A 144,179-nucleotide genomic window follows, 5' to 3' on the forward strand; every position below is an offset into this window, starting at 1 on the left:
CTTTTTTCTCGAAGCAGTGCTTTACGAATTGCGGGCACGATAACTCAAAAACTAATAATCCAGTCGGTTCCACGTCGGACACATTTCTCTGGAAGTGTATAGTTCTCGTATGAACTAGGATAAAGCCAATCGGTGAAGATTTTCCTTATTTTTTAACTTGGTTTTTGGTCAAAAATCGGCGATTTTCAAAAAATATTTTTTCAAAGGTCCGCCATTTTGTTAATTTTAGAGCGAAATCAATAATCCTAGTTCATACGAGAGCCAGTCATGTACTCTTTCTAACACCGTTGGAATTTTCGGATTCCGATGTTCCAGTGAGGAGTTATCATGCTTTATCAGCCCATTGAAAATCTTGAAAAATAAAAATCGAGAATGGGGGGGGGGTTCCCTTAAATATTTTTTGTTATTTAACACCATCATCACATTGTTCTCTTTTCAGCCTATTATGCATGTAATTATTTTTCCACATTTTATTGTGAAATATTTTTTACTGGCACCAACTGCCATGAAATTGGCATAACGAAAACAAATGGCAAGCGTTTTCTGCTGTGTGGTGCTGTGGTAGTATGAGTAATATTTTTAAAACAGCAAATATTAAGTATACGTAATCGCTGTTATTAGCATAATGTAATGGTATATGTGTGGCGTATAAGTACCTAATATTGAAAATACAGCAGTTGGTAAAAACTCCGTCCTTTTGCCTGTACATCCTTTAAAAAATCCACGCCTTGTGTATTTATTAAAAAAACATTTTTTTAAAAAATCAACGTCTTTTGGTATCTTCAAAAAATATTTTCATCCTTTAAAAAATATTTTTTAAAAAATCCACGTCTTGGGTATTTATCAAAAAATATTTTTTAAATAATCTTCGCCCTTTGGTATCTTTAAAAAAAGCTTCGCCTTTTGGAATTTCCAAAAATAGTTTTTAAATAATCTTCGCTTTTTTTAAAAAATCTTCGTATCTTTGAAAAAATCTTCGCCTTTTGGTATTTTCAAAAAATATTTTTTAAAAAATCCATGCCTTTGTGTATCTACGTCTGTGTACTCTTTAAAAATATTTTCCAGGATAGCTGAAGTTTCCTCTCATTTAAACTAAATTTGGAAGCAAAAAAATACAATTTGATTTGAAAAATGAATCTAAAGTGCAAAACAAATATCACCCAGAGGATATACTCCATGATGCCATAAATCATAATGAAGTACATTCTTGGAGGCTTAGCCGAACACAATCCAAATCACATACAAACACACTCAACGTCCGAACACTTAACGAATTATGGTAGCCCACAATACAAAAAAAAATGTTTACAATCGTAGATTAATTTTTTCGTTCTGTCCCTCTAAGAGTAACTTTTCATTTTGAAAAATGAATTACGGCTAAGTGGTTATTATTGCAGTGACATTTTAGAATTGGAATGGCGGCAGGATTCCATTAGTTCCATATCACTTCGTTTTTTTTTTTGTAGATTTTTTCTCGTTTATTATTTATTTATTTTTTTTTAAAGCCAACTTCAAAATGAAAAATCATCTCAAAATGTCATTGTGCGTGTCCTTAACAGTTGAAATGTTTCGTTACTGCCAAGCCAATGTTTGGAGTGTGGACCAAAAGCATGCACACGCACACACACACATACTCCCACCCACATTCACACTCGCCCTCACTCACACACTTCTTCAAATATTTCGTTTCCTTGAAAAAATGTTTGGTCCTCAGGGTGTTTAGAATTCTTTGTGTGTTTGTTGTTGTTGTCGTTTGCTTGGCATTGTTCATCTTCTGTTTGCCATTCCTCTTTTCTTTATTTTTTTTTCTGCGTTTGCAAATGTGTCTTGTGTACGTGTTCAAATGTTAAATATGTATTATGCACTTAATGTTGTCCTTGTTGTTGTTGCTGTTGTTGCGGGTTACAACTCCTACCATTGTTTATATTTATCCTGTGTGACGGCAAAAACACTTCTCCCAGCTGCTGCTGCTGCTGCGTACACATTTGAAGATTGTAATCCTGACACTTGTTCATTTGTAGAGAGTCTCCTAAGCGAAGCCATGACATGAACAAAAAATAGAACTGAACTGAATATAATAAGGGATTTCATTATATCCTGCTTAGCATTCATGCAACGTAGGATCAGTAGCACATCATTATTGCAAAGAATAATAACAACAATAGCAGCAGTTGTAGGAGAATCATATCATTATCACCATCGCCATCACATCGCATCACTATGAATGGTGGTTAACTTTGGTTGGTATTTACCTTATGGTGAATGGGCAATGCTTTTTGTTTTGGTTTGAAATTTTAATTAGACAGTGAGGTTAGGTAAAACTATAGGGGCGGAATAATACGTTTTTCAATGGAGGACACCAACAGGCGCATATTTTTTAAATTATAATTTTTGGAGGATGCTCTAGGTGTGGATTTGTTTAAAAATATTTTTTGCGTAGATTTAAAAAAATATATTTTATGTAATTTTCACAAGGCGTGGATTTTTTAAAAAAATATTTTTTGCAGTTTTCACAAGGCTTGGATTTTTTAAAAGATATTTTTTGCAGTTTTCACAAGGCTTGGATTTAAAAAAAATATATTTTTTGCAGTTTTCACAAGGCGTTGATTTTTTTAAAAAATATTTTTTGCAGCTTTCACAAGGCGTGGATTTTTTAAAAAAATATTTTTTGCAGTTTTCACAAGTCGTGGATTTTTTAAAAAAATATTTTTTTGCAGTTTTCACAAGGCGTGGATTTTTTAAAAAATATTTTCTGCAGTTTTCACAAGGCGTGGATTTTTTAAAAAATATTTTTTTGCAGTTTTCACAAGGCGTGGATTTTTTAAAAAATATTTTCTGCAGTTTTCACAAGGCGTGGATTTTTTAAAAAATATTTTCTGCAGTTTTCACAAGGCGTGGATTTTTTAAAAAATATTTTTTTGCAGCTTTCACAAGGCGTGGATTTTTTAAAAAATATTTTTTTGCAGTTTTCACAAGGCGTGGATTTTTTAAAAAATATTTTTTTGCAGTTTTCACTAGGCGTGGATTTTTTAAAAAATATTTTTTTGCAGTTTTCACTAGGCGTGGATTTTTTAAAAAATATTTTTTGATAAATACCCACGAGAAAACATGCATAAAAAATTCAGTTGCATGCAATGGTATTATTTTGTATATAAAATGCGGAATATTTATATTACGTATACGGCACACATATACCATTACTTTATGCTAATAACAACCATTACGTATACTTAATATTTGATGTTTCTAAAATATTACTCATACTACCACCATCACACAGAAGAAGAAAACGCTTGCCATTTGTTTTCGTTACGGCAATTTCATGGCAGTTGGTGCCACTAAAAAATATTTCACAATAAAATGTAAGAAAATAATAATTACATGCATAATAGGCTGAAAAGAGAACAATGTGATGATGATGATGGTGTTTATTAAATAACAGAAAATATTTAAATAAAGAGGAAAACAATAAAATTTAGAATTTAGGTGAAAAATAAAATTTAAAAAATCTGAACTATATTAAAATCCTTTTAATTTTTCTTGGAATCTATAAATTTTAGGCATATAAAGTGTTGTGCAATATTGTTAACAAAATTTTTAGGAAGATTTTCGTCAACAATATTAACCCTCTAATAATTCATTTAAGGGGTGTTTTCGGTCCTATAAAATAGGTGTCATTGTTTTTCATAATTTAAATAATGCAATTTAATATGTTCATTTCAGAATTGGGCCAAAATGTAGGCAAAAACTTATTTTAGATGCTTGGTGTTAATGAAGAAAATATTCTGCATTAAATTTCACTGTGGGTCACCGACATCAAGAAATCTGTAGATATACAATTTACCAATATAAAAATCGGATTTATATGGGACATATTGTTTTTAAGGAAAATTATATATGATTTTCAAATTTCAGTCAAAATCTCTCCAAAAAAATTATGATAGGTGCTTGGAGTCGATGGAAAAAAATATTCTACACAAAATTTCACTGTGGGTCACCAACAACAACAAATCTGTAGTTTTAATATTATATGTAGGGTATAATGTTTGTGGGGAAATTGTCATACGATTTTCAAACTTGAGCCAAAATCTCTACACAAAATTATGTTAGGTGCTCGCAGTCAATGGAAAAAATATTCTACATAAAATTTCACTATAGGTCACCAACAACAACACATCTGTAGATATAACATTTAAAGATAAAAATTGGCTTTAATTGGGGTATCGCGTTATTGGGGCTAATTTCATAAGTTGTTTTCAAAATCAAGCCAAAATGTCTCCAAAAGCTTATTTTACATGCTTGGAGTCAATGGAAAATTATTCTACATAAAATGTTATTATAAGTCACCAACAACAAAAAATCTGTATATATACTATTTATCTGTATGTATATATATATATATATATCTGTGGGGGCTAATTTCATATGTTTTTCAAAATGGCGTCAAAATCTCTCCAAAACCTTATTTTAGGTTCTTGGAGTCAATGGAAAAATATTCTACATAAAATTTTATTATGGGTCTTCCGCAACAACAATATCTGGGAATATAAAATTTAATGATTAAAATCGGTTAAAAACAGGGTATTCCGTTTTTGGGGCCAATTTCATATGTTTTTTTTTCAAATTTGAGACAAAATGTCTCCAAAAATGATTTTAGGTGGTTGATACCAATGGAAAAAATATTCTACATAAAATGTTATTATAAGTCACCAACAACAAAAAATCTATAGATATAATGTTTATCAATAAAAACAATCGCTTATATGTAGGGCATGATGTTTGTGGGGCTAATTTCATATGTTTTTCAAAATGGGCTCAAAATCTCTCCAAAAGCTTATTTTTGGAGCTTGCAGTCAATGGAAAAAATATTCAACATAAAATTTCACTATGGGTCACCGACAACAACAAATTTGTAGATATAAAATTTAACGATAAAAATTGGTTATAAATGAGGTATCCCGTTTTTTGGGGGGCGAATTTCATTATTTTTCCAAAATCAAGCCAATATGACTCCAAAAGCTTATTTTAGGTGCTTGGTGTCAATGGAAAAACTATTCTACATAAAATTTCACTATGGGTCACCGTCAACAAGAAATCTGTAAATCTAATATTTGCCAATAAAAAAATCGGTTTTAAATAGGATACTCCCTTCCTTGGGGCTAATTTCATACGTTTTTCAAAATCGAGTCAAAATATCTTCAAAAAATTTTTTTAGGTAGTTGGAGTCTTTGAAAGAAATATTCTACATAAAATTTCACTATGGGTCACCGACAACGAGAAATCTGTAGATATAATATTTATCAGTAAAAAATCGGCTATGTTGTCAGGGTATTATAGCTTTGTGCAGCCCCAAAGAGTTTGTAACGCCGCGAAATATTGGTCCAAGACCTACCTTTATGTATGCCGATCTCGACTAGCTGAGTCGATCTAGACATGGGTGTCCGTCCGTCTGTCTGTCCATCATAATTTGTAAACACTATACATGCCAGAGTTATGGACCAATCTTCACGAAATTTTGCATGTAGGATGGGTTTTGGCTAATTGGCTATTGTTTTTGGTAATGATCGGTTAATATTTAGGGGATGAAATGGACCAAATTTATTTTTTTCTGCTCGATCCAGTGGCCGCAATTATTGCCCGAACATCGTGAAATTTTACATGGAGAAGGGGATCGGGCCAAAGGAAAAGTATGCCTTTTTGGATAAAGACCTGTCAATATTTTGCGGATCAAATGGACTCTGACTTTTGTGTGAAAAATTACAAAATTTTTATTATGGGGAGTATATACTTGCCACTGAAGGACATATGACCGAGAAGTTGATAGTATATCCAAGAGGAGTGGTTGACCTTTAAATTGATACCAATTATATTATCGTATGTACTCTGATGTGGGAGTTAAACGTAATTAGGTAAACGTGACTATGTGCATAGTATTACTATTACTCCATTAGAGGACGGAAATGTCGCGCTGATCGCTTTGAAATTGTACATGAAATTCCGATTATGGTCAAGGACGACGCCTATAGTTTTCGGTGAAGTTGCGATTTCATTCAGGGGATGCAATGAACGGAAAACTTTAATTTTGTCAGATTTTCTAGTCGCTCTAGAGGTAATTATTATATGCAGAACATCACATATTTTACAATGTGAAGGGGATCTGACCAAATACTTTGAGCGGCTGTTTAGATGATGATCGATCAATATTCCGAGGGTCAAATCAACCAAAACCTAAGGTGACAATTTTCTAATTTTCTTTGTAAAAATATTTTAGAAAATTTCATAAGTTTTCCAACATTGCACTATGGCTGAAATCACGATTTAGGCGGCAAAAAGTCAATTTTTCAACATTACAATTTAAAAAAATTTTTGACAGCATTCAATACACAACATATTGATAAGAATAAATCAAAAACAAAAAATTACTTTTGGCAACCATGTTTACGCACAAACAGCTGTTAATGTTTACATAACTTCTAACACGTGTAATTACAAGTGAACCAGCAATTTGTTTGGTAAAAATAAAAGCTGTTTTTAAAAATAAATTTTTGTAAAAAAAAAACTTTGTAAATATGAATTCTAATACTCGAGGTGAGTACTTTTACTATATATAAATACACTTTGCTAAATGTTCGTATTTCGTGCGTAGTTTCGTGTGTTCTATGTGAATTTTTTGTGTGAAATTTTTTAGTGTTTTTTAATTTTTCGTGGAGTAAAACTAAAAATGTAACAAAGTGTTACGGGAACTTTTTATATGTGATTGTTCGTAGAAAACTCTAGTTTTATGACATGCTGAAAGTGTCTGCTAATGACTGCTAACGAATGAATTATTCATCTTTTTGCAGAAATACTCAGATTCAAAAATTCCGAAATATTTGAGTTTTGGTTGAGAAATAAGAGGAATGTATCGAATTACATAAAAGGAAAAATTCCATACGAAATTGATTCTGATTTAAGTAAATTAATTTGTACTAAATCACGGAATTTATCTATTTTTATTAAACGACAATGGGATAGACAATGCAGAAATGAGAACGGATTTAGAAAATATAATAAGGATTGGTTGGGTCGAGAAACAATTTTAGTTGTACCGAAAAAGATCAATGCTATCGGTCGTCCAAAAACTACCTATGTTGATAGCGGCGAAAGAAATAAAAGGAGATTAGCTTCCGAATTAGCATCCCAACAAGGAGACAATACGCAACTATTAGTTCATGCTGCCTCTATATCTGCCAAAAAATCGCACTCAGCGGATTTGACATTTGTCCTACAACAAGTTGTTATATCTCCAAACCGACCATCCAAAATTCGAAAAGTTCTTAATACTAGCCATAAAGAAGTTACACCAATATCACCGGAAGAAGCTCTGACGTTTTTGTTAGAAAACGGATTAACTAAACAACAGTACAAAAATATGCGTCAATTAAATTTAAAACATAATTGTAGTATTTACCCGACTTATGATAATGTTTTTAAGAGCAAATTGAAATGTAGACCGAATGAAATCAAAGCGAATGAAAACTCTGTGGAAGTATCGATGCAAAATTTGTTAGACCATACAGCTAGAAGAATTCTTCAATATCAAGATGAAGTATTGTGTACAATGGATGTTGAAGACTCGGTCCTAGTTTTAAGCTACGGTTTTGATGGCTCTACCGGTCACAGCTTGTTTAAACAAAAATTTGTGCAAAATACTTCGGAAAGTTTCGACCAGTCCCTTTTTGTCACATCAGTTATACCAATAAAAATAATTTCATCAGCGGGTGATAATATTTGGGTTAACCGTACGCCCCAGTCAGTACGCTTTTGTAGACCTTTAAAAGTGGAGTTTGTTAAAGAAACAAAAACACACATTATATCCGAAAATCACAACATAAATAACCAGATTAAGAAGTTGGAACCACTACAATACATATTAAGTAATGGGAAACAAATTAAAGTCAACTATAATTTATATATGACATTAATAGACGGGAAGGTCTTAAATGTGTTAACTGAAACTAAAAGTACACAACAATGCCCCATTTGTCATGCTGGACCAAAGCAATTTCGAACTATAAAAAACTTTGATTCTCCACATTTTGAAGTGAAGGCCGGCGCATTAAAATATGGGATAAGTCCTTTGCATGCGTGGATTCGTACTTTCGAGTTTGTTTTAAAACTTTCATACAAGCTTGATTTGAAAAAAATGGCAAGTTCGCGGAGCAGAAGAGAAAAGAATCCTTTTAAAAAAGAAACAAAAAATTCAAAGAGAGTTTTTGCTTCAAATGGGCCTTCATGTCGATAAGCCGAAAGCAAATGGCACTGGAAACACCAACGATGGCAACACAGCTAGAAGAGCATTTTCTCGCACGGAACTTTTTGCATCTATTACTGGTATAAATGTCGATTTTTTGAAAAGTTTGCACGTAATCCTAATTGCCCTCTCCTCTGAATTTGAAATTGATTCTCAAAAGTTTCGCGCTCATTGTATTAAAACTAGTGAAATATTTTTCCAAAACTACGAATGGTACTCGATGTCTGCCACATTACACAAAATTTTAGTCCATTCATCACAAATAATTGGAGCATCAGTAGTACCCGTAGGTTGCCTTGCAGAAAATGCATCTGAAGCGCGAAACAAATATTATAAAAAAGACAGAGCTGGCCATGCTCGAAAGGATTCAAGAATGCACAACATACTTGACATGTTTCATAGAGCTATGGATAGCTCTGATCCTTATATATCAAGTTTATGTTTAAAAGAACGTACAAATAGTTCAAAAAAGCTTCCATTTCCTCGAGAAGTCATTCAACTTTTTAAAATCCCAGAAATATCGCCAGAACTGCTTTTACCTTCAACATCTCAAGAAGCTTCCAGGTACGATTATACATCTGATTCTGATGAAAGCTTAGAATCGTTAAATAATTATTCATTGGAATTAGAAGCGGAAGAAAATGAAGAAACATTCCGTGATTAATTAAGCCCTATTCCTTTTAAAAATATATATACATTATAAATATATTAATTTCTTGATACTTTTACTTGTTTTTCTCATGTAACTTTTTCAATAAAAGTCCATATAATCGGGAAGTGCTTTCAAATCTATTTTTCATCATTACAAATTTGGTAAAGCTGGCTTGTCGGGAAGGACTTTTTGTCATTACTTTGTAAGAAAGGGGCGTGACCCGCCCATTTTTTCACAAACCTATGTTTACACCTTTATAACTCTGCATACCAAATTTGGTAAAGCTGGCTTGTCGGGAAGAACTTTTTGTCATTACTTTGTAAAAAAGTGGTGTGGCCCGCCCATTTTTTCTGAAATTATTTTGTTTACCTTTATAACTCTGCATACCAAATTTAGTGAAGCTGGCTCGTAAGGAAGACTTTTTGTCATTAGTTTGTGAAAAAAGGGGTGTGGCCCGCCCATTTTTTCTGAAATTAATTTTTTTACCTTTATAACTCTGCATACCAAATTTAGTGAAGCTGGCTTGTCGGGAAATATTTTATGCCGCCAAAATCGTGATTTCGGCCATAGTGCATTGGCTCAAAAAGGTCTCCAAAAATGTTTTTAAGTAAATGCTACCAATGGGAAATATATTCTACATACAATTTCACTATAGGTCACCGGCAATAAGAAATCTGTAGATAAAATATTTACCTATAAAAAAAACCGGTAAGAATTAGCTTATATCATGTGATGGACTAATGTGGGTCGTATTTCATAAGTTTTCCAACATTGGCTCAAAAAGGTCTACAAAATTTTTTTTTAGGTAAATGCTACCAATGGGAAATATATTCTACATAAAATTTCACTATAGGTCAACGGCAACAAAAATCTGTAGATAAAATATTTACCTATAAAAAATCGATAAAAAATAGGATATGCCGTTGATAGACTAATTTGGAGCTAATTTCATATATTTTTCAAAATCAAGCTAAAATGTCTGCAAAAAATTATTTTAGGTAAATACTACCAATGGAAAAAATATTCTACATAAAATTTCACTATAGGTCACCGACAAACAGAAATCTCCAAATATAATATTTACCTATAAAATAACTTCGACAAAGAAGCTCTTTCTAATTTATTGTTTTTTTTTTTTTTAATTTTGTAGGGATTGTTGCTAATGGAGATAAAATCCTCCCACCTAGGTTGCTTCTAAAATTGTTGACACCATCATAAATTATGCAAAATGACAACTGCTGACACCCATCATATGTTACAAATTCCCAAAAAATTCCTACCATACCTCACAAAACATCCAATCCACTCGATGTGTAAATAAATCTACCACAGTGAAATAATAAATTCTCATTCTCTGAGCTAAATGAGATTAACTAATACAAGTAATCCCACACACATACATCTAAACAACATGAAATGCAAATAAATTATGTTCAAGAAGAAGAACAACAACAAATAAAAACAACAACAAAATCATCCACAACTGTCACCAAATTTATTTGTTTATATTTCATTCTCGCGTTTTTTCTTCTACTTCTTCTCTATGACATTTTAAGTTAATTGAAAAATATTCGTTGACATTTTGAAGGCAGCAGGAAAAAACAAAACAAAAATATAAACGCAGCTTATTATACCACACTTCCTCTCTCCACGCCACCCTCTCTTCACCCACTCTGTCTCTCACACACACATAAGCCATGGGCGGTATGAAAATGTTTAATAGAACTGTGAAATAAGCCAAGTACATTATCCGAGGGAATTTCATTTTTTTATTTCTTCTGGCCTCATCAACACCCTTGAAAATCGTCATGGGAGGTAAATATGAAAACAAATATGATTTCAGGGAAAATACAAGCAACAACAACAATAGACTCCTGGGAAATGTAAATATAGACTATAAGGATTTTGTTGTATTGTAAAAATATGGGAGGACGGAGAAACGGGGGTTCTGGATGTCATTTCCATGTGCAACGGATAGGGTATGGTGCTTGCTGGGGTGTCATGTTAATATGTATAAATATAAACATAGGCATTTTATATAATCTAATAATCTTGGCACATATGTTTCTAATATGAAACAAAGAGGATTACTACGGCTCAAGGATATGAGGCATTAGAATAATAATACAGACATCATTAAAAAATAAATATTTACAAATGTGTTGGATTTGTTATAAAATATTGAAGACTTGATATTAGGAAAATATACATATTAAAAAAATCTTAAACTTCAAAAAAAAAAAAAATAAATAAATCCTAGACTTCAAAAAATATTTTTTAAAAAATCATAGACTTGTGAAAACTTAAAGAAAAGAAATTACAAAATATTTGAGTTGTGGATGACTTTGTTGTTGTTTTTATTCTTCTTCTTCTTGAACATAATTTATTTGCATTTCATTTTGTTTAGATGTATGTGTATATATGGGATTACTTGTATTAGTTAATCTCATTTAACTCAGAGAATGAGAATTTATTATTTCACTGCGGTAGATTTATTCACACATCGAGTGGATTGGATGTTTTGTGAAGTTTTGAAGGAATTTTTTGGGAATTTGTAACATATGATGGGTGTCAGCAGTTGTCATTTTTGCCATAATTTATGATTGTGTCAACAATGTTTTAGAAGGCAACGAGATGATAGGATTTAATCTGCATTAATATCAATCCCTACAAACTAAAAGAAAAACAATAAATTGGAAAGAGCTTCTTTGTCGAAGTTATTTCATGGGTAAATATAAAAATTTGGAGATCTCTTCTTATCGGTGACCTATAGTGTAATTTTATGTAGAATATATTTTCCATTGACACAAATCACCTAAAATATTTATGTTGGCGAAATTTTGGCTTGATTTTGAAAAACATATGAAATTATGCCAAAAAAAATTGCAACCATTTTATTACCCAATTTTGACCGGTAAATATTATTTTTAGAGTTCTCTGGTTGTCGGTGACCTATAGTAAAATTGTGTGCAGGGTATTTTTTCCATTGACATGAAGCACCTAAAATAATTTTTTGGAGATCTTTTGGCTTGATTTCGAAAATCATATAAAATTAATTAAAAAAAAAAAATACACACCCATCAATTTTTTTTACTGACAAATACTACATATACAGATTTTTCGTTATCGGTGACCCATAGTGAAATTTAAAGTAGAATATTTATTTCAAAGACTCCAACTACTTAAAATTATTTTTTTAAGACATTTTGTCTCAAATTTGAAAATCATATAAAATTAGCCCAAAAAAAGATGTACCCTATTTATAACTGATTTTTATATTGGTAAATATTATATTTACAGATTTCTTGTTGTCGATGACCCGTACTAAAATTTAATGCAGAATATTTTTTCCATTGAATCCAAGCTCCTAAAATAAGATTTTGGAGACATTTTGACTTGATATAGAAAAAAAAAATATGAAACTAATCCAAAAAAAAGGAACGAAACGGAGCGGAGCAGAACACCCTCCTGTAACCAATTTTTATTGTTAAACTTTATATCTACAGATTTCTTGTTGCCGGTGACCCATATTGAAATTTTATGTAGAATATTTTTTCCAATGACACCAAGCACATAAAATAATTTTTTGGAGAGATTTTGACTCAATTTGAAAATCATATGAAATTAGCCCTACAAACAACATGTCCCATATATAACCGATTTTTATATTGATAAACATTATATCTATAGATTTCTTGTTGTCGGTGACCCGTACTGAAATTTAATGTATAATATTTTTTCCATTGACTCCAAGCTCCTAAAATAAGCTTTTGGAGACTTTTTGGCTTGATTTTGAAAAGCTTATGAAATTAGCCCCAAAAGAACGGAATACTCCACTTATAATCAATTTTTATCGTTAAATTTTATATCTACAGATTTGTTGTTGTTGATGACCCATAGTGAAATTTTATGTAGAATATTTTTTCATTAACACTAACCACCTAAAATAATTTTCTGAAGACGTGTTGACCCTTTTTTGAAAAACAAATATGAAACTAGCCCCATAAACCGCATGTACTATAACCGATTACATATAACCGATTTTTTTATTGGTATATTTTATGTCTAGAGATTTCTTGTTATCTGTGACCCATAGTGAAATTTAATACAGAATATTTTTTCCCTTAACACCAAGCACCTAAAATAAGTTTTCGGCTACATTTTGGCTCGATTTTGAAAGAAACATATGAAATGACTTCAAAATGAAGCAAAAAAATTAATTTCCTTTTTAAAGGACCAAAATGACCCCTTAAATGAATTGCTGGAGGGTTAATATTGTTGACGAAAATTTTCCTCAAAATGTTTTTAACAATAATGCAGAACATTTCATATGTTCTATACTCTAAGCCTGGGCAAAATTTCGAGAAAATCGGACAAAAAAAAAAGATTTCGGTTTATTGCACCCTGAGCACCAACTCAGCATCACCGAAAATTATAGGCATCGCCATTGACCGGGACTTTATGTAAAATTTCAAAGCGATCAGCGCCACATTTCCGCCCCCTAGTGGCGTAATAGTAGTACTAAACATTGTCATAGCACGTAGACACCTTCAAATATTTACGTATAACTTCCACATCTGAGTACATACAACCATATAATTGGTATCAATTCAAAGGCCAGCCACGCCTCTCGGATATAATATCAACTGCTAGTGTCCATGTCCTTCAGGGGTAAATATATTTGCCATAGAATACAAATTTTGAAATGTTTCACACAAAAGTCAGGGTCCATTTGACCCGCAAAATATTGATCGATCTTTATCAAAATAGGCATGCTTATTCTTTGTCCCGATTCCATGTAAAATTTCCATTTCAACCCCTAAATACTAAACGATCTTTTGACAACAATAGGAGTCTTCATTGGGCAGAACCCATCCTACATGCAAATTTTCCTGAAGATTGGTCCATAACTGTGGCCTGTATCGTGTTTTTAAAATATAATGGACGGACACACATGTCTAGATCGACTCAGCTAGTCGAAATATCACGATCGGTGTACTTAAAGGTAATATTTCGAGGCATTACAAACACTTGGGACTGCACAAAGCTAAAATACCCTGACAACATTGTTGTGTAGGGTATAAAAAACCTAGACTTTTGTTTTCTTCAAAACATATTTTTTTTTTAAAATCCACGTCTTGTGGTAACTTAGAAAAATTTTTTTTAAAAATCCATCCATTTTTTTTAAACTCCAAGCCTTTTGTTGTCACCCCAAAAATATTTTTAAAAAAAACCAAGCTCTTTGGTTTATGTAAAAATATTTTTTTTTCATATCTGCACCTTGTTCAAAAATCTCTTGGTCCTGGTTTTTTAATCCATTATTAATTTTTAACCACTTTTAGTTAATAGTTTATTTTTTTTCATTCCGTTCTTCAATTAAAATATTAATTTGCCTTAAAAACCAAGACCACTTCTTCTTCTTTTGCATTAAAAGGATTTTTTTTTTGCTTTTGGGTCCCAAAGCTAAGTGTTGACCCCATTTAACCATAACCAGCAAACCAGCGAACCAAGCAAAGAGTCAACCATGCAACCAGTCGTTCGCTCATCCATTCATTCACTCATTTCTTTCTTAAGCTTCAATTATGAATTGCCAGCAACCCTACCTCTTCCTTCTCCTCATCCTCTACACTTCTCTTCTTCTTCTTTTTCTTATAACAACAAATTTCATTAAAATTCTTTGTGTTACTATTTATTTTGCCTAGATTTCGTTCTTTGTAAATGGGGGGTACCTCAGCTCTTCTTCATTTTTTTATTTTCGTATTTTTTTTTTTTTTTTTTTTTTTTTTTTTTTTGTAAAATTCATAAAAATGAAATCAAGGTCCTGACTTGACTTGTTGGTCGGTTGCTTGCTTGGTTGTGGTGTTGGCATTTGTCGACCTCTCTAACTCAGGCTGGTTGGTTGGTTGGTTGGCTGGCACACAAAGTGAGAAAATTGCTTCTCACCCAAAATAAAAAACTGAAAGGAAAACGAATGCAAAAAGCGAACAAAAAACAACTATAATTTCCCACAAACATAAAATTGAAATTAATGTTCTAGTATTTTATTACGAACAGCAAAAAAAAAACAACAAACCAGTAAGGAAAGTAGTAAAGTCGGACTGGGCCGACTATATGATACCTTCACCATATATTACGCTATGCAAAAATTCTTGCCAATCAAAAGATTTGCAAGGACTTTGGTACACCATTTACCTAAAATCGGGCGATACTATATATGGGAGCTATATCTAAATCTGAACCGATTTTCACGAAACCTGGCACAAGTCATTCTAGACCTAATTCAGTAGGCTGTACCAAATTTCGTGCAAATCGAAAGATATGTAGGGACTTTGGTACACCATTTACCTAAAATCGGGCGATACTATATATGGGAGCTATACCTAAATCTGAACCGATTTTCACGAAACCTGGCACAAGTCATTCTAGACTTAATTCAATACGCTATGCCAAAATTCGTGCAAATCAAATCATTATCAGGGACTTTGGTGCAACCATTTACCTAAAATTGGCCGAAACTATATATGGGAGCTATATCTAAATCTGAACCGATTTTCACGAAACATAGCACACATTATTCTAGACCTAATTCAGTAGGCTGTACCAAATTTCGTGCAAATCGAAAGATATGTAGGGACTTTGGTACACCATTTACCTAAAATCGGGCGATACTATATATGGGAGCTCTATCTAAATCTGATCCGATTTTCACGAAACTTAGCACACATCATTCCAGACTTAATTCAATACGCTATGCAAAAATTCGTGCAAATCAAATGATTTTCAGGGACTTCAGTGCACCATTTACCTAAAATCGGCCGAAACTATATATGGGAGCTATATCTAAATCTGAACCGATTTTCACGAAACATAGCACACATCATTCTAGACCTAATTCAGTAGGCTGTACCAAATTTCGTGCAAATCGAAAGATATGTAGGGACTTTGGTACACCATTTACCTAAAATCGGGCGATACTATATATGGGAGCTATATCTAAATCTGAACCAATTTTCACGAAACCTGGCACAAGTCATTCTAGACTTAATTCAATACGCTATGCCAAAATTCGTGCAAATCAAATCATTATCAGGGACTTTGGTGCAACCATTTACCTAAAATTGGCCGAAACTATATATGGAAGCTATATCTAAATCTGAACCGATTTTCACGAAACTTAGCATACATCATTCTAGACCTAATTCAGTAGGCTATACCAAATTTCGTGCAAATCGAAAGATATATAGGGACTTTGGAACACAATTTACCTTAAATCGGACGAAAATATATATGGGAGCTATATCTAAATCTGAACCGATTTCTCCCAATTTCAATAGCGTTCGTCCTTGGGCCAAATAAGTGAGCTGTGCCAAATTTCATCCAAATCGGATCATAAATACGACCTGTACTTTGTTTACAATTTAATATCAACAGACGGACGGACGGACGGACATGCATAAATCGACTCAGAAAGTGATTCTATGCATATTCTCAAAAGGAACCATGGGTCTATCTCGATTTCTTTTGCCTGTTACAAACATATGCACAAAGACATAATACCCTGTACCACAGTGTGGTGAAGGGTATAAAAAGGACTCAAAAATATGGCCAAGCCAGGCCATGGCAGGCAAACAAACCGAACGGCCTACATTTTCAAATGCAGCAGCAGCAACAGCATCAAGCTCACACATATTTTAATATAAAACAGCAAACACACACACACTCACTCACACCAATAAACAAATGTTAAACACCCGAGAGAACATAAATTCTACCCCTCGCCCTTGAACGACAACAGAGAATTAAAAAAATAACGGAATGAATGAAGTTGGCTTCGGGTGCCACGCTACAACAAAAACAAATATTTCCTTCACAACAAAAACAACAACAAGAAAAACAAACGAACGAACTACTGAGGCTTTGTTTGTAAAGCATTTGTATGTTGCAACAAACAGCCGCAAGCCAACATGTCCTTTTTACAACAACATCACTACAACTATTATAATAAAATCCAAAAGAAAAAAGGATCTGCTAGCCCCTTCCCCCAGCTTCTGGGGGAATGGAATGGGTGCCCGGCAATCTCCGTGGGTTGCTGCCATGCATACTGGAAAAGTGTAAATGGGTTAAATGGCTGACACTGGTAATAAAAGTTTAGCCAAGTAAATGTCCTGCATATCCTGCAGAGACCTTTGGGAGCGAGCATGCATATCACACAAACAGTGGTGACAGGAGAAGGTACATTAATGAAGGAAAACTAGGAGGATTGGTGGGAATACAATGGAGAATTTTTTTCTTAGGACGTGGATTTTTCGAAGCTACCACAAGGCGTGGATTTGATCGGACCAACAGCCGTGGATTCTTTAAAAAATATTTTTTGGGAAATAAACACAAGTGTGGATTTTTTCAAAAATATTTTTTGATGAGACCAACAGGTGTGGACTTTTAAAAAATATTTTTTTAAGGAATAACCACAGGCGTGGATTTAAAATATATATATATATATATTTCAACCCCTCCTTTTTATCCAGCCCACTGTTCTGCAATTTAAATTCCTTGATATTTCAAAGCTGTCCCCTTTCGTTTTTATACCCTCCACCATAGAATGGAGGGTATATTAATTTTGTTTTTCCGTTGGTAACTCTTCGAAATAATCATTTACGATTCTCTAAAGTATATATATTCTTGATCAGGGTAAAATTCTAAGACGATCTAGCCATGTCCGTCCGTCTGTCCGTCTGTTGTAATCACGCTATCTTCTGAAGGAATTGAGATAGGGTGCTGAAATTTTGCATAGGTTTGTATTTTGTCTGCAAGCAGATCAAGTTCGAAGTTCATCGGTCCACGTTTAGGCATAGCTCCCATATAAGGGTACCCCCCCCCCCAATTTTCGGCATTTTGGGGTTCTTGAGCACGTTTTTCAACCGAATTCGCTGAAATTTTCTACATTTAGTTCTTATTGGGTACTAAATGTCTCAAGTTCGAAGATGGGCTTTATCGGTCCACGTTTAGGCATAGCTCCCATATAAGGGTACCTCCCCGATTTTCGGTATTTTGGGGTTCTTGAGCGCGTTTTTCAACCGAATTCCCTGAAATATGGTACAATGGGTTCTTATTGGATACTAAATGTTTCCACAAAAAATTATAAATATAGGTCCACTTTTTCTGGTAGCCAGCCCCCATATAACGCTACCTCCTAATTTTCCGTATTTTGGGGGGTTTTGGTCGTATTTTTCCACCGAATTGGCTGTAAATTAGTACTTTGGGTTCTAAATAGGTTCCAAATCACTCCACAAAAAATTATGAATATAGGTCCATTTTTTCTGGTAGGCCCCCATATGAGGGGTAACTCCCGATTTTCGTTATTTTGGGGTTCTTGAGCGCGTTTTTCAACCGAATTCGCAGAAATTTGCTACATTGCGTTCTTATTAGGTTCTAAATGTCTCCACAACAAATTATAAATATAGGTCCACTTTTTCTGGTAGCCCCCATATAACGGTACCTCCTAATTTTCAGTATATTGTGGATTTTGATCGTATTTTTCCACCGACTTGGCTGTAAATTAGTATTTTAAGTCCTTAATAGGTCCCAAATCTGCTCACAAAAAAAATATGAATATAGATCAATTTTTTCGGATAGCCCCCATATAAGGGTACCCCCCAATGTTCGATATTTTGGGGTTCTTGAGAGCGTTTTTCAACAGAATTTGCTGCAATTTGGTATTTTGTAGTCGTATATGGTAACAAATCTCCCTACCAAAAATTATTAATATTCGCCTCCTTTTTGGGGTAGCCCCCATATAACCCCCATATATATTTTCGTCCGATTTAAGGTAAATGGAGCACGAAAGTCTCTATATATCTTTCGATTTGCACGAAATTTGGAATAGAGCACTAAATTAGGTCCAGAGTAAAGTGTGTCAAGTTTCGAGAAAATCGGTTGAGATTTAGATATAGCTCCCATATATATTTTCATCCGATTTAAGGTAAATGGGGCACCAAAGTCCCTATATATCTTTAGATTTGCACGAAATTTGGTGCAGAGTACTGAATTAGGTCCAGAATGATGTGTGCCAAGTTTCGAGAAAATCGATTCAGATTTAGATATAGCTCCCATATAGATTTTCGTCCGATTTAAGGTAAATTGTGCACCAAAGGCCCTATATATCATTAGATTTGCACGAAATTTGGAATAGAGTACTGAATTATGTCTAGAATGATGTGTGCTAAGTTTCGTGAAAATCGGTTGAGATTTAGATATAGCTCCCATATATATTTTCGTCCGATTTAAGGTAAATGGTGTACCAAAGTCCCTATATTTCTTTCGATTTGCATGAAATTTGGCACAGCTTACTGAATTAAGCCTAGAATGGTGTGTGCTAAGTTTTGTGAAAATCGGTTCAGATTTAGATATAGCTCCCATATACATTTTCGTCCGATTTAAGGTAAATGGGGCACCAAAGTCCGTATATATTTCTCGATTTACACGAAATTTGGCACAGCGTACTGAATTGAGCCTGGAATGATGTGTGCTAAGTTTCGTAAAGTTCCGTTCAGATTTAGATATAGCTCCCATGTATATTTTCGTCCGATTTAAGGTAAATGGTTCACCAAAATCCCTATATATCTTTCGGTTTGCACGAAATTTGGAATAGAGTACTGAATTAGGCCCAGAATGATGTGTGCTAAGTTTCGTGAAAATCGGTTCAGATTTACATATAGCTCCCATATATATTTTCGTCCGATTTAAGATAAATGGTGTACCAAAGTCCCTACATTTCTTTCGATTTGCATGAAATTTGGCACAGAGTAATGAATAAGGTATAGAATGACGTGTACCAAGTTTCGAGAAAATCGATTCAGATTTAGATATAGCTCCCATATAGATTTTCGTCCGATTTAAGGTAAATAGTGCACCAAAGTCCCTATATATCTTTCGATTTGCACGAAATTTGGCACAGCTTACTGAATTGAGTCTAGAATGATGTGTGCTAAGTTTCTTGAAAATCGATTCAGATTTAGATATAGCTGCCACATATATTTTCGTCCGATTTTACATAAATAGTGCACCAAACTCCTAATGTTGGTCCGATTAACACGAAATTTTGCACAACGTATCAAATTAAGACTTTAATGACGTTATTGGGTTTTGCTGTAATTGGTGCTGATGCAGTGCGGCATTCCGAATAACCTGTATCAATTTTGCTATAAATCGTTTTCCATAAATTTGTCCCATGGTACGCGGACGACTCTAAATCTGCCCGAATGATATTAAATTTATCATAGGTTGTAGAATGGCATGAGTATGTTCCTCCGGGGGAACATTGACATTCAATAGTAAGAATACATATGTAGAATATACCCATAGTGGTGAAGGGTAACATATAGTCGGCCCAGTCCGACTTTACTACTTTCCTTACTGGTTTAAAAAATATTTTTAGGGTTTAGTTACAAGAGTTGATTTAAAAGAAATATTTTTTGCTACAAGGCGTGGATTTTTAAAAAAATATTTTCTGAGGAATACCCACAGGCGTGGATTTAAAAAAAATATTTATTAAGGAATACCCACAGGCGTGGATTTTTTAAAAAATATTTTCCAAAGACCCTCCCACTGTTCTGCAATTTAAATACCCTGACATTTTAAGTTTGTCCCCTTTCGTTTTTCTTTTTTTCATTTCATTCAAACGGAAAAGCTCATCAGAATGTTTTCCCTTTTGCCTTGCAGCTTAACTAAATGATGACATCCCGGTATCCCTATTCATAGTGAAAGTGGGAAAGGGGGGAGGGGCGGACAAGACAATCACTATCATCCTCCAACTCATCTGAAAACGAGAACAGATTTTTTGTCCGCATCTTCGTAACAAAAAAACTGCATTTAAATGTAGTTCCTGTGTACGTTAGCTACCTACCTTTTATTGTCCTTTTTCCGTTTAGTGTTGTAGTTCGTGATCCTGTTGTTGCTGTCGTTGTTGTCGTTGTCACTCTCTCTGCCCCCCACTAAATGGAGAAAATGTAATTAAGAGTGAATATAAATGCAAATGTAAATGTTAAATATTATTTCAAGCAGATGCAATCTTGCGGTTTGTGTGGCAAGGCACACACACACACTTACACAATGACTGACGGAATGAATGAATGGCATCGTTACTTGTTGTCGTTGTTGTTTTGGTTCTTTAGGTTGTCTTTTGCATTAAATCCAGTTTACATTGGCGTATGAGTGATTTTTAAATAATTGAGTTTGTGTGTGAGGAGAGGGGTGTGCGGGACGGAGAGGTGTGTGAACGAGGGGTGTGTGCAGGAAGGGTGTTTTGTACGTGAAATTGTGTATTCATGCCTCCAACAACAATTTATCGCTTGTATGGAAATCACATTACCTGGTTGTTAAATTTATTATTCTTGCGAAGATGTCAAAGTCGTCGTCGACTACGTCGATGACGTTGATGTTGCTGATGACGATGACAATGATGACCCAGTTGCGGCTGAATGGTTAAAGAAATGGGAATTGATTGTGTGTAATTATTAGTTTTTATTGTTGTTGTCGTAGCTGGAAGTGAAATGAAGGGAAGAGGGGTGGTAATGGAATGAATTGCTTCTTTGGTGCACCATACTTAAAATCTTATGAAAATAGATATGCAAGCTTTATCCAAATATGAACCGATTTCAATGAAACTTGCCACAAGTTAGGTTAGACTAATTTATGCACGTTTTTGTTTTGATTGACATATTTTGGGTCCTTGGATCCCATTTAAAATCGGACGATAATATATAGGAGCTATATCTAAATCTAGACGGATTCCAACACACGTTCGGCTATACTATCTTAAGTACGTTGTGCAAAATTTTGTGTATATCGGCCTAATTTTGAGACTATGGTGCACCATTTATGTCCCTACAAAATTTCAAGTGAAAATCTCAAGACCTCTTGAAGATATAGCCGATTTATTGTGTCAGCATCAAGTCACTCTCTTTAAACCCGTTTTTCTCTAAAAATTTTTTTGCGAATGGCGGGCACGATAACTCAAAAACTACAAACCCAATCGATTCCAAATTTTTACACGTTTCTCTGTGAGTGTATAGCTATCGTATGAACTAGGATAAAGCCAATCGGTGAAGATTTTCCGCGATTTTCAAATGTCCGCCATTTTGTTAATTTTAGAGCGAAGTCAAGTCATACGAGAGCCAGACATGTACTCTTTCTAACACCGTTGGAATTTTCGGATTCCGATGTTCCAGTGAGGAGTTATCATGCCCGCCATCAAAAATAAGGACTTTTCTTTAATTACAAAAAACAACAACAAAACAATAACAAAAATTTTTTGTAAATTATTTTTCTTCTATTTTAAATTTTCAATTATATATGTGCAAAGTTACTAACCTTAACAAGCATTTGTATTCATTTACCAGCCCATTGAAAATCTCGAAAAATTAAAATCGAGATTGGGGGGGGGGGTTGGGTGTCTTCCCTTAAGTGAAAGTGCTAGAAGCGTATGATTTACGACACCGCTCATACGCCGCTGATTAAAAATTTATTTTCATTGAAATTTCCACATGCCCTTAAATTTATTTTTCAATAAATCATTGTATTTGAAAACTTCGTACATATTTGAAAAATAAAAACCAGTGAGCGGAGCAGTATAGTCGGACGGGGCCGACCCTATGATACCCTACACAACTTCCACGAAACTATAACTTTCTGTGGTTCTATATTCTGAGCTTGGGCAATATTTCGATATATTTCCACACTCTTGACCGATTACTAATATTCAGAACAACCCTTCTAATTTCTTGGCCATATTCCGTTCACCGTGAGTTGTCTTGCGATGTTAGGCTTTCAATTGTGGCCTTTAGATCGACTCGAAATAATATAAAAACTTAAGTTCTCGGTCCATTCATACCAAAATTATTATCTGATCATCAGCGAAAATTATAGGCTTGTCCTTGATCATACATGGATCCTCATGGAAAATTTCAAAGCGATCAGAGCTATATTTCCGCCCTCTGGTGTGATAATGTGTCACTAAATAGTATCTGAATACGTAAGAACCTGTAAATATTTAAGTGTAACTCCCACATCCAAGTACACACGACCATATAATTGGTATCAATTCAAAGGTCAACTACTCCTCTTGAATATACTATCATCTCGGGTCTATGTCCTTCGGAAGTTAATATATACGCCATGGAATACAAACTTTGTAATTTTTCACACAAAAGTCACGGTCCATTTGACCCGCTAAATATTGACTGATCTTTATAAAAACAGGCATGCTTATTTTTTGGCCCGATCCCCTTCTCCATGGAAAATTTGCACAAAGCTTTAATACCCTGACAACATAGTTGTTGATTGATACCAATCATATTGTCGTAGGTACTCGGATGCGGGTGTTACTCTTAAATATTTACAGGTGCTTACGTATTCATATTTTATTTAGTAACCTATTACCACACTTTAGGGCGGATATATAGGCTGATCGCTTTGAAATGTTCTATGAAGTTCCAGTTATGGTCAAGGACAACGCCTAAAATGTTAGGTGATGATCAGATAATAATTTTGGGATGAAGTGGACCGAAAATTTAATTATTTGTACTTTTCGAGTCGAAAGCCGAACATCACAACACAACCTGCGGTGAAGGGAATCTGGACAAGTAATTAGAGGGGCTGTACTGATTATTAGTAACATTTTCTGACATCTAGCCAGTCAAAAGTGTAGAAATATCGCGAAATATTGCCCAATCTCAGAATATAGAACCACAGAAAGTTAGATTTTCATGGACGTTGTGTAGGGTATCGTATGGTCGGTCCCGTCCGACTATACTGCTCCGCTCACTGGTTTCTTTATAACTTTGAAAAAATCCAACTTTACGGGAACCTACTCTCAGTTCAATTAATTGTGCCTATTGGGGCGTATGATTTACGACAGTGCTTATACGCTGACTCCATTTCCTCAGGTATTTTAGTTTTTAATATATCTAGAATTATTCCAGAATTTCTAAAGCCTATATTTTTTACAAGTTCATTAACATTTAACTCCCACGAGTCTATTCGAAACATATATATCGGATCGTGTGATAAGCAAAAATGCTTATATAATTTATTAAGATTTAAAATAAGGGGCACTTCTAAAATTTTCCCATGAATTTTATTTTATTCTTCAATTATTCATTGTGCTTGAATCAGCCTTGGAAATAATTTTACAATTTAATAGACATGTATTTTCCTATATTTTGATTAAAGCCTTCCACTGGGAGCGTATGATTTACGACAGCACCCATACGCCACCATATTATTAACAAATAAATTAATTATTAATACAACGAAACTGTTCATGTATTTTAATTTTTTTTTTAATTACAGCAATGTTGTCGACGAACAACGGCAACAACAACCAGTACGACAACTACGACCATAAACTTGAACCATTGCCAATGTTATGTTCGGACGGTCGGTATTCACTGGCGAAAACAAATCCACAGCAAAAGGTAATAATCATTAACACTTTACTGTTAGAAAATATAGATATATGTAGATGGATGTGGGAGCCCCATTACCCATATGTATGAGACAAGCACAAACATGATTTATAAACGGATAACAACGAAACATTTAAACTATTTTACAGCTTTTTAACAAATAATTGGAAACTGACACGACACGAAACGACGGCTGCCTGCCTGCCTGGCTAGAAAAGTGCTAATCATAGAATAACAGCAACAACAACTGGACAACAACAACTCCAACAACTTTATGGCATGATACAGCTGTTAAAAATTATTGAGGGGCCATAACATCTAATAGCTCTCTGCGCTGGGCAACTTAATTGCAACAAATAAAAAAAAAACGAATGAACCAACTAAAAGCTTTCCTTTTGGAATTTTTTGCTAAACAAACTGTGGGAAAAATGAGGATCTCCTGCTGATTGCCTTCCCAACAAAACAAAAAAATGACCAATAAACTGTAGAGGAGAGAAAAAAATCTTAAAAACTTAATGGAAAACTTGAAAAAAATATTTACAAATAAAAAAAAATACCGAAATACTTAATTAAAAAAAACCGGAAGTAAACGACTCTCACTCTGTAGACAAAGTTTAAAAACAAACTAATCTCTTACTTTACCAAAAAAACCGAAAAGAAACGATTCCTTTCAAACTCAAAATCGAAAAAAAAGAACTCAGCCACTCGAACTCCCACGGGCATAACGCGCTTAACACCCCACTCTTGTTACGTTACAGGCCAAACAGCGGAAGGCATTCATTGCATTCCGTTTAGAGCGTTTAATGCCAAGCACATCAAGTACTCAAAACTCGGAGCAGCAGGAGCCGAAGTAACAACAACAACGACAACTTCCTGTCTCGTTATATGCCAACATTGCAACCAGTCAGCCAGCCAGCCAAGTAAACCGGCTAGAAATTTTCCAGCAGCACCCATCCATCCCCTTCAGCTACTCCTCCTCATTGCAACACACTCAAGAGCAAAAGTAAGCTGGCAGCAGCAACACCACAACTATCAACCGTTTTCGTTGCCTCCTCGTCTCCTACAAAAATTTCACCTGGCCGTTGGTAACCTGTAGCCCATCATAGAACCAGCTGCTTGCAAACATGGCATTGGGAAAATCCATTAAAATGTACCTGACTATATTCGTAGCGACCACATGCATGTACATGATACTGTATCAGTATCACATATCACGGCAGCCAATGCCCCAACCAGAAATCATAAAGGTATGTTCTCGGGAAAAAAGGGGGGATTCTAAAAATTGTTTCCTTCCTTTCGTTTAACAGAAAACCCTTCCACACAATATACACATATTTGCACAAACACACACCCTCACACTCTTAACAAAATTTTAACTAATGCAATAGTTAGGAGAAAAAACCACGAAATGAAATCTTATTTTTCCCACACTGAGATATACACAGACATTAGAAGAAAATTGAAAGGGAAATAAATGGTAGTGTGAACAAAGGGATTAAGTCGAAATGTAAAAAAAAAATATTTAAAATTTTAATTATGTAGAGATTTTAAATGTTTGTTAGATTTAAAAATATTTAAATTATTTGCGAGTTCCATGTGGCGTATGATATACGACGGAATGTATACGCCACCCAATACCCAAGATGTTTGAAAGTCGAAAAGTATCAAAAAATGAAGTATGTAGAGCTTTTAAATTTTAATTAGATTTAAAATAAATATTAAAATAATTTGTTACTGTGCTTTGTGGCGTATGATATATGACACAATGTATACGCTACCCAACACCTAAGATATTCGAAAGTTTACTTAAATTAATAAACATACTAAATATTATTCAAATTTATTTTAATATAAAATATTCCAAATATAAATTTGATATAGAAAATATAAACAAATCATTTCCACTGTGTTATATGTGGCGTATGATGTACGACACTATGTATACGTCACCCATAACATTTTTATACCCTACACAACTATGTTGTCAGGGTATTATAGCTTTGTGCAGCCCCAAAAGTTTGTAACGCCGCAAAATATTGGTCCTAGACCCACCTTTAAGTATACCGATCGTCATATCTGGACTAGCTGAGTCGATACAGACATGTGTGTCCGTCCGTCCGTCTGTCCATTATATTTTGTAAACACCATACAGGCCACAGTTATGGACCAGTCTTCACGAAATTTTGCATGTAGGATGGGTTCGGCCCAATGAAGACCCCTATTGTTTTTGGAATAGATCGGTTAATATTTAGGGAATGAAATGGACCAAATACTTAATTTTTGTCGGTTTTTCTGGTCACTTCAGAGACCGCAATTATGGCCCAAACATCTCGAAGGGGAGAAGGGAATTGGGCCAAAGAATAAGCATGCCTGCTTTGATAAAGATCGGTTAATATTCAGCGGGTCAAATGGACCCCGACTTTTGTGTGAAAAATGAAAAAATTTGTATTCTATTGCGTATATATTTACTCCTGAAGGACATAGAGCCGAGAAGTTGAGAGTATATCCAAGAGGAGTGGTTTGCCTTTAAATTGATACCAATTATATTGTCGTATGTACTCGGATGTGAGAGTTACACTTAAATATTTACAGGTGCTTACGTATTTATATATTATCAAGTAACCCATTACCACATTAGAGGGCGGAAATATAGCGCTGATCGCTTTGAAATGTTCCATGAGGTTCCAGTTATGGTCAAGGACAACGCCTATTAATGATCAGATAAGTGGACCGATAACTTATTTTTTGTGTTTTTTTTTCGAACATCACAACACAACGGGAGTATGGACAATTAATTAGAAGGAAGGTACTGAATATCGGTAATATTAGGAAAATATTTCAGTGTAAGGAAGAAGTCTTGTTGACCTCTAATCGGTCAAGACGGTGCAAATACCACGAAATATTACCCAGAATCGAAATAAAAATCCGCAGAAAAATAGAGTTGTATGGTAGTTGTGTGGTAGTTGTGTAGGGTATCGTATCCGGTCCCGTCCGACTATACTGCTCCGCTCACTGGTTTAAAGTTGACATAAATTGTCTTTCCAGGAACATTTCCTATTTTTTCTCCAACTTTTTTTAATGTTGGAGAAAAAGTATTTTTGGATGAAAGTTATTTTTTTCGCAGTCATTACAATATGCTGTACAAATAGTATCGTAGTAATCTTAAATAAATATTTTCCGTTACATAACTTCTAAGAAATTCTTGGCTTTTTTCGTTCTAGATGAATTCTAAAAACATTTATAAAGATTTAATTTACAAAATATTTAAATTATTTACATTGTTCTGGGTGGTGTATGATATATGACAGAATGTATACGTCACCCATGTTCAATATATTGTTTAAAGGTTACTTAAATTTAATTTGTCGTAAATAGTCGTATAAAAATTTCAAAATTTATACCTATAACAAAGGGTACTTTAATAATGTTTAAGGAAATAAAATATCACCTTGTTACATTCAAAATATTTAAATTATTTACACGGTTCCAAGTGATGTATGAAATATGACACTATGTATACGCCACCCAATGTCATAGACATTTTTAACCCTTTGTGGCCCAATGTTGCCCACAGGCAACAAAATGTTTTAGAGCTTATATTTAAAATGCTATTGGTAGATATGTATTCTTTGGATTTCATATGTCAAGTCCTGATTATGGACGAAACATATCACAAGAAAAATCTAAAAAATTCAAATTTTTGGTAAAGTTATGAGCTTTTTAATATAGAGAAGAGGGTAAATTTGTGTACAGTACTACTTTGTGTATACAGCCCAAATTATTTAAATTTCTTCGTATTCGAAATGTACGAATTCTGCCATCAGAATTATTTTTGATTCTTGTAAAACAGAATATAGAGAATAATTTAAAATTATTTTTTCGTCGATTTTACATTTGGTTTTCTTCATAATGGGCTTTTATTTGTCAGAGAGAATGTATCTCCCGAATGCAAGGATGTAGCGATGTCAAATTTTGTCCATATCCTATCTAGGATAGTTGCATTAAATCTGTGAACAAAAAATTGTTCTATCATTACGAAAAAAATCGGGGCTCAAAGGTTAAAGACTACTTAAATTGATATTCAACTAACATTCCCAATTTTTTTCGATTTCATTTCAATATGAAAATCTATTTTTTCTAGAGACCCTTATATTTTTTTGGTAATATATCCGCGATATATTTTTTTTAAAAAGCTCAACGGTATTTCATGTGGATTTTTTAAAACATTTTAAATCCTTCTTAATGAAAATTTTAATAAAACTAAAGGGATATTTAATATAATAATGTAACCCTTTGAGACCCAACTTAAGCCATTGTGAGATCTGACAATAAACATCTGTTAGGGGCCTGTTAATTAATTTTTATTAAGTCTTACATTGTTATCCCTTACGAATCAGGTAGCGTATTAAAGTATCTATTTTTTGCTAGAGACCCTTATATTTTTTTAAACAAGTTTTACCATATTTCATGCGTATTTTTTACAACATTTTAAAGTCATCTTAAAGAAAATTTTAATAAAGGGTTATTTAATGTAATTATGTAACCCTTTCAGACCCAACTTAATCCATTCTGAGATATGACAATTTTTCTGGGGTCTGTAAATTAATTTTTATTTATTTAGTATTACTTTGTTATCCCTTATGAACATAGAAAATAAAATGTGGCTCCTGTTTCAATGTTTCTTCAAATACAGCAAAAACATTATTAACGTATTGGGGTACATTTATTAAGAATCAGGTTGCGTATGATTTATGACACTATGTATACGCCAGCCACAATACAAATTTTTGTAAAGAAATTTGAAGACATTTAAATTAGAATTTTGACGATATTTTAAAGTCACAATATGTGACTATACTCTATAGTCAGCGTATGATGTACGACACTATGTATACGCCACCCAAATCTGTACATATTTTGTTTATAAATTTTGTGTTTCATTTAGATTATTGGAATTTTAAAAGTCAGATTTGGATTTGGGAACATATTTTTTTTAAGAATGTGTGAATTTCATAAGGGAGCTGATTTTGTTCTAAACATTTTTTCAAGATTTTAAAAGAGGTGAAGGATTTTCTAAGTATTGTCATAAGGGGTCCAAAAGAGCGCCGATTTAAAATAGATATTTTTAAATGTATTCATGAAGAACATCTTCAGGGATTTGTAGAATGTAGAATGTTTTGTAGAATGTTTTAAATAAATTTCTAAGGAATAATCAAAAAATAATCAAAAAAAATTTTCAATATTTAAATGATTTTTTGCGGAAGTCTAGAGTGTAGATATTTTTTTAATAAATTTCCCAGGACTTTAGAGAGTGGATATGTTTTATATAATTATTTAATGACTTCGTATACCTATAGGATGATAATTAACATGGGCTATTTTATATCCTCATTTGAGGTTACTATAAGGCGTAATCATTTCTTGTTAATGTTATAAAGCGCTCTAGAAAAATAATTTTATAGAATATTAATACCAGCATGTACACAATTGATGTATATTATATAATAACACCATCTAAGGCCACTATAAGGGCTAATATCTTAGATTTGCAGGATGTCACAGGGAGGATTAATTCTGTTCATTTTTTAATTAGTTTAAGAATTTATTTTGAATAATTGAGATCCAAATATGATCTCTTTGGGTTCATAAATTATTCACGTAGTTTTAGGTGGCGTATCAAGTATGGCATTCTGTATTCGCGATCCAGAATCCTTGTATTTTAATTTGTATTATTGATACGCTTTAAAAAAATTTTACGCACTCTTGCTGTCCCTGTGGAACAATTAATGAGGTTAATTTTTGGCGTTTATGAAGTTTCTTGTAGGATAAATAACTTTAATTTTTTTTAAATATATGTTGAGGATCGATAAATTTTTTTCGAATAAAGTTTCTCTCAATTGATTTTGATTATTTGTTATCTTTACTAAGTCTACTATAAGGGCTAATGACTTAGATCTTTCAGGAGGTCTCTTGAAGATTAACGATTAAGATTAACGCTTTCCCGTTTTTTTGAAGGTTCTCTTTAAATACTTTCAGGGATAATTATGACTATGACAGGGATAATTATGACTACCAATTATTTTGAATTATTGCGTCTTTGGCGAATATTGTACCATCATTCATAGTGTCCTGTATGGCGTATGATGTACGACATTATTTATACGCAACCCAATACCTTTAATGAGCCAATAAATTTGGATATTTTTAGAATATATATCAAGTTTTTTATATGTTTGAGGCTTCTAAACGTCCTGTGATGTATAAAATAAAAAAAATCTCAAATGAATTCCTCTTTTAATTTTTTATCTTTCGACTTAATCCTTTTTGTTAACACATTACCATTTAAACCTCTAATGGCAACAACAACAATTTTCTAAGTTCAAGCCACCTTTTCCACACTTTTTCAAGTACATAATTTCCCGTGACACTTTTTCACAATACAATGATTTACACGTTTTGTAGAAACTCTCACACATACTATTTAGCACATGTGTATACAAATATATCCCACTAGGTATTTATTTACAACAAAATGTTAATTTTTCCACAACAAATCAAATATTGAAAAAAAAAAACAGTAAACGCTAAACACAAATATGCACTAAAACTCTAAATCTACAATTGCAAATTAAACACGGAATGTTAATACACAGAATAGAATAGATATTTATTATTCTAAAAGCTAATACAAATACCAGTACACAAACAAATATTCGCATACAGTAAACAAATATTAAATCGTGATGTTGATTTGAGAAGTGAATAATAAATATAATGATGATTTCCGATGACAATAATGATATTAAATGATTAAATTTTATTTAAGTGTTTAAAAGTGTTTCAAAATTAACGTTGAAATTAGAAAAAAATATTTTTCTAATTCGAGTGTTTGCGATCTCCTTGTGATTAATAATTAATAATAACCATACGTCACCTGTGTCAAATTTAATTAAAATTATTATTTATCATACGCACTCATGGCTTTCTTAGGAAAGAAGGTTTTTTTCCATAGAACTAAAATTCATAGACTCCCAGGTCTATGTTGTTTTGTCTATAGAAAAAAATTCATAGACCCCCAGGTCTATGTTTTTTTCTATAGAAAAAAATTCATAGACCCCCAGGTCTAAGTTTTTTCTATAGAAAAAAATTCATAGACCCCCAGGTCTATGTTTTTTTCTATAGAAAAAAATTCATAGACCCCCAGGTCTAAGTTTTTTTCTATAGAAAAAAATTCATAGACCCCCAGGTCTATGTTTTTTTCTATAGAAAAAAATTCATAGACCCCCAGGTCTAAGTTTTTTTCTATAGAAAAAAATTCATAGACCCCCAGGTCTATGTTTTTTTCTATAGAAAAAAATTCATAGACCCCCAGGTCTATGTTTTTTTCTATAGAAAAAAAATTCATAGACCTCCAGTTCTATGTTTTTTTCTATAGAAAAAAATTCATAGACCCCCAGGTCTATGTTTTTTTCTATAGAAAAAAATTCATAGACCCCCAGGTCTATGTTTTTTTCTATAGAAAAAAATTCATAGACCCCCAGGTCTATGTTTTTTTCTATAGAAAAAAATTCATAGACCCCCAGGTCTATGTTTTTTTCTATAGAAAAAAATTCATAGACCCCCAGGTCTATGTTTTTTTCTATAGAAAAAAATTCATAGACCCCCAGGTCTATGTTTTTTTCTATAGAAAAAAATTCATAGACCCCCAGGTCTATGTTTTTTTCTATAGAAAAAAATTCATAGACCCCCAGGTCTATGTTTTTTTCTATAGAAAAAAATTCATAGACCCCCAGGTCTATGTTTTTTTCTATAGAAAAAAATTCATAGACCCCCAGGTCTATGTTTTTTTCTATAGAAAAAAATTCATAGACCCCCAGGTCTATGTTTTTTTCTATAGAAAAAAATTCATAGACCCCCAGGTCTATGTTTTTTTCTATAGAAAAAAATTCATAGACCACCAGGTCTATGTTTCATAGACCCCCAGGTCTATGTTTTTTTCTATAGAAAAAAATTCATAGACCCCCAGGTCTATGTTTTTTTCTATAGAAAAAAATTCATAGACCCCCAGGTCTATGTTTTTTTCTATAGAAAAAAATTCATAGACCCCCAGGTCTATGTTTTTTTTCTATAGAAAAAAATTCATAGACCCCCATAGACCCCCAGGTCTATGTTTTTTTCTATAGAAAAAAATTCATAGACCCCCAGGTCTATGTTTTTTTCTATAGAAAAAAATTCATAGACCCCCAGGTCTATGTTTTTTTCTATAGAAAAAAATGCATAGACCCCCAGGTCTATGTTTTTTTCTATAGAAAAAAATGCATAGACCCCCAGGTCTATTTTTTTCTATAGAAAAAAATTCATAGACCCCCAGGTGTATGTTTTTCCCATAGAAATAAAATCGTAGACCTTGGTGCGTATAAGTGTTAATAATTTTAATAGACTTTGAGGCGTATGAGCATTATTAAAATATTTAAATATAAATAATTCGCATTGAGAACAGTTTGAAATAAATATCTCAGACCTCATGACACCAACCCACATATATAATTTTTACAATAATAGTTAATAATAATATTTCTATATTTTATTTAAATACCTTTCAAAAAATAGTTCGCACCACCTTTAGATGATGATGTGTACACCCAAGCAAAAAATTAAAAAATATTTTTTTTATATCTAAAACTGCACTAAAAATAATTCCATAGATCTTCCATTCAATACAAATATACATTCTCATTACGAAGTATACAAAAAATCTACATTCCCATAGAGATATATATCTAGAGATTTCTAGTTTTCCATTCAATAGCAATGAAAGAAAGTAGAAGATCCGAAGAGAAATAACTTTTAGTGGCCAACCACTAAGAAAAGTATTTTTATTAAATTACATTTTTCTGTTGTATGATGATGATATTTAAATTACCCACACATAGAGTGAGGCAGGCAGATACCGACACACCGATACACACCCGTACTTGAAATTCATAGGCAATCAGACACAAGAGAATAAGCCCAAGCAACTGCAAGCCACCCATTTGTCTATTTACCTCCACACAATCAAATATCCAATCATCATTTTCATATCCTCCACGTCCGAACCGAACGGCTCTACTGCAATACTCGAGCAGTCCCAACCGGCACCCAACCAACCAGCCATCCACCCTTCCATCTATCCATCCATTCATGTTGAAGTATCTGCCAGTATTGTCGTCAAATCTCTACAGCTTCATTTGTATTCCAAGAAACCAGCCGTATGTTCAAGTGTCTATGAAATAAATGTACAAGAGTATACACAACTACACAGACATGCATACGAAACTTAAACACAGATAGATGCAACCATACACACATACACTCCTTACAATCAGGCTAGGGAAACTTCAGGTGGATTTTTCAGAGAAGTGAGATAAGTTAATTTTTAATTCATAGAATCCGGATCTATGTTTTTATAGAAAAAAATGCATAGACCGCAGTTCTATGTTTTTTCTATAGAAAAAAAATTCATAGACCCACAGGTCTATGTTTTTTTCTATAGAAAAATTCACAGAACCGCAGTTCTATAAAATTCATAGACCGCAGTTCTATGTTTTTTTCTATAGAAAAAAATTCATAGACCGCAGTTCTATGTTTTTTTCTATAGAAAAAAATTCATAGACCGCAGTTCTATGTTTTTTTCTATAGAAAAAAAATTATGTTTTTTTCTATAGAAAAAAATAGACCGCAGTTCTATGTTTTTTTCTATAGAAAAAAATTCATAGACCGCAGTTCTATGTTTTTTTCTATAGAAAAAAATTCATAGACCGCAGTTCTATGTTTTTTTCTATAGAAAAAAATTCATAGACCGCAGTTCTATGTTTTTTTCTATAGAAAAAAATTCATAGACCGCAGTTCTATGTTTTTTTCTATAGAAAAAAATTCATAGACCGCAGTTCTATGTTTTTTTCTATAGAAAAAAATTCATAGACCGCAGTTCTATGTTTTTTTCTATAGAAAAAAATTCATAGACCGCAGTTCTATGTTTTTTTCTATAGAAAAAAATTCATAGACCGCAGTTCTATGTTTTTTTCTATAGAAAAAAATTCATAGACCGCAGTTCTATGTTTTTTTCTATAGAAAAAAATTCATAGACCGCAGTTCTATGTTTTTTTCTATAGAAAAAAATTCATAGACCGCAGTTCTATGTTTTTTTTTCTATAGAAAAAAATTCATAGACCGCAGTTCTATGTTTTTTTCTATAGAAAAAAATTCATAGACCGCAGTTCTATGTTTTTTTCTATAGAAAAAAATTCATAGACCGCAGTTCTATGTTTTTTTTCTATAGAAAAAAATTCATAGACCGCAGTTCTATGTTTTTTTTCTATAGAAAAAAATTCATAGACCGCAGTTCTATGTTTTTTTTCTATAGAAAAAAATTCATAGACCGCAGTTCTATGTTTTTTTCTATAGAAAAAAATTCATAGACCGCAGTTCTATGTTTTTTTTCTATAGAAAAAAATTCATAGACCGCAGTTCTATGTTTTTTTCTATAGAAAAAAATTCATAGACCGCGGTTCTATGTTTTTTTCTATAGAAAAAAATTCATAGACCGCAGTTCTATGTTTTTTTCTCTATAGAAAAAAACGTAGATTTGAGGTCTATGTTTTTATTTTTTTAATTTTGGTATTTAGTCCTTTTTTCCTCTCACCCGTACCTTTGCCAACCACTCTAGGAATTTCCATTGTATTGTTGAACTACACAAATCCATACATGACAGCACATACCTAGACAGCAAGCACATATATGCACACAAGAAAAACAACAACAACATCATGACTATTTTTCGTTCTTCTTCTACAATAACAACAAATATAATATTTGTATTGTATTATTTTGTTTTTGTTGTATTATTGTATTGTCATTGTGATTGTTCAATTTTACAATTTGCCTCTCTCTTGTTTTCCATTTTTAACAACAACGACACCAACAACAACAATAACAATTTTTTTATTGTGTTTTTCCCCAATGTGTTCTCTCACAATATTTTTTCTATTTCTTTTTTCTCTCTTTTAACGAATGTCTCTTCTCTCCCCCACACAATCACAATTAAATTTATTGCTCTCTCTCCCCCACTTCCATTTCTCACCCCACACTGGGTCTCCTGGGTGTCTTTGTGTGGGTGGTGGTGGCTTTGCCTGTGCAGCATAAAGACAAATCATTGATTAACTCGGAGGGCATCATCAATGGATACGGTGGTAGTTATATTTCATCATCCTCCTCTTTAAACTCCGCCTCTGCCTCACCATCATTAAATAGCAATAATAGCAACAGCAACAACAACCAAAACAAATCTGCTTTAACACCCATGTCATTAGCAATGCCTCAGCAGTCGTCATCATCATCCTCCCAATCATCACCATCAGCATTGACTTCATCGTTGTCCCTGTTCACCCTGCCAAATCGAACCACAAAATTATTTAAGAAAATGAATCTGTTTTTATGGTCACCCATGTCACTGCTGTCCTCCTCAACGGCGGCCAAATCCCCCAAGACATCAGCAGCCACATCCTCGTCGTCATCATCCTCATCATTAACCACATCATCAGCCACCTCAGCTGCAATGCGTATTGCCAACCAGAAACTGCAATCATCGTCATCATCATCTGCATTCGCATCATCTAAGCCCTCGCCAGCAATGGCCAAGGCCAATCAGAGCTCATCACCATCAGCTGGCTCATCTGCTGCCTCAGCCTCCGCATTGTCGTTGACAGCAACTGTTGTGGACTTAAATAACACTTTATTAACTTCATCTACTTCAACATCATCATCCTCCTCCTCGTCGACGACATCATCGTCAACGACAACAACAACAACATCCACCTCCTCGACCTCAACAACAACAAAAACAACAACAGTTACAACAAGACCAGGTGCTGCAAATGCCAAGTCCTACTCAGCATCACATCAAGACCATAACAACAACAAAAACATAAATAACAACAACAAATATTTAAACAACAACAACAGAGCATCTCCATCATCATTAATGGCCAATAATGTAGATACAGTAAATATGAATTCCCTTTTTTATTACATACATAACTAAATATGTAGATATGTATTTGTATGTGCGTGTCATTATTTGCATAAGCATGATTGAATTTGTCTTATAATTTTTTATTTTTTATTTCTAAAATTAGTGGTAATTTAAATACCGGATTTTATTTATGTGTAATAGATTGACGTTTTGTATGGAATATAACAGTTTTATCAAATTTTTCAGAATGTATAACAGTTTTTCTGGTATAACAGTTTAAAAAATAAGTTTCATGAGATAATTAACATTTATTGTGATTTTCGGCAACGAGAAAGATTGATAACCTTCGGTGTCATTTTCAACACGATATAACAGTTTTTCTACAATTTATAACACTTTTGTAATTATTTTCTATGAAGTATAACAGTTAAAAATTATTTTTTTAACAAAATTAACATTTTATGAAGATTTCTAAGGAGTATAACAGTTTTAAACAAATTTTCATGAGTGTATAACAGTTTTTTCTACTGAGTATAACAGTTTAAAAAATATGTTTTATGAGAAAATAAACATTTCTATACGATATAACAGTGTTTGCTACAAAATATAACACTTTTGTAGTTATTTTCTATCGAGTATAACAATTAAAAATTAGTTTTTTTTATGAAAAAATTAACATTTACTGAAGTTTTTGTATGGAGTATAACAGTTTAATACAATTTTTTTCAAAGAGTATAACACTTTTGTAGATATTATACGTATTGTATAACACTTCAATTTTGTTTTCTATTGAGTATAACAGTTAAATATATATATATATATATATATATATATTTTTAAACAAATTTTATTGAAATTTTCTATGGATTATGACAGTTTTAACCAATTTTTTAGAGTGTATAACAGTTTTTCCACCGAATATAACAGTTAAAATAATAAGTTTTATGATAAAATTAACATTTATTGTGATTTTCGGCAACGAGATACGAGTGTTGATGGCTTTCGGCGTCATTTTCTATACGATATAACAGTATTTGCGCCAAAATATAACACTTTTCTAATTATTTTCTATAGAGTATAACAGTTAAAAATTATTTTTTTATGAACAAAATTAACATTTATGATTTCTATGGAGTATAACAGTTTAATACACACTTTTTTCAAAGAGTATAACACTTTTGTAGATATGATACGTATTGTATATCACTTCAATTTAGTTTTCTATCGAGTATAAAAGTTAAAAATTGTATATTTATTGAAAAAGTAAATTGTATTGAAATTTTCTATAGTAGAGTATAACAGTTTAAAACAATTTCCAGAGTGTATAACAGTTTTCTACCGTGTATAACAGTTTAAAAAGTATTTTTATGGGAAAATTAACAATTTTTGAAATTTTCTATAGAGTATAACAGTTTAATACAAGTTTTTTCAAAAAGTATAACACTTTTGTAGATATTTTATACAATGTATAACTGTTCAAATTTATTTTTTTAATTGTATCTATTTTATAAAAAAGAAGGTATAACACTTTTTTAATTATTCTCTACCCAGTATAACAGTTTAAAGCTAATTGTATAATGAAATACTGGAATTTCTAGTAATTTTTCTATGGAGTATAACAGTTTCAAACAATGTTTCCGCGTGTATAACACTTTCCTAGATACTTTCTACAGTGTATAACAGTTTAAATTCATTTTGTTGTGGATACATTTTTTATATATAACTAGTGTATAACACTTTTTACAATTATTTTCTACAGAGTATAACAGTTTAAAACTAATTTTATGCAGAAATGCTGATATTCATAATAATTTTCTATGGAATATAACAGTTTCAGGTGAATTTTCCCGGAGCATATAACACTTTTCTAGCAGTTATAGTAATTTTCTAGCGCGTATGACAGTTTCAATCAAATTTTCTAGCAATATAACACTTTCTTAGATACTTTATACATTGTATAACAGTTCCAATATACTTTTTGTAAATATTTTTAACATATAAAAAGTGGTATAACACTTCTGTAATTATTTTATACCGAGTATAACAGTTAATAATTTATTTTATGAAGCAAACTTGTATTTATATATATAATCTATGGGTATAACAGTTTCATACGGAGTAACTAATATATATGTTTTTATTGATTATAACACTTTTGGAATGTTCTATGGAGTATAACAGTTTCAGAGTATTTTTTTCAAAGAATTAACAATTTTCACTTATGTATATAACACTTTGATAATTATTTTCTAAAGAGTATAACACTTTCTGAGACATTTTTTTTTCATGGAGTATAACACTTTTTGTGAAGTATAACAGTTTTCATGTCAATTTTTCCCCATTATTACAATTTAGAAATAATAAGATTTTTTAATATAACACTTTTAAAATGTTCTATGGAGTATAACAGTTTCAGAGTATATAACAGTTTTTTCGTAGAATTAACAATATTCAGAAATGAGTATAATACTTTGATAATTATTTTCTAAAGAGTATAACACTTTCCGAGACATTTTCCGTAGTGTATAACACTTTTTGTAAAGTATAACACCTTTCGGAAAGTTTTTTTCCAGTTTATTACAATTTACAAATAATATGTTTTTGATTATAACACTTTTGGAATATTTTTATAGAGTATAACACATTCGGAATTTTTTTATAAGGCAGTTTCAGAATGTTTTATGAAGATGATTTATAGAGGTTTTCACTAATATCTACAACAATATTCTCTATAAAAATTTTGATGCCCCCACAGGCCTTAGGAAAATATAGTTTACAAATCTAGACGCGCCCAGGCCGCCACATAATATTTTTTAAAAACATTTAGAGCGCATGTGTGCTTGGGTTTGTATGATGTGGTTTTAAAGTCCTATTTTTAATTAATATTCTTAAGTCACGCGTGCTCTCTCGCGAAAATAAATAACAGCATTCTCTCATGCACATTCAATTGAAACAATTGAAAACCCATTGACACACATACACATCGACAACACAAATTTATTATTCTCTGCCCGAGCTTGTTCTAAAGAAAATAACTGTCCTTTGATATATGACTCTAATATTTCTACACTCTCCAAATCACACACTCTCTCTCTCTCTCTTTCTCACCACATCACTGTCACATAACTGCATTTGATTGTGCAGTCAACTTTCTAATGAATACAAGAGTAACTTCATTTAAGACATTTATATTTCCATACTCTCCCACACCTCTTCTCTCTCACTCTCTATCCCTTTCACTCTCTTATCAGTCACTATATCATATCACTGATATACATAGTTTTTCTCTCTGCTTGCAATTCTTTTTACATTTTTTGTTGCAATGAAAGACCTTCGTTGCAATTATTGACCCATTTCATGTCAATTTAATTCATCCTTGTAATATTTTTCTTTTTTTTTTGTCTTCGTTTATCCACTTGGCCCCATCAGACAGCAGAGACAAATAACAACGACAGCAACAACAACATAAAGCATGAACACGCAAAAAAGAATTACAATACAAAAAATCACTTGACATAACAAACAAACACCGGAAAATACAAAAACAACAACGACGATGGCAGTGGATGTGATGATGATATATCATCCAACCGTGTCATGTTTTGTGCAACCAGGTCATTATTGTCAAATGTAACCATAATCATTGTCAGCATCATCAACATCATCCTCAGCATACAAATCAGTGGCAAACCAGACCATGATTCTCTAAAGCACCCATTTCCCAACCTCCTCTTTCTATTGTCGCATATCAGATTGCACTTTTTTCGATGCATTTTTTTTCTATTTTTCCATTTTTATTTATTATATTTTTTGATCTATTTTTTGGATTACAATGCAACCTGCATGGCTGCCTAGTTTCTAGTTCTGATAGCTGTCGTTGTTGTTGTTCCAACAACCACCCAAAGCAACTGAACTACTCAAATATGTAAATAAATAAATAATTTGCATGCATTTAATTAGAAAATTGCGTAGCATTCATTCAACCTCTTACCCGCCGCAAGCCAGCATGTTAGTGTTCGGAAACCCCCTTGAGCTTAGACCCATTATGTTTTTTGGGGCCACAGTTCCCCCACCAATGCTTTTTGAGGTTTTTGTGTCAAAAACAAAAGGCAATTGAGGGGATTTTTGCGGAGGGGGATTTTTTTATAGATGCAGAACGGATGATAACGACTTCGAAAGCTTGATACTCTGTAATACGCGACTCCGAAAATAAAAAAAGTGGAGAGTACTCCGAATGTAATTTACTCTTTAGGAGATTACTCCAAATCGCATTCATTCCTTCGCAGATAAAATAAAAAATATAATTGTACTCCGAATATTTCCGAATGTAATAAATCTTTGCGAGATAACTCCGAATGATATATATACTCTTTCCAAAATGGCTCCGAATGTGATATACTCCTTTGTAATATAATCTTTAGTAGATGACTCCGAAGGATATCTACAACTTCGGAGATGATCCCGAAGGACATCTAATCCTTCGGAGATGACTCCGAATCACATCTCTTGCTTTGGAGATAACTCCGAAGGACATTTACTCATCCGGGGATGACTCCGAATAGCATCTACTCCCTCGGAGATGACTCCGAAAATAAAATAAAATATATAACTTTACTCCGAATGTTTCCGAATGTAATATACTTTTTAGGAGATTACTCCGAGTGATGTATAATCCTTCCGAAATGACTCCTAATGTTTCCGAATGTAATATAATCTTTAGAAGATGACTCCGAAGGACATCTATACCATCGGAGATGACTCCGAATGATGTATACTCCTTCCGAAATGACTCCGAATATTTCCGAATGTAATATAATCTTTAGTAGATGACTCCGAAAAATATCTACTTCATTGGAGACGACTCCGAAGGACATTTGCTCCTTCGGGGATGACTCCGAAAATAAAATAAAAGTGTGCTTCGAATGTTTCCGTAGTAATATACTATTTGCCAAATGACTCCGAATGATATATACTCCTTCCAAAATCACTCCGAATGTTTCCTAATATAATATACTCTTTAGAAGATGACTCCGAATCACATCTACTTCTTTGGAGATGACTCCGAATCACATCTAATGATTCTCAGGACGTAGACATAAACGTCCTCGGAGATGACTCTGAAAATAAAATACGAATTTTAAGTGCTCTTCGAATGCTTCCAAATGTAATATACTATTTGCGAGATGACTCCGAACGATATATACTCCATCGGAGATGACTCCGAAGGACATCTACTCATTCGGAGACAGCTGAAATAACCCCGAACGATATATACCCCTTCCGAATGTGAAATGCTCTTTAGAAAATGACTCCGATCACATCTATTTATTTAGAGATGACTCCGCAAGCCATTTACTCCTCATAAGATGTCTCCGAATGGTATCTACTACTTAAGACATGACTCCGAATGCCATCTTCTCATATGAAGATGACTCCGAAAGTCATATACTCATTCGGAGATCACTCCTAAGGTCATTACTATTTCGGAGTTGATTTCTTAAGCCGTCTACCCCTTAGGAGATGACTTCGAATGCCATCTTTTCCTATGAAGATGACTCCGAAAGTCATATACCCTTTCGGAGATCACTACTAAGGTCATCTTCTATTTCTGAGTTGATTCCTAAATTCATCGACTCCTTAGGAGATGACTGCGAAAATCATCTAAAAGCCGGATAAGGCTCTTAAAGCCATCTACCCCTTCGGAGATAGCCCAAAAGTCATATTATTCTTAGAAAATTACTCCGAATGTGTTCTAATTTTTCGGATATAACTCGGAATGACTTCTAGTCCTTCAGAAACGACTTATAATGCATTATATTATGTCGGATATGACTATAAATGTTTCCAAACGACATCTAATATTTGGAAGATGGCTCCGAATGACTTATACTGCTGGGGAGATCACTCCTAATTTCTTTGACTCATTAGAAGATGCCTCCTAATGTCATCAATTACTTAGAATATGACTTCGAATGTGTTCTATTCTTTCACAGTTGACTCGGAATGTGTTCTACTCTTTCGAAAATGACTTCGAATGTGTTCTACCCGTTCGTAGATGACTCCAAAAAGTCTCGGAGATTATTCCGAATGCCTCCTCCTACTCCTGTGGAGATGACTCCTATTGCCTTCAGAGATGACTCCGAATTTCATCTACTTCTTCGGTCCTGATTCCGAATGGCTCCGAATCACATATACTCTTCAGAGATGACTCCGAATGCTTCGAAGATGACCTCGAATGCTTCGAAGATGACTCCGAATGCTTCAAAAATGAATCCAAATGATATTTACTGCTTCGGAGTTGACTCCGAATTTCTGCAAATGTTAATTACTCCATAGGAGATAACTCCGAATGCCACACACCTCTTTTAAATGACTCCAAATTCATTCGGAAATGACTCCGAATGTATATTAATGCTTCGTTGCTATTCCCAGATGATTTTCCTCCCTAGGATCTTGCTCCGAATAGTTCGGATTTGAAACAAAATGCCATTTAATCATTCGAAAACGATTCAGAATGCAATCAGCTTCTTCGGAACATAATAGTCATTTCCATATTCGGAGATGACATAGGATATGACTCCAACGACTTCGAATATGACGCTACTTCATTGTAGGAGACTTCGAATGGCACCAACTCCAAAGCAGATGACTCCCTAAGTCAATTTTCTCCATTTTAGTTGACTCAGAATAAATCCGAACTTCAAAATAGTGATCAATTTTCATTAGTAAATGACTTCGAAATTTCTTATACCACTTCGAATTCCATTTTTTAATTAAATATGTAAATTGTTCAAGCTTTAAACGTTCCTTATTTGTAATGTAATTTTAATTTGCCTTTAGTCCACCCTTTTCAGCCCATATCCCAGCAACAACCTCCTGGATATATTTTAATATAAACAAAATACATTATTATTCGTAGTTCGTATTCATATTCCTTGCGGGCTCTCCACCCCGGGAGCATTAATTTACTACAAATAATTATTTTGTTGTTGTTTTTATTTCGTAAATTTGCATGCAAGCCAATGTTTTTTTTTAATTGCATATCATTTTCAGTGTGTTTGTATGTATGTGTGTGTTTCTTAATTTATTCAATTTTTAATATTGTAATTAGCAGTAGAGCGCACTACAAATCAGCTACTTTTTCTGTTTGTTTTTTTTTTCTTTTTTTGTGTTAAACACTTTGGCCTATTTATATGGTGTCCTGACGATATTCAACAGTCGTGTAATTACCGAAACAAAAACAATTGTTTAACCATTTTATTTCCCCTCCTCTCTTCACACAGCCTCCCCTGTATATTATCACACCTACTTATCGCCGTCCAGAACAATTGGCCGAATTAACCCGATTGGGTTATACGTTGAAACATGTTGCCAACTTGTTGTGGCTGGTCATTGAGGATGCCAACAAAACATCCGAAATGGTGATAGAGACCTTGAATCGTATTGGTGTGCCTTATGAGTATTTTTTGGGTGAGTTCCCAGGCCAGAAAGTAACCTGATTTAAATTTTAATTTTGATTTTTCTGTTTAATTTCAGCTCCCATGCCCGAAGAATACAAAAGTAAAAAGGCCAAGCCAAGAGGTGTCTCCAATCGTAATCGTGGCCTCAGCTGGCTGAGAGAAAATGCCAACGAGGGTGTTTTCTATTTTGCCGATGATGATAATACCTATGATATTAGCATATTTGAACAGGTGAGAGGGGTGTTTGCGGAACTTTTATTTAAAAAGATATATTTTAATAATTATTTTTCATTATAGATGCGCTATACCAAAAAGGTTTCAATGTGGCCGGTGGGCCTCGTTACAAAATATGGCGTCAGCAGTCCCATTGTCAAGAATGGCAAAATTATTGGCTTCTATGATGGCTGGCTGGGCGGTCGTAAATATCCCGTTGATATGGCCGGTTTTGCTGTGAGTGTACGATTTCTGCATGAAAGGCCGAAGGCGAAAATGCCCTTTAAGGCGGGCTATGAAGAAGATGGTTTTCTGAAAAGTCTAGGGCCATTAGATAATGCAGAAATTGAGCTGCTGGCCAATAATTGTACAGAGGTAAGATTGGGCGTATGAGTGTTGACAGCATGTATACGCCTAGGAGGCAAAAATTGCATTTTCAATTTTGTGGGGTAGATTTCATATAGAAATATGGAAATTAGAGAATTCTTGTATTCGGTTACCCATAGTGAAATTTGATGTAGAATATTTGTTCCCTTTGTGTCATCCCACTACAATCAATAATAAGGGGAGATATGGCTCCGTTCTGAAAACCTCTAAAATTCATGAATAATTTTCTTATTGGTATTTTCAACATTTGGAGTGAATTTTCACACACATATATCGCGAATACGATTTTCTTCTATTCTGTGACTCATAGTGAAATTTGATGTAGAATATTTCTTCCCTTCATATATCTAAACTTCCAAGGGGAGATTTTCTAAAGAAACATTCAAAAATTAAAAGAAATTGGCTTTAAAATTTTGGTACTTCAAATTTTGGCTTAAAATTCGATGTAGAATAACATTCAAAAATAACCTAAAAGTCTAAAATTCATTAATTTTCTTATGTATACAAATATATATATCGCGAATACGAATGTTCGGCGACATGAAATTTTGTGATTAAATTTTCCTATATAAATATTGCAAATTCAGATTCTATTTGTTCGGCAACCCATAGTGAAATTCGATGTAGAATATGTGTTCCCTTTATACCAACCTCCTACGGTGAATTTTAATGGGAGATGTTGCCTTTGTCCTGAAAGGTTCGAAAATAACCCAAAAAATCTCTAAAACATTTCCATACATGAATTTCCAATTTTTGGCGGGGTATTTCACATATATCTATTAATTTTACAGGCTTCAGTTGTTCGGTGACCCATAGTGAAATTTTGTGTAGAATATTTTACCTTTATACCACTACTCTAAAGTCTACCATAATGGGATATATTGGCTTATCTCTAAAACGGTCGAAAATCCCCTAAAAGTCGCATTTTTATATACCTAATTTTGAACTGAAATTTCGTATATAAATATTATATATACCGATTTCTTTTGTTCAGTGACCCATAGTGAAATTTGATGTAGAATATTTCTTCCCTTTATACTATTACCCTAACCCACAATTGGAGATTTTGGCTTAATTCCGAATTACGCAAAATTCCCTCAAAAAATAATAATTTTCTTATTTTTTGTTCTTATTTGAGGGTTTAATTTCATATATAAATATTATATATACCGATTTCTTTTGTGTGGTGACCCATATCGAAATTTTATGTAGATTATTTCCTCCTTTGATATCATCCCGCCAAAGTGAGTCACAGTGGAAGATTTTGGCTTAAATCGGAAATATACAAAATTTTCTCAAAATAAAATTTTAATTTTCTTATTTATTTGCCCTGATTTGCGGGTTCAATTTCATATATAAATATTATATATACCGATTTCTTTTGTTCGGTGACCCATAGTGAAATTTGATGTATAATATTTCCACCTTCAATTGCAACCCCCTAACTTGGACTCCAATAAGAGATTTTGACTTAATTCCAAAATACGTGAAATTCCCTCAAAAAAATAATAATTTTCTTATTTTTTGTCTTATCTGAGGGTTTAATTTCATACATATATATTATATATACCGATTTCTTTTGCTCGGTGACCCATAGTGAAATTTGATGTAGAATATTTCCTCCTTTGATATCATCCCGCCAAAGTAAACCACAGTGGGAGATTTTGTCTTAAATCGGAAATATACAAAATTTTCTCAAAAGAAAATTAATAATTTTCATATTTATTTACCCTGAGTTGAGGGTTCAATTTCATCTACAAGTATTATATATATCGATTTCTTTTGTTCGGTGACCCATAGTGAAATTTGATGTAGAATTTTTCTTTCTTTGATATCATCCCGCCAAATGAGATCGCAGTGGGAGTTTTTGGCTTAAATCGGAAATGTATAAAATGTCTTCATAGTTTTTTTTTTCTTATTTATATTTGCAAAATTTCGAATGAAATCTAATATATAAATATTATATATACCGATTTCTTTTGTTCGGTGTCCCATAGTGAAATTCGATGTAGAATATTTCCTCCCTTAATATCACCCACCTAAAGTGAATTCCAAGGGAGATTTTGCCTTAATTACAAAATGTATTTTCTTATTCGCATATATCCATTTTTTTAATTATTTATTTTTCTCACTCCCTCTCTCTCTCTCTTTCTCTTTCCCCCCAAACGCAGATCCTAACATGGCACACGCAAACGAAAAAGAATAATCCTGCAGAAAAATTAAACATGACCAAATATGGTGATACCAATTTAGTGTTAATAGATAAGGCCCTGGTAAGACCCTAAGGTAGTAGTAATATACAACAGATATTCAATATAATTATATGAAAATTGTGTAGCAAAGACAACAACCAAAGATAAGATGTTTTTTATATAAGAAAAAAAAATCGAAAAAGAAATAGAACCAAAAATATATACTAAAATAATAATTAATAAAAATAGTACTGTATATAAAACTCAAAACCCAAAGCAAGAAAAGACAGTCGTCGCAAACACACACAAAACGGCACAAAGTGTAAAGCTTTATTTAACAAAAGAAAAATAAATTCCTCAAGTAAAAATATTGTGTATGTAAATATTATTAATATTTTTTATATATAAAAAAATAAAAATTATTTATACTATGTGAAAATATGTATTAATATAAAAAAAACATTTTTTTGTAATTGTAAATATATAAATATTTGAAAAATAAATAAAAAAATATAAATATTTAAAAAATTAATTTCGAATAAATTATATAAAAAAGATGACTAATGAAAAAATAACTATTAGTTAGACAGGTCAGGTATTATTAAACAAAATTAAAAATTAAAATAATTTAATAGAATTTAAAAAGCAAAAATTTAAAAATAATATAAAAAATCGACAACATAAAAACAATCATTTTTGTAACAAATAAATAAAAGGAAATTATAAAAAAACTCGAATAAAAAAATTATGAAAAAATACAACATTACAAATATATAAAAAATACAAGTAAATTTTTTTAATAAAAAAATATTATTTTATATTAATAAATAAATTTTGAAATTTGTCCTTATTATAAAATTCTTTGGTTGACATCTTTTTTAATTTTTTAATGTATATTCTTAATTTGTTATAAACATTTAAGTGTATTTTTTTTAATTTTAATTTTTTTTTTTATTTTTTTATTATTATTTTTATTATTTAGTTCCTAAAAACAATTTCGTTATATTTTTAAATATTTAATATTTTTGAATTAAAAATGAAAAGAATGTTCGAATTTTTGTACTTGCATGAAAATTTTGTGAGTGAAATTTTCTGTATAAATATTGCATATACAGATGTCTCGTGTTCGGTGACCCATAGTGAAATTCGATGTCGAATATTGGTCCCATTTATGCCGCTCCCCTAAAGTGAGCCCAAATGGGGGTATTGGCTTAGTTCTGAAGGGAACGAAAATTACCTGAATGTCACACTTTTTTATTTATATGCCTAATATTGTGATTGAGTTTGCCTATATAAATATTGCATATACAGATGTCTCGTGTTCGGTGACTCATATTGAAATTCGATGTAGAATATTTGTTCCTATTATACCGCTCCCCTAAAGTGAACCCAAATGGGGGATATTGGCTTAGTTCTGAAGGGAACGAAAATTAGCTGAAAGTCATACTTTTTTATTTATATATCAAAATTGTGATTGAGTTTGCATATATAAATATTGCATATACAGATTTCTCGTGTTCAGCGACCCATAATAAAAATCGATGTAGAATATTTTTACCCTTTATACCGCTCCCCTAAAGTGAACCGCAATGGGAGATATTGGCTTAATTCTGAAACGTTGGAATAACCAAAAAAAGTCGCATATTTTTTTATTTGCATATCAAATTTTGTTGGAGCATTTACATACATACCTATTGCATATGCAGATGTCTCGTGTTTGCCTACCCATAGTGAAATTCGATGCAGAATATTTGTTGCCATTATACCTCTTTCCTAAAGTAAACCCCAATGGGAGATATTGGCTTAATTGTGAAACCATGGGAAATTACCTAAAAGTCGCATTTTTAATTTATATACCTAATATTGTGATTGAGTTTGCATACATAAATATTGCATATACCGATTTATCGTGTTCGGGAATCCATATTGGAATTCGATCTAGAATATTTGTTTCCTTTATACCATCCTTCTAAAGTGATATATAAGGGAAGATGTACCCCTTATACTGAAAATGATGAAAAAAATTGCTTATATTTTTTATTATTTGAATACCAAATTTTTCGGTTGAAATTTTACACATATATATCAATTTGAAAAATTTCTTGTGTTCGGCTACCCATAGTGAAATTCGATGTAGAATATTTGTTCCCTTTATACCACTCTTCTAAAGTGATTACTAAGGGAAGATTAAGTCTTTATACTGAAAGGTTCGAAAAAAAAAAAATAATAAAAAAAAATATAATAATGTTTTTATTGAAATCCCTAATTTTGAGGTCATATTTCACACATATATATTAATTTGACAGATTTCTTGTGTTCGACGGCCCATAACGAAATTTTGTCTAGAATATTTTTTCCCTTTATACCATCCTCCTAAAGTGATTTATAAGGTAAGATTTAGTCCTAATACTGAAAGGTTCGAAAATAATGGAAACATCTTTTTTATTTGAATACCTAGTTTTTCGGGTGCAGTTATAGACATATATTTGACAGACAGTTATAGATATATATTATACAATTTGACAGATTTCTTGTGTTCGGCGACACATAGTGAAATTCGATATAGAATATTTGGTCCCTTTATAACAACCTGCTAAAGTGATATATAAGGGTAGATTTAGCCCCTATACTGAAACGTTCGAAAATAATGATAAAATAACTAATAATGTTTTTATTTGAATCCCTAATTTTCGAAGTGATATTTTATACATATATATTAATTTGACAGATTTCTTGTTTTCGGTCACTCATATTGAAATTCGATGTAGAATATTTGTTCCCTTTATAACGACCCTCCAAAGTCATTCCCAAGGTGAAATTTCGGTCTATTCTCAATGTTTGTATAAAAGCAATCCCGAAAAAAATTAATTATTTTTTTTAATTAATTTTGTTTAATTTAAATTTATTTAATAATATATTGAGTAGGCAATATATTAATGTTCTCATGACAAATATTTTTTTTAATTTCGTATTATTTTTAATAGAATTTAAATTTTAATTAAATTTAAATAACAATTTTTTTAAATAATTCAATGAAACCCCTAAAAATATGCAATACTTTCACATTTATTTTTTACAATTTTTATATAAAACTATGAAGCTTTTCAATTTTTTTTTTGTTTAATTTTTATGAAATAGTTTATATAAAAAAATTCAAAACACAAAAATCATATCAATTTGTTTTGCAAAAATAAAAATTCCTAGAAATAAAAATAAAATAAACGAACGCATAATTTTTGTTTTCAAACTGAAATTGTGATAGATATCTTGTGTTTACATATTTCAGGTTAATGACTAAATATTATATATAATATATAAATATATTATATATAAATATTATTTTTTTTTTTATTAAACCAAAAAAGAAATCCGAAAAATAAAAATATAAATTTATAAAAAAAATGTTATATTTATTAATTTTAATTTAAAATAGAGTGCTCAAATTGTGAAGTCTAATATAATTATTTTTTATATAAAAATCATTACTATTAAATATTATTTTTTGTTTTTTTATGTTGTACTTAAGACATTATTAAAAAATAAGTTTATTATAAAATTTTTATTGAAATAAATTAAAAAGAAAACTATTAATTTTAATCTATTATTTAATTTTCAACTATATGTAAATGTATCTGATTTAAGTCTGAATTATAATAAAAAAAAAAAACAACTACATTTTTTTAATACCAAAAACTAAATAATATTGTGAATAAATAAAGAGAAACAAAATATCTAATAAAAATTTTTCAACAAAAATGTATAACATTAATAACAAAAAAATAATAATAATAAAAATTTAAAAATAAAAAAATAAAAATTTATCAAAAAACATAAATAATATTAAAAATACAACAAACAAAACTTCCTAAATAAAAATAATTTTTTTGAAAAAAATATCTACAACATGGTTTTAATAATGAAGAAAATATATTTTTTTTTTTAATTCTGGGCCATCTGATATAAACATAGAGACATTTGTGTGTATGAGTGATGACAACATGTATACGCCTATGAGGTAACAACATTATTTGTCAATAATGTGGAAGAATTTTCATACATAAATATTAGAAGTTCAGATTCCGTTTGTTTGGTGATCCATAGTGAAATTTTGTGTAGAATATTTGTTCCATTTATAACTCTCCCCTAAAGTGAATTTCAAGGGGAGATTTGGGCTTTATTTGAAAATAACCCATAAAATTGGTTAAAATTTTGTTTAGTGTTATAGCCATTTTTGCGAATGAAATTTCATACAAAACATTGCCAGATGCAGATTTCTTCTAGTCTGCGCCCTATATCGAAATTTGATCAAGAATTTATCCTACTTTATACATCCTCTCTAAAGAGGTGCACTCATGTGTATTAGTGATGACAACATGTATACGCCTATGAGGCAAAACATTATTTGTCAATAATGTGGGAGGAATTTTCATACATAAATATTAGAAATTCAGATTCCGTTTGTTTGGTAACCCATAGTGAAATTTTGTGTAGAATATTTGTTCCTTTAATACCACGCCCCTAAAGTGATTTTCAAGGGGAGTTCTGGGCTTTATTTGAAAATAACCCACAAAATTGGTTAAACATTTTCTTTACAGATATAGGCAATATTGTGAATGAAATTTCATATATAAAAATTCCAGATACAGATTTCTTCTGGTCGATGACCTATAGTGAAATTTGATGGAGAATCTTACCTTCTTTACTACCTCCTCTCTAAATTGAACCTCAATGGTAGATATTGGCTTAATTCGGAAACGTTCGAAAATAACCAAAAACGTCTCACATTTTTTTTAATTGCATATCAAATTTTGTGAGAGCATTTCTATTAATAGATATTGCATATACATATACCTCGTGTTCGGTGACCCATACTGAAATTTGGTGTAGAATATTTTTATACCACCCTCCTAAAGTGATTTATAGGGGAAGATTTAGCCCTGGTACTGAAGCGTTTGAAAATAATGAAAAAATCTCTAATATATATATATATATATATTTTTTTTTTTGAATACCTAATTTTGGAGATGAAATTTGATTCAAACCAACTCCCTGAAATAATTGAATCTCCAATTGGTCTCAATCTGAACGGTTTTCATCAGAATTGTCTTCAACTGGTTGTAAATTGTTAACCCCTAGGTCTATTAAGACAAAATAGGTTTCATATTAAAGAGGAGATATTTGTCTTTATTATAAAAAGGGCAAATTTAATTTCTAAATTCAGTATAAAGTCACAATTTACAAATGTATGCTTCAAAATAATTTTTCACATAAAAAGCTTCATATTTTTGAAAATGCCTATACGATACGAGATAGCCAGTCTCCTTAGCTTTCATACGACACCAATTTTATTACAATACGTCGAGTAGTTCAAAAGTTATGCCACAAAAACTGGAACATTAATTTTTTCGTTTCGGCCAATTGGGTCTACTGCACCAATAGATGGCGCCCCAGTCGCAAGATTATCAAGTCGCTAGGGCAAATCAAGGCATTCATAAAATCGCCATAACTTTTGAACGAATTGTGATTTTTGAAAGATTTAAACGGTTATCAGCAGGTCAGAACTCACTGCTTCTCTGTGTGCAACAATAAAATTTAAATCCTTCTCAGAAATAGGAAAAATTTCCTCACAAATAATGTCAAGCATTATTAGAAAGCTTTCTAGGCAATTTTCGTGGCATAATAAATTCTCCATCGAAAGAAAACTCTTGAAGCTTTAAAGAACCGTTTGAATTTTCCAAATATCACAATTCGCTCCAAAGTTATTTGCATTTTACCAATACCTTGATTTGCCCTTACGACCTGTCAATTTTGCGACTGGGGCGCCATCTATTGGTGCAGTAGACCCAAATGACCGAAACTAAAAAACTTAAGGTTCACTTCAATCTGCAATAACTTTTGAACTACTTGGAGTATTGGAATAAAATGGGTATCATATGAAAGCTAAGGACTCTAGCTTTTTCGTTATTTGCTTAAAAAATAATAGATATAAAATTTTCTATATGAAAAACTTCTTTAAAAAATATCTTTAAAAATTACAATATTAAATATTGGTTTGAAATAAAATGTATCGATACTATAATAAAGACAACATTTTGCCCTTTAATATGACACCCTATTTGTTGTAATTGAGCCGGTCGTTAAAAAGTTACAGGCAAAGGAAGAGAAATCTATGTTTGACCCTTGAAATATTCTTTAAAAAATCCACGCCTATTTTGAACCTTGAAAAAGTTATTCTTTAAAAAATCCACGCCTATTTCGAGCCTTGAAAAAATTATTCTTTAAAAAATCTACGCCTATTTTGAACCTTGAAAAAGTTATTCTTTAAAAAATCCACGCCTATTTCGAGCCTTGAAAAAATTATTCTTTAAAAAATCTACGCCTATTTCGAGCCTTGAAAAAATATTCTTTAAAAAATCCACGCCTATATTGACCCTTGAAAAAATATTCTTTAAAAAATCCACGCCTATATTGACCCTTGAAAAAATATTCTTTAAAAAATCCACGCCTATATTGACCCTTGAAAAAATATTCTTTAAAAAATCCACGCCTATATTGACCCTTGAAAAAATATTCTTTAAAAAATCCACGCCTATATTGACCCTTGAAAAAATATTCTTTAAAAAATCCACGCCTATATTGACCCTTGAAAAAATATTCTTTAAAAAATCCACGCCTATATTGACCCTTGAAAAAATATTCTTTAAAAAATCCACGCCTATATTGACCCTTGAAAAAATATTCTTTAAAAAATCCACGCCTATATTGACCCTTGAAAAAATATTCTTTAAAAAATCCACGCCTATATTGACCCTTGAAAAAAATATTCTTTAAAAAATCCACGCCTATTTTGACCCTTGAAAAAATATTCTTTAAAAAATCCACGCCTATATTGACCCTTGAAAAAATATTCTTTAAAAAATCCACGCCTATATTGACCCTTGAAAAAAATATTCTTTAAAAAATCCACGCCTATATTGACCCTTGAAAAAATATTCTTTAAAAAATCCACGCCTATATTGACCCTTGAAAAAATATTCTTTAAAAAATCCACGCCTATATTGACCCTTGAAAAAAATATTCTTTAAAAAATCCACGCCTATATTGACCCTTGAAAAAAATATTCTTTAAAAAATCCACGCCTCAAAATGGTCCTTTGAAAAAAATATTCTTTAAAAAATACACGCCTTTTTTGAGCCTTGAAAAAATTATTCTTTAAAAAATCCACGCCTTAAAATGGACCTTGAAAACAATATTCTTAAAAAAATCCACACCTTTTAAAAAATTATTATTTTTAATTTATTTTTCATTGCAGGTTGTTATGAATTCTATATCCTTGGATTTCAGTACGATGCCAATCGAAAACGATCTACAAATAAGTTGAAAATATGACAGGCCCGCCCAGCCCAAAACGATAATTATATCTTTTGGAAATATGCCGTTCTCTCAATCATAAAATTCTACAAGGAAGTACTGCAAAGACCAAATACTGAGCCCAATAAGTCCGTTTAGTTGTTAAGAAAATTAATTTTTAAAACAAATTTTTTGTATATATTTAAAATATATTTAATAAAATTGAAAAAAAAAAATAAAAAAATGTTTGTTTTTATTTACGGATACACACACACAAATACGGTAAGTATGCTCCCCCTGCCCCTATGACGTCACAAATTTTCATTCTTTCAACGTGTGGGTATTTTGCATTTTTTGGGCAAATTTCACAAAAATACCAGGCGCCCAGAATGAAATAGCAAGTAGCCCGCCAAAAAAATAAAAATAAAAAATGTAGAAAAATTTGCATCTGGCAATGCCGTACCAAATATCAAAAATTGTAGCATACTTTTAGGAGCTCGATTTTTTTGCGGGCACCTTGTTATTTTATTCTGGGCGCCTGGTATTTTTGGAAAATTGGACCAAAAATGCCACAACATTTTTGGGATTTATAAAATTCGTTGGGAGGGTGGGAGAGAGGGAGGGAGCAAGGATAGACAGACATGTGATGTCACAACAATTTTTCTTTCACCTGGTGTGTTTTGTGTGCATTTTTTGGGCAAATTTCACAAAAATACCAGGCGCCCAGAATGAAATAGAAAGTAGCCCGCCAAAAAAATAAAAAATGAAATTACAAAATTTGTAGCATACTTTTAGGAGCTCGATTTTTTTTTTTTGCGGGCACCTTACTATTTCATTCTGGGCGCCTGGTATTTTTGTGAAATTTGCACAAAATGCCACAATATTTTTGAGATTTTTTAAATTCATTAGGAGGGAGTTAGCAGACATCTGACGTTACTTTTTTTACAATTAAGTGCTAAGCAGGTAAGAAACCCCCACTAACGGACTTTTAGACGTCCATTAATAAATAAAAAAAACATTTTTAGTATTTGTTTTCAAATCGGTTTATTTGTTTTATTAAAAAAAAAATAATCAATAAATTAAATATATAATGAAAATATGAACTACATACACTACTTAAAGTACTTAATAGTATATTAATAAAATAGTAGTAGCAGTACGGGATAGATTGATGACTGACGTCAGGTTTAAAGTTTGCATTGGGTAATTTTTACTTTCGAAAATTCCTCAAATATACCAGGTATCCAGAACTGGTAGTAGGTACAAAAATAGACTAATTGGCAAACTGCTGGCTTTCAGTTCCATAACTTTCGTAACCGGATTGAAATTCGTGCGGAGCAAAGCATTTTAGGGCTTATATCAGGAAATAGATATAAAAAAATCAACATATCTGCCTTTGGTAGTCCTTGAAGAAACAGGATTTCTATAAAAAAAATTACTAAAGTTAACCATTAGTGGGAGATTTTGTCAAAATAACACAAAAAAGGATTATAGTTGTTTTAGTGCTATAGACAAATTTGAAAATGAAATTTTTTTAAGTAAATATTGGATATACATAATTCTTCGGTTCGGTGACCCATAGTGAAATTTGATGAAGAATTTTTCCTTCTTTAATAGCAAGTCTCTAAAGTGAAGCACAAAGGTAGATTTTAGCTTAGTTTCGGAATACCCGACAGTAACTCGTAAAAATACATCTAAGCTTTTCTGAATTATATATCCAATTTTGTGAGTCAAACTATATACATAAATACTGTATGTACTGATTTTTACTATTCCGTGACCCATAGTGAAATTCGATGAAGAATTTTTCCATCTTTAATACCAAGTCACTAAATTGAATCTCAAAGGGAGATTTTAGGTTAGATTCGAAATAACCGCCAGTAACCCGAAAAAAAATCATTTAAGCTTTTTTGAGTTATATATCCAATGTTGTGAGTCAAATTTTATAAATACTGAATGTACTGATTTTTACTGTTCAGTGACCCATAGTGAAATTTAATGTAGAATATTTGTTCCTTTGATACCAATTACCTACGGTGATTTTTAATGGGTGGTTTTGCCTTCGAACGAAAAATAACCTCAAAAAAGTTAATTTTTAATCACATATATATTATATATGCAGATTTCTTCTAGTCGGTGACCCATAGTTAAATTTAATGAAGAATTTTTCTTTCTTTAGTAGCTTGCCACTAAAGTCGACATAGTGGGAGATTTTGTCTTTTTTCGGAAATAACCAAAAAAATTATGAAAACAAAATTTTTGTAGGTAAATATTGGATATACACAATTCTCCGGTTCGGTGACCCATAATGAAATTTGATGAAGAATTTGTCTTTCTTCAATACCATCTCTCTAAAGTGAACCACAAAGGGAGATTTTAGGTTAGAGTCGAAAAAACAGCAATAACCCGTGACATATTATTTAAGCATTCCTCTGACTTATAACCTATTTTGTGTGTCAAATTTTATACATAAATACTGAAAGTACGGATTTTTACCCTTCAGTGACCCATAGTGAAATTTAATGAAGAATATTTGTTCCTTTTATAGCAATTACCTAGGGAGGCTTTTAATGCGTGATTTTGGCTTCAATCGAAAATAACCTCAAAAAATCAAATAATTGTAATTTATCTGCTCAAATTTGTGTTTGAAAATTCTCACATATCTATTATATATACAGATATCTATTATATATACATAGTGAAATTTTCTTTAATGCCAGTTGGCTTAAACCCATAATAAACAACGTTAAACAACATAACCTCAATATTACATTTAAATGAAAATTTGCAAGTTGAAACACATTTGTAAGTAAAATTTCGTCCATAAATATTATATATACCTATTTCCTTCATTCGGTGACCCATAATGAAATTTGATAGATAACATTTCTTACTTTAATACCAACTCTCTAAATTGAACCCCAATGTGAAATATTGCCTCGAAACAAAAACAACCTAAGATATGTATTTTTTGTTGGCTAACCTATAGAGAAATTTTATATCATAAATCTATTTATTTTCCATCTAAGCAAAAAGCTTATAAAGCATTTGAAAAGCATTAATATAATGTGGTCCTCTGTCTCTCTTTACTTCGCCCTGCTCCTCCTCTTACTCATTCCCCTACACTTTTCGCACCTACTGTTGTGTGCTAAACAAATAACTCAATGTCGTTGGCTGGGCATGGAAACGCACCTGAGCCTCTTCCCATTTGGTGTGTATTAATTTTTGCAGCGGAGTATTTACGGCCAGTTCTTCCTTAATTTCATCTTTATCATCTTTGGGTTTACCCGAGAGAGATGTTGTTTCTGTTGTGGACATTTGCCGTTCGAGCATACCCGTTGCCTGATCATTGTATGAACGATTATCGATTGTCATAAGAATTTCACGACCCGAACAGCTGTAGTAGTAGAGATCGAAACGTGATTCGGCATGATAATTTCGCAAGAGATCGGGGTTACGATTAAACATAACACCAAAGTGCCCGGCGCAGAGGGTTATCCAAATGGGGTAATTGGGTGTTTTGAGACGGGAACCTGGCTGGCGGGCCACCAAGTTGCTCTGGAAGAAATTTGGGGAGGGAAATTAATAAAAAAAAATTAGTTTTTTATTAATTTTGTGTTACTTGACCACTTTCACCCTCCCAGAGCATGAGACCAATGGCACAGCGATTAAGGACTCCATATTGGGGAACGGCCTAAAAAATTAACGAGAAACAATATTTTTCCGATTCTCTTTATATTGAAATGTTTGCTATATGTCCTTCTCCTTACATAACTATTTTCATCGCCCACATTAACCACCCCATTGTGTATATATGGCGTGGCTCTACCAGTCAGCAGCAGGGTCACAATCATCAATGAGCCCTCCTCATTGTTGCTCATGGTTAGCGGGACAGTCTTGGTGGAATCCAAATCGCTGCGAACTCTAAAAAATAAATGGAGGAAGAAATTAGTTGAGATTTTAACATTTTTGAAAAAAAAAATCTACTCACCTTCCCATTGTGCGTGTCAAAACGGCACTGTACAAGAAGAGTAGGGTTCCAGGTGAGGCTTCCTCGGTAAACTTTGTAATGAAAAAAATTTTATTAGAATTCATTTTTGAATTTGGAAATTTTTTAAAGGTCCATAGAATACCTACTTACAATTTTATAATTCCGTTTAATGAAAAATTCCAATTCCTCATTTTGATTTAAAGTGAAAATATAAAGCTGGGAGAGAAAAAATATTAAAAATTATATAAAAATTCAATTCTTACATAACCCACCTTTTCCGTTACGCCATCACGAAAATACAATGCACTGTGGTCCACAAAACACTCATCATCGGGAGAGGGTAATACCATTACGACCTTGTCTTTATCGGCAATAATTCTTAAAATTTCTATTAGGGCTGAGACCAGGGCATCTCTTTGCATATCAGATGTGGGGGATAAGGGGCTGAAATGGGGAAAATATTACATAAGAAAAATTTCTCTGTGATATATCACAGTGAACAAATTTTCTCTGTGATATATCACAGTGAACAAATTTTCTCTAGAAAATTTTTCTCTGTGATATATCACAGTGAACAAATTTTCTCTAGAAAATTTTTCTCTGTGATATATCACAGTGAACAAATTTTCTCTAGAAAATTTTTCTCTGTGATATATCACAGTGAACAAATTTTCTAGAAAATTTGAACAAATTTTCTAGAAAATTTTTCTCTGTGATATATCACAGTGAACAAATTTTCTCTAGAAAAAATTCTCTGTGTTATATCACAGTGAACAAATTTTCTCTAGAAAATTTTCTCTGTGATATATCACAGTTGACAAATTTTCTGTGATATATCTAGAAAATTTTTCTCTGTGATATATCACAGTGAACAAATTTTCTCTAGAAATTTTTCTCTGTGATATATCCCAGTGAACAAATTTTCTCTAGAAAAATTTTCTCTGTGATATATCACAATGAACAAATTTTCTCTAGAAAATTTTTCTCTGTGATATATCACAGTGAATAATTTTCTCTAGAAAATTTTCTCTGTGATATATCACAGTGAACAAATTTTCTCTAGAAAATTTTCTCTGTGATATATCACAGTGAACAAATTTTCTCTAAAAAATTTTTCTCTGTGATATATCACAGTGAACAAATTTTCTCTAGAAAATTTTCTCTGTGATATATCACAGTGAATAATTTTCTGGAAAATTTTTTTCTATGACATAATATTCCATTTACTCTGCCATGGCTGCTGCCCTTGTAGTCTTCCGTCCGAATAGCAGATTTTTCACCACAAATCCCTGCACAACGGACAATAATCCTCTTGTGGCATTACGTGGACTTCTCAAACCATAGGCATATTCCTCCTTGGGTGAACCAAAAGTAAATGGGGTCTGGGTCCATTCGGCCCGCATGGGTATGGCAGAGGTGCCAAATACCAATTGCCTTAATTCCTGGAAACATTAAATTTTATTATTTGAAATTTATTAAAAAATTCGAAAAAAATTGGATTTCAAAAAATCTTACCATTGCCAATTCAGGTGTTATGGCCTCAGCACCTTGAGCCTTAAATTGATTTGCCATGCTGCCGTGGAAATTTCCAAAAATTGTTCGTCTTCTATCTCCGAATGCTAAATAGCTTTTAATTTCACTTTCAGTTGCCAGACAGCCAAGTAGATTTGGCTAACAATTTATTTCCGTTTTGTGTTCGGAATATTCTGATATTCAATATTTTTTTTATTTTAATAATTTGTTTTCATATATTTTTTTAATTCATATTTACACATAGTTCTGCACTTGCCCTTAAAAATCAAATATTATTACGCCTTTTTTCATACCGTCAACACTTTTTCGACATTCCCCAGCAATTTCAGCCTGTCACTCAAATCCATTTTCTATGGATGAGGGAGGTGCTCTGTTGTCGGGTCTTTCTTTAATTTTGAATGACTTACAGCCAAATTGAAACTCTTTGCCTGTCATGCAATCGCAAAGTGAAAATGAAAGTGTGAAATTTTATTTCCGAATTTATGTACATTTCGAATTGATTTTTAAGTAGCTTTTCATTGTCGAAATAATCTATGGTTGGATGGGTGTGTATGTCGGTGTGACTGCTCGATGTCATGAAATGTCTTTAATATGTTATTAGTAGTTCAAGTACAAAAGTGGATTCCTGGCATGAAAAGGTATTTGAACTTAAAAATAATTTAAATTTAAGAAGGAGGTATAACACAGTTCCGAAATTTTCTAGAAAAAAAACATTCTGAAATATAGCACAGTGGGGAATTTTCTAGAATTGTTATCTTCGATCTATCACAGATAGAAAATTATTCCGGTGATATATCACAATGAGGAATTTTCATGAAAAAATTTCCTGTGATATATCACAGTTGGAACATTTTCTAATTTTTTCTCTGTGAAATTTCTAGAAATTTGTATCTGTGATACATCACAGTGGGGAATTTTCTTAGAAAATTTTTCCTGTGATATATCACAGTGGGGAATTTTCTTAGAAAATATTTCCCGTGATCACAGTGGGGAATTTTCTTAGAAAATTTTTCCTGTGATATATCACAGTGGGGAATTTTCTTAGAAAATTTTTCCTGTGATATATCACAGTGGGGAATTTTCTAGAAAATTTTTCCTGTGATATATCACAGTGGGGAATTTTACAGGGAATAATTTTCTAGAATTTTTTTTTCTGTGATATATGACAGTGAATAATTTTCTGTGAATTTCATAGAAAAATTTTCCTGTTTTATATCACAGTGGAGAATTTTCCAGATTTTTTTCAGTGATATATCACAGTGGGTAATTTTCTAGAATTTTTGTGATATTTCACAGAAACATTTTTTTAAGTTTTTTATTTGTTCATCTTGATATGTTTTCCAAAAGAAAATTACTTAATTTAAAATAATGACCACAGCTCCACACCTTCGCCAATTGCGTGCAATAATTCCATAATTACCTCAAATAAATTGCAGCAGATTGGACGAAGCATATCACTTCCGTTTTATACCCAGCACCACACTGTGGTACAGGGTATTATGTCTTTGTGCATATGTTTGTAACAAGCAAAAGGAAACGAGGTAGACACAAGAGCGAACCCTATTGAAATTGGGAAAAATCGGTTCAGATTCAGATATAGCTCCCAAAGACCCTAAATATCTTTCGATTTGTACGAAATTTGGCACCGTGTACTGAATTAAGCCTAGAATGATGTGTGTTAAGTTTCGTGAAAATCGATTCAAATTTAGATATAGCTTCCAATATCTATTTTCATCCGATTTAATATAAATGGCGCACCAAAGTCCCTAATATATTCTTCGATTTGCACGAAATTTGGTATAGCGTGCTGAATTGAGTCTAGAGTGATGTGTGTTAAGTTTCCTGAAAATCGGTTCAGATTTAGATATACCTCCCATATATATTTTCGTTCGATTTAATGTAAATGGTGCAGCAAAGTCCTTATATATTCTTCGATTTGCACGAAATTTGGCATAGCGTATTGGATTGAGTCTAGAATGATGTGTGCTAAGTTTCGTGAAAATCGGTTCAGATTTAGATATAGCTCCATATATACTTTCGTCCGATTTAACGTAAATGGTGCACCAAAGTCCCTAAATGTCTTTCGATTTGCACGAAATTTGGCACAGCGTACTGAATTGAGTCTAGAATGATGTGTACTAAGTTTCGTGAAAATCGGTTTAGATTTAGATATAGATCCCATATATATTTTCGTCCGATTTAATGTAAATGGTGCACCTATGTCCCTATATATTCTTCGATTTGCACGAAATTTATCATATGTTGTAGTAGGACATGAGTATGTTCCTGCGAGGGAACATTGACATACAATTGTAAGGATACATATGTAGAATATACCCAAGTGTTGAAGGGTATCATATAGTCGGCCCAGTCCGACTTTACTACTTTGCTTACTGATTATAATTACAAAATAAGTTTGTACATATAATTTGAAAGAATATTGAATAATTTGAAAGATATTGAAATTTTTATAGTGATATAAAACCATTCCGCACCTTGTTACCGGAGTCAAATATTTTAATTCAGTTTTAAGGATAACATCAAGGAAAAAATATGAAGTGTTCCATAATATTTTTGGCATTATATTTATATTGCTCGGTTGCGACCTTGGTGGGCCAGAAATCCTCCTCAGATCAATTGCAGATACATAAAATAATTTTGGAATATTTTAAATACAATGGTGTTCGTACCTTGAATTTTATTAAGTGCCCAAGGAATGAGAGTGGTAAGAAGTCGGTTACGAATATAACATTTATTTCACATTCCAGGACATTAGAGGGTAAACAACTTATTCAGAGAACATTTTCAATATTAGTCCATGTTTTCACATATCACAGAGGTCTCGTGATATTTTGGATACCCATAGCCCAATCTAAGTATCTGTATCTGGCAGCAATTTGTCACGACCTAGCCTCCACATAAAAGTCTCCATGTATTTTAGCTACAAAATAGTGGAGGGATTATAAAGTTCGGTCCGGCCGAACTTAACGACGTCTTTATTTGTTTGTTCTACGACTCCAGTATTTATTCTGCACAATACATTTTTTTCTTTTTATTTCATTTTACGTTTGATATTCCAATTTTCCGATTTCCATATTTATACTGTCCTGAAAAATTGTATCTCTTTTCCCGTTAAGGTTTTGCTGAATTGGATCCCAAAATATTCCTCCCCTATCTAATGAAGGAAAATATGCCCGTTCGCCTATACTCTGGTATTGATTATTTAAAGAAGCCACCAACCGCACCTGTGTTCGGTCCTCCTCTCACCTTTCAACGTAACGATAGCATTGGACGAAGACCTTTAAATCTTAAAATGGAAACAATTGCCCATAAGACAGGTATAATTGTGCCGAATCTCAATACACCATGTGCCCTAAATGTCTTGAGTTGGTGTTCTGCATCGGAACAAAATTATTTTACCACAAATCGATTTTGGTTATTAATTGCAAAGGATATTGGAGATTTAGATAGTCTGGAGGCCCGAGATATATTTCTACCACCCGATAGTGAGGTGAAGGTGTTACTACAAAATGAAGATCGAACATACTCTCTAATTGATGTCTATAAAATAGCCGAGCAGAAGGAGCTAAAGGCCCGTGAGATTATTGGCAATTTTACGGAAATCAAGGATATGATAAAGAGCCTACAAAAATACCGCTCTCCGATTTCGTATCGTGAAAACTTGGAGGGTATTACATTTAAAACCGGATTGGTTATTGCATTTCCTGATATGTTTACCAATATCAATGATTTGTCGTTGCGTCACATTGACACCATATCGAAGGTGAATAATCGCCTGACCTTGGAATTGGCGAACAAATTGAATATGAAGTAGGCCGAACCCGATTTTTATTAAAAATATAAAAATGTATACACTTCAATTTCCAGATTCAACACCCATCAAATGGATAATTATGGCTGGCATCAGCCGAATGGTTCCTTCGATGGTTTCATGGGCCGTCTGCAGCGTTACGAATTGGATTTTGGACAAATGGCTATTTTTATGCGCTTGGATCGCATTGCCTTGTGCGATTTTGTTGCCGAAACCTTTCGCATACGAGCTGGGGTTATGTTCCGCCAACCACCATTGTCGGCCGTGGCAAATATTTTCGCAATGCCCTTTGAAAGTGATGTCTGGATATCGATCCTCATATTGATTTTCTTTACCATTTTTGTATTCACCTTGGAGTTGTGGTTTTCACCACACGATCATGATATGGATTTTTGGGATGGTGTCGTTTTTGTGTGGGGTGCTATGTGTCAGCAGGGATTTTATTTTTCATTTGCCAATCGTTCGGGTCGGATAATTATTTTTACAACATTTGTGGCAACGTTGTTTTTGTTCACCTCATTTTCCGCAAATATTGTGGCGCTATTGCAGAGTCCATCGGAGGCTATACATAATTTAAAGGATTTAAGTCAATCGCCATTGGAGATTGGAGTGCAGGATACGGTGTATAATAAGATATACTTTAATGTAAGTATGAAGAAAAGAGGTTCCCCCGTGTCGGATCTCCACCATGAAAAACCAAAAAGAAAGATACCAAAATTTGGAATTATGGTGGATGTTATATCAAGGAGATCTGGAGAAATAATTGAAAATAATTTTTTCTAATTTCCCAGGAATCCACGGATCCCGTCACTAATCTATTGTATCACAAGAAAATCGCACCCAAAGGCGACAGCATCTATATGCGTCCCATGATTGGTATGGAAAAAATGCGCACCGGCCTTTTTGCCTATCAGGTGGAACTGCAGGCTGGTTATCAAATTATTAGCGATACTTTTAGTGAGCCAGAGAAATGTGGTCTCAAGGAATTGGAACCATTTCAGCTGCCCATGATTGCAGTACCGACAAGGAAAAATTTTCCATACAAGGAACTGTTTCGAAGGCAGTAGGTCAAAAATTTCATATATATTTTTAATTTTTAAGCATTTGTTTATTTCCTCCCCCCAGATTACGTTGGCAGCGTGAGGTGGGCCTCATGAATCGAGAAGAATTGAAGTGGTTCCCACAAAAGCCGAAATGTGAAGGTGGTGTTGGAGGGTTTGTATCGATTGGTCTTACCGAATGTCGTTATGCATTGGCCATGTTCGGTTATGGTGTCCTGCTAGCCGTAATTGTTTTTTGTTTCGAAATAATAATAAAGATTATACATCGTTTGGGTAGAAGGATGAATACCTATTACAATGGAAATCGATTTCCGGTTGTATTGGAAGAAGAATTAATTTAATCTCCGATGACTTATTAAACCATCATCGTCAAATGAATAATGGATAGTGAAAAAAATAAATATTCAATTACCTATCAATTGAATTGCGATTTGGCAAACAAAATGTGATTTGTCGCAGAGCAAACAAAAAAATCAATTAGCCTACCTTGCAACATTGTTAGTTGCCGCTTCTTAGTTGAACTATATTTTATATACCCTATGTAGATTGTAGTTGCGAATTTTTGGGTATTAAAATGTATAATATGGATATTATATTCATCCAAATCTATTGAATTTTTATTAGAAATTAATTTTCATTAGGTGTATGCCTCAGTCTATCCTTTGAGAAAAGGAAAAGCCAGATAGCAGCCACTTTGGTTGGGAAATGTGGCTAGAAGCTTCAAAATACCAAATGCTTCTCATCTGCTGCTATGCTATTGGTACCCGAGAATAACATTAATATGGTATTACTCTACTATAATCCATCTATATCAGACCTACCTGATAGGCCAGTTGATATACAGGCCTATCAGACAGGTCTGATATACACGCTTGAATTGTTGGACCTCACTCTCGGGATCATACATATCTCTCCTGAATTGTCTGGACAGTTCGAAAAAATATTTTCGGACCAATATGTACGTAAAAGAGCACCAAAATCAGATTTTCGGACCAACGTTGGAAAAATCAAGCGGAATTCTCCTAAAATATTTGCTTGAAAATAGGCCGAAAAGGTCAAAATTTGGTCAGAAATGTCCAAAACGACAAAACCTGTCATAACATGCAGATTATCCACTGTTATCGTGAGAAGACACCCAGCATTCTGGCTGGTCTGAATATTCTTCCACTGCGTCTCACGTACATTCTCAAAACATACTGGCATCGCATAACTGAACGATAGACTATTTCTTTAAGAGGTCAACAAGTTATGCTGTCTGGGCCCCTAATGCTGCCTGGTGACTTGAGGTCCTTTTTTTCTACTTCTCATCTTACAGCGAAGAGCAGTGGCTTACGCAGACTATTTGAAAAGGCTGTGGGAGCTTCATTTCAGCCGCCGAAAAGGAGGGGTTTTTTCACATTTCTCAGAAAGAAGAAACATACAAGATCAGCTATGTAGACGTTTATCATCTCACATATACACAGGAGGTTGTTGCTGCAGCAGCTTGTACTGCTGTGTACTTCTTCTGCTTCTAACTCCAAGTCCAAAAAGGCTACACCATCCTGATGTTAATTGTGCCAAGACCACTCTGGTTTGTCAAGGTAGCTGCTGCTCTTCTGCATCTATCGTAGGCGAGTGATCACCGAGGATTGTATTCACACGATATACTCAAATTGCTTCCTCAACTGCATCCGTGTGAATACGATTCATACACATATAAAAGAAGTTGCTGTTGTTTTTGTGCCCTATTACTTTTACACAATTACTCGGGTCGTTTCGGATCGTAGACACCTCTGTCATGGAAATGCTAGAGGTCATTGGAGTTGCTGTGCCTTTCTAGAAACCGTGACCTTTCGCCTGGGGGGAGTGTTTACTGTATTCCACATTTTTTCTTTATATTTCATTTTACTTTTGATTTCAAATTGATGTTTCTTTTTATTTCATTTTACATTTTGTGAATGCGGTAGGTGTTATCCTGCAAAATAATAATTAATTTCTATATTTTTCTTTTTATTTAATTTTACCTTTGATTTCCAATCTCCTTCCCTTTCATTTTACCTTTGCTTACACCTCTCTCTAAACATATCCTTCCTCAAGGCAATTTTTTTTTTGTTATGTTTTCTTGTGGGTGATATTGGAGTACATCTTCCGGATAATCTTCTTTCATTTTTGTTTTTTCTTTTTACTTCATTTTACCTTTGGTTTCCAAATTTTTTGTTTTCATTTCCCCTTTTGCTTTCCAAATTGCGTTGTTTTTTCTTTTTATTTCATTTTAGCTTTCCATATTCCCCTTCGTTTCTTTCGCTTTAAATAAATAAAATCTTTTAATAAATAATGTCAAGTGTTTTAAATTAAGTCAAAATATATTGTGCTGCTGCTCCTGCTGTTATTCTACCATATAAGCCTTTGTGGTTCCTTATAATTATCCCATTTAATTTCTTTGGTAAAGAAAATATAAAATGTTATGGCATTCAATAGGACATTGAAACTCAATTCAATCCAATGGGCACGACTCGATTTCAAATTGGGACGGGTATTTAATCGGAACAAAACAAATGGTATTATGAAATAACGTAATTCCAACAAACGTTGGAAACACAAAACTATGGCAGTAGCTAACCAAAACATAAATTGTAAATTAAAACGTAAATGTTTGATGCCCTGATGGACGAACATCAGCGCAATCGAATATACGGGGCACATACAATATTTAAACCACCAATAACGACCGTATAGTCTTTGCCATATATAAAATATATAATGACGATTATCGGCCAACAGATATGGATGTACCAAAGTATTGAAACGTACTATCATTAGGAACACAATGGTTAACATAATCATTTCACTTTTATATTGCCATATGGCTTGCATTGTCGCGCGGAATCTATTGATAATATTTGAGATGCCGAAGAAACAACAGAAAATGCTGAAGTAGAAGAGCTGGAAAGGAAATAAAGAAATGTTAGAATTTTAAGTAAAAATATTTTTTGGGTTCTGGTATTACCTGTGGCAAATGAATGCTAGCTTCATGGGCCCTCTTGTCTCCCAACACTATGGAACCGTTGAGATAGACAAAACCCATAAATGGCAGTATTATAATTAAATAGAAACATCCTTGGGTAATAATGTACCAAAGACATTTCATCACCAGTTCGAAACGTTTTAAAATGTCGAAAATAACCTGGAATAGAATGGAAGGTATTAATAAAATAATAAAAAAAAGTATAAAATAAAAAATTAAATATTAATAAAATAAAAAAAATCCTGAAGGGATCACATATTCCATGCTGTAAGGAAAACAGTTAAAATCCCTTCCAATGAAGAATCAAAATTCGAAATAAGAATTTCGATGGATCCAGGTGGCAAAGTTCCATATATTTCAAGAAGGACTTATAGTGAAAATTGTCTGTTCTCCTAATCTTTATGGGAGCGGATTGCCACTTCAGTTAAAAATACCGAAGGGGGGTTAGTACATTCTATTACCAAAGTCTGGAGCCACACTGACATTTTCTGGCATTAGGAATTTTATACTTCGAAAATAACAAATTATAAAAAATAGGTTGGGAAAAGCGGCTGGGAGCTGACTTTAGAGATGTTCCCATTTTTTAATGTCATCGAGGACATTTACTCCATGGCAGCTGACCGAGAGTCTTATCTATTTTCTAATTGATAAAAAACAGATATCTCCTACTTATATCATTTTAATTTTTAATTTAATTTTTCTATATCATAGGACCTTACCTTTGGTTGATAGATTTTAACATCATTTGGTTTAATGCCCTTCAGCTCGGCATATTTCACTGTGACCAAATCCAAAGCCGTTGTACCAAAAGCCATGGCAACCCAAACGACATTGGTTTGACGCATTAAGACACTGGCAGCAGCTAAATAGGAAAAACACAAATTAATTCCACGAATATTAAAATCTATTTCCAAATCACCTACCATATACAGATGCCTGTAAATGACTACCCTTTTGCCAAAATGCATACATCAGCAATACCATGGTCAGCGACAACGTATCCGAATAGTACAAATGACTAAAGAAATATAGAGGTGGTAAACTGCCTATGGTCAGCGCTTCCAAAGCGGCCAACGTTGAATGGGCATTACCCAAACTTTTGCGGCGTATATAATACAGCAGGACCACATTAACAGCTGCCGCGACCAATGATATCAAACGTAAACCCAATACCTCACAAAATTCCAAGGGTATTAGTAGCAATGCAAAGAAATACAGGCCGGGGAAGGTGGTAATTTTGGGATCCCACTGGAAGAGAGAAATACTATTACTTCCCCAACAATAATTGTGTTTCATTTACATACCTCCTTAAATTGCTTCTGACAATAGCGTATACCCTGCCGCAGATGGAATTCTTCATCGATTACCATTTGTGTGGTGCTATATACCCGAAGAAACAAGGGCAGGGAATAGGCCGCAAAGACCAGCACCAGTAATACGGGCAGCAAATAGGTTTTCATGTTTGCCACGTCTCCTCTTTTCCAGTTGTCTCACAATGTCCTAGTATCCTTTTTGCAACTGCAGCCTAGAAGGAAGGCATCGATTTTCTTGATTAATTCTGCCAAATTGTCAAAACACAACAGCTGAAGAGAGCTCAGAGAGAGAGAGAGAGAGAGAGAGCAACTGAGCAAACAAAACAATTACCGGCCGGTTGAAAACAAAAACCACCTTGTTCTATTTTTAGAACACTTAAATGTCTCTTAATTTTTAAAAAACATTTTAAATTATTGTTTTTAAAACCTTTTTAGTGTTTTATTTAATTTATAACGTCATTTTCTTCAATTTTCTAGGTAGAGTTAAAAATTTTCCTTGCCTTATTTGTCTCTTCTTATTCCTTACTGGCATGCAATGTGGATTGATAACACAAGTGAGAAAACAAAACAATTACCAGCCGGTTGTAAACAAAAAAGCTAAAACCACCTTGTTCTATTTTTAGAACAGTTTAATTTCTTATTTAATTTGGTAATAACAATTTAAATTATTTGCTTAAAACATTTTTAAGTGATTTATTGGAACAAGTCTAGTTTAGGGGCTCCACTCGGATCGCTTTGAAATTTTTACCGTAAGTAGTCCTCGTTGAGCTGATTAGAGTGATATATATTTTATGTGGGGGAAATGCATACTTCCCGAGATATGGGCCTTGAAATTTCGGAGCATATCTTGATTAAAACGGCCGTTTTAGTAATGCCACATAGGCAATATGGGTATCATTTTAAAGCTTACAACGAATGCGCATACATGGCTACGCAATCCAAATCCTTTTTTAAGAGCAATTTTCAAATCAAATTTAAGGTTTTTTAAGAAGCCGGCCTTCGGCCGGGGCTTAAGACTTTCACCTATGGACAGACGCATACATGGCTACGCAATCCAAATTCTTTTTTAAGAGCAATTTCCAAATCAAATTTAGGTTTTTTTAAGTAGCCGGCCTTTCGGCCGGAGCTTAAAACTTTCACCTAAGGACAGGCGCACTCATGGCTACGCAATCCAAATCCTCTTTTAAAAGCAATTTTCAAATCAAATTCAAGGTTTCACCTATGGACAGACGCATACATGGCTACGCAATCCAAATCCTTTTTTAAGAGCAATTTCCAAATCAAATTTAGGTTTTTTTTAAGTAGCCGGCCTTCGGCCGGGTCTTAAGACTTTCACCTATGGACAGGCGCACTCATGGCTACGCAATCCAAATCCTTTTTTAAAAGCAATTTTCAAATCAAATTCAAGGTTTTTTAAGTAGCCGGCCTTCCGCCGGGGCTTAAGACTTTCACCTATGGACAGACGCGTACATGACTACGCAATCCAAATCCTTTTTTAAGAGCAATTTTCAAATCAAATTCAAGTTTTTTTAAGTAGCCGGCCTTCGGCCGGGGCTTAAGACTTTCACCTATGGACAGACGCATACATGGCTACGCAATCCAAAGCCTTTTTTAAGAGCAATTTTCAAATCAAATTCAAGGTTTTTTAAGTAGCCTGCCTTCGGCCGGGGCTTAAAACGGCATATACATTAGAACTTTTTACCGTGTTAACCTACTTTATGAGGATTTATTTGACATATATGCAAAGGAATTGACAATTGAAACCCACTGGGTTAACGAAATCCGGTTAAATGTAAACGTACTGTAAGACTTTCACCTATGGACAGGCGCATACATGGCTACGCAATCCAAATGTTTTTTCTTTCAATTTTAGTTAATATTATACAATTTACAATGATATACTATATTTATTTTTAAAGCACTATTCAATCCCTTTAAAATGATACCCATATTGCTTTGGTGGCATTAGTAAAACGGCCGTTTTAACCAAGGTATATTCCAAACTTTCAAGGCCCATATCTCGGGAAGTATGCATTTCCCCCACATAAAATATATATGACTGTAATCAGCACAACGAGGACTACTTACGGTAAAAATTTCAAAGCGATCCGGGTGGAGCCCCTAAACTAGACTTAAGCCGATTTATTTAATTTATAAGGGCATTTTCTTCCATTTTCTCGGTAGAATTTAACTATTGTCTTACCTTATCGGTTTCTTCTTCTTATTCCTTACTGGCATGCAAAGTGGATTGATAACACTGCGTGCACGATTGACGCCGTTGTCAAGCAAAATAACAACGGCGTCAATACTGCAAGGAAATATGAATACAGTGGAACTTCATTATAATTTTAAGGGGAAATGGGTCCATCGTTTGAAATAGCCCCCAATAAATAGGTCTTTACCCATTCTAGGGATATTTTAATGATGCTAGGCCCATTTTCCTATCGAAGTGGCTGCATTTTGGCATTCCTTGTTAATTTTCAATATGGGTCCCTGTTTTGATATTCCTTCTCAAATATTTCTCTTATATAATTTGAAGTTCCCGGGCTAATTTTCCAATCGAATGGGGTTTTCTGTTTGACCTGTTCGACTTAAGTCTTCAATTGTACATATATATATTTTTCACGAAACGAACACAACTATTATACGCCGATTTTCCACTCTGCCATTTCTTTTTCTATACAAATCCGTTATCCATTTTATTTTCGACTCATTTTTATCCAGCAATCTCCCTTTGATACATTCTTCATTGCAATTGGAACGTTTTTAAATTCGATCATGTCCAAACTTCACTCTAGGCGTCTATTTTGAAAATTTCGTTTTTCATTCGTTGAAGTTTTGAAAAAAAAATACAATCGTCTCGGGATCTGGACCAAAATGGTATGCTATTAAATTATATGGATTATTAAATAATTATAATTTCTATTATTTATCGTATTCGTTATAAATAAAATAATTCTTATGTTGAGGTTAGGTATCTTTGTGCCCAGTATATAAGCAGCGGCAGTGTGATGAAATTATTATCTTTGCGTTATGTTCCTATGCCAAGAATTATGTTCCTATGTTTGATAATTTACTTTCCACTTCCAATGAAGCCTTTCATCAATGATACTAAAAGTGAGGTTAGGGTTTATTCTTTCCTCCTACGAACAAAAATAGAAGCAAGCTGCGTTTAGGGATTCTCTTAGTATTGTGGACTTCTTAAGATCCGGAAATACACAAGCTTATTATTGTAACATGTAAAAAAATTCGGATGGAGTCCCGTCATTTGAATTTACCTAGAAATACAAGGTCAACCACTAACTCCGTTTTATTTTCCATTTCAGGTATTCCAAATAACTAATATCTATTACTCCAGCTCTTATCAATATGATGGTGATGGTCACGTCAAAAGATTACAACCATCTCGTCGTCGTCGCTATATAAATCGACTGGAAAGGAAGTTGCGAAATCTCCAAGGACAGTATATAAAAGTGCTCGAAAATGAATTGAAACAATTGAAAGAAGAAAAAGAAAAAAGGCAAATACAACAACAACAAATAACTTATCCGACAAATTTCGGATCACCAGCAAATCAACAAAATGTCGTTCAAGCACCTATGACGTTAATGGAAACTCCCTGTCAGTTCGTTTCCCCGGTAAACAGTTACCAGTATTATGCACCACAAGGATATTATTCTTACCCGGTTTCCAATGGAATTCCACAACAACATCCACAGCCATTTCCTCACTATGGTATGTGGAATTATCCGACTTATATGCCAACAAATTATGTTACCACAACAACATCGATTACAAGAACTGAAACTACTACTATACATCATCATCATCATCATCATCCTCACGCCCAATTTGTGCAACAAAATCAATCCATAACAAGTTCTCAAGAAGGATTGGTTACTTCCACAGCTGTTTTAAGAACTAACGTAATGGAACAAAATGTTACCAACCCCATGGAACAAAATGTTTCCATTTCCATATTGACAAACAATCCGAATGCTAATGTGTCTGTAAATGCGAATCCTTCTTGTTCAACAGCAACCGAAAGGGCGATACCTCAGCCCCAGCAAAAATCGGTTAACAACGATTCCAATTTGTCAAACAATCAGATGTGTTCCACTATAGCTACTCCAAAGCAATCCACACAAAATCCAATAAAAACCGATAACAATTTTTCCAATAATTCGACTTCTCAACACGCAGATAATGTCCAGCAACATCAAAAAAATGCAACAACTGTTAAAAATAATTTGCCAAAAAATCCGCAGTCTACCCAAACTGAAAGTTCGAGCACTGAGGTTGCGGTAAAAATCCAAACGACTCAGCAACAACAAAATCCTATAATTACAGATTCCAAATCTACTCAAACACAATGGAATGAGGACACGCCCTTTGCTGGTACAAAGGATGCTATGACACAGTCTCAAAATCTTTTTAAATCAACTTCAACTACTTCTAAAAACGAGGAAGAGAATTTAAATTCCACCTGTCGTCGAATTTTTGTTCCCGATTACATTGTTAACAGCGATGGAGTTGTTTATATATCCCAAACTCAACCCGAGTGGTGTACACTACGATCTGGAAACGAAAATGATATTTAAAAAAAACTAAGTCTGCTGAAAAATTATTCAACAGATTTCAACATGAAATGGCATCGATGGTCAATTCAGTAAGGAGTATTCAAAACAGTATTTAAAAAAGTTTTTTTTTCTTTTTTCAATTTAATGAAATAATTTGAATTAAAAAATGTCGTATTTTATTTTTTTTATTAGAGAACACAAGTTATTTTATTTTAAAAAGTCGTATTATTTTATGTATTTCTTATATATGTTTTTAAATAACCGTTAGAATTATTTTGAGGTTATGTGTTTTTAATTTCGTTTTTATTTTTGTTTCCTGTAAGAATATATTTATTTTATTATTTCATTTAATAATACAAGCCCAATTCATTAATTCCTATGATATATAATTTCTTATATATAGCATGTGTTAAAATTCGAATTTATGTTTTGTTTCTTTTTATTAATTTTTTATATATGGACTATTTTCAAATAAAATATATGATTTTCTTTTAAATTAATTAGTTCATTTTTATACACTCCAACAAAAGAAGATCCATGTTTTGATGTAGGCTCAATATATGTTCCTGCCCCATTTTCGATTTTTTTTTGTTAGACTGGTCTTCAAGTAGGAATATTCTGCACTAAATTTCACTATGGACCAGCGACTATAAGAAATCGGAATATATAATATATATGTAAGTAGATAAATCAGAGTTATTATTTTTTTTATGTTATTTTCGATTAAGGACAAAATCACCCATCAGAGATCCCCCTAGGTAATTGATATACAAGAAACAAATACTCTAAAGCAAATTTCACTATGGACCGCTGAAGAGTAAAAATCCGTACCTTCAGTATTTACGTATAAAATTTGACTCACAAAATGGGCTATATAAAGATTAAAAAAAAATTATTAAATTTTTTGAGGTTATTTTCGATCGAAGGTGATTTTGCCATTAAAGTTAATCCTAGGTAATTGGTATAAAAGGAAAAAATGTTCTACACCAAATTTCACTATGGGTCAGTGAAGAGTAAAAAGCCGTACATTCAGTATTTATGTATAAAATTTGACTCACAAAATGGGCTATATAAAGATAAAAGTGAATAATTAATTTTTTTTGAGGTTGTTTTCGATTGAGGGCAAAATCACCCATTAGAAGTCACCCTAGGTAAATGGTATAAGAGGAACAAATATTCTACATCAAATTTCACTAAGGGTCAGGGAACAATAAAAATCTGTACAATAAGTATTTATCTGTAAAATTTGACTCAAAAATAGGACTTATATCTGAGAAAAGTTTAAATGAATTTTATACGCGTTACTGTAGTGTATTTCGAATCTAACCTAAAATCTCCCTTTGTTGTTCCCATTAGAGAGGTGGTATTAAAGAAAGGAAAAATTCTTCATCAAATTTCACTATGGGTCACCTAAGCGAAGAATTATGTATATGCAATATTTACTTACAAAAATTAGATTTTCAAAATTGTCTATGGCAATAGAAAAAACAACTATAACCATTTTTTGGGTTATTTTCGAAAAAAGGCAAAATCTCCCATTACGGTTGACTTTAGTGGGGGTGATTCTAAAGTAAGAAAAATGCTTCGTCAAATTTCACTATGGGTCACCGACTAAATATAATATATATGTACGAAAATTTCACTCACAAATTTGATTAGATAAATGGGAGTTATTAGATTTTTTGAGGTTATTTTCGATTGAAGGCAAAATCACCCATTAAAATTCACCCTAGGTAATTGGTATAAAAGGAAAAAATATTCTACACTAAATTTCACTATGGTTCACTGAAGAGTAAAAATCCGTACACTCAATATTTATGTATAAAATTTGATTCACAAAATAGGCTATATAACTGAGAAAAGCTTAAGTGAATTTTTACGGATTATTGTAGTGTATTTCGAATTTAACCTAGAATCTGCCTTTGTTGCTCACTTTAGAAAAGTAGTATTAAAGAAAGAAAAATTCTTCATCAAATTTCACTATGGGTCACCTAACTGAAGAATTATGTATATGCAATATTTTGATACAAAAATCTTAATTTCAAAATTGTCTATAGCACTAAAAACCAACTATAATCATTTTTTTAGGTTATTTTCGATAAAAGACAAAATCTCCCATTACGGTTGACTATAGAGGGCTGGTACTAAAGTAAGAAAAATTCTTCATCAAATTTCACGATAGGTCACCTACTAAACGATATCGGAATATATAATATATATGTACGAAAATTGAACTCAAAAATTTGATTAGATAAATAAGAATTATTAGATTTTTTGAGGTTATTTTCGAACGAAGGCAAAATCACCGATTAAAACTCACCTTAGGTAATTGCTATAAAAGAAAAAAATATTCTACATAAAATTTCACTATGGACCACTGAATAGTAAAAACCAGTACATTCAGTATTTATGTATAAAATTGGACTCACAAAATGGGATATTTATTAAAAGGTCTACTGACTACACCTTTTTAATAAAAAACATCTGTTATTTTTTTCTAAGAAAAAACATTTTTTTATTATTTTTCCATATATGTATATAATAATAATCATAACGATGTTTTAAAAACATGCTGAAAACAATAATGTTTTTTGTTTTAATTTTAAAAATTTGTCTTAAAAACTATAATTATTTCCGAATTTCTAAAAACATTGACAATCGATTCACAAAATCAAAAAAAGGATATTTTTAATAATATTTTTTATTATTATTAATAATATATATTTTAGAAAACTAAAAATATATATGTATGTGTGAAGATTTTCCTTATTTATTTACACATCTGTAAATCATGGGAGCCGAACGATCATTTGTGGTCGTGTGACGCAATTTAACGGTGGCAAACTGTGAAGCTCTGCATGTCGTCGTTGTCGAAATTTAAGAATTAAAATTAATATTACAAATTATATACAAAATACATATAGTATATAAAATATTTAAATACAAAAGATTTAGATATAAAATCGAAAAAATATAAACTTAAAAACTAATACAAAACAAATACAGGGAATTTAGCATACTTGTTTTCAGGGGGAGGGGGGAGATAAAGTAGATATAATATTTGAATTAAAAATCTAGGGATCTATTACGATAGGCACCAATTTTGCTAAAAGAAATAAAAAATGGAATAGAAAAATATTTTAGAAATATTTTTTTCAGAATTTTTATAAAAAATGGAAGACTTGAGTTATATGTTGTCACGATCAAACACATACACACACAAATGTATTTTAAATGACCAAAATGTGTATGAAAGAAAACACGAAGAAGATGTAAAATTATAACTTAAATATTACAATCAACTTAAAATTAATAATAAAAAAATATATAAAAATTTATATGTATATTTGTATGTATGTATATGTATAATAATAAACTGACTTTACACAAAATAAGACTCTTTACAAACAAACGAAAAAAGAAGATGAAGAGTTAAAACAAAAATTTAATATACTATGATGTAAACTTGGCACTACTTTTTAAAATTTGTTTTCAAAAGATTCTAAACAATTTCTCAACCAGTAAGAAAATGCTGAGAGTGCCTAAATTCTAAGAAGTTCCTTATATAATTTTAAGTTAACCATTAATCGACTTTTGTTCTTTGAGGTTAATGTAGAGAGAGAAGAAAATGTCAGAATTTTATAAATTTATTACAGAAATTTGTGTATTTTAGCCATTAATATTTTGTTCAATAATAAAATTTTGTATGCCAGAGACCGATAACATGACATACAATCACCGATAACAACATTTTGTGTACATAAGATGACCGAAAACATTTTATTTCTTAAAGAATTTTGTCATGATAATCGATAACCATATTTTCTACACTCAAGATGACCGATAACTGTATTTTGTCTTCAAATGATAATCGATAAACACATGTGTTGTGTTCCTGGTACAAATGATAAGCGATAAACATATTTTTTAAACATCAACCAACCGATAACATTATTTTGTGGGCGATAACAATACTTTCTATATAAAGAATTATCGATAACAATATTTTCTATAAAAAACGAGTTCGATAAAATTTTTTATATATCGATAACAATATTTTCTATAGGATATATAACGATAACAATATTTTCTATAAAAAATATTATCTTGTGAAAGAACGATAACAGTTATTAATACACAAAAAGATGGAAAAAATACTTTCCATTTAAAATGGAGACCGATAACAATAATTTCTAAAGAAAATGTAATCGATAACATGAATTTATATACAAAATTTTATCGTTAAATGTATTTTCATAATATTTTCTATAGAAAAAATATCGATAACAATATTTTATATAGAAAATTATCGATAATATTTTTGTTTTCTATAGGAGATATTATGGATAACGATGTTTTCTATAGAAAATATTATCGATAACAAAGTTTTCTGTAGAAAATATCCATAACAATGTTTTCTATAGAAAGTATTCTCCATAACGCGATTTTCTATTGAAAATATTATCGATAATAATATTGTCTATGGTATAGATTTTCGATAACAATATGTTCTATAGAAACTATTATCGATAACAATAGTTTCTACAGAGAATATTATCGATAACAATATTTTCTATAGAAAATATGATCGATAACAATATTTTCTATAAACATTTTTATCGATAACAATGTTTTGTATAGAAAAATATCGATAACAATATTTTCTTTAGAACATTGTATCGATAACAATATATTCTACAGAAAATACTATCGATAAAAATATTTTTCATAGAAAATTGTATCGATAACAATATTTTCTACAGTGAACGGTACTGATTTTCTCTGGAAAATATTATCGATAACACGATTTCTTATAGAAAATATTATCGATAACACGATTTCTTATAGAAAATATTATCGATAACACGATTATTTATAAAAAGTATTATCGATATCAATATTTTCTATAGAAAATATTATCGATAACAATATTTTCTACCGAAAATGTATTCGATAACAATATTTTCTATGAAAAATATAATCGAAATCACCAATTTCTATAGAAAATATCTTCGAAATGAAAGACCGATAACATAATAATGCTTAGAAAATATGGTCGAAAATATCTATGAGAAAATCGATAAATACATGTTCTTTTTTAATTTCGATAATAAAATTTCCTTTGGAATTTTAATCTGATAAATGGTTATCGATATCCTTCTATTTCGATAAACACTTTCTCTAATTTGCCTCTACTTCCCTCTACCCTTAACCTCATTTTTTGTTGTCGATTAGTTTTGTCCTTGAAGATAACCCCAACCATAATTATCGATTTTCTTCTTTCGAATCGTTTCTACTTCATTTTATTTGATTTCACACTCTGTTCCGGTTGATCCCAGAAATCATACCACGGTCCATAGGTTTTGCCATAATGTTTATCGGCAGCACTGGGACCACCACCTCCCACATTACCATTCGCTCCCGCCGATCTTTCACTCTGGTGTAGCATTGCCTTTTGGGCGGAGTTACTCGCCGAGTTACGTTCCAATGTCATGCTGCTGGACATATTCGATGATTTCATTAGACGGGTGCGTGGCAAAATCGTGGCAGTGGGTGTGGATAGGGCCGACTGGGATTGATGGCGTCTCAGGGTACTGTCATCATATTGACGCATCTGTTGATCCTGTTGACCATTATCGTGATATTGTTTTGTGGATTGGCGTTGTTCCCCCCTTTCGCCATGATGATTGGAGGAGCGTTCGGATTTCTTTTTCGAAGTGCCATTATTTGAGGAGGACATTTCCCTGTTACCCGCGGCAGTGGTGGCTGCGGTTGTCGTGGTGGCTCTGAATGTCTGGAATTCCATTTGATGTTCCTGCTGCAGGGCAGCATGCATGGCTCGTCGCTGTTTTTCATCACGACGCACCAAGTGGTCGTTGATGACAATGCAATCATAGGGATCGGAACTGGTAGATTTTATCTCGGGATCATCGGAGTCGTCTTCACTGGTGTAGTACTGCTTGAGAATATCCTTACGCTTTACGGTTTTCATGATGATCCCACCTCCGCCACCCATACCTACCCCCATGGCATTGCCATTATTGTCGAAGAAATTATTTACATCGGACATTTTCAGGGTGCCATTGTCGAGTTCACTTTCCCCAGCCTCGCTCTCTGTGGAATGGAACATATCCTGCTGCTGCTGATGCTGTTGATTCTGGCGATTTTGATTTGCGGAATTCCCTTTATTTTGTTGTTGGTTGGCGGCATTGCCTGCGGATTTGTTCTTGCCGTTGGCCCCACCCGCTCCCGCAGAGTTGCGATGATTATTCATGGTGTTTTGTTGTTTCTGCTTTGAGGCCGATTCATTCATCGATTGACGATTGTTCATCGATTCCCGATATTCCTTTTGATTTCTCTTGATAGTACTCAACCGCTCATTCTCACCAGGATTTTCAATATCGATCTCTATCGTCTTCATAATTTTCATTCGCGACTTGGGGGTGAAATTATTATTCACCACACTGCGATTTAACATCGGCTCCCTTACCATTGGCGTCAGACCATAAATATTCTCATCATCATCGTACATTTCCATGCTGGTGATGCTCTCTTTGCGTACACGTCCTGTGCCATTCTTCTCCTGCGAAGAGGCATTAGAGTGGTTCGAATTGCTCTTGGTGGTCAAGGTGTTGGTGTTCGTATTTGTATCGGCGTGTTCCATTTCCTTTTCACTTTCCATTTTACTGCTGGTAGTGCGATAACCCTCATCCCGTAACTCATCGACATTGGGTGTGGCCACCAGATCGCGATGTTGCCACAATGACATGCCAGCCAAAATATCTTCATTACGTCCTCCACCAAATTTCCAAAAAGATTTTGTCCTCTTAATACCACCCGATGAGGCCTGCAGGATCTCATCATCGCTGGCAATCAAGTCATAACGCATTTTACCCATTGAATTCCGATTCAGGGTCTTCAAGCTACGATCATCGATTTGACTGTCAATGCTGCTACGGAAATTGCGATTCAAGGTCCAGGAGGCCACTTCACGATTTGTCGACATATGGGAATTTGTGTCGGCACGACGTCTGGGAGATTTTAAGGTCAAGGGATTTTGGCGATACAGGATGTATGTATTTGGTTTTTTGAGGTTATGTATGGTTCAACACAAAAGTGATGATGAGGGGGCGAAATAAAACAGAACATAAAAAAAGAAAACACAAAAAGAATAGCTCATATTAAAAAAATAAGCAGGGGAAAATTAAAAGAAATTTTGAAATAAAAAATTGTTATTTACAAAAAATAATGCAAATGATTTCAAATGCAAGGGTCAGTCGGGTTAAATACAACAACAACAAAAATATGTGTGGCAGAAGAGGACATTCGGAAATCCATAGCAATAATAATAAAAAATAATGACCTATATAAACATTTTCTATATAAATAATAATCGATAACATCTTAAAAAAATAATCGATAATTTTTTCAATTAAATAAATCGATCGATAAATATATTTTATAGGGAAATATTGAACCATAACAAATATTTCTCAATAAAAATCTAACCGATTACAATAATTGTTATTTAAAATATTTTCGATTATCGATTACAGTAATTTTTATATAGCAAATATATTCGATAAATGCATTTTTATAGAATATTTCGTCGATAGCAATATAATCGGAAGGAAATATAAACATTTTCTATGTAAGTGATAATCGATAACCGTTAAAAATTCATCGATAATTTTTTTTTTTCAACAAAAAATCGATCTATAACAAAGCTCTTGGACCATAACAAACAATTTCTAAAGAAAATATAATCGATTACAGCAATTTCTATAGCAAATATTTTCGATAACAGTATTTTTTATAGCAAATATTTTCGATAGCCGTATTTTTATGTAGAATATGTGATCGATAGTAATATTATCGGAAATATAAACATTTTCGATATATAAGTGATAATCGATAACAGTTAAAAATTTATCGGACCATAACAAACATTTTCTCAAAAAAATATAATCGGTTTCAGTAATTTCTATAGCAAAAATTTTCGATAACAGTAAATTTATGTAATCGATTGCAGTAATTTCCATAGCAAATATTTTCGATAACAGCATTTTTTATAGAATATGTGATCGATAGCAACATTATCGGATGGCAAAATTATCGATTATATTGATTGCAGTAATTTTCATGGAAACTATTTTCGATTATCGATTACAGTAATTTCCATAATAGGAAAAGAAAATGCATATTAAAAATTTTATCGATAACTTAGTTTTCTTTAGAAGTTATGGTTGATAACAATGAATTTATTAGAAAAAAATGATTGATAAACATTTATGTAGGAAATAAGTTCGATAACTGAAAAAGCCGATCGATAACAATATTTTCTATTGAAAAAAACTATGGATAACAAGATTTTCCATAAAAAATATAATCGATAACAATATATTCTATTGAAAATATGTTCGATAACTATTAAAAAACCAATCTATAACCATACTTTCTACAAAAAGTTATCGATAACAACAGTTGTTAATGAAAATATGTTCGATAACTATAATTTCTGTACAAAATCAGATCGATAACGGTATTTCATATAGAACATACATTCGATAATAGCTTCGATAACTACATTTCCTTTTGAAAATATGCCTGATAACAATAGTTAGTATATAAAATTAGTTCGATAACAACATTTTCTAAAAAAATATGATCGATAACACATATATTCTATTGAAAATATGCTCGATAACTATATTTCTATCAGAAATTCGATCGATAACAAAATTTAGTATAAAAAATAGGATCGATAACAATGGTTTCTATTGAAAATATTATCGATAACAATGTTTTCTATTGAAAATATGTTCGATAACGACGATAACTATAATTCTATAAAACATAAATTCGATTATAATGTAACATATTCGATAACAAAATTTTGTACAGGAAATGTGATCGATAATATTATTTTCTATAGAAAAAGGAACCGATAACGCAGTTTTCTGTAGAACATATTTCCGATAACAATATTTTATAAGGAAAATAACAATATTTTCTACAAAAAATATCGATTACAATATTTTCTATAGAAAATGAGACGGATAACAATATTTTCTACAGTAAATTCGAACGATAACATGATTTTCCATAGGAAATGAGACCGATAATAATATTTTCTATAAAAATGTTATTTCCGATAACATTACTTTCAATAGAAAAATATATCGATAACAATATTTAATATAGAAAATTGTTTCCATATCATAACTTTTTTGTTCCATAATTGTTTCTATATAATTTTTTTTCGATAACAACATAATCCTTATGAAGTATTTTCGATTATAAATGTTATCGATAACTGAAATTTTTTTATATAGAAAATGTTTACTTTGCGGAATTTTTTGGGTTCGTATGTCCTCTTCTACCACATGATTTTTGCCAAGAATATCCCAAACCTCTCCTCCTCCTCTACTTACCGTATGGGTACCCGACTAGTTGGCTGATCATCATCGGAATAATCCACTTCCGGTTGTGGTGGTGGCTCGTTGGCAAAGCCACTGTCATTACTGCTGTGCAATGAAGTTTTGGCAGCAGCCGCTGGTTTCATTTGATTCATAGAAGATTGCTGGGGAGAAATTTCACAGATCAGCATATGTCAAAGGGGGAAGATGGGAGGTGTTGCTACCTGGCCCTACTTACATGATTCATTTGGCTGCCATTTTGTAATTTTTGTTTGCGTCTTTCAATGGCCATTTGACTGCCATTGGGAGCACAAAAACTTTGAGATGAATTTAACATGCGGCCGCCATTCGAGGCGGAGGGTACTGGGGCTGGCAATGTGGGTGGTGGTCCAGGTCGGGGGTTGCCAGATGCCGAGGGACGATACTGAAAAAAGAGAGGTTTAAATATAACGTTTAAATTTTGTGAGATCCCTCTTACCTTCTTCTGATTCCTATATGTGTCACCGAACATACGAGTCGGCGATGATTCCTCAGCCCTTTCCGGTCTACGATATGTGGCATCACTATCCATTTCCTGTTGTGAATCCATAGCATATGATTCATGATAGCTGTTACGCATAGATTGGGCGCCATTTCCACCGCCACCATGACGTTCATAGTGCATATTTTCAAAACGTTCGCTGCGACCACTGTGCTGATCCCGATCCCTATCCATTTTCATTTTGTTCTCCAACATCAGTTCGGCATTGGTGTAGGCTATCGGGAACCAACCGAACATTTGTGTACGTAAATTCTCACCGAATTGCCAACCTTTGGCTTTGCTACCCACCAAGGCAATGCGATCGCCTTCCTCGAAGGGCAATTGATTCTCGCCCGAGGGCATATAAGCATAAAGGGCCTTCACCACAGTGCGTTGATCCCAGTGGCCATTGTCGGTGTGATCATTTCCTGAAAAAGAATATTCTTCAACAATTAATTGCCTTTATTAACCCTTTGCGGACCCCCCTTTCATACCTTGCATATTCGAACTAATGCCATTCGAATTTGCCGAACTATTCAAATTGAAATCGGATTTGGCACGTGGCAAAGAGTTCTGTGTAAACGGTATATGCGATTCATGCAGACTGCGCATATCGCCAAACGGAGCATCAACACTGCGTGATTTCTTCAACAGATTCGATGATGAACCATTGGCATGGGAATCTTCGGAATCCTTAAGACGTTCCTGCAATCATGAAATTGGCTCATTAGCAACACAACAACAAAACACAAAAAACCCTCACAACAACAACATACCAATCTTTTATTACCCACAAGCAGCGAATTACCATCGTACACCGTGCTGGGCAATACCTCGCGTGATGCTGCAATATCTTGCCAATTTTCCAAATGATTATCAATTACTTGTTTGCCGGTGCTGTGGTAGGCCATCCAGTGTTTGGCTATTGAACACTGACGTTCCAAAACGAAACCATAACGACGACGTTCTTGAGTCATGGCCTGGGAAAAAACAACAAAAACAAACAACAACAATTGTTATTCGGAATTAACATCGATAATAATTGGATGAAATATTAATGAGTCCATAATGATCTGGTTCTCGGGTTCATTGGCTTACTTACGTTTTTATAGCTTTGTTCACAGAATGCATCCAATTTTTTCTTTTGATCTTCCAAGATTTGTAAGGACTGCAAGGGGAGAGAGGGGGAGAGAGAGAGGAGAGAAAAGTAATTAGCATTTATTTGGGACCTATTTAATGATAAATGTGTTATGAAAATTATTTCGATAACATTATTTTTTTGCAAAAATGCTACCGAAAACAATATTTTCTACAGAAAATGTCATCGATAACAATATTTTCTGTAAAAAATTTATCGAAACAATATTTTCTTAAAAAATTATATCGATAAAAATATTTTTTAAAGAAAAAATATAACACTATTTTATTCAAGAAATGTTATCGATAACAATATTTTCTACAAAAAACGTTATCGATAACAATATATTCTTTAGAAAATGGTATCGATAACTATATTTTCCATCGGATATGTCATTTATAACAATATTTTCTATAGAAAATACTATCGATAACAATATTTTACATGGACAATTTTATCGATAACAATATTTACTAAACAAAATGTTATCGATAACAATATTTCTATATAAAATGTTATCGATAACAATATATTTTTTTGGAAATGTTATCGATAACAATATTTTTTTAAAGAAAATGTTATCGATAACAATAGTTTCTTTAGAAAATGAACTCCGTAACACTATTTTCTATAGTAAATTTTATCGATAACAATATTTTGTTACTATAATATCACTCGGTAACAATTTTTGATGTATAAAATGATATCGATGATAATATCTCCTTTATAAAATGTTATCGTTAACAAAATCGGTTGATAATTATATTCTTTATAGAAAATGCTATCGATAACAAAGAAAAAGAAAAGTTTTCGATAACAATATAACATAAAAATTGTGTTCGATAACATATTCTTTAGAATGATTGGTGGATTTCAATTATTATTTAAGTAAACTATGTTCGATAACAATTTTATCAGGATTCATTATAGCCGATAAAAAATATTTTCTATAGAAAATGCTATCGATAACAATAATTTCTATAGAAAATCTGATCGATAATAGTATTTTCTATAGAACAATTGTTTCGATAATCCTATTTTCTGCAGAAAATATATTCGATAACAATCATTTCTGCATAAATATTATCGATAACACATAATTTCAATGGAATAATATGTGATTGATAACAACGTTTTCTATCTAATATACAATCGATAACTTATTTTTAATTAGAAAATTATTTCGATAAAAATAATTTGTAAATAATATGTGATCGATAACAAACATTTTTTCTATATAAAATATAATCGATAGGTCTATTTTCTCTAATTTTGTAAATATGTTAAAGTTTTTATAAAATGTGTGACCAATAGCATTATTAAAAAAAAAATCGATAACAATATTTTTTATAAAATATGCTATCGATAATGACATTTTCAATAAAAAATACGAACGATAATAATATTTTCCGATAGCAGTAATTTGTATATAATATATAATCGATAGTGGCATTTCCCATAATATATGTAATCGATAATACCCATAAATCGATAGTGACATTTTCAATACAATATGTAAGAAATTATGGTCGATAACAGAATTTTGTATAAAGTGTGTATGTCGATAACAATTTGTTTTATGATAAATGTTATCGATAAATAATGTGCAATAACCCCAAATCTATAAAAGATTTGTACGATAACAAAAATTCCGATAAAAATTACTTTGATTATCATGTAATCGATAGAATATCTGATCGATACCAATATGTTCTATATAGTATTTGGAAAATTGGTTCGATAACAATATTTTTATAAAGAATAGGGTTTCGATAACAATTTTTTTAAGAAAATTGTTTCGATAACTCTGTTCTTATTATATAATCTGTTCGATAATAATATTTTGCATAGACAATGTTATCGATAACAATTTTTTTAAATAAGTTTTCGATAGATGTAGAAAAAGTCATCGATTTCAATATTTTCCATTAAAAATGATTATTTTTTTTTTGTGGCTCACCCTCAATTCCTTTTCCGTATTTTCGGGACTAGCTTTTTTCTTGCGCTGTTTCTTCATCGTGGTGACGGCCTTCTGGAACGATTCCATGCGCACCTTGTGCTGTTGCAGAAATTTCTTCTGTTCGTGTTGGACGACTTTTGTATCCTTTTCCAAATTGGTTTCTAATGGCACTAATAGATCCACATAAAAGGCTTTGAGCTGAACACATGAATGAATGAAGAGACGATATGGGTGAGAGGGAAGAGAGAGCGGGGAGAGAGGAAGAGAAAAATGAAAACCAAGAACAAATAGAAAATAAAAGCAAATTGATGTAGAAATTCTCGACATATTTTTGTTGTTTGGAAAACTTTCCCCTTCCCAAATACGTTCAACAATATAAGACTGGTCGGATCGGTTGGGTTGAATGGTTGTCTGTCCGTCTGTCAGTCTATCGGTATGTATGTTTGGTTGTCTGTTTAGAAATACTTACAATGTTCATTTGCTGTTCTTGGATTTCTTTGTAGACACTGACAACGCTGAGCAGAGCCGCACCTGTAAATGGAAAATAATCAAGAAATCGAATCAGCAATCGTAGATTGATGTTAGAAAGACAGGTGGGAGGAGTAGAAGGAGGAGAAGAAGAATGGATTGGACAGGAGTTTGGAAAAAAACATATTCTTTTAAAGGGAAATTGAAGAGAGAGAGAGAGAGAGACAATAAAGAAAATGACTCTCTTAAGCGAGATTGAGGTTGTTTATAATAGGAGGATAAATATCAGGGTAAAAAATTCTTAAAGGAAGTTTGAAGAGAGAGAGAGGGAGAGAAGCTCTCCTCAAGAGAGATTGAGGGTTCTCTATTAAAAAATATCATTTAAAGTAAAGTAAAAAATGCTCTCTTAAGAGAGATTGAGGGCCTCTCTATAAGGAGGACAAATATCAGACTAAAAAAATTATTGGAGGAAATTTGAAGAGAGAGAGAAAAGCTCTTATTGAAGAGAGATTGAGGGTCTCTCTATTAATAGGTTAATTTAATATTGATTAAATAATAATAATTTTTAATATAATTTTTGTAGAATAGAATTTATTTTTTTTAGAATAGGGTTCCAAAGAGTAGATTTATAGCTCCCTATTTTCAGAATATAACCCGATCACAAAATACATTTTTTTTGTTTTCAAAAAAAATTGCTTACCTATATCTCCAGTTCCACTGTGTTGAGCATTCATGGCAATTTTCGCTAAAGCTTCATTGAATACGCGCGCTGATGTTGCAGCACCTGCATAATAAAAATTAGAAGAAAAAGAAGAAGACAAGAAGAAAAAAACATGAGGCAATGTATTAGTGGTTGTTGTTTTTGTTGTTGTTGCAATAGATGTTACTCAGATGGCTATTAAATTTTTTACGAACTAATGATTGGTGTTACAACGAATGAAATATGGCCCGTTCGGACGTTTAAAAAATAATTAACGGGCAATATGGAAGCCAAGAGAGGGAGGAGGATATTTTTTTTTGTTCACAAAAATTTACATAAATATTATTTTTAATTTTCAAATCAATGATCTCATCAAACTTACCATGTAATGATTTTAGATAACCTTTGCCAGCGGTGATTAATTGTCGGGCGCCAGGATTGAATTTCTCCAAGATGTTCTGGAAAGAAAATAGAAAACAAATAATAAAAATTAAAAAACAAATAACAAAATTAGGTAAGGCATTTTATTCTGAGTTATATAATTTTTTTTTTTTATATTTTTTTTTTATTTTTTTTTATTTTAATTTTTTTATTGAAATCACAAACCCTTTTTATAATCGATATTTCTGATATCAATATAGCGATTTATTATTTATTTATAGTTTATTGTATTAAATTATTCGCTTAAATAATAATCAGCATTGGAATTTAACTGTAACGTAATGTGAAACTAAAGACTTGGAATATAAAAAACAACAAACAAACAAAACAAAAAATAATACAAAACATGTAATCGATAAATATCGCCACTTGAGACAAATGCAATTATGTGGAAAACGGTATTTAAGGTGACATGGATCAGTTACATGTAGGTGGCCTAATTCATTGAATGTAACGGGGTAATATATATAATTATATATATATTATAATGAATATTATTTTACAAGTTTACAATGGATGAAAGTGGAATGTGTGGAATTCCTTGTGCCTCTAAGTTACTTGTTGAGTAGGTATATAAAAAAAGACAGTAAAATAGTAAAATTTAATAAAAAACTAGCAATATATAAAACGAATAACAATTTTCTCTTATTAAATGCTATCGATAACAGCATTTTCTATTGAATTTGTCATCGAAAATTACGTTTTATATAAAACATGTTGTCGATAACAATATATACACTTTGAGATTTGTCGATAACAGCATTTCTTGTAAATAAAGAGTTACATAAATATATAGTCTCTAATAAAATGTAATCGATAACTAAAAAATCTTTTCGCTACTATATTTTTTTGTAGAAAATAAATTCGATAACAAGACATTTTTCATAAAATGCTAGATTCCAATTGAATATGTTATCGATAACAAAATTTTTTATAACCAATTTCATCCATATTTTTCCTTGACAAACAATTTCGATTGTAAAATTTTATGTATATAAAGTTTTTCGATAACTACATTTCTATAGAATATTTGAACAATAGCTATTAGTTCTAAAGGAAATGTAATCGATAACTAAATTATCTACCTTATCAATGAAATGTTTCATCGACAATGACATATTATTTAAAAAAATGTAATCGATAACAGTATTTGCCACTGAAAATGTTTTCGATAACAAAAAAATTTTTTTAGAAAACTTGTTCGATATTTATATTTTTTTATAAAATATGCTGTACTGTTTTATACACAAAATGTAATCGATAAGTAGAAAATATTTTCGATAACTAGCATTTTTTGTAGTAAATATTTTTGATAACAAAAAATTTTACATAAAGTTTGATCGATAACAATATATTCTATAAAAAAGTAATCCATAAAAAAATATATTTTTTTCGATTACTTGTTTTTTAGAGAATGTATTCGATAACCATTTTCTAAAAAAAATGTATACGATAGAAACATTTTGTATACAATATATTGTCGATACAAATACAAAAAATGCAATCGATAACAATATTTTCTGTTGAAATATTGTTCGATAAAAATATGTTTTATGTAAAAAGTGTTCGATATCCACATTGCATTTAAAAAATGAAGTTCGATTACCATAATTTCTATAAAGAAATATAATCGATAACAAATTTTTTTTTATGTTTTTGTTAAAAATATGTTCGATAACATTAGTTTTTATACAATATGTAATCGATAACACCATTTTCTTTAGAATATGTGATCTATAACAAAAGTGCATATAGTATGTATATAGAATTTTCGATATAATATGTAATCGATAACAACAATTTTTGAAGAATATGTGATCGATAACAATATTTTCTATAGAATGTTTGATCGATAACACAATTTTCTTTAGAATATGTGATCGATAACAAAAGTATATACAGTGTAATCGGTAACAACATTTTCTATTGAAATACTGCTCGATAAAAATATGTTTTATATAAAAAGTGTTCGATATCCACATTGTATTTAAAAAATGAAGTTCGATTACCATAATTTCTAAAAAAAATATAATCGATAACAACATTTTTTATGTTTTTGTTAAAAATATGTTCGATAACATTAGTTTCTAATCGATAACACCATTTTCTTTAGAATATTTGATCGATAACAAAAGTGTATATAGAATATTTGATCGATAACATCATTTTCGATATGATAAGTGATCGTTAACAACAATTTCTGAAGAATATGTGATCGATAACAATATTTTCGATATAAGGTTTAATCGCTAAAAAAATTTTCAATATGATATGTGATCGATAACAACATTTTCTATAGAGAATGAGATCGATATAATGTAATCGATAAGTTTATATTATAATAAAAATCGATGATAATAATTTCTACATAGAATATGATCGATAACAACATTTTAAAAAGATTTTATACAATAATTTATACAAAAAGATTGATCGATAACAACATTTTCTATCGATTTTGTGATCGATAACAACATTTTCCATCGTTTATGTGATCGATAACAACAGTTTCTATAGTACATGTTATCGACAGAAATATTTTCTATCGAATATGTTATGGAGAATATTTTTTTCTAGATAATATGTAATCGATAACTACATTTCCTGGAGAATAACAGATCGATAATAATATTTCCTATGGATATAAAAGTTTCTATATAATAATTGAATCAATAACTAATAACTAATTTATTGGTCTATTCCAGAACTTGTAAGAATGTTAAATTTTTTACCACGATAACCATTTTACCTTTATGATATCGGAAAAAAATAGTAAAAATTTGTAGAATCTTGCAGTACGGGAGCAGACCATTTACGCTTTCTTAAACCAGCTTTCTATCAAAAATTTTCATGAAAAATTCTATAGAGAATATATTTGATTTTTCGATAATATTTTCTATTTATTCTATAAAACATCGGCAACATGTTCCATAACAATATATTTTATAACAAAGGTTACGTATTAATTAAATATTAACTAAACCTTCATATATTAATATATTCGAATATTTGCAAAATTATTTTCAAAATTCCATTGCCTCCCTCCAAAAAAAAAAAAACTCTCTATAACTTCGTTGATATTCCGCACCAGACAATTAGTCAACTGTCATGTTTATTAAATTGTCACGAGTGCCTCTGATGTTGTTATTGTTGTTGTTTTTTATTTACGAGCCATACAAAACGATAATTGTACGCTGTTGTGCATACAACGAATTGACAATTAGACAGCAGCAGCAGCAACAACAACAACAAAAAATATTCCAAATGCGAAGATAAACAACCTTGAAACATTAACTTAAACAGCCCCAAAGTGGACAAATCCGAGATTCAATATCAGAATTTGTTTTTATGCTAAAACAAAATTTAAATAATTCCCACGCCTTGAGGGGCGGTTATTGAGAAGTTCGAAAAAAATTCCTCTCCTCGATTATATGAACCTAAAAAAAAATATTTGAATTGAAATCAGAAAAGTAAACAAAAAATCCGAACCAAAACCATAAACTTGCCTATAGAATTTCATGATTCACTCCAAACAAAAAAGTGAATCGATTGTTGGGTTTTTGAGAATGAAAAACAACAAAATCAAAACAAATTCCAAAACTCAACACATCTCAAAACCACAAATAACAATAATAAATAAAAAAATTTAGCACTTAAATGCTAATCAGCCGGTTGGTAGATAGGTATTCATACAAAAATTAAATACTCATTTCAATGAAAGCGAAGTATAGAACCTCGTTATGGGGTCTCTGAAAAGAAGATTTGTTTGTGTTTTAAAGCCTCGTTTGTTTGCATAAAACAAAATATTTAAAATAAACATTTTTAAAATTGTTTAAAAAAAATAAATACCTACCTCCCTCCCACGCACACACAATGAAGTTCCATTGTTGTACCTGTCTCTTCGAGTTACAACCAAAAACAAATTCCTCACATCGTATTTTACAATTAAACGAGTTTTAATTTTGTTTAGAGGTGGTTTGACATGCAAGTATTATTTTTTTGAACACCATGTTTTTTTATGGTTCGCAAAAGGTTATCTAAGCGGCCAATCCCCGTTTTTTTTTAATTTTTCTCTTTCATTTGTTAATCAAGTGTTTAATTGTCAATGATGTCATTCATTCACAATGTACACGAGCATTATTTATTTAATGCAAAGAAATAATTTAATTATCATAAAAAGAGATTGAATGATTTCCTGACGTATTAAATGTTAAATGAATGCATGCACAGTTTTGCTTTTTTTTGCAATAATTTCTAAAAATATTTTACAGATACATTTTTATGAATCATTTTTTTTTTTCACTGGGTGTGATGGTAATTAATGATGCTGGTGATGGATAACATGGCGGAGAAAGAAAGTTAAATGATTAATTAAAGGCAAGTAAAAATGTCGTTAAGTTTGGTCCTGGGAGAGGCCGTTTAATAAAGGCGATACCAAAACGTGGACCTACGTTGATAATTTTTGGTATGGAGATTTCTTACACAATGAGAACCCAAAATACCAAATTACAGCAAATTTGGTTGAAAAACGTAGCCAATATCTTCAAAATATCGAAATTCGGAAGGTAACCTTATATGTGGGCTATACCAAAACGTGGATCGATTTGGATAATTTTCGGTAGGAACATTTGCTACTCGATGAGAACCCAAAATACCAAATTACATCCAATTCCGTTGAAAAACATTGCCAAGATCTCCAAAATATTGAAATTCGGAAGGTAGTGTTAGATGGGGACTACTACATAACTTGGGCCAATATAGATAATTTTTGGTAGGAAAAGTTCATACCCAAAGAGAACCTAAATTATCAAATTACAGTCCATTCGGTTGGAAAACGTAGCCAAGATCTCCAAAATATCGAAATTCGGAAGGTACCCTTATATGGGCGCTATACCAAAACATGGATAGATTTTGTATAATTTTAGGTAGGAACATTTGCTACTCGATGAGAACTCAAAATACCAAATTACAGACAATTCGGTTGAAAAACGTAGCCAATGCCTCCATAATATCGAAATTCAGAAGGTAGCGTTATATGGGGGCTACTACGAAACTTGGGCCAATATTAACAATTTTTGGTAGCAAGATTTCATACCCCAAGAGAACCTAAATTATCTAATTACAGTCCATTCGGTTGGAAATCGTGTCGAAAATCCTCAAAATACCGAATATTGGGAGGTACCATTATATGGGGACTATACCAAAACGTGAACGTATATTGATAATTTTTGGTAGGAAGATTTAACACCTGAAGAGAACCCAACATTCGGTTAAAAAGCGTAACCAAAATCACAAAAATATCGAAATCGGAAGGTACTTTTATATAAGTACTAACTTAAAAAGTGGTCCAATATTAATAATTTTTGGTAGGAAGATTTTCTATCCTATGAAAATCCAAATTATTAAATTAGAGCTAATTCGGTTGAAAATTTTGTCTGAAATCCTTAAGATTCCGAAACGTCAAAACGTCAACCGATGCTTACCTAAAAAAATTGACCAATATGGATAATTTTTGCTACGTAAATTTGTGAAACAATGAGAACCCAAAATACCAAATTAAAGCCAATTCGGTTGAATATTTGGGATGTACCGTAAAAAGGGGTTATATATCAAAACTTGAACCCATACCACCCATCTCCAACCACAACAAATCTGCAATTGTATTTCTGACGAAATTTTACATAATTTTCAAATTAGTGTCTCTGACTAAACATCGTCGTAACTGTGTACAGACATCATTTTTTCTCAGTTGGAAAAATGTGAAAATTAATTTCCACCACACAATTTTCTGTTTGTTTGCCAGCCGACATGCAACATGATTTTGTAGATTTTATTTTTTTTTGCTTTCTTTCTTTGCATTTTCATTTGTCTACGGGTTTGTTTTTCTTTATTTGTTAACGTTAGAAAATACACACAATTTCCATGATTTCCGTTACAAATGTGAGTGTAAATGAGTGAGGCGAGAGAGAGTGGGGGGAATTCGGATTTTGTTCACATGTCTGCAGACATACATCTCTCACTTTGAATGTATTTAACACATTTAACTAAATTTTTTCAAAACACCTACCAAACCCCTCCTCCTCCCACCACAACTCTTCTCATTGCCCAGAGAGTATACGATTGCATGTCATGTGTGGATTTATTTATTTTAGCAAACAGGGGGCAGGGGGTACTTTGAAATATTATTACGCGATTTTTTGTTTCGTTACATGAGCTAAAAATACCAAAACCCAAATTTAGGACACTTCTGTGTCTTTCTCTTCTTTCCTTTATTTTATTTATTTTTTTATTTTCTTTTCTTTTTTTTTGAGACCCAATGAAGGAAGTCGTCGAAGAACAGGTGTAACGGCAGCCAGTCATGCATGGTGAACGACGACAACAAGTATGTGTGTGGGTATGTCGGCCATGCCACCAAGACAAGTCTCGTGACAGACATGACTTTATGTTCCTACTGTTGTTCTTCTTAACTGACCAGGGCTACTAAAGAAAAAAGTGGTTCTTAAATAAAATTAAAAAAAAAAGTAAAATAAAATTTGTGTAGGTAGTGGTGGTAGCTGATGGGCCTTAAAAGGTACTGGGTCGTTGAACGATAAATAATTTTAGCTCAAGAAAAATATTATTTATAGATATTTGATATTAACGATAACAATTTTTACAAAAACAAGTAAAAAATGGCACTAAGTTCGGTAGGCCCGAACTTACCCTCCTCCATAAAATGGGCATTCAAAGTACCTAAATTCGAAAGAGAGTTATATATGAGTGCTATGCTATGCATTGTAAATTGCTACCAAGAGAAAACAAAATACCAAACTTACTCATACATGAACAATTCCGCTAGGACTTCGGACATAACGAAAATAATGCGGGAGCTTTGTACAGGGCTAATTATTTTATAAGGAAAAAAATCTCCGAAGAAGTCGTTAACCCACCAAGGTTTCGGAATTTTAAATTACAGCCACTTCGTTTGGAAAACTTGCGTTGGACCCTCAAAATACCTTCGAAGGACTTCGACTCTTCTATGGAGGCTATGATTAAAAATCGCTAGATTTTTATCATTTTCGGTAGGAAGATTGCTACCCGATGAGAACCCAAAATACCAAATTACAGGCAATTCGATTGAAAATCTGCCCAAAATTCCACAAAATATCGAAATTCGGAATCTATACTTATATGGGAGCTGCCAGTAAAAAAGTGGGACAATAAAAATAATTTTTCGTAGAAATATTTGCTTCCCAATGAGAATCCAAAATAACAAATTACAGCCAATTTTCGTTGAAAAACGTAGCCAAAATCCCCGACATTTCAAAAGTCGGGAAGTACATTTATATGGGCGCTATACCAAAACGTGGATCGATTATGATAATTTTCGGTAGGAACAATTGCTACTCGATGAGAACCCTAAATACCAAATTACAGCCAATTCGATTGAAAAACGTAGCCAAGATTTCCAAAATATCGAAATTCTGAAGGTACCCCTATATGGGGGCTAAACTAAAAGTAGACCAATTTTAATAATTTTTTGTGCGGAGATTTGCTACCCCATGAGAACCCAAATTATCAAATTACAGTCAATTCGCTTGAAAAATGTAGACAAAATCCCCAAAATATCGAAATTCGAGAGGTACCCTTATATAGGGGCTATACCAAAACGTGAATTGATTTTTATAATTTTTGGTGAGAAAATTTTACACCCAGTGAGAGCCTAAATTGTGAAATTACAGACATTTCGGTTCAAAAGCGTAGCCAAAATCGCTAAAATATTGAAATTCGGACTGAAGACTTATATGGGAGGCCAAACTAAAAAGTGAACCAATTTTAATAATTTTTGGTATGGAGATTTAATATTCAATGAGAACCCAAATTATCAAATTACAGCCAATTCGGTTGAAAAACGTAGCCAAGATGCCGAAAATATCGAAATTCTGGAGGTAGCGTTAAATGAGGGCTACTACGAAACTTTGGCCAATATTGATAAATTTTGGGAGGAGGATGTCATACCAAAAGAGAACCTACATTATCTAATTACAGCCCATTCGATTGGAAAACGAGTCAGAAATCCTCAAAATATGATTTGATTTGGATAAAAAATGTATCAGAAATGCCCAAAATACCGAAATTCGGAAGATACCCTAATATGGGTGCTACCCCAAAAAGTAAACCAATTTTAATACTCCTTGGTAGGAAGATTTACTGCCCAATTAGAACCCAAAATACCAAATTACAGGCAATTCGATTGAGAAACGTGGCCCAACTCCTCAAAATATCGAAAATCGGAAGGTACCTTATAAAGGGGACTACCCCGAAACTTAAGCCAATATTAATAATTTTTTGTATGGAGATTTTTTACCCAATGAGAACCCAAAATACCAAATTATACCCAATTTGATTGAAACACGTGTCGGAAATCTTCAAAGTACCTAAAATTAAGGGTTCGCTTATAAGGGAACTAGCGCGAAACTTGGACCTATTTTTATAGTTTTTGGTAATAAGATTTTCTACGTAATGTGAACACAAAATACCAAATTACAGCCAACTCAACCAAATATTTTTAAATTTCCCAAAATACCGAAAATTGTGCGATACCGCTATATGGGGGCTATACGAAACTTAAATCGATATATCCCATTTTCAATATCAAACTTCTTGGGAATAGTAGCATTATATGTACAAACTGTTCAAAGCTCAATTGTAATTATTTCGTGATTTCAATCGGTCTGGAATTTTATTTGGATCAAGAGTATTAGTGCTACATGGGGTCTCGGACACCAAGGTACACAGGAATTCATTTCGGGTGAGGGCCTGCTGCTTCAATATGAAAATTATCATTGCAAAATGGATTTTTTGTGTGGATCAAATTTATTTACGGAGACCCCGGTACACTAGGACCCCCCTTCGTACGTCCCTGGGGACCCGCATGTTCAATATGAAAATATTCATTTTAAAATTAATTTTTTGTATGGCAAAATATTTATTTAGGATGTGGGGCCCGGGCACCTGGGACCATCCATGCATACATCCCTAGTCTCTGGGGACCCGCAGGTTCAATATGAAAATATTCATTGCAAAAATTACTTTTTTGTATAAAAACATATATTTAGGGGAGGGGCCCAGGCAATCTGGCCCATCTCTGCGTTCTTCCCTTGTCTCTTCGAATATGAAGAACGCCACCTTATGATAGAGGTTATAAAAAATAAATCTCAATTGCCATCCCCATGCCTATCCCCACTATACCGAATGTAGGTAGCTCAAATCTCAAATCTGAAACCTTACAACTAACCACCTGACTGTGAAAGGGTTCTTGATTCCCCGATACACTTGATACGACAAGAATCGCCAAAGAAATTAGAAAAAAATTAACCGATAAAAGAACAGCAACAATAACAACAGAGAAAGAGAAGGCAAAAAAAAAAAGAGAAGGTAAACTCGAAGAAGGCAAAACAATAATTATGTTAAACCTAGCATAGCCAAGGGTGAGGGAGAGGGTCAAGACATGGCCACTTGTTACTATCAACGGGCCCGATATGTTGTGGCCGTTAAGTGAAGGCATTTAACAGAAGTCGAAAAAAAATCGTTTAAGAAAAATAATTTCAAAGGCTTCAGGGGGAGGGGAAAATAGAACAGAAATGCAAAACAAAGAAAAAAATCTTTCAATGGTTTAACTCTCTGGGCTTTCTATTCTAAAAATGGGGGGAACCTACCTCAATGAACAAATTTGCCATGCCTAAAAGAGCCAATAAAGAGGGAGAAAGAGAATGTCGAGGAGGTGTGTGTGGAGGGTCCAAGAGGAGCTTGCAACTGTTGTTGCTTTCAAATCACTCTTTCAAGTGGCTACTTATGGCCATTATACAATTTATAGTTAATTCTGCAGCAGCAGAATCACTTAACTGTTGCTTAAATCGGTAGATTGTTTGGTCGGTCGGTATGCCAGTCCATTGGTTGCTCGGTCTGGCTGGTGTTGCCATGTCATGTTGCAAGACATTCCTTAAATGGCAATGTTAGTAGCTTTTTTTCTAAAATTAAATGTGAGCACACATATTTGTTGTTGCCTTTGTTGTCGCTGTTTGTCCTCCGTTGTGGCACCTTCCTGCCTGCCCCGTTTTCCGCCTTGGTACCGAGACTTTGAGTAGAAAACTAGGCTAATGTTTTTTTTTCAGTTAGCTTGTTGTCCATTGTCACCCCGACTGGTGGATTGGCATTTGGATGCCATAAATGTGGTCTCTCTCGCGGCAGCAAAAGGGAAACCCTATATTTGTTGTTCGACTCGTCAATGGGTTTGACACACAAACAAACAAATACGGCTGAAAATGTGGTTTAGTTTTTTTCTTCTTTGATGCAAGGAGAGTTGCAAGTGTTGTAACCCCATTCCTGCATGTAACAAAGCTCTTTGACTTATTTATCAAAGCCAGCTCGTTTTAGGTTATCTCCCCTCTTGCTTTCTTTCTCTCTCTTTTCTACCAAGCAAATTGCATTAAGCGTAAATAATTACTGGGTCTCCCAGTTACATTTTTTTCCTTCCCAGTTCTTTGCATTTTTCTTTTCTCCCTTCTCTCCCTACATTCAAAATACATAGTTGCGGTTAAGACAGACACTGCAGGCAACAACAACAACAATGTTGTGGCAAATTGAATGTTGAGTATGTAGGTATGGTATGGCCTGGTGCTGGAAGGTGTGCTGCTATGTAGATTGGCGTTTTATTTTTACTGGGTGTCACAGCAGCATAGTCCAGGTTTGTTGCTTAAGTCTTTTGTTTTGAATTATTTTTTCTTTTATTATTTTTTTGTATTTTTTTTTTGAATTTTTTTCTATTAGCCAAGTGAATGCTCAGTGCGTATGAATGTTCAGAGCTTGAGTTGGAGTATTTGGCCCTCTTGTTTGTGTTTTAATCTTATCTGGCACAAAAGTTAAGGTCGAATTCTTTTGGTGAAAAAAAACAACATAGAAACATTTTTGTGTTCGCTGTCATAAAAATAAATGTAAAATTTTTATGTAAAGGTCAAAATGTCATTGAAAACTATTTTTAATTAAAATTTATGGGTAATATATTTACAGAAATACTTCGAAGAGATCAAGAAAAATCCTGCGAACTATAAGAAGTTTAATTTTGCATAGTGGAGACAAGAATTAAGCGATATTTTTAGGTTATGGCGAACCTTACCCACTATACATGATTTTAGCGTGCTGGTGTCAATGGAAAAAATGTTCTGCATAAAATTTCACTACAGATCACCCAGAAGAAGAAATCTGTAAATATGACTTGAACCCCTAAAAAAGCGGTTACAAGTTCGGATATATAAATTTAATTTATTTATTGGTCATATTTTTATGTTATGAAGAAAATCACCCAAAATTCTTAATTTTAGAAGGGTGATTTCAAAGGAAAAAATATTCTGCATAAAATTTCATTATAGGTCATCGACGAAAAGAAATCGGTATATATAATATATAGCATTAAAATATCGGATACAAGTTGAGTAATATAAAATTAAATAATTTTTTGCTTCTTTTTTTTAGGTTATGTAGAAAACCACTCACTATTCTTTATTTTAGCGTGCTGGTGTCAATGGAAAAAATGTTCTGCATAACATTTCACAATAGGTCACCGAGAACAAGAAATCGGTATATATACTAGATAGCTTTAAAATATCGGTTACAAATTGAGATATATAAAATTAATTAATTTTTTTCTTCCAATTTGAGGTTATGTAGAAAATTACCCACTATTTTTGATTTTAGCGTGCTGATGTCAATGGAAAAAAATTTCTGCATAAAATTTCACTATAGGTCACCGAGGACAAGAAATCGGCATATATACTAGATAACATCAAAATATCGGTTAGAAATTGAAAATTATAAAATTTAATAATTTTTTACTTCTATTTTTAGGTTATGTAGAAAATCACCCGAAATTCTTCATTTTAGAAAGGTGGTTTGAAAGAGAAAAATAATCTGCATAAAATTTGACTATAGGTCACCGACAACAAGAAATCGGTAGATGTAATATATACCCCTAAAATAACGGTTACAACTTGAGATATGTCAAATTAATAAATTTTTGGTAATATTTGGAGGTTATGGAGAAAATTATCCATTATTCTTCATTTTAGTAGGGTGGTGTGAAAGATAAAAATAATCTCCATAAAATTCGATTATAGGTCACCGACAAGAAGAAATCGGTAAATATGACATGAACCCCTAAAATAGCGGTTACAAGTTCGGATATATAAATTTATGTTTTATATAAATTTAGGTTATGGAGAAAATAACCGACTAACCTTAATTTTAGTGGGTTGATATCAATGGAAAAAATAATCTCCATCAAAGTTCACTATATGCCACCGAGAACAAGAAATCGGTACATATAATATATACCCCTAAAATAGCGGTTAAAACTTGTGATATATAAAATTAATTGATGTCTTGGTCATATTTTGAGGTTATGGGGAAATGACCAACAATTCTTCATTTTAGAAGGGTGGTTTGAAAGAAAAAAATATTCTCCATAAAATTTGACTATAGGTCACCGACAACAAGAAATCGGTAGGTATAATAGATAACAATAAAAACCAAACCAAAAAAATTTGATATAAAGAATGAAATGTAAATTAGGAGTAAATTTTGGGATATATTTCATTCTATTTTTAGGTTATGCAGAAAATCTCACACAATCCTTCGTTTTAGCGGTTTATTATTAAAGGGTGAAATATTACCCATAAAATTTCATGGAAGTTCCCTAGCAACAAGAAAACTGTAGATATAATAGGTAATGATAAAAATTAGATATAAAGAATGGAATGTAGATTAGAAGAACATTTTGGGGTATTTTTCTTTCTATTTTTAGGTTTTGGAGAAAATTTCCCACAATCCTTCGATTTAGAGGGTCATTATCAAAGGGAAAATATTGTCCATAAAATTTTACTATATATCACCGACAACAAGCAATTGGTAGCTATAATATTTACCAATGAAATCTTGATCACAAATCGGGATATATAAAAAATATGTATTTTGTTTAATTTCCTAAGTGTTACTTTGAATTCCGTCAACTATCCCGACCACAGTTATTTTAGTGGGTTGTTGTCCATGGAAAAAATATTCTCCATAAAAATCCACAAGAGGTTAACACGAAATCTGTAGAAGTAATATGTAGCAATGAAATCTTGGTAACAAATCGGGATATATAAAATATATTAATTTTGCTTAATTTCCTATGTTTCGATTTCGATTTGCATCACCCTATCCCACCAGGAGTCATTTTAGAGGGGTGGTGTAAAGGGAAAACATATTCTCCATAAAATTCCAAAAGAGGTCGCTGTTGACAAGAAATCTGTAGATGTAATATGTAGCAAGGAAATCTTGATCTCAAATCGGGTTATATAAAATATATTAATTTTGCTTAATTTCCTATGTGTTCTTTCGATTTTCAATCACCCTATCACGCCAGGTGTCAATTTAGAGGGGTGGTGTAAAGTGAAAAAATATTCTTCATAAAATTTCACTACAGGTCGCTGTTTACAAGAAATCTCTAGATGTAATATGTTGCAATGAAACCAAGGTCACAAATCGGGATATATAAAATATATTAATTTTGCTTAATTTCCTATGTGTTCTTTCGATTTTCATTAACATATCCCGCCAGGAGTCATTTTAGGTTAGTGGAGTAAAGGAACAAAATATTCTCCATAAAATTCCACAAGAGGTCGCTGTTGACAAGAAATCTGTAGATTTAATATGCAGCAATAAAACCTAGGTCAGAAGTCGGGATATATAACATATATTTAGTTTGCTTAATTTCGTATGTGTTCTTTCGATTTTCATCACCCTATCCCGCCAGAAGTCATTTTAGAGGGGTGGTGTAAAGGGAAAAATATTATCCATAAAATTTCACTACAGGTCGCTGTTAACAAGAAGTCTGTAGAAGTAACACGTAGCAATGAAATCTTGATCTCAAATCGGGTTATATAAAATATATTAAGTTTGTTCAATTTCCTATGTGTTCTTTTGATTTTCATCATCCTATCCCGCCAGAAGTCATTTAGGAGGGGTGGTGTAAAGGGAAAAAGTATTCTCGATAATATTCTACAAGAGGTCGCTGTTGACAAGAAATCTGTAGATGTAACCTGTAGCTATGAAATCTTGGTCACAAATCGGAATATATAAACTATATTCATTTTTAATTAATTTCTTATGGTATCTTTCGAATTTCATTACACTGTCCCGCAAGGAGTAATTTTAGCGGGGTGTTGCAAATGGAAAATATATGCTTCATAAAATTTCATTATAGGTCACCGACTATAAGAAGTGTGGTACTATAATGTATATCCCCAAAATATTGATCGGAATTAGGGAGATATAAAATATGTTAATTGTTCTTTTATTTCCTAGGTTTTAATCCGAATTTCTACACACTGTTCCGCCAGGGGTCATTTTAGAGAGGTGATATAAAGGGAAAAAATATTCTCCATAAAATTCCACTAGAGGTCACCGTTGACAAGAAATCTGCAGATATAAAAGATAACAATAAAAAACAATAAAAATAATGGATATTGATATTAAAACCACTTTTTGGTAAATTATTTGTCTATTTTTAGGTTATGAAGAAAATGACCCACAATCCCTCATTTTAGCGGGGCGGTGTCAATGGAAAAAATAGTCTCCATAAAATTCCACTATAAGTCACCGACTACAGGAAGTCTATAACTATAATATATCTACTCAAAATATTGATCAGAATATGGGATATATAAAATATATAGATTTTTCATAATTTCCTAAGTGTTCTTTCGATTTTCATCACCCTATTCCGCCAGGAGTCATTTAGGGGGCTCTTGTAAAGGGAAAAAATATTCTCCATAAAACTCCACATGAGGTCGCTGTTGGCATGAAATCTGTAGATATAATAGTTTACCGCTGAAATTCCTCCATACCATGGTATTACAATCCTCTATGCCGAATCCAATTGGCATTGTCTTGAAATAATGACAAATAAAATTTTAATTAATACCCCATAAGGAGCTTATGCCGAACTATGCTATTATTATTAAAAGTGAAATTACCTCATCTCATTGTATTGATAATTCCGCCAATTACATATGAATTACTTTCCTCGCCAAACTTGCTCGTTAGGTGGAGCCAAACATTCAGTTCCTGTCTGCCTATATATATGAAAAAAATAACGAGTGAAAATATCTATAATTTGGTCATATTATCAACAAAGCCGTCGATTTTAATGGCATCCCAAACTGGTTACATGCCTTGCGGATTTGTTTGACTGGATGTGAATGAACGCGTGTGAAGTTGCCAATTTTGGAGATGAAAACATGAAAATAAAAAAACCAAAGATGCCATGCGCGATTTTCCATTAAATCGAACCGATACAAAAATACGGAGAAGATATTAGGCAACCGTTTCATATGACGAAACTGGAATTTCGATTTTTTTCATGTCCCAAAAAATCTACAACAACACCAAACAAATGTTGTTGAAGAGCCAAAACCCAAAAAAAAAAAAAATCTGAAAATTTTGAAAACTTCCCAAAATCAACCAAAGAGCCTCAAGATGTGAATGCCTAAATCCATGAAATTCGCAATTTTCTAAAACAGCATGTGTGTGTGTGAGTGTGTGTGTGGAGATGCCCCCGCCGTGTCATGTGTGTGTGTGTGCTCGTAGTGAGCGTGTAAGTAATGTCTTATGTAATCAACAAGTTAATGATTACGCTGAAGATGTTGATGCACAATGCAGCAAGAAAAATAAGAAGAAGACAATGAAGAAGAAGCTGTTGCTGCTGCTGGAGGCAACAACAACAACTCCACCAGCAACTCTGTTATAATAACAAACAATAATGATTTTTTGTTGTTGCTGTGGATTTTTTTATTTTGCACAACATTTTTTTACTTTGTGGTGCAGTCAGTTCAAGTCATTTGCCGTTTGAATGCAATTGTTGTCGTTGTTGTTGTTGCTATCTTGTGTTGTTGTTTTTTTTCTTATATTACATTATCTGGCAGTTTTCATTGTATTTTCTTTAAATCAGTTACCATCTTTGCTGTTCGAGTTTTTTTGGGTTTTGAATGCACATTTTTTGAAGCGTCATAGAAAAAAAAACGTTGTCATCATCTTCAACTTTTGGCCCCACAAATACACCACCATCACCTCCATTTCCACCTCCATCCCCCAACACCACACTTCCAAACATGACTTGATTTATTATTTTTTTCTTCTTCTTCAAGGGAGGTCTTTGTTCACATTTTCCATAGACATGCGCAACCAACTACCGGCCCTGCCAACTTGTCATCTTTTGTAAGACTTTTTTTCGGAATTCAAAACAAAATCCAATAATATTTTTTCTGCTTGTGATGCCAATTGTTTTCGATTTAGGTTAAAACTATGATTTCCTTTTATTTTCATTCCAAAAAATTGATTATCAAACTGTGCTTTTCTATTTTTTTTTATTTTAAGGTCATCTTTCATGTCAAAGCAGAGGGAAGCAAAAAAAAAAGGTTTTACTACATGGTGAATGTTTTGTTTGAAAGCCGACAATCTCTGATGTTCGGCAAATTTGTTATGGCCAACGCTTTAATGGAACATTGCCAAGCATAAAATATAGGGCAGATAGTTGTGAAAAAAATTAACAAATTTTTATTAATTTTTTGACTTTTATTTTATTAAATTATCTATAGATAATATTTATCTAAAAATAATAATAATACTAAAAATTAAGGTTTTTTAAGTAATAGTTTGAGGTCATGAGGCAAAATGTACCATAATCCTTCATTTTAGGGGGTTGGTATAAAAAGAAAATATATTCTCCAGAAAATTTCACTATAGGTCACCGACAACAAGAAATCGATAGATGTAATCGATAACAATAAAATGTCAATACAAATAATGGATATAAAAATATATAGTAATTTTGAGGTTATTTTTAGGTTATGGAGAATATTTTCCACAATCTCTCATTTTAGAGGGGTGATGTCAAAGGGTAATATATTCTCCAGAAAATTTCACTATAGGTCACATTGGATAAGAAATCTGTAGATGTAATAGATAACAATAAAATATCAATACAATAATGTATAAAAATATGAAGAACATTTTTGAGGCAATTTTTGTTATATTTTTAGTTTAGGAGCAAAATGACCCACAATCCTTCATTTTGGAGGGGTGGTATCGAGGGGGAAAGTATTCTCCAGAAAATTTCACTACAGGTCACCGACAGCAAGAATTCGATAGATGTAATAGATAACAATAAAAAAATCAATCAAAATAATGGATATAAATATGAAGAATCGTTTTGAGGCGTTTTTGTTATATTCTTAGGTTAAGAGCAAAATGTTCCACAATACTTCATTTTAGAGGGGTGATGTCAATGGTGGAAATATTCTCCAGAAAATTTCACTATAGGTCACCGACAACAAGAAATCGATAGATGTAATGGATACCAAAAAATATCAATACAAATAATTGATATAAATGTGAAGAAAATGTTAGAAGTAACTTTTGTTATATTTTTAGGTTAGGAGCAAAAATTTCCACAATCCTTCATTTTTCTATAGAATATTTATCCCCTTGATACCAACCCTCGTATCAAGGTGATAAATATTCTCCAGAAAATTTCACTATAGATCACCGACAACAAGAAATCGATAGATGTAATCGATAACAATAAAATATCAATACAAATAATGGATCTAAAAATAAATAGTAATTTTAAAGTTATTTTTGTTATATTTTTAGGTTATGGAGAAATTTTCCTCAATCCTTCATTTTAGAGGGGTGGTATTAAAGGGAAAAATAATCTGCATAAAATTTCACTATAGGTCGCCGATGACACAAAATATGTAGATGAAATAGATAACAATAAAATATGAATACAAATAATGGATATAAATATGACTAATAATTTTGAGGTTATTTTTGTTATTTTTTTAGGTTAGGAGCAAAATTTCCCACAATCCTTCATGATGCTAAAGGGAAAAATATTGTCCAGAAAAATTCACTATAGGACACCGACAACAAGGAATCTGTAAATGTGATACATAGCCTCAAAATATCACTAGAAAAATTTTTTATAAATATAAAGACAAATTTTTTCACTGTTTTTAGGTTATGTGGAAAATGTCCCATAATCCTTCATTTTAGACGCTTAGAATCAAAGGGAAAAATGTTCTACATCAAATTTTACTATGGGTCACCGACGACAAGAAATCTGTATATATACTCTATTACAGATAAATATCGGTTACAATTTGGTATATATAAAATATATTAATTTTTGGTTAATTTCTCTTGTTCTATTTTGCACATTTTAGCACATTGACCCACAATGAGCCATTTTAGAGTGTTGGTATCATTGGGAAAAATGTTCTGCATGAAATTTCACTATAGATCACTGAGGACAAGAAACCTCTGGATTTAATATATAACCTTAAATTATCAATACAAAAATGGGAATAAATATAATGAGCACTTTTTGGAGTATGTTTTCGCTATTTTTAGGTTATGATGGAAATTCCTAACAATTCAATATTTTAGAGGCTCGGTATCAAAGGAAAAAACATTCTCCATAAAATTTCACTATCGGACACCGAACAACAAAAATTGGTATATATACTTTATAATAGCTAAATATTGGTTACATTATAGACTAATTTTCTGAAGTTTTCATTCGAAGTTCATGATTTTGACCCACAATGAGGCATTTTATAGAAGTTATGTAAATGGAAAAACTATTATCCATCAAATTTGACTATGGGTCACCGTCGACTAGAAATCTGTAGATTTGATATATAACCTCAAAAGATCATTAGCAAAATTGGGCATAAATATAAAAAGGAAATTTTCGAGATATTTCTCACTTTTCCACAATCCTTTATTTTAGAGGCTTGGTATTAAAGAGAAAAATATTCTCCATAAAATTTCACTATGGGTCACCAACAACAATAAAATTGGTAGATATAATATTTAGCAAAGAAATCGAAGCTACAATTCGCTAAATGTATTTTTGTTCAATTTTCTAAGTGTTCCTTCGATTTTCATTAAATTGCCCAGCAATGAGGAATTGTAGGGGGATAATGTCAAGAGAAAAAATATTCTCCATCAAATTTCACTATGGGTCGCCATTGACAAGAAATCTGAACATGTGACATATAACCTCAAAATACCATTAGAGAAATTGGATATAAATAAAAAGGGGGTTTCGAGGTATTTTTCAATTTTTTAGGTTATGTCGAAAATTTCCCACAATGCTTCATTTTAGAAGCTTGGTACCTAAGGAAAACATATTCTCCATCAAATTTCACTATGAGTCACCACCAACAACAAATCTTTAGATATAATATTTACCAAAGAAATCTCGGTCAGAATTCACGAAATTTATTTTTGTTTAAATAATTCTATATTTCTTCCAATTTCATTAAATTGTCCCGTAATGAGGCATTGTACGGGGATGATGTGAAGGGAAAAAATATTCTCCATAAAATTTCACTGTGGGTGATCGTCGACAAGAAGTCTGTAATATCACCTCAAAATAACATTAGAAAAAATTGGATATAAATAAAAAGAGCAATTTTCAAGGTATTTCTCACTTTTTTTTAGGTTATGTCGAAAATGTCGCATAATCCTTCATTTTAGAGGCTTGCTTTTAAAGGAAAATATATTCTCCATAAAATTTCACTATAAGTCACCGAAGCCAAAAAATCTATAGATATAATAGATAATCTTAAAATAACGCTGCAAAACTCCACTTACCTTATAAACACCATCGACCATTTTTGTTATTTCCTCGGACTCCATGATGTCTCGATTTGATGTTACGTTACGTTAATCGGCTTAAACGGCTAATACAGATGTTGTGGAGGTTGATTTAATTTAAATTTGGGGATATTTTTAAGGTTTATTATTTAATTTATTTTGAAACACTTCGTATTATTTTTTTTTTGTTTTTTTTTTCTTTTTCAAAAAATATTTAATTTTTAAAATATTTTTTTGTTTTTTTTATTTATTTTCAATTTTTTTCAAATTATTTTCATTTCCTATAAAAATCATAAAAAAACACACACACACATTAATATCAAAAATTAACACCAAGAGACGAAATAAAATTTCAATGACTTTCAATGACTTTTTCAGCTTCTTCTTCTTCTCAAAGGTAAAAAAAGTTCAACTAGGAAGAAGCTAAACGTCGTGATAATTTCACTTTCTTTCAAAAAAAAAAAAAAAAAAAAAAAAAAAAAATACAAAAAAAAATACACAAAAAATCGCCAAATAAACCAACACGAACGAAAATCCACGATTTTTTCTTCTCGTTAAAGTTTGTGTCTTCAGTCTTTCGTTTTCATTTTGAGACTACAACATGTGCGCGCCACAAACAGCCCAACCAACCATCCGAATGTACGAACGAACGACCAACTCTCATCACAACTCCCCGAACCAGTCTCATTACAACTTGTTTGTCATTGTTGGGCTGCTGTCGATGCTGCTGCTCCATTGGAAAAAGCTTCCTGTATTGGTTGTTGTTGCTGTTTTTATTGTTGTCGATGTTGTTATAATTTTCATTCATGGATTTGTGTTGCATTTAACATTGAGACTGAATGACTGCCGGCCTGACTGGCTGGCTGGCTGGCGTTAATGGCCAATGTTATCAAAGGTTAGCTGCTCTTCGTTGAAAGTTTAAATGCTGCAGAATCGACAACTTCTTTCTCCAAGAGAAAGGTTTGCGGGGAGAGAAAGATTGAGAAAGAGGGAAGGAGAGAGAGGGCGGTAGAGAGTTGAGGAGTTATATTGTAACCTGTTTGTTTGGTTTATTTTGTAATAGTTTTATTGTTTTTGTTGTTTTTTTTTCATTTTGACCTAGGCTATCATCTTTCAGTCGCTCATTCGCATTTCTTCTTCTTTCTTTTCTGGTCTCAGTGTCTGACTTTCTTCTTTTTAATGCTGGAGTTTAATTTCACGCAACACAGAGTCCCCAGGGGGTTTTTTTGTTTGTCTGTTGGCCCTACAAGTGGCACACTCTTTATGTCTGTTAGATGCTTGGTTGACACTGCATACATTCAGCGATTATTTTTTTTATACCCCAACATTTACCACCAGCCAGGCTTAGCATGTTGTTGCATGCCTGACTTTTTTCTTTTTTGTTTAATCAATGAATGAATTATGAAAAAAGGCAGGCCGTTTCCACCTCTTGCCCGGACTTTTCATAATCATAGAAATAATTGGAGCTGCCTGAGTTTTCTTTCACTTCCACAGGCGTTCATAATTTTTTCCTCTTCTTCTTCTCCTCTTTGTCTTGGTCTTGCACCATTTACACGCAACATCATAACAACGCCTTTTGTCACTTAATATTGGAATGTGTCACGTTTCTCATAAATGGCTGGCTGGCTACTGATTGCCTTCTTTTTCAAAACATTTGCCTTTCAGTCAGATAAAGTTGCCAGTTGTCGCTGCTAAAAACATTTCCCGGTTTTTCGCTTGAGTTCAAGTTTAAGTTGTCAGCTCAGCCATGGTTGAGGCTCCATTTATGGCATTACGTTTTTTTGTTTGTTTTTGTTTTGTCCATTGTCTTTAATTATCTGTAATTAAAAATAAGAGCAAAAAACAGCAGAGATTAGTTTATTGAAATAAAATGTTTTTACAAAAAAATAAATGTTTTAGAGATAAGTAAAACATGGAAATTGTGTGTAAGCAATGGCAGATAAACGTGACAAAGATAGGCATAATTTTGAGTTTTTTTCGGTAAATTAAAATAACACATAAAATTGACGACAAATTTAATTTTGAAAATTGCCGATAAACGTGGTGGAGGTAGTGATAAGAAGTTGGAAGTTAGGTGGAAGTAACTCTTTTAATAGAAAAATAATAGAAAAGGTTTATCGAATAATAGAAAAGGTTTTTCGGAGTAGATTTCTATGCAATACGTATCATTAGGAATCATATTTTTTCCAGTATATAACTTTCGGAGTCGATTCCTATGCAGTACATTACTTTCGGAGTCGTTATCTGTACAATATACCATTTTCGGAGTAAATTTCTTTACAGTACGCAACATTCGGAGTCACTTTTCTTTTCAAAAAATCCATTCGGATTCTAATAATATCATTCGGAGTTGTCTTATGTACAGTACTTAGCATTCGGAGTTATTTTCTGTACAGTATATCATTTTCGGAGTAGATTTCTATGCAATACGTATCATTAGGAATCATATTTTTTCCAGTATATAACTTTCGGAGTCGATTCCTATGCATTACATTACTTTCGGAGTCGTTATCTGTACAATATACCATTTTCGGAGTAAATTTCTTTACAGTACGCAACATTCGGAGTCACTTTTCTTTTCAAAAAACATACAGTACATTACTTTCGGAGTCGTTATCTGTACAGTATACGATTTTCGGAGTAGATTTATTTACAGTACACAACATTCGGAGTCTATTTTCTTAAAAAAAATCCATTCGGATTCTTATTTTTTACAGTACATAACATTCGGAGTCTTTTTAAGTGATAGTAACTGGAACTTACGGAGGTCTCTCTTTCATAGAGAAAATTATTTGAGCGAACAAAAAGAGGATGTTCGGCTGTTATTTTCTATAGAGATAATATCATTTGGAGTCGGTACCGATTTTTCGGAGAAGATTCCTTTACAGTTCGCGACATTCAGAATCAAGTTTCCTTCATAAAATTCCATTTGGAGGCATATACTGTACAGTACATAACATTCGGAGTCGTTTACTGTACACTATAAACAATTCGGAGTCACTTAATTTATAATGTATGGTATTCGGAGTCATTTGCTGTACAATACCCAACGTTCGGAGTCATGCAATATATATTATACAAAATTTGGAGTCATGTACTATACATTATTCAACATTCGGAGTTAATTTATTTCATTCCGAGTCGTATTACATACAGTACATCACTTTCGGAGTAATTTTCTGTACAATGTTTGGCTTTCCGAGTCCTTTGATGTACAATACACAACTAATATCTAAGATTTTGGGTCGTTTTCGGAACAATATGTCACTTTCGGAGACTTTTTATATATAGTACACAAAATTCGGTGTAATTTTATATAAAATATCTAACTTTCGGAGTATCATACGGCGCAGTAAATGTTATTAGGAGTCATATTTTTTCTGTATGTTTTTTTTCTGTATGCTTTCGTAGTCATTTTCCGTAGTACGAAGTGTAATATTTAATATTCGGAGTCACAAGATGTAAAGTAAATACAATTCGGAATCATTTTATGTATAATATCTATTTTTTGGGTTGTCTTCGGAGCAATAATTGATTTCGGAGTCTTATTATATATAGTACACAAAATTCGGAATAATTTTGTGTATAAATTCGGAATAATTTTGTGTATACAATTTAACATTCGGAGTAACAAACGCTACATTTTATGTTATTCGGAGTCATATTTTTTTTCTGAGCCTGGCTTTCGGAGCCATTTTTTGTATAGTACACACGATTCTGAATAATATTTTGTATATTGTGCATAGTTCGAGTCATTTTTAGTGTTCTATATAATTTTCGGAGTAATTTTTTATACTTTACATGACTTTCGGATTATTTTTCTCTGCATAAAATAGTTTTTAGGGGAATTTCAGAGCTCCATATTTTGTCGGAGTAATTTCGTCTGCATAAAATAGTTTTCGGAGTCATTTTCAGAGCTCCATATTATTTTCGGAGTAATTTCGTCTGCATAAAATAGTTTTCGGAGTCATTTTCAGAGCTCCATTTTATTTTCAGAGTAATTTCGTGTTCATAAAATAGCTTTTGGAGTTTTTCGGAGTCGTTTGATGACGAGTTTATGGCTTTCGGAGTCATTTTTTGTCTAAATAAATAAATTCGATATCTATTTGTAGGTCTTTCGAGTTTTTTTTTTTTTTAATTTGAAATTGTTGTTTTGTACAGTAGTGGTTTTTCGGAGTCAGTTCCAGTACTACCATGTAACTTTCGGAATCATTTTTTTTCTTACAAAACATAGCTGTTACTTGCTTAAGTCTGTCTCTATTTCTCTAGTTCAATATATTGATTATTGTGGAAGTTTGTGTCTTAAGTCTTTCGAATCAATACCATCAAAATAAGTTTGTGTCTTAAGTCTTTTGATATATAGATGGGCATAATTATTGCCAGTTCTCTTATTAAGCACTATAATTATATGTCTTATGGATCTCTCTCCCCGCTCTCTAACTCTTATATTCTTTTATAATGAAAGTTTTTGTCTTAAGTCTTTTGAATAGATTCCATCATTGGGGAGAGAAAATGTTCTCACATCTCTGCTCTGTTTTAAAGATAATATACAAAGACTTAAGAAACAAACTTTGATATTGGTATTGGGGAGAAAGGTGAGAATGAAGGTGAATTTTAAAGAGAGAGGGAAAAGAGACATTTTTAAAAGCTCTCATAATAAATAGATAGACTTAAGACACATACTTTAAAAATAATAACCTGTAAGTAGAGGTTACCAGTCTCTCTGGCATTCTCTTTGTGAACTATAGTTGGATATTAGTTATGCTGAATGTTTGTGTCTTAAGTCTTTTGAATTCGTTGCATCATGTGAAAGAGAAAATTCTCTATAATTATTTTTTTCTTTCTAAATGATAAAGGCAAAGACTTAAGAAACAAACATTATCAATTCTGATGATAATTTAAATTAAACGTGCATATTAGAGATGGAGAGAGAGGGAGAGCTTTTTATTGTATCACCATAATCGATAGAAAGACTTAAGACACATACTCTACAATTGTATCACCATAATATATAGAAAGACTTAAGACACATACTTTACTAACAATCATGTTTTCTCATCATGGAATAAAGACACTTTAATTTTTTTAAATCTATTATTTTTTACAAAAAAACAAATGATTGTGGTTCACCTAAAAAAACTAAATTTCCAGTTTTTTCAAATTTCATTTGCTGACTGCATGTTTCATTAAATTATCACAAATTATTAACAAATTAGTTATGGTATAATCATTAACTTAATACCATCTCCGATATCATCCTTCTGAGGTCATTGCACCTTTTTTGCAAAATCCAAAAAGAAGGCATTGTACGATTTTTGCAACTTTTCGCTCTTATCTCACGTTTATTTTCTTTTCAACCATAACTAAATAAAAGAAAAATCACTTTCTTAATTAAATTTGGTTTTTCCAAAACAACAACAAACAAGTAGCTTCTTCATAATGTTCATCACATTTTCATTTGATTTGACTAATCCACATAAAGATATTCAATCACGTTTTTCATAACTCATCATCATCACCATCTTCAAAAAACAGATTGACTAATCCATGGTAAGAAGATATTCAATCACGTTTTTTTATGTTTACAACTCCTCAAAAGCAAAAAGGATAATAAAGCTGACCATCTTCAATGTTGCATTGATGTTGTTGCTGGTAATGACATTTGCTACAAAGACCATGGTGAATGTGTTTACTTTCACAGGCGCGGAAACAGCCAGCTTGAAGATTCAATGGTCATTGTCTTTGTGTTTTATTGGATTTGATTTTTTTAAATAAAAGAGGAAGCTATCAAACACTTGAAAATGTCATATTTATGACATATGGATGATATAAACAAATTTAATTGTATTCGTTTATGTGGTTGTTTTATTTATTTTTTTCAATGACAGATGTTGTCTTGTTTTATTTCTATTTTTAATGGGCCATTTAATTTTAAGAAAAAAAAATAAAATAAAATTGTTTAGCCGCTGTTTTTTTATTAATAACATATTGTGTCTTCTTTTTTGTTTTTTCTTTTTCACAAATAATGTTTTGTTTTTTATATATTTTTTTGTTGTTGTCTATATTTATACCAAAAAACGGTCACTGAATTAAAGAAAGTCTTAAGCCACTTCAGCCACACTGAGTTCATTGACACTGTCTGAGCTCTGAGCCATCTTCGAAATATTTTTTTTCGTGTTGTTGTTGTTGTGTTTTTTGGCAAACCCTTAAAAAACTGGAAGATCAAGCTTGTTGCTGTCGGATATAAAATGCTAATAAGCAGTTAAAATAACAATTTAATAAATTGTTAGTGTTTTATGGTTTTTTATGGATCTTGCGATTAATGTCTGTTCAAAAAAAAAATATTTTGAAAAGGTCAACACTTAGTTCTAATAATTAATAGAAAGACTTAATACACATACTTCACAAATGTAAAATTCTCTACAATTATTTTTTTCTTTGTAAATTTAAATTAATTACAAATGGGGAGAGAGAGATATTTAATGATGAATGTTTGAAAGTCTTAAGACACATTTTACAAACAATCATTGTTCTCATGTGAAAGACAACTACCACAGCAATTATTTTTTTCTGCGGATTTTAAAGGCAAAGAATTAGAGGTCAACAGCACCTCTTCCTTACACTGACATTTTTTCCGAATATTACCAATATTCAGTACAGCCCTTCTACTTACTTGTCCATATTCCCTTCGCCGTGGGTTGTGTTGTGATGTTCGGCTTATAATTGTAGCCTATAGATCGGATCGAAAATAAAAAAAAAAACAAGAAATTAATTTTCGGTCCACTTCTTCTCAAAATTATTATCTGATCATCACCGAAAAGTATAGGCATTGTGCCTGACCATACCTGGATACTCATGGAAAATTTCAAAGTGATCGGAGCCATATTGTCGACCTCTAATGTGGTAATGGTTTATTAAATAATATCGAATACATAAGCACTTGTAAATATTTACGTGTAATTATTAATTAAAAGGATAACCACTCCTCTTGATACTATCAACTTCTCGGCTGTACGTCCTTCAGGGTTAATATATATACGCTATAGGGTTAAATATATACAAAAGTCAGGGTCCACTTGACCAGCTTAATATTGGCCGATCTTTATCAAAACAGGCATGCTTATTCTTTGGGCCGATCCCCTTCTCCGTGTTCGGGCCATAATTGCGGTCTCTGGAGGGAACAGAATATTAACTTATCTTCCCCTAAATATTAACTTATCTTCACCAATAGGGGCCTTCATTGGCCAGAACCCATCCTGCATGCAAAATTTCGTGAAGATTGGTCCATAACTGTGGCCTGTAACGTGTTTACAAATTATAGAGGACAGACGGACGGACGGACACACATGTCTAGATCGACTCAGCTAGTCGAGATATGACGATCGGTATACTTAAAGGTGGGTCTAGGATCAATATTTCGCGGCGTTACAAACTCTTGGGGCTGCACAAAGCTATAGTACCCTGACAACATAGTTGTGTAGGGTATAAAAATCTACGCCATTTGGTATAACTTAAAAAAAAGATTTAAAAATACATGCTTAATGGTCAGACTTAAACTTAAATTTATAAACACTTCTCTCCTAATGGTCAGACTAAAAAAAAAATATTTTTAAAAAATCCACGCATTTGGTAAATCTTAAAAATTATTTAAAAAAACTACTCCTCGTAATTTACCAAATAATCTATTTTAAAAGTAAATTTTTAGAATATCCACTTATCATCAAAATTATCTCTAATATGATTTCCCTAAATATGAATAGTATTTGTATGTGTCTTAAGTCTTTAGTTTTTGTGAATATTCTCAGTCTCTCTCTCTGGCCCCGCATCTTATTAGAATGTACTAAAGCCCCAGCAAATAATGGGAGAGCAGTGTTTGTGTCTTAAGTCTTTTGTCACATTAGCATCATATCAATGTAATGAAAGCTCTCATTTATTCTCTGTTTACAATGGAATGGGAGAACTGAGATTTTTGATTTACAATCGTACAAAAAAGTTTGTTACTTAAGTCTTTTATTAAAAACGGTAAAGTACAATGAGATTTAAACACTTTTATACATTTTTGTTTGTTTATCCCTTGGAAAATAAATATTAAAAAAATTGAAGTAAATTTCAATGGCAAATTGTTTTGATATTTTTTTCCAATGATCTTATCAAAGCCCACTAAAATTTGCCAGTAATTTTTTCATGCAATCCCCAGCACCCATTGGTTATATTGAACTCATATTAAAAAATCCAAACCACATCCACTCAAAATTAAAAATACAAAAAAATTAAATTATGGTCTTCCAAACGACCAAAGTAATAATTATGTGGCTAAATTTAAATATTTAAGCGCGCACACAAACACACACACTCACGAGACAATGCTTGCGAAGAAATTGGCCATATATGCAAAAATAAAGTTAATGACCATTTTGCGTTCAAATGCACAAAATTATTTTATTTTTGTTGTGTGTTTTTTATGGTGCGATCAACCTTAAGCCTTATTATAATGGCTGGTTGGCTGTGGCCAAGTGGAAAAAAGGTTTCACAAAAAAAAAAAAAGAAATTGTTAATTATATTAAATGTGGCTTTAGACAAAACACAAAAAAAACGTCGCCATTAGTAATGCCAACGAAAAGTGAAAATTTAAATTAATTTCGCACATTTTTTTCTGATGATAGTTTTAATAAATTCTTCAAGTGTCATATTTTTGTGGTTTGTAATGGAATGTTGTAATGTTTTTGGTTAATTTAATTTATAACATGTTAATTTTACAAAAAAAAAAAAAAACGAACATGGATAACATAAAATGAAAGTTTTATGGCGGTGTTAATTGGAAATTTAATGCTTAAATGGAAATGATAATAAATTGTATTTGATTTTTGTAGGCAAAAACAAAAAAAAAAATCAAAAAACGACAACTATTTCAAAATGTTGTGGTATCGTATTGTTTTGTTAATTTTTGTTGGGTTGTTGCGTTTTTTTTTTTTTTTTTTTGATAATTATATAAAATTAACACATTTTTAATTGTGTTTATTATTTTGTGTTTTTTGTTTCTGTAAATTCCTTTCACATTTTTTCTTGACCTAGGAAATAAGGAAATTTTGTAACCAGACCATAAAATCAAATATTAATATTTAATTAAAAAATATAGGTCGCGATGTGGCATATTTTAATTTTCGATTTACATTTTTGGATAATTTAATCATTAATTACCTTGAAAAATTACACAAAAATCATAGAAATAATAAATAAAATAAATTTCCAAATAATTACATTCCTATACAAGTTTGTGTCTTAAGTCTTTGGTATGACATGAATGATTTTTTTAATGGAAACGTAGTTTTTTAAAACGCTGTGTTCAAGGAAAACCTTAGGCGTGAATTAAAAAAAAAAAATTAAGATTTTGTTAAGGTACACCCATAGGTGTGGAGTTTTTAAAAAAATATTTTTTGTGACTATTGGTCAATATTAAAAAAAGAGATTTTTTTAAGGATAATTTTTTAAAGCAGATCAATAGACGTATTTTTTTAAATTGTTTATGCCCATCATAGGAGTGGATTTTTTAAAAATATTTTTTGATCTTAGCTGAAAGAAGTGGATTTTTACACCCTACACAACTATGTTGTCAGGATATTATAGGTTTGTGCAGCCCCAAGAGTTTGTAATTTTTATACCCTTCACCACACTGTGGTACAGGGTATTATGTCTTTGTGCATATGTTTGTAACAGGCAAAAATAATCGAGATAGACCCATGGTTCCTTTTGAGAATATGCATAGAATCTCTTTCTGAATCGATTTATGCATGTCCGTCCGTCCGTCCGTCTGTCCATGTTAAATTGTAAACAAAGTACAGGTCGCATTTATGATCCGATTTGGATGAAATTTGGCACAGCTCATTTGTTTGGCCCAAGGACGAACCCTATTGAAATTGGGAAAAAACGGTTCAGATGTAGATATAGCTCCCATATATATTTTTGCCCGATTTACGGACTTTAGACCCTGAAAATCTTTCGATTTGCACGAAATTTGGCATAGCGTACTGAATTGAGCCACGAAAGATGTGTGCCAAGTTTCGTGAAAATCGGTTCAGATTTAGATATAGCTCCCATATATAGTTTCGGCCGATTTTTGGTAAATGGCGTACCAAAGTCCCTATATATCTTTCGATTTGCACGAAATTTGGCATAGCGCACTGAATTAAGTCTAGAATGATGTGTGCAAAGTTTCGTGAAAATCGGTTCAGATTTAGATATAGCTCCCGTATATATCTTCCTCCGATTTAAGGTAAATGGTGTACCAAAGTCCTTATATATCTTTCGATTTGCATGAAATTTGGCATAACGTACTGAATTGAGGCTAGAATGATGTCTGCCCAGTTTCGCGTAAATCGGTCCAGATTTAGATATAGCTCCCATATATAGTTTCGTCCGATTTCATGTTAATGGTGCCCCAAAGTCCCTATATATCTTTCGATTTGCAGGAAATTTGGCATAACGTACTGAATTGAGCCTAGAATGATGTCTGCCCAGTTTCGAGAAAATCGGCCCAGATTCAGATATAGTTTCGTCCGATTTCATGTAAATGGTGCACCAAAGTCCCTATATATCCTTCGATATATTTGGATAGAGCTTCCATATATATTTTCGCCCGATTTTAAGTAAATTGGACATCAAACTCTTCATGCTAGTCAGGTTGACATCAAATTTTGCACAACGTACAAAATTGAGCATAGAATTACGTAGTTGCGTTTTCTAGAAGTACAGACATAGCCCAACAGATAACCTATTTATATTTGATTGAAGTCGATTTATATAACTTATGGATATATAGGTAGATTCACATTTAGATAAATATCACATATTTTATTTCATCCAATTTCATGTTAATAGTCCTGTTTAATATATCCATAGTGGTGAAGGGTATCATATAGTCGGCCCCGTCCGACTTTACTACTTTCCTTACTGGTTAAGTTTAAGTATACCGATCGTCATATCTCGTCTAGCTGAGTCGATCTAGATCCGTCCGTCTGTCCATTAGAAATTCTAAACACGATACAGGCCACAGTTATGGACCAATCTTCACGAAATTTTGCATGTAGAATGGGCTTGGCTTGGCAATGAAGAACCCTATTGTTTTTTGGTAAAGATCGGTTAATATTTAGGGGATGAAATGGACCAAATACTTAATTTTTGTCGGTTTTTCTGGTCGCTCCAGAGGCCGCAATTATGGTTCGAATACCTCAAACTTTTACATGGAGAACGGGAGCGGGCTAAAGAATGAGCATGCCTATTTTGATAAAGATCGGTCAATGTTTTTAGCGGGTCAAATGGACCCTGACTTTTGTGTGAAAAATGACAAAATGCGTATTCTATGACGTATATTTTTACTCCTGAAGGACATAGACCCGAACAGTTGATAGTATATCCAAAAGGATTGGTTGGCCTTTAAATTGATACTAATTTTATTGTCGTATGTACTCGGATGTGGGAGTTACACATACATATTTATAGTGCTTACGTATTTATATACTATTTAGTAAATAATTACCACACTAGAGGGGCGGAAATATAGCGCGGATCCCTTTGAAATGTTCCATGAGGTTCCAGTTAAGGTCAAGGACAACGCATTTAATCTTCGGTGATGATCAGATAATAATTTTGGGATGAAGTGGACCGAAATTTTATTTTTTGTGTTTTTTTTTTTCGATTCAATCTATAGGCTACAATTATAAGCCGAACATCACAACACAACCCACGGTGAAGGGAATATGGACAAGTAATTAGAAGAGCTGTACTGAATATTGATAATATTCGGAAAATATGTCAGTGTAAGGAAGAGGTGCTGTTGACCTCTAATCGGGTTAGGGAAAGCAAATAACACGAAATATTGCCCAGGCTCGGAATAAACATCCGCAGAAAGTTAGAGTTCCGTGGTAGTTGTGTAGGGTATCGAATGGTCGGCCCCGTCCCACTATACTGCCCCGCTCACTGGTTTTATAATATTTTTATGGTATATAAGGATTTTTTAAAAATATATTTTAGGTCTGATCTTTAGGCGTGGATGTTTTAAAAATATTTTTCGAGCCTAGACTTTTTTTTGAGCCAAGCTATAAGGGGTGAATTTTTTAAAAACATTTTTTGAGTCATGGAAAAAATTAAACAGTTGTTTAACCCCTTAAACGTGTGCATATTTAAGCAACCTGAAGCGGGTCACAGTCACACAAACCCACAATAAGAAAAAATTATCCAATGTTTGTGAACATAAAAAACTGATGTTCTAAATTTTTATGTGTCGGATAAAACCGGTTATTATAGATCTCTTTCTCCGTTTTCTCTTAACAGCATCATATAATCAGTTTAAATGGGATATTTAAATTATGTGATTTTGTTGTTTTCGAATTTAAATTGTCTACGATTTTATTGAAATCTATGCTAGAGATGTTAGGGCTATAATTAGCCTAAAGCTGTGCGGAGAAATGAGATGCTAATTAAAAATTCCTTTATATTTTTTAATTTTTTGTTTTTTTTCTTATTTGAATTTTCTTTTATTTTTTAATGTGTATGTTTACATAAATAAGTTTTTGTTTTAACCTCTTTCTAGGTCTTTGTTCTAAATAGTTTAGTGACAGCCAGAAATATTCAACTTAATTTATGGCGTATTATTGTGATAGTTTTTTCTCCCTCTCATTTTAAAAGAATTAACTTTGGAAATTATAGAAAAAAAGAATGGGTTCTTTCTATAATTTTTTCGTAAAATTTCCTGTTGTTTTTGCAAAAATTTTTTTCTGTAGTCTAATGAGAAGGTGTTGTCTAATCAAATATCTCCCCTAGGTCATTGTGTTTATGATTTATTGCTCATGGAATACAAACAAATTATTTTATTGTTGTTGTTGTTATTTTTACTAAAGAAATTTTTTGTAATTTATTGTGGGTAGTTGTAACATTTGAAACATTTCATTGTTTTTAATTTCCGCCGGCTAGTTTTGAACATTGTTCTGGGAGAAAGAATTTCAAAATTTGTATAGATAAAGAAAACTTAAATTTCCCATGAAATAAAATGAAAAAAAATGATGCCAATGGGAAAAAAGCTAATTAATTAGTGAAGTTAATATTATTTTAAATATATATATATATATATTTTTTTTAAATATTTTTTAAGGTAGACAAAAAGATGTGGATCTTTAAAAATATATTTAAAGGTAAATCAACAGACGGAGATATTTAACAAATATTTTTTAAAGGTAGACGTAGACCAAAACACTCGAATTTATTTTTTAAGATAGACCACAAGGCGTGGTTGTAAACAAAGTACAGGTTGCATTTATTATTCGAATTGTATAAAATTTGGCACAGCTTATTTATTTGGCCCAAGGACGAACCCTATTGAAATTGAAGAAAATCGGTTCAGATTTAGATTTAGCTCCCATATATATTTTCGTTCGATTTAAGGTAAATGGTGAACCAAAGTCCCTATATATCTTTCGATTTGCACGAAATTTGGCACAGCATACTTAATTGAGTCTAGAATGATGTGTGCTTAGTTTCGTGAAAAATGGTTCAGATTTAGATATAGCTCCCATATATATTTTCGTCCGATTTTAGGTAAATATTCCTATTTATCTTTCGATTTGCACGAAATTTTGCACAGTCTTATCATTTAGGTCTATAATGATGTGTGTTAAGTTTCCCCAAAATCGGTTCAGATTTAGATATAGCTCCCATATATATTTTCGTCCGATTTAAGGTAAATAGGGCACCAAAGACCCTATATATCTTTCGATTTGCACGAAATTTGGCATAGCGTTCTGAATTAAGGTTAGCATGATGTGTGCTGAGTTTCGTGAAAATCGGTTCAGATTTAGATATAGCTTCCATATATATATATATATATTCGTCCGATGTAATGTAAGTGGTGCACCAGAGTCCGAATATTGACATACAATTGTAAGGATATATATGTACAATATACTCAAAGTGGTGAAGGGTATCATATAGTCGGGCCAGTCCGACATTACTACTTTCCTTACTGGTTTAAAAATATTTTTTAAACCTTCCTTCATTTTTTTTTTGTTTTTTGAGTCTATATATAAGCCTTCGATTTTTTAAAAATATTTTTTTGAGCCAAGCTAGTTCTTGTCGGGGTTCATGACCGAGTTTTCACCCAGTTTAACCACTTTCATTATTCATATTTCTCTGTTTGTTTTTTTCTCTGGCCAACTGCCATACTAAACTTGTTTGGGTTAATTAATTAATTTTTTGTTTTTACAATTTCCCTGTGTTTAGGGTTTTTTTTAACATTTTCATTATTTTGAAGAAAACAGGTTTCATTAATTGTTTTGTTTTTATTTGTCATTTTTAGAACTTTGTAAAAAATGTAAAAGGAGAGAGAATAATTGTTAATGATTTACTGAGCTATAAAAATTAATTGTCTTATTTTTTATTTCCAAAATGAAAGTGACTTTAAAAAACTCTTTGTCATGTAATTACCTATTGCCTTCATGAACGCCATGATTTCCATATAATTGTTAATAATTATTATATTTGGCATTCATTGAAGTCAAATACTAAATCATTTTGTCGGAGGAAAAAATGTTCTTATCTGTCTACAAAAACAAAAAAAAACATTCAACGACTTGATGTTTACCTTGTTCTTAATACTGAGAACAGTTTTATATTTATTTAAAAAACAAAAACAACAATCATACACTAAGAAGAAAAAAATGTTTTAAAGAACGTATAATAAGCAGGTAATTTAAAGTTTATGATTACAGGTTTTTTTGTAAGAACAGAACAGAGCAAAAACAAGCACCGAATGCGACAATTCTTTGTTGCAAAAAAATACTGTAATAAAAGTGTGTCACGTATTAATGGAGAACAGTGGTTAAGGATTTTTTTAAATTTAATTTTCTTTATAATTTTTCATTTTTTATTAATTTAAAAATTAATAAAAAATAAATCCGATATTTTATATTCATATATATTAATATATATTATTTATATAATATTATTATTTTTTTTTAATAAAAAATTTAGTCAAACAATTTTATGTCATATTTTTAAAGACCAATATTTTTTTCACTTTGAACCACCGTATATTACTATTTTTTATTTATTTTTAATTTTTAGTTTTTTATCTCCGTACTTTTTTGTTTGCTTACCTTAGTCTTGTTCTTATTCACCATATAGTTATTTCATATAGTTATACTGCATTTTTAATTTTCATGTTTGTATGTTTTTTTAATTCTATATTTATTTTTTCTCTTTAGCAACAGATTTCTTTTGAGCGATAAACAGACTCAACAATGTGTGATTTTTGCATCACTCAAGTTTGTTACCTAAGTCTTACGTATATAAGATATTTCATCTTTGATTGCCTCCAGCAGTCTTTCCTCGCCACAAGAATTTCAAATATTTGTTTTTCAAATACCTGTTATTGTTTTATATAAGTACAACTTCGAATAATTTATTCAAGAACAGTTAAAGCAAACAATTTATGATTACATTCTATTTGATTTTATTAAATTTTTCAAAATAATAATTAGTAATCATGGATTTCTTGGAAAAATGAGTCACACAAAAATGTCGGACAGATTCATTTAAATTTGAGTAGAATAAAAAGTTTTTAGTTTTAAGATTCTTGGAGATAAAATCACAAATTTCTTTATTTTTCGATCAATAATTTTATTTCATTAAATAATAATTTATGTTCGTATCTTAAGTCTTTTAATTTCTGAGTTTTCTCTTTAGTATTAGTTCATATCTAATACTAATACTTGGAGATAAAATCACACATTTCATTATTTCCCTCTCAATAATTTTATTTCATTAAATAATATTTTATGATCATATCTTGAGTCTTTTAATTTCTAATTTTTCTCTTTAGTCTTATTTCATATCTCACTTATTTCTCTCCCTCTCCCTTTCTCATTTATTTTATTTCATATCACTTGATGCAAAGTATGTTCAAAAAGTCTTTCACCAAATTTTAACCAATTTTCTTTGCAAGTTTCTGTCTTAATTCTTTTAAAACAGTTCAGTCTCTCTCTCCCTTTCTCATTTATTTTATTTCATAACACTTAATTCAATGTTTGTGTCTTAAGTCTTTCAATTACTACTTTCCCACATTTGTTTGCAAGTTTCTGTCTTAAGTCTTTTAAATCAGTTCCTTCTCTCTCTCCATTTCTCATTTATTTTTTTCATATCACTTGATGCAAAGTTTGTGTCTTAAGTCTTTCAATTACTACTTAACCAATTTTCTTTGCAAGTTTCTGTCTTAAGTCTTTTAAATTAGTTCAGTCTCTCTCTCCCTTTCTCATTTATTTTATTTCATATTACTTAATTCAAAGTTTGTGTCTTAAGTCTTTCAATTACTACTTAACCAATTTTCTTTGCAAGTTTCTGTCTTAAGTCTTCTGAACTAGTCCAGTTACTCCTTCTCTTCCTCTCTTCCTCTCTATTCATTAAATGATTTAAATTCTAAATGAAGTTTGTTTCTTAAGTCATTTGAATGTTTCCCTTATAGCGCTGGTGTGCACGTCTGCCCAACTATGCACTAATGCACAAAATAGTACGATAGCAGTTTCTCTTTTTCTCTCTTATCGTCAATCATTTTTGATGATGTTCTCTCATTTACGCTCTCACACATTTTCTCTTAATTTAGTTCTGTTCAACACTGCCTTATAGTAACTGCATTAGAAACGAGTATAACTCTCAAGTCTCTCTCTCTCACTCACTCACTTTCTTCCCAAAGAGAATTGATAAAGAAATGCCTCCACATTTTGAATGTGCAAATCAAAAGACTTAAGACACAAACTACCTTTTACTAAGTAATTCAATGAATTGGGTGGAGAGAGAGTGAGTGAGAGAGAGAGAGAGACTGGACTGATTTAACAGACTTAAGACAGAAACATGGATATAAAATTGGCAAAATGGTAATTTAAAGACTTAAGACATGAACATTAAATAAATTGAGATGAAATAAGGTAAATAATGGCTCAAGGAATTCAGAAAAAAACATTTTCTCGTTATTTTTTTCAATAATGGCACAAGACTTACATTAAATATAAAAAAAAATATTTTTGAGAACACTATAAAGCTTGGGCTTTAAAAGTCTGGATGAAATAAAGGCATGGACTTCTCAAAAAATATATACAACAAGGCGTTAATTTTTTAAAAATATTTAAACCTTTAATTCAGAGACTTATAGTGAAATTCGATGTAGAATATTTCTCTCATTGGTATCATATGCCTAAAATGTAGCATTTTTGGAATTTTGAGCCATTTTGGGAAAAAGTACCAAATTGATCCAAAAAATTCGTTGACACCAACTAAAAGTGATAATTGTTTGGTTTATCATCTCTTTACAGATTCTGTTTCTTCGGTAACTTATACTGAAATTTGATGTAGAATATTTCTCTCATTAACGTCAACTCTCTAAAATTCTGATTTTTTTTTTTTGGATTTTTGGGTCATTTTGGGGAAAATTTATCAAATTGACCCCCAAAAAACTGTTGAGACCGATTTAAAGAAATTTTTGATGGTGTTTTCAGGTATTTATTGATTCCGTTTCTTCAGTAAAATATAGTGAAATTTCATGTAGAATATTTTTCTCATTGGTGCCATATGCCAAAAATATAGAATTCTGGGAATTTTAGACCATTTGGTAGAAAAAGTACCAAATTGACCAAAAAAATCTGTTGAGCCCAATTAAAAGCGATTTTTGATGTGTTTATCAGCTCGTTACACATTCCGTTTCTTCAGTAACTTATACTAAAATTTGATGTAGAATATTTATTACATTGACACCATTCTTCTAAAATGTAGCATTGTTGACCCAAAAAAAAACTGTTGAGTTCGATTAAAAGAGATTTTTAATGGCTTTATCAGTTATTTATAGATTCCATTTCTTCAGTAACTTATATTGAAATTTGATGGAGAATATTTTTCTCATAAACATCATTTCTCAAAAATGCCATATTCGTGGAATTTTGGGTCATTTTGGGGAAAAAGTGCAAAATTGACCCAAAAAACTGTTGAGTTCGATTAAAAGAGATTTTTGATGGGTTTATCGCCTCTTTGCATTTTCCTTTAATTCAGAGACATAGTCAAATTCGATGTAGAATATTTCTGTCATTGATATCATAAACCTAAAAAGAAGCATTTTTGGAATTTTGGGTCATTTTTGGGAAAATGCATCAAATTGACCCAAAAAAAACTGTCAAGCCCAATTAAAGTAATTTTTGGTGGTTTTTTTAACCTTTCTATAGATTTCTTATCTTCAGCAGCATATAATAAAAGTTCGTGTAGAATATTTTCTTCATTAACATCAAACCTACAAAATGCAGTATTCATGGATTTTTTGAAAACTTTTTTTGGGGGGAAAAGGACCAAAATGACCCAAAAAATCGAAATTAAAGATTTTTTGGTTGATTTTCATTTGCTCTAGAAGCATATAGTGACTCCATTAATAATATTCTACAATGAGTATTAAAAAAAACACATTCCCCAATATCACCAAAACCCGAAAATAAACCATATACAAAATATTTTAGATTTTTTAAAAATATATATTTCTATGAACTTAACCACGTCCCTGTTTCTCTACGAATTTAAACTTCTAACCAAATCGTTTCACTTTTTATTCAATACAATATTCTTAGTCCAAAAAACACCAACAGAAAGGAAAAATTCGCCACAAATTGAAAACCTGTTTAGCATATCGAAGTATGTTGCAGTAGTTAAGCTCTCTTTTCGAAACCATTGACTTCACTTCGTGAATCGAGACACCATAAATCTATGTCTAGCATAAATAACAGAAAACAACAACAAAAACGAACAAAAACACAGAATTTAACTAAAATTCTAAGTGCAAGTGGGTTGGGTGACAGAATGACAAAAAAACTGCAAAAACACGCAAAACAAATCATGCAACTTAAATTGTGCAAAGGTGCCACAACTATCTTTCAACCATTTGCGCCTAATCCAAAATGATGAGTAGCACACACCGTGCTGTGCTGCCTTGGGTAATATTTTATTGTAATGTGGCGCTATAGGAGTCCAATTGCGGATCTGCAATTCAGGTAATCAAAAAAAAACGTTTTTTTTTTGGTTTTTTTAAGTTGAACGCCAACGTAAGCCAGGATAGCCATGTAAGACTTCGTTTGAATAATTGCCAAAGAATTTCCACAAATTGTCTACACCCATTTGTGATGGCATATTGTGATGATGAAGGGAATTTGTGGGTTTATAAAAAGAAGAAGAAAAAGTAAATATGAATGCCAGCTAAGAGATTATCTAAATAAAGCTATTAATTTTTTGTAAGGAATGCATTTATTTTTCAATTTTATTCCTGATATAGATATGTAAAACAGAATTCTTTTTTTTCAGGTTGCAGATTTCATAGAGGAGAGGAGAATACCTTCTTATGGAGATTTCATAAAGGGTCTCATAGCAAATCCCTGTTGTTTACTCTATTACTCATCCAAATAGTCAACCATTTGGCTTTGCCTAAAATGCAATTAAATCTAACTAACATTTTTTTTAATTTATTTTATTTAGTGCATCGTTTTTATAACGTAATTCAGCAACAACAAAAACAAATGTGTGTGTTTTTTATTACCTCTTATTTTAATTTCTTTCTTTTTTAGTCGTATTTCATTGCTGAAGATTGCCAAGGTTTTTTTTAATTTATTTATTTTTTTTTTTTTTTTGGTTGGGCACGCAAATGTTTGTGTCTTAAGTCTTTTGTTTTTCTTTGTGGATGCTAACACTACACAATTTATATACGCGTGTGTATGGTTGTGTGTGTACGTCTGTGTGTGCTATATGATAATCTCGGAACAAAAAGTGTTAAATTACTTTAAATTGCGACTGGAGACTAATAAATTTTTTTTTAATTTGCTGATTATTATTCTATTAGAGCAACTGAGGAGATAATCAAGAAAAAATGGGGTAATCATTTTTAATGTTATATTTATTGTATATGGAGATTCGGTTCCTTTGGCGACAATTAAGGAATTTGAATGTAGACTATTTTTATCATTGACACCATTTTGCTAAAATGTAGTAATTGAGGAAATTTTGTGGCAATTTGGGGAAAAGATTGAAAATTGCCCAAAATTTCCCCAAAAAAAGGAAAAGTTCCAAATTGGAACCCATTTTTTGTGAATAGATTTTATAGCTAGAGATTTCGTTTGTTTGGAGACTCATGGTGAAATTCGATGTAGAATATTTTCTTCATTGATACCATGTGACTTAATTATGGTAATTTAGGAAATTTGGGGACAATTTGGGGGAAAAGACAAAAAAATACCTAATACAATTTTTGACCCAAATTGAAAGCGATTTTTTGGGGAAATATTTATTAGCTAGTGATTTCCTTTGTCTGGAGACTTATGGTGAAATTTGATGAAGAATATTTTCTTCATTGACACCATGTGACTAAATTATAGTATTTGGGAATTTTGTGGCAATTTGGGGGAAAAGACAAAAAATACCCAATAACATTTTTGGCCCAAATTGAAAGTGATTTTTTGGGAAATAATTTTATAGCTACAGATTTTTGTTCTTTGGAGACTCGTGCTGAAATTCGATGTAGACTATTTTCTTCTTTGGTACCATGTGATTAAATTGTGGTATTTTGGAAAATTTTGGGGCTATTTGGGGGAAAAGACAAAAAATACCCAAAAAAAAATTTTGACCTAAATTGAAAGCGATTGTTGGGCAAATATTTATTAGCTACAGATTTTTATTCTTTGGAGACACACATTGAAATTCGATGTAGATTGTTTTCTTCATTGGCACCATCTGAGCATATTGTAGTATTTTGGAAAATTTTGGGACAATTTGGGGGAAAAGTCAAAAAAAATACCAAACACAATTTTTGACCTAAATTGAAAGCGATTTTTAGGGCAAATTTTTAATAGCTACAGATTTCTTTTATTTGGAGACTTATGTTGAAATTTTATGTAGAATATTTCCTTCTTTAAAAACATCCCTCTAAAAAATAGCATTCAGAGAATTTTGGACCATTTTAGGTGGGAAAGTACGAAATTAACCCAAAAAATCGTTTAAGAATAATTTATACTGATTTTTGGAGAGTTTATCATCTGTCTTCATATTTCTTGTTTTTAGCAACTTGTAGTGAAATTTTATGTAGAATACTTCTTCCATTGGAACTTCATGACTAGCATGTAGCATTGGAGAAATTTTTAATCATTTTTGGAGAAAAGTACCAATTTGACCCAACATTCGTTTGAGGCAAATTAAAACTAATTTTTAGTGGGTTTATGGCCACTCTACAGATTTCATTTCTTCAGACACTTTTATTAAGATTCGATGTAGAATTTTTCCCCTTTTGATTATAGCCACCTAAAATGTAGCATTGGGGGAATTTTGGGACATTTCAGGGGAAAAATACCAAATTGACCAAAAAATGTTTTAGACCAAATTAAAAGCGATTTTTGGTGGGATTATCATCTACGAAAAGATTCCTTCTCTTCTGTGACTTATACTAAAATTTTGTGTAGAATATTTTCCTTATTAAGAACAACCCTCTAAAATTAAGAATTACGTGACTTTTGGGCCATTTGTGGAAAAAAGTAACAAAATTCCCTAAAAAAAAAAATTCTATTCCAAAATTAAGGAGGATTTTTGTAAATATAGACTTTATAAACAGATTTTATTACTTCAGCATCTTATATTGAAATTGTATGTAGAATATTTTTCTCATTGACATCAAGCCTCTAAAATGTAGTTTTCTGGGAATTTTTGGGCAATTACGGCAAACAGATATAAAAATGACCCACAGTTTTATCTGACCTCAATTAAAAGTGTTTTTCTTCAGGATTATAGATTAATTTTTGTTATCATATCTTGTTTTTATTTCATAAATATTTTTTATCTTAATAGGCCAATAGTTAATATTGTTGGTTTTTAACTTACCATACATTTCCCACCGGATTTTCTGTAAAAAAAATTAAAAGAAAATATTAGATTAATAAAAAATCTGTCATTATTTTTTTTTCATGTCAAAAATAATAATTATAATGGATAATTGTAATAAATTTTTTTTTCTATTACACACATACATATGTAATAAGTAATAGCAATATTTTTTTATTAAGTTATATAAAATATTTGGTCTACGGAATATCATTGAAATTATTTTTGAGCTTTGCTCTCATTTTTTGTGTTCGCAATAAATTTTTGTAATATTTTTTTTTATTTCTACTCACTCATGAAAAATATTTCGTCCATGCATCCGACAAGCATAACTGAAATATTTTCATGTTATTATGCCTAACATATAGAGGATATTGTAATTTTTAACAGATGTTAGGAGTTTTTTTTTAATTTCAGATTAGACGCCACATTGACGTTTCTCAATTACGGCAGTTATTGGCTGAAGTTTTGCGTTTTAATTCATGTTTATTTTTTTGTAGTATTGGAAAAGCATATTGAGATCAAAATTATGGTTAACGGATATTGACAGCGTGGGTACATGGCATACCAATACAAAATGTTTTTATTTTTTGCAAAATATTTTAACGAAAGAAACTAAGAAAAAATTCCAAATAATATTAAAATATTGAATGCATGATTTTTTGAATATATTTTTTTTCAAACAATTTTAATAAAAAGCGGATATTGACAGCGTGGGTACATGGCATACCAATACATAAATATTTTAATTTTTTTTTTATTTATTTATATTTTTGCAAAATATTATAACGAGAGAAACTAAGAAAATATTCCAAAAATATATTGAAAAATTTATAACAAAAAATCAATGCATAATTTTTTTTTAATATTTTTTTTTTCAAAAAATGTTAATAATTTTTTTTTTTAATGTAATCAAAAATATCTTTAAATATTTCTTTTGAAAATATTTTTTTTTTAATTTGAAAAATTTATTTTTTTTAATATTTTCTTTCAAAACATTTTTTGATATTTCTTAAGATTTTTTTTTTTTTTTTTTTTTTTTTTTTTTGAGATTATTATTACCAAGATTTTTTGAGTTAGGGAATATGATTTGAAGTTTGTGTCTTAAGTCTTTCATTTCATGTTAGCTCTCTCTCCACTTTTCCTGACTTTATTACCGTTATTATAACTCCACTGAGGTGTTATAATAAAGAGATTTTTGAGTTGGGGAATATGAATTAATGTTTGTGTCTTAAGTCTTTCATATCATGTTAGCTCTCTCTCTCGCTCTCCATTTATCTGGCTAGTATTCCCTTTATTTTTAATATAAACAGTGAATTAAAGTTTGTGTCTTAAGTCTTTTATTTCATGTTAGCTCTCTCTCCATTTTCTCTATTATATCGTCTTTATTATAACACCTCAGTGGGTTAATGTTTGTGTCTTAAGTCTTTCATATCATGTTAGCTATATCTCTCTCTCTCTCTCCATTTCGCTCGACTAACATAATATGAAAGACTTAAGACACAAACTTTAACCCACTGAGGTGTTATACGAAAGAGAATATAGTCGAGAGAAATTGAGAGAGAGAGCTAACATGAAATGAAAGACACAAACTTTAATTCACTGATTATAATAAAGGGAATATTAGCCAGAGAAATAGAGAGAGTGCTAACATCATATGTAAGACTTAAGACACAAACTTCAAATCACATATGTAGTTAATGATAACCCAATTTTACATACTCTCTTCATAATTATATGTTCATTTACCCTACTTCAAATTAAATTGGCATCTTTCTAAATTTATTGCAAATCATCTCCTTCCATAAAAAATGATCAATTTTTATTTATTTCTTTAATAATTTAATTAATTATTTTTTTTTTTTTTTGGGTTAACAAAAATTATTATCACATTCCAGCATATTTGTTCATGCACTATACCAACAAGTGTGTGTGTTTTGTCAGTTGTTACAAAAGCGTTTAAATACCCCACCACACACAGCATTCATTAAATGTATTTACAAGGAATTACAACTATCTACATACGTGAGTACAACGAAATATGGACAGAGGAAGAGGGGTGACAGACACGACAGATCTATTTGACAATTATGAGGTGGTTATTTGTTGCAGTTCACATTCATTCCGTTTTAATTAACATTTATTTATTATTATTAGGTCCGTAAGCGTTTGTCAGTGTGCGAGAGTGTGTGTTCGAGCGAGTGCATGTGGTAATTTGTGACTTGTTTTTCATTGTCCGACTCTACATGTTTGATTTCATGCAATACTATATGACCCGTGCTGGCTAGATGACCAACTACAACATGATGGCTGCTGGCTTGCCTTACCCACAAACCAGCTAACTAACAATTTATTTGAAGAGGGGGGAGGGGGACGAGTAGCTGTTCGTGTGTGTCCTAACATTCGCAAAAATAGCCATTGGAATTGGCCAATTCCACAGCCTCACAGTGTGTTTTTTTGTCTTCTTGTTATTGTTGCTGTTTTTTTCATTCGTTTTTATTTATCTCTTGTGCTTAATCGTAATGTTCATTGAAATGAAAAATTGCATTGAAAAGGAATTTTTGTGTTTGTTATATAAACAAAAAATAAATATGGCATGTTGTAGTTGTTACTCCGTGTGTATGTGAGTGTATGTGTGTGGTTATGTCTCCTTTGCCCATTCAAGTGAGTGCTAATGAATAATAATTTCCCAACACCGCCAATCTTTGTAGCTGATTAAAATTCCAAACATAGTTTTAATGGTGCAATTTTGAAGGAAAAAATGGATCAAATAAAAACAAATAATTATTAGAATTATTAGAATTATTCCGCAAGAGGCAAATATTTAGATTATTGGGGTAGTATTGTAAGGTAGTTTAGAAATATGGAGCAAGATGTTAGGGAAAGTCAATTTGGTATGTCAATCGGACAATTTGGATCTTTAGTTCATAATTTTCATAAGATCGGAAGAAAGTATATATCGGAACCGATTTTCCCAAAACTTAGCACACATCATTTTAGACTTAGTTCAGTACGCTATGCCAAATTTCGTGCAAATCGGTAGATATATAGGGACTTTGATACACCATTTACACAAAATCGGAAGGAAATATATATGGGAGCTATATCGAAATCTGAACCGATTTTCTCGGGGCTTAACACACGTCGTTCTAGGCTTAATTCAGTACGCTGTTCAAAATTTCGTGCAAATCGAAAGATGTATAGGGACTTTGGTGCACCATTTACATTAAATCGGACGAAAATATATATGGGAGTTATATCTAAATCTGAACCGATTTTCGCAAAACTTAGCACACCTCATTCTAGACTCAATTCAGTACGCTGTGCCAAATTTCGTGCAAATCGAGAGATATATAGGGACTTTGGTACACCATTTACATTACATCGGACGAAAATATTTATGGGAGCTATATCGAAATCTGAATCGATTTTCCCGAAATTAAGCACACTTCATTCTAGACTCAATGCATTACGCTATGTCAAATTTCGTGCATATCGAAAGATATATAGGGACTTTGGTACACCATTTACATAAAATCGGAAGGAAATATATATGTGAGCTATATCTAAATCTGAAACGATTTTTACGAAAATTAGCACACAGCATTCTAGTCTTAATTCAGTGCTCTGTGCCAAATTTCGTGCAAATCGAAAGGTATATGGGGACTTTGGTACACCATTTACCAAAAATCGGAAAAAATATATATAGGAGCTATATTTAAATCTGAACCGATTTTCCCGAAACTTGATACACATCATTCCAGTCTCAATTAATTACCCCATGCCTTAAATCGGACGAAAATATATATGGAAGCTATATCTAAATCTGAACCGATTTTCATGAAACTTACCACACATCATTCTAGACTTAATTCATTGCGCTATGCAAAATTTCGTGGAAATCTAAAGATATATAAGGACTTTGGTACACCATTTACCGAAAATCGGACGAAAATATATATGGAAGCTATATCGAAATCTGAACCGATTTTCCCGAAACTTAGCACACAACATTCTAGACAAAATTCATTACGCTATGCCAAATTTCGTGCAAATCGAAAGATATATAGGAACTGGGTGCACCATTTACATTAAATCGGGCGAAAATATATATGGGAGCTATATCTAAATTTTAACCGATTTTCATGAAACTTAGCACTCATTATTCCTGTCTCAATTAATTACGCTATGCCAAATTTCGTGCAAATCGAAGCATATATAGGGACTTTGCTGCACCACTTACATTAAATCTGAAGAAAATATATATGTGGGAGGTATAAATAGATCTGAACCGATTTTCACGAAACTTAGCACACATCATTCTAGACCCAATTCATTACCCTATGCCAAATTTCTTGCAAATAGAAGGATATGTAGGGACTTTAGTACATCATTTACCAAAAATCCGACGAAAATATATATGGAAGCTATATCTAAATCTGAACCGATTTTCACAAAATTTAACACGCATCGTTCTACACTTATTTCATTAGGCTATGCCAAATTTCGTGCAAATCGAATGATATATAGGGACCATTTACATTAAATCTGACGAAAATATATATGGTAGCTATATATAAATCTTAACCGATTTTTCCCAATTTCAATAGGGTTCATCCTTGGGTCAATTAAGTGACCTGTGCCAAATTTCGTTCAATTCGGATCAAAAATGCTACCTGTTTACCTTTGTTTACAATTTAATACGGGCAGACGGACATCATAGATCGATTCAAATACCCTCAACTCATTAGCCATTGGTTTGAAAATCGAAAACAAATTTAAAAAATGCTACTTAATATTTTCTGTTTTTTTTTTTTAAACACAATTATTTTTTATTATTTTCCTTTATTGAAAATTGAAAACCAGTTTTTCCTCACAATAAGAAAAAAACTACAATCGCAATAGAAACACTTAGGCAGGCAGCCGAAATAATTCGGAAAAATATGCAGGCTGATGTTGAAATCTGTTGGCTATGTGGGTTTGGTGGGCCGCTTTGGGGGTTTGTGGTATTTCTTTATTGTTGTTGTTGTAGTTTGTGGCAGCATAAAAATAAAATAACAAAACGGACGGACAGCACAGCAGCATTTTTTTGAGGCAAACAAGTGTTTTGACTTATGTGTGTGAGTGTGTGTGTGTGATAATAGGCAAAGCTTGTGGAAACCATTTGACAAACATAATAAAAAAAAATTGAATTTCAAATAGCCACGATTTTTTCCACTTGCATTTTCATTTCTTCGCTAAAGGCTTTGCAATTTTTTTCATATTAAAAATTTTATTTTTTGAAATATTTTTGCAAAGTTTATGGCCACCATGGTAAACTATGAAAAAATGTAAGTCGTTTGAAAACTTGTTTCACAGTTAAGTAATTAGAAATACATTTTTTTACTATGAAATGAAATGGTTGGACAGGAAATGAAGATTATGTTCCAACACCCTGTTATGGCCCGGCAAACTGATGATAAAAATAAAAACTGCCAAAGAAAACCCATTTGGTAAATGAAATGAAAAACAAATTCCACTTTTTTCACAACAATTTGTCATAACAAACAAGCTGAGGAAAAATAAAGAGATAAACAAAAGCCCACAAAAACTGGTAATAAAACTATTGGTTCCTGCTTTTTTGTTGATGACAAGGTAAAGTTTGCCATGATAATAAAACATAAAAAAATGTTTATTGATTTGTTAAAAAACCAAAACATAAAAGAAAAAATGAAGAATGCCCTGGCATTTTCCTGGTTCATAAAAAAATAACTATTTTTTAAATAAATAAACATTTAAGGATGGGGAAGTGAGAAAAAACTTTCTCTTTCTTTTTTTTTAATATTTGATTTGGCATTTAATTTTTTTAACAAATAAAAAAGGTGTAAAGGTAATAAACATATTGGGTGAAATTTCTGTTTCTTCTTCATATTTTACAGAGAACGCAATTTATCCATAAAGAAAAACTCTTTAAATTTTCTGAAATAAAGAGAAGAGAGTAATATTTATTCAAAAGACTTAAGAAACAAACTTCTCATGGCTATTCAATGGAAAAGGCTTCAATTTTAATATTTGCGAAATTTTTCCCTCAAAACTTCATTTTAGAGGCTGGGTATTAATGGAAAAAATTTTCTCCACAAAATTTTACTATAGGTCATCGACTACCATAAATCTGTAGATATAGATATACACATTAATACATTTTGTTGTGTTATTTTGTGGCACTATTTCGAATTTTTGGCAGTTTTCCAACAAACCCTTAATTTTAGAGGGTGGGTATAAAAGGACAAAATATTCGCCACAAAATTTTACTATAGGTCACCGACCATAAGAAATCGGTATATATAGTTTTTAACAATTAAAAATCACCCAAAAAATGAGAAAAAAAAATATTCATCAATTTGGTAGGGGTATTTTTGGTAGAATTTCGATTTTTGGGAAATTTTTGTTCAAAAACTACATTTTAGCGGAGTGGTATTAAAGGAAAAATTATTCGTCACAAAATTCTACTATAGGTTACCGACCATAAGAAATCGGTATATATAGTTTTTAACAATTAAAAATCAGCCAAAAATAAGAAAAAAATATTCATCAATTTTGTAGGGGTATTTTTGGTAGAATTTTGATGTTTGGGAAAATTTTCCGTAAAAGCTACATTTTAGCGGCGGGTATTAAAGGATAAAATAATCTCCATAAAGTTTTACTATAGGTCACCGACTATAAGAAATCGGTATATATAGTTTTTAACAATTAAAAATCACACAAAAATAAGAAAAATAATATTCATCAATTTGTTTGTGGTATTTTTGGTACTATTTTCCATTTCGAGCAATTTTTGACAAAACTCTTCATGTTAGAGGCTTGGTATAAAGGAAACAAATAATCTCCAGAACATTTCACTATAGGTCACCGACCATAAGAAATCTGTATATATAGCTTATATCAATTAAAAATTAGGCAAAAATAAGAAAAAGATATTTATCAATTTGGTAGGGGTATTTTTGGTACTATTTCGGATTTTGAGCAATTTTTAAGAAAACACTTCATGTTAAAGGCTTGCTATAAAGGAAACAAATAATCTTCAGAATATTTAACTATAGGTCACCGACCACAAAAAATCTGTAGATAGACAATATGTCAAGGAAAATCAAGCAAAATATGAGAAATTAATATGAATACATTTTGTAAGGCTATTTTTGGTAGAATTTCGATGTTTGGGAAAAAAAATTGTCCATAAAATCTACATTTTAGCGGGGTGGTATTAAAGGAAAAAATAATCTCCATAAAATTTCACTATAGATCACCGACCATAAAAAATCTGTATAACTAGTTTATATCAATTAAAAATCAGCCAAAGTATAGAAAAAAAATATTCATCAATTTGGTAGAGATATTTATGGTATAATTTTGATTTTTGGTAAATTCTTCCTCAAAAACTACATTTTAGCGAGGTGGTATAAAAGGAAAAACTGATCTCAATAAAATTTCACTATCGATCACAAGCAACATATATAATTTATTACAATATATAATTTATAACAATGAAATATAAGCCAAAAAATTAGAAAAAATATTCATCAATTTATTAGGGTTATATTTGGTATTGTTTCCGATTTGGAGCAATTTTTGAGAAAACACTTCATGTTAGAGGCTTGGTATAAAGGCAGCAAATAATCTCCAGAATATTTCACGACCACAAAAAATCTGTAGATATACTATATATCAATGAAATATCGTCCCAAAAATAGATATGCACATTAATACATCTTGTTGTGTTATTTTTTGGTAGTATTTCGAAATTTGAGCAATTTTTCACAAAACCCCTCATTTTAGCGGGCTGGTATTAAGGCATAAAATATTCTCCACAAAATACTACTATAGGTCACCGACAACAAAAAATCTATATATAGTTTATATCAATCACATATCAGCTAAAAAAATGAGAAATAAATATTAATTTTTGAGGTTGGGGTACTTTTGGGTCTATTTTGGAATTTGGGCCAATTTACCCCAAAACTCTTCATTTTTGTGAAGTGGTATTAATGGAAATAATAATCTCCATAAAATTTCACTATAGGTCACCGACCAAAAGAAATCGGTAGATATAATATAGGTCAATTAAATATCAGCTTCAATATGAGCAACAAATATTAATACATTTGGTTGGGGTATTTTTTGGTATATTTTCGATTTTTGGGATAATTTTCCTTAGAAAACTAATTTTAGAGGGATGGTGTTAATGGAAAAAATATTCTCTATAAAAATTCACTATAGGTCACCGCCAAAAAAAAAATCTGTAGATATGCTATATAACAATGTAATAAAATAAAATAATTTTATAAAAAATTAATACACTATATATGGGTTATTTTTGAATATATTTCGGATCTTGGGACATTTTCTTCAAACTTATTAATTTTAAAGGGATGCTTGCAAGGGAGAAAATATTCTCCAAAAAAAATTCATTATATGTCACTGAACAAAAGAAAATCATAGGACTAAGATATTTCAAATAAATCGAATATTTTTTTATAGGAACGAGAATTTTTTAGAGAAGACTTACGTTTTTTTCTTAAGTCTTTTGTTTCTATTTCAACTAGAAAATAGAATAATCTCATTATTTTCACAGCTGGAAGAAATGGCCAAAAACTCTGATTAATTTCCTCTACAAAACCCAGTATATTCCATGGTTAAACCATAACTGATTAAGACTCTGCAGGGTAGTAATTTATTTCTAAAAATTTTCTTTTACATTTTCATTTATTTAGAGATTTTCTTCGGCTGAAAAAAATAAATTAAGAAAATCTGCAGAAAACCGCAGGTGTTTTCCACGTTTTTATAATCGCTATATATTTATTTATTTTTATTTTTTTTCTTGTGTTTAAACTTTTGTAGTTACTATTTGTTAGTGTGTGTGTATTGTTTTAACTTCTAATCAAAAGAAATAGTTTTGCTACCGTTTTGAACAAAAAAAAATTACTCACAACAACAACAAAACCAAGATATTCAACTAACAAAGTTAACCAACAACTTTCAATATCTTGAGAAGGTGGAGAATGAAAAAAAAAATTACATACATATCTAACAATGCCCGACAGCATACTATATATATGGCATTAAAGTATTATGATACTGCGCAATAGCACCATAAATGGTCGAAATGTAATTGAAACACAAATATTTTACAAATATTTGTTAAAATTAAAAAAAATATTCGAAAATTGCAAAGAAATCGAAATGAATAGCAATTATCAGGAAAACCAATAGGAATTTCATATGGTTTGTTTGGAAGATCTTTAAAAATCTCCCACAATATGTAATGTTACTGGGATGATGTCAATGGAAAAAATATTCTCCATAAAATTTCACTATAGGTCATCGACCAGAAGAAATCTGTAGATGTGCTATATAATGATAAAAAATTGGTTCGAATTTCAGATATATAGCAAAAAGTACATTTTTAGATAATTTTATAAGTATTTCCTTTTTTATCGTACAGTATTGCATCCCTTCATTTTAGAGGAGTGATGTCAAGGAAAAAAATATTCTCCGTGACATTTCACTATAGGTGTCCGACGACAAGTAATCTCTAGAGGTGATATATAATGATGAAATATAGGTCAGAATTGTATATATAAAAAATATGTATATTTTTAGTAAATTTTCAAAGTATTTTCGATTTTTAACACATTGTGACTTAACGCTTCAAGTTAGGGTAGTGTCAGTGAAAACAATTTTCTCCAGAAAATTTGACTATAGGTCACCGACAAGAAGAAATCGATATATATATATATATATATATAATAGGTTGCAATAAAATATCGGTTCAAATTTGGGAAATGTAAAATACATAAATATGTATTAAATGTTCTATGTATTTTCAATATTATCACACTGTCCCGCAACGCTTCATGATAGAGGGGTAGTGTCAATGGAAAAAATATTCTCTACAAAATTTCACTATAGGTCACCGACGACAAGAAATCTGTAACTATAGTATTTATATATGAAATGTGTGCCGAAAAATAAAATATTATGTGAATACATTTTGTAGGGCCAAATTTGGGGCAATTTTGAATTTTTGGAAATTTTACCCTGAAAACTTCCTTTTAGACAAGTGGTATTAAAGGAAAACAATTTCTTCATAAAATTTCACTATAGGCCACCGACAACAAGAAATTTGTAGATATAGTATTTATATATGAAATGTCTGCCGAAAAATGAGATATTAAAATACATACATTTTGTTGGAGAATTTTTTGGGACTTTTTTGAATTTTGGCCAATTTTTCCCAGAAAACATAATTGTAGGGAAATGGTTATAAAAGAAAAAATGTTCTCCATAAAATTTCACTATAGGTCACCGATGGCAAGAATTCGGTAGATTTTATATTTAACAATAAAATATTAGCCATAAAGCTGAGTATACGCATTGAGGATCATTTTTAAGATATTGCCTTTCTATTTTTATGTTATTGTGAAAATCTCCCACAATCTCTTATTTTAGAGGGATGGTATTAATGGGAAAATTATTCTCCACAAAATTTCACTATAGGTCACCGACGACAAGAAATCTGCAGATATAATAAATAATAACAAAATAACGGTTGTTATTTGGATTTTTTATTTTACGTAAATTTTCCATATTTATTTGTAAATTCCTTCTCCTCTCCCGAAATCCTTCATCGTTGAGGGGTGATTTCAAAGAGGAAGATATTTTCCCTAATGTCGAAAATATATCCTTACTATCTGCAATATTCAATACTGAATAAATATTTCATCTATCCCTCCAAAACATTTCTATATTAATTTTATTCTTATAATCCGCAATAGCTTTTTTTCTAATTTGTTTTTTTTTTTTTTTTTGGATCCGCAATTCAACTGTGGCTTCAGCACAACCACCTGTGGCAACACCTCCTTTTGTGCAAAACGAAACAACATTTCTATGGAAATCAATTACAACAAACATTTTCTTAAACTTCAAAAATTCCATTAAAAAGGCTTAAGGCCAAGCGCAGCAATGGCTCACACACAAACACACACACACCAGCACACAAGTTCTCCACCTGAAACCTGCACACAAGCTTGAGTTAGTTAATTATTAATGAAGAAACAAAAAAATTGTATATCAAAATTCAAAGAAACCAAAATTTGAAATTTCAACAAAAATTTAAAAAAAATTGGTTTGCTGAAAATCGAAAAAATAGAAAATAAATACCACTTTCGCATATTTCGCCAAGCGGCTAATCGGCTGCAAATAAAAATTGAGTGCCATTATTTTTTTCTGATATCTCTTGTCTATGAGTTTGGTGTTATAGTCTGCAGACAAGTAACAAATCTATCTAACCGGCAAAGTTTGGCCATTGTATAGACTCTTATGGACCCCCTCCTTTTACAACAATAAATTGGCCAAAATGGACTCATTTATGTTTATGTGGTTGTTGTAGTTTTTTATTTTTATTATAACAAGACCATAACAAATTTACTTTCAGTTTTATTTTTGAAAACAACAACAACAAAACAATAGTTAACGAACTCTCACATACACACACACAGCGAGAGACTCACTCACATGAAACAATGAAGTTGGCATTTGAGTTTAAAATAGATACAGATGTAAATACACACATATATATGAGTGTGTGTGTATATGTGAAATTGCTATGGAATTGGAGTTTTTAGCAGCTAACTGTAATGGTTATTTTGCGATATAAACACACACTCACATACATACATTCACATGTACATTTTCTCACAATATGTGAAGAAGCAATTAAAATGACAGCCTCCAAATATTATATTTGTAATTCTATCCCCCTTTTTAGACCGATATTTCATCGATATATTGTATATCTACAGATATCTTCTTGTCGGTGACCTATAGTGAAATTTTATGGAGAATAATTTTCCCATTACCACCACTTTTCTAAAATGGAGTTTTCTGTGAAAAAATGCCTAATATCCAAAATACCTCTATAATATGTATTAATTTTATTTCTTATTTTAGACCGATATTTCATGAATATATTGTATATATACAGATTTCCTGTCATCGGTGACTTATAGTAAAATTTTGTGGAGAACATTATTTTCATTAACACCACCTCTCTAAAACGACGAACTTCAGGTCATTAGGATTGAAATTGTAAACAACATGAGAAATTTACCAAAAATCTATATATTTTTTATATCCCAAGTTGTGACCTATATTTTCCGATAATATATTATATATACCGACTATAGTGACCTATAGTGAAATTTTATGGAGAACATTTTTTCCATTATTACCATCCCCCTAAAATGGCTCTTTTTGACAAAAATTTTCCAAAATTCGAAATGATACCAAAAATACCCCCAAAAATTAAATTATCAATCATTTCACTTTTTGGCCAATATTTCATTGATATATATTATATATACAGATTTCATGTTGTCGGTGACCTATAGTGAAATTTTATGGGGAGTATTTTTTCCATGGACACTCTACACCTCTAAAGTGAAGGATCTCTGGTAATTTGGATGAAAGTTGAAAACAACTTAGGAAATGAATACAAGAATTAGTATATTTTATATATCCAAAGTTGTGGCCGATATTTTACGGTTATGTATTATATAGACCGATTTCTTGTTGTCGGTGACCTATAGTAAAATTTTATGGGGAGTATTTTTTCCATTAACACCACCAACCTAAAGTGACGGGCTCCGTGTCATTTTGATAAAAGATAAAAATCACTTTGGAAAATAACCAAAAATAACTATATTTTCTAGATATTCAAAGTTTTGGCAGATTTTTTCGTTAACATATAATATATACCGACTTCGAGTCGTCAGTGACCTATGGTGAAATTTTGTGAAGAATATTTTTTCCATTAATACCGTCCTTCAAAAATGACGGGCTACGGGTCGTCTTGATGAAAGATTAAAATTACATTGGAAAATAACCAAAAATAAATATTCGAAATTGTTACCAATTTTTTCGGTTATATATAATATATACTGATTTCTTGTAGTCGGTAACCTATAGTGAAATTTTGTGCTGAATATTTTTTTCATTTTCACTACCCCTCTAAAATTACGGATTTCGGATCATTTCGATGAAAGATGAAAATCACTTAGGAAAATAACGAAAAATAGCAATATTTTCTAAATGTTCAAAGTTTTGGCCAATTTTTTCGTTTATATATTATATATATACCGATTTCTTGTTGTCGGTGACCTATAGTGAAATTTTGTGCTGAATATTTTTTCCATTAAAATCATCCCTCTAAAGTAATGGATATTGACTCATTTCGATGAGCTTTGGAAACCTTTTTAAAATAAAACCAGAAAAAAGTATATTTTATATTTTCAATCTCCTGACCTATTTTTTCCGTTTATATATTATATATACCGATTTCTTGTTGTTGCTGATCTATAGTGAAATTTTATGGATAATATTTTTTCCCCTAACATCATCCTCCTAAAATGACGGGTTTCGGATCATTTTGATCAAAAATGAAAATCACTTAGGAAAAAAACAAAAAATAACTATATTTTCTAAATATTGCAAGTTTTGGCCGATTTTTTCGTTTATATATAACATATACAGATTTCTTGATGTCGGTAACCTCTAGTAAAATTTGGTGCTGAATATTTTTTCCCTTAACACCACCCCTCTAAAATGATGGATATTGGAACATTTTAATGAATTTTGAAAGCCTGTTTAAAATAAAACAAGAAAAAAAAGTACATTTATATTTCCTAACTTCTGACCTATTTTTCCCAATTATATATAATATATACCGATTTCTTGTTGTTGGTGGCCTATAGTGAAATTTTGTGGGGATCATTTTCCCCTTTACCATCACCCCTCTAAAATTACGAATTTCGGGTCAAAGTGATGAAATTCGAAGGAAGACTTAGAATTTTAACATTAGACGTTATCTAGGTTATTGGAAGTATGTATCTACATTATCTAGATAATAATATAATAATATATCTATATATAATAATATATCTATAATATATAGATAACATAGATAATTTATCTAGCATCCCTATGAATCATCAATATTTTTATTATTGTTTAAAAAGTACAGTCATTCGTAACAAAAGAATCCACCAATTATGTCACGTTTCAAATTGCATTCTTCAAGTCGTTATTGAGAGCAACAACAACAACTCATCTTAGCCGCACAACAATGTACAATTGTCGGAATATGCGCAAATGCGCAATTTCAATTTCTATGGAATTTTGTTGTTGTTGTTCTCGTTCGCTGCTGTCGAATCATTTTATGCTTAATTTGAAGCTCACCGAATGAATAGACAAACAAATAAAATTGCCAAGTGAGGTATAATGTTTTGCCCCTGGTCTGTCTGTTCGGTTCTATAAAAAAACAAAACAACAACCACAAACCAGCAGATGAATATTCGAATTCATTGAATCTGAACTGGGCAAGCTCGAACAAAGAAATATCAAACGGCGGCGGCGGCGCAAATGGCTCCATTCGATGTAAGATGTTAATTGAACGAAGCTTTGTTTTCCAATTGGAATCTCCCGCTGAC

The 144,179-nt window shown here is 31.8% G+C and overlaps 6 protein-coding genes across 6 annotated transcripts; 3 read left to right on the forward strand and 3 right to left on the reverse strand.

The window, feature by feature from the left end:
- The first annotated feature begins 6,569 nt into the window (after positions 1–6,569).
- Positions 6,570–25,263, forward strand: LOC133328641 (uncharacterized). The gene is made up of 5 exons (XM_061537185.1): positions 6,570–6,588; positions 6,843–7,781; positions 21,343–21,450; positions 24,294–24,418; positions 25,168–25,263. The coding sequence occupies exons 1-5, from the start codon at positions 6,570–6,572 to the stop codon at positions 25,261–25,263; spliced, it is 1,287 nt and encodes a 428-aa protein (XP_061393169.1).
- A 244-nt stretch (positions 25,264–25,507) lies between these two features.
- Positions 25,508–46,767, forward strand: LOC133328637 (galactosylgalactosylxylosylprotein 3-beta-glucuronosyltransferase P). Its single transcript, XM_061537181.1, has 5 exons — positions 25,508–25,656; positions 43,706–43,892; positions 43,959–44,113; positions 44,180–44,470; positions 46,654–46,767. Exons 1-5 carry the CDS (start codon positions 25,534–25,536, stop codon positions 46,765–46,767), a joined length of 870 nt encoding a protein of 289 aa, XP_061393165.1. The 5' UTR covers positions 25,508–25,533.
- A 10,392-nt stretch (positions 46,768–57,159) lies between these two features.
- On the reverse strand, positions 57,160–59,614 carry LOC133328634 (inactive ubiquitin carboxyl-terminal hydrolase MINDY-4B). The gene is made up of 8 exons (XM_061537177.1): positions 59,531–59,614; positions 59,243–59,457; positions 58,288–58,459; positions 58,166–58,231; positions 58,016–58,086; positions 57,795–57,948; positions 57,647–57,718; positions 57,160–57,582 (listed from the first exon to the last, which is right to left on the reverse strand). Exons 1-8 carry the CDS (start codon positions 59,585–59,587, stop codon positions 57,160–57,162), a joined length of 1,230 nt encoding a protein of 409 aa, XP_061393161.1. The 5' UTR covers positions 59,588–59,614.
- A 3,112-nt stretch (positions 59,615–62,726) lies between these two features.
- On the forward strand, positions 62,727–64,782 carry LOC133328643 (uncharacterized). The gene is made up of 4 exons (XM_061537186.1): positions 62,727–63,379; positions 63,437–64,025; positions 64,172–64,443; positions 64,506–64,782. Exons 1-4 carry the CDS (start codon positions 62,727–62,729, stop codon positions 64,780–64,782), a joined length of 1,791 nt encoding a protein of 596 aa, XP_061393170.1.
- A 2,021-nt stretch (positions 64,783–66,803) lies between these two features.
- Positions 66,804–68,905, reverse strand: LOC133328636 (putative Dol-P-Glc:Glc(2)Man(9)GlcNAc(2)-PP-Dol alpha-1,2-glucosyltransferase). The gene is made up of 5 exons (XM_061537180.1): positions 68,750–68,905; positions 68,369–68,693; positions 68,165–68,307; positions 67,428–67,604; positions 66,804–67,363 (listed from the first exon to the last, which is right to left on the reverse strand). The coding sequence occupies exons 1-5, from the start codon at positions 68,903–68,905 to the stop codon at positions 66,812–66,814; spliced, it is 1,353 nt and encodes a 450-aa protein (XP_061393164.1). The 3' UTR covers positions 66,804–66,811.
- Positions 68,906–78,631: 9,726 nt separating this feature from the next.
- On the reverse strand, positions 78,632–107,789 carry LOC133328644 (uncharacterized). The gene is made up of 12 exons (XM_061537187.1): positions 107,728–107,789; positions 87,926–88,001; positions 87,544–87,627; positions 86,845–86,906; positions 86,376–86,573; positions 84,380–84,445; positions 84,054–84,257; positions 83,772–83,982; positions 83,236–83,705; positions 82,996–83,181; positions 82,773–82,921; positions 78,632–80,369 (listed from the first exon to the last, which is right to left on the reverse strand). The coding sequence occupies exons 1-12, from the start codon at positions 107,770–107,772 to the stop codon at positions 78,632–78,634; spliced, it is 3,489 nt and encodes a 1,162-aa protein (XP_061393171.1). The 5' UTR covers positions 107,773–107,789.
- Between the last annotated feature and the right edge of the window lie 36,390 nt (positions 107,790–144,179).

This window comes from Musca vetustissima, unplaced genomic scaffold (assembly GCF_032173495.1).
Source record: "Musca vetustissima isolate MV318-11 ecotype Yass unplaced genomic scaffold, APGP_CSIRO_Mvet_v1 utg1071, whole genome shotgun sequence".
Taxonomy (NCBI): Eukaryota; Metazoa; Arthropoda; class Insecta; order Diptera; family Muscidae; genus Musca; species Musca vetustissima.

Excerpts from the sequence above, each read along its gene's own strand:
- LOC133328641 (XM_061537185.1), top strand. Across the intron at positions 7,782-21,342 it reads TGATAATATTTGGGTTAACC|ATGTCAAAGTCGTCGTCGAC; the intron begins GTACGCCCCAGT and ends ATTCTTGCGAAG. Across the intron at positions 24,419-25,167 it reads AAACAAATCCACAGCAAAAG|GCCAAACAGCGGAAGGCATT; the intron begins GTAATAATCATT and ends GTTACGTTACAG.
- LOC133328637 (XM_061537181.1), top strand. The coding sequence starts at position 25,534 with ATGGCATTGGGAAAATCCATTAAAATGTACCTGACTATATTCGTAGCG. Across the intron at positions 43,893-43,958 it reads GCCTTATGAGTATTTTTTGG|CTCCCATGCCCGAAGAATAC; the intron begins GTGAGTTCCCAG and ends GTTTAATTTCAG. Across the intron at positions 44,114-44,179 it reads ATATTAGCATATTTGAACAG|ATGCGCTATACCAAAAAGGT; the intron begins GTGAGAGGGGTG and ends TTTTCATTATAG.
- LOC133328634 (XM_061537177.1), bottom strand. The coding sequence starts at position 59,587 with ATGGCAAATCAATTTAAGGCTCAAGGTGCTGAGGCCATAACACCTGAA. Across the intron at positions 57,949-58,015 it reads TTGACACGCACAATGGGAAG|AGTTCGCAGCGATTTGGATT; the intron begins GTGAGTAGATTT and ends TTTATTTTTTAG. Across the intron at positions 57,583-57,646 it reads GGGAGGGTGAAAGTGGTCAA|AGCAACTTGGTGGCCCGCCA; the intron begins GTAACACAAAAT and ends AATTTCTTCCAG.
- LOC133328643 (XM_061537186.1), top strand. The coding sequence starts at position 62,727 with ATGAAGGAAAATATGCCCGTTCGCCTATACTCTGGTATTGATTATTTA. Across the intron at positions 63,380-63,436 it reads GCGAACAAATTGAATATGAA|ATTCAACACCCATCAAATGG; the intron begins GTAGGCCGAACC and ends TTCAATTTCCAG. Across the intron at positions 64,026-64,171 it reads ATAATAAGATATACTTTAAT|GAATCCACGGATCCCGTCAC; the intron begins GTAAGTATGAAG and ends CTAATTTCCCAG.
- LOC133328636 (XM_061537180.1), bottom strand. The coding sequence starts at position 68,905 with ATGAAAACCTATTTGCTGCCCGTATTACTGGTGCTGGTCTTTGCGGCC. Across the intron at positions 68,308-68,368 it reads TTTACAGGCATCTGTATATG|CTGCTGCCAGTGTCTTAATG; the intron begins GTAGGTGATTTG and ends TTTCCTATTTAG. Across the intron at positions 67,605-68,164 it reads TTAAAATCTATCAACCAAAG|GTTATTTTCGACATTTTAAA; the intron begins GTAAGGTCCTAT and ends ATTCTATTCCAG.
- LOC133328644 (XM_061537187.1), bottom strand. The coding sequence starts at position 107,772 with ATGGAGTCCGAGGAAATAACAAAAATGGTCGATGGTGTTTATAAG. Across the intron at positions 84,446-86,375 it reads ATACGGAAAAGGAATTGAGG|TCCTTACAAATCTTGGAAGA; the intron begins GTGAGCCACAAA and ends CTCCCCTTGCAG. Across the intron at positions 80,370-82,772 it reads ACTAGTCGGGTACCCATACG|ACGTCGTGCCGACACAAATT; the intron begins GTAAGTAGAGGA and ends AAAATCTCCCAG.